The sequence below is a fragment of the Epinephelus moara genome, chromosome 22 (genome assembly GCF_006386435.1).
Source record: "Epinephelus moara isolate mb chromosome 22, YSFRI_EMoa_1.0, whole genome shotgun sequence".
In the NCBI taxonomy this organism is placed as follows: Eukaryota; Metazoa; Chordata; class Actinopteri; order Perciformes; family Serranidae; genus Epinephelus; species Epinephelus moara.
The window spans coordinates 27627869-27729612 of NC_065527.1; the positions used below are offsets into that span (position 1 = coordinate 27627869).

Here is a 101744-nt window from a genome sequence, read left to right on the forward strand (position 1 = left end):
TATGCTCCCCCCCCCCCCCCCCCCCTCCTCTACCTCTTCCCTCACCTCTGGGCCTCCACCGCCCCACTTATTTACACTCTGACTGCTTTCATGTGCCTGAGCGACGCTTGTTTACTCCTCACACTGTTTTACCTCGTGTAAACCGCAACATATGGAGATGTTGCCGCCATATGGACGTGTTTTGCTGCAGAGGCTCTCGTTCTCCTTTTTCTTGGATGACTGGCTGCATGTACGCCGCATCATAACATGACTTACCCAGGGTCACCGCCTGCAGATGTTTTTATATCTTCTTTTTTTGGGAGGGGGTGGACTTTAAGGGGTGCTGGCAAAAATATAAGCATGTGTGTGCGTGTGTAAATGTGTGAATGGGTTCAAGTGATCATCAAGAAGGAGTGTGTGTGTGAAATTGTAGGGGAGCGTGTAAGAACACTACATACATGAGGTGATGTTGCAGCCATATGTTGTCTGAACGTTACTGAGGTCATAAAGCAGTACTCTTGTAGGTGCCGTCCACCTGTATATGGATGTTTTTGAAAACTGATATTTTTTCCCCCAGTTCAAAAGAATGAATATTCCGTCCACACTAGAATGCATAAACGCTCGCTGGGCCAGTGGGTGGCAACATCAACACTACATCAAATACCAGAGATAGAGATCCTGAGCATGTGTAGTAGTTAATTATTTCTTTTTTTATGCATACCTGTTTATTCAGCATCTGTCTGGTACCATCTCCACGGTGCTATGGTGAAACTGAAATGTGACTCGTGTGGACGGACGATGAGATAAGCATGAAGCATGTTTTTATTGTTTGTGGCACATTACACAGAGCAACAATGGACATGTGCAAATTGAGGCAATGACTTCATCGTTTCACAAACACTACATTTTAAATGTCCACATGCATACAAAGTAACAGAGTTTTGAAAAATCGGAGAGGGCGTGTGGACAAGAGGCCATGACATAGAGGAAAACATTGCTTTCAAAAATGTCTGTATACATGTAGACAGAGGCTTACAGCCAAAGTACATGGGACATGGTCACGGTACGACACGTCTGCCAGAGCAGGTCCATTATAATCAACTGAAGCTGCTACACTGACCACGAAAGCCGCACAGGCACTGCACTGCACTGCTCAATGTTATTTTTATGCGGCTGGTCTATTTTTCCTTCTCTATTCGTGGCTCGCCGGCCCTCCAACAGGTAAAACCTACATTACATTGTATAAAAAAAACACAATCTGTTTCAAAACGATACAAAAGATGAAAACCAGATTGTACCAGAGGCAGTGCTAAGCAGCAGAGCAGCTCTGTATGTGTTTTTAGATTATTACATTCATTTACATAGAAATAAAACAAACAAATTCATGCATCTTGTAGTTTAAACAATCCAGTTCATTACTTCAGTACCAGTTAATATAGCCTATGCTTCCAAACCCTGCATAAACAACTGCATTATCACTTGGTAAAACTCAAAATACACACATAGTGAAGCTGGCAGCAATCACATGCTGCAAAGAGTCTGTGGAGCAGGTTATGTGGAAACTACACCAATGCTACAAAGAAGATGTGTTGTATTTTACTGCTCAGAGCATTAATGGCTGGTTCTGTACCAGTACATTCCCGAAAACAACTAAAATATTACATTATCTGACTTGTTATTAGAGGTAATGCAATCTTGGAGCCCACTGGCTATCGGCGTGATGACGACAAGCCTCTGAGAGCAACTGCCAATATTGCAGGAGATCTGGTGTAGCAACCTGATATCCAGGCTAAGACGTCCTCTTCTGTGCGCCAGTAGTTTTGGCTAATCACTATAAACAGATGCAAATGAATGCAGATACTCATTTAAAAAGTTAAACTGTCATCAGATGATAGTGATGGTTTCTGGGAATACATTTTGTCCAATACGTTCCGCCTGTTTTGCTCTCCACACGGACTGATACCTGCCCCCCAAAATGATGGAGCAACCAGAAATGTCCAGTCTGCTCTGACTGGTCAGCGTTTCCTGGTCTTCCGTATTTCAGCATCTCTGTATTGTCATAGCACACGGGGAATGACTGTAATGGAAAATAGCAGTACTTTCTACTGTGAGAAATAACCACTAAAAGCTTTTTCACCGAAATTGTCACAACTAGACATGTTCCAGCAGGAATATGATCCACAACATCGAACATGAACAACATCGGCAACCAAGATCACGTTTCCCTGACGATGGCATGTAGCTACATGTAGCAGTGTAGGCTGTGTAATATACAGTAACACTTGACTAGAGCAGATTACCATATAAAGAAATCTGTCACAACCTGTCATTAGCTTGCCATGAAAGTAAGAAAAGGTTGGAAACAAAGTGTTCAGAGGTTTGTGCTCACAGAAATTATTTTTTACAGACGTTTACCTCTTTATTTGAAATTTTGGCCATATTTAATATGAACATCTGGCATTGTAACATCATCCATCCATCCATCCATCCATCCATCCATTCATCCATCCATCCAACCATCCATCTTCTAACCGCTTCATCCTCTTGAGAGTCGCGAGCAGATTACTGACATTGGGCGAGAGGCGGGGTACACCCTGGACAGGTCACCAGACTATCGCAGGGCTGACACATAGAGACAAACAACTATTCACGCTCACATTCACACCTACGGACAATTTAAAGGCACCAATTAACCTAATCTGCATGTCTTTGGACTGTGGGAGGAAGCCGGGGTACCCGGAGAAAACCCCTGACACGGGGAGAACATGCAAACTCCGCACAGAGGGGCTCCCACATCCGGGATTGAACCAGAAACCCTTTTGCTGTGAGGCGACAGAGTTAACCACCACACCACCGTGCCAGCCATTGTAACATTATAATATAAAAAATTAGGAAAAGCAAAATAGGTGCCCTTGAATGTGCATAGATGGAAAGTTTTTTTTCTTTCTGAGAAGCAACTTGTCTTCACTCAGATTTAAGTTCATTTGCTTCTAATATCATGGATGTCCAAAAAAAAACTGGATATAGCGTTTAGGTCAGGGTCAAGTTGCTCTGTGGTGCATGAAGCCAAAAATTTTGTCTTCCTGGGTATAAATTTATCTAGATTTTTCACATCACTGGGCCCACAGAGCAAGCACACCGCAGACTTTCTCAAGTCCAGCAACTAACTTCAGGTTTAGCGCCCTGTTACCTTGAATGAGGATAAAATGATTCAATCTTGCGGTTCTTGTAGACTTTCGAAATGTTACTGAATGTAAAACATGTCATTTCCCAGTGGCTGTGGCACTCAAAAGAGTTTAACTACTGGTTTACAGACTTCTCTTTAATAATATAAGTCTGTTGGAAAAAGTCTGTTTTGGACCAATGGCATCATGCGACAACACTGGAAATTGTAATTCTGCTGTTCGGCTACTACTTAAAATTGGCTTCAAAGACCAGCGCGCTTCATGAGAGCCTGCTTAAAACCAACACGATGAAGTCTCACGATGCTCCTGCTGAAAACGAAGCAACATTTTGGTTTCATTATGGAGATACGTGGTTTTCACCTTTCATATGTATTGTATTGTGTATATCTGTGTGTGCATGCATCTATGTGCTTGCTCATGTGTATGAGTGACGCACTCTGTGCTGGCCAGAGGACACTTTGACTCATCCCTGTCTGTTGACTGTACTGAGGTCTGGCAGGTCCACCACTGAGCAGGGCTGTGCCGACTGCAGCGTCAAACACCCCCCCACTCCTCCATCCTGCCCCGCAGGAAGTGATGTAAAGGCTGAATATAATGAGAAAGAAAAGGAGAAAACAAGAGGAACAGAAACAAAGACCTCATTTTCCTCCTCCTTCACTTTACGCTTTATAAAACACAAAGCAGAACGTACTGTACTGTGACTGAGAACACTCCTTGTATCAGCACAGGGGAAACAGGTGATCAGTGCTTAAAGGTAATCAGATTTAATGTTGTCTCAAATATAGAAAGCACGTGTCTAAAAATAGCCTCTTAATTTTCAAGAACATTGCTCTCATGCATACCTTACTGCGTGCTAAAGGACGCCATCTTTGCTTTGACCTACATTCTATTGTCTTGACGCTCATCCGTTCATACATGTTACTATAGAGATGAGCGTTGGAGGTAGTGGTGCTGAAGCAGACATTGGAAAATGCCCTGAGAAAGTTTCCCAGCCCCGCGATCACACTCTGAGCTGCCGGAGGCTCTGCACAGCTGCTTACTGTGAAAACCACAGCTCCACAAATCCTCTCAGCAGCCTCTCTGAGTGCGGTTCTAAGCTCTATGAGACGGTGTGTAGACAGAGGGGGATAGAAGAATAGGATCAGGTCGAGATTCAGTCTGCACCTCAGACCGTCGAGGCTCGCACTGTGTTATTCCAGTCTCTGATCGGAGGGTGAAATGAAAACAGCCTGCAGGGGAGACTAAACTATGACTCAATCACAGGACATCACATCAGAGCAGGACGGCAGAGAGAGCAACAAGCTGTCCCATTACCAACAGTCTCCTGACAACCCAGTCGCCAGAAAAAAAAAAATGTTGGCATTGAACATTTCTGCAAACTATGAATATGTTACATTTGTACATTGTTATGTAGCCAATACCTTAAAACGTCCTGTTTCAACAACGCTGTGGTTAAAGTTTGGTTAGGTTTAGGCACAAAAACTACTTGGTTATGGGAGGGAAAACATCACATTTTGGCTTTAAAATACCCCATTTGGGTGGAACAGTCCCTGCTGGAATTGCAGCAATGCCTCAGTTAAAAAAAAACAACCTTTTTGAGCCACTACCACAGCAGGAAAAGCAGTGATGTCACAGCAGGAAAAGGAAAACAACTGTTTTGGGGCCACTATCCTGGCAGGACAAGCAGTGATGTCTGGGCCACTATCCGGGGAAGAAATGCAGTGATGTCATTGTAGGAAAACATCAGTTTTTGGGACCACTTTCCTGGCATGAAAAGCAGCAATCTCTTGGTAAAAACAACCACTTTTTGGGCAACAATCCAGGTAGTAAAATCAGTGATGTCTTGGTAAAAACAACTGCTTTTTGGGCCACTACCCTGGCAGGAAAAGTATTGATGTCACTGTAGGAAAAGGAAAACAACTGTTTTTTGGGCCACCATCCCAGGAGGAAAAGCAGTGGTGTCTCAGTAAAAAACAACCACTTTCTGGGCCACTTTCCCGGCAGGACAAGCAGTGATGTCTGGGCCACTATCCTGGCAGGAAAATCAGTGATGTCTTGGTAAAAACAGCCACTTTTTGGGCCGCAATCAGGGTAGGAAAATCAGTGATGTCTTGGTAAAATACATCCACTTTTCAGGGCCACTATTCCAGGAGGAAAAGCAGCGACATCTCAGTAAAAATCGAACACTTTTGGGGCTACTATCCCCAAGAGAAAAGCAGCGATGTCTCAGTAAAAATCGAACACTTTTGGGGCTACTATCCCCAAGAGAAAAGCAGTGATGTCTCAGTAAAACAAAGACTTTTTGAGCCACTATTCCCAGAGGAAAAGCAGTGAGGTCTCGGATAAAAAACAGACAAGTTTTGGGCCACTATCCCGGGAGAAAAAGCTGCAGTGTCTCGCTAAAAAAGCAGTGATGTCTGCTTTTCTGGACACAATCTGAGTAGGAAAAGCAGTGATGTCTTAGTAAAAACAGTTGTTTTTTGGGGCCACTATTCTGCAAGGAAAAGCAGCGATGTCTCTGGAAAAGCGATGGGTAGACAAAATATCCAAATTTGCTGCCTATGTCAGTTTTCAAACACTTATTAGAATACTCATATTACATACAAATGTAACATAGTTGTGTTGTGTAGAAACGTACAATTCCAGCATTTTCTTCTGCTGTTACTGATGCTTGAATAACACGAGTCATTTATTGCCTTGATTTCTTTCATGACCAAGAGAAACACAAAGGATCTGTGGGATCAAAGACAAGATTTACATCACCATCTAGTACATGTACTACATGTACCGTAATTTGATTACCAAAGAGTTTATATCTTGAAATTTGTCCAACATCTGAGATACACCCAGGTTGTTTGCACCTTGTAAAAACTAATACCTGCTCTGACAACACGGGAACAAAAGAAAAGAACACTGTGGAACATCATGAAATTATGAGTCAATCGAAGACCTTGGCTGACAAAGTTATTATTTTTTTGTTTTCTTTGTGTGAGGTTTTGAAATAATGGTTCAAAATTCATTGTTTTCTGTGCTGGATATATATTTTAGCATTTCTGGTAATAACTCTTGCTTTCCTTTATTAGAAATATGGAATTATTATGTCTTAACTTTTCTTCCCCATTTGTGTTAAATTGTGTTTTACAGCTGCAAGTAATCAGATTGGCTGTGTTTGTCCAGACATCACCAACCTACGTGCATGAATTGCTGTAGTAATGACGTAGACGTCGGTAATTAAGTACTTATGCTGGTGACAGGCTTTCCAGCATGGACGCATGAGAAATGGAGGTTTGTCAATTTTGCCTGCAGCATGATTGTTTGGAGCTGCCTGCAGACCACTCATTCTGTCATCTGTTCACAGACTGTTGTTCTCCATGTTTTTATCTCCACAGCACTGTGATAGTAGCAGCATGGATTCTGCTCAGCACCTCCGTCACTCTGGATTTGACGTCATAGTTGTGTGCTGCATTGCAAGTGATAAAAAATACACTTTGAAATCCAATTTGATCCACATTTCAACCCAGCTCTAAATGTGGTCTGTCCACACTTTTAGAAAAACAATCTGGATACAATCTAGATGTGCCAAAAAATGGATTTGGGCTGGCAGGCTTTACTTCTATCGTGTTTAAAGGTCTGTGAACTTTAAAATCTGGCTGGTATTGTGCCTGGTGGTAACACTGGGGATGTGTTTCCGGTTGCTGTTACCTGAAATGTTGATGGTTAACTAAACCACAGGAGCTTATTCAAACTGAGCTACCTTTAGCATTGTTTTCCCCAGCAACAGAGGCAAACAATTAAAAGCTGTGTGTGGCAAAGCCTCATTTCTAATCATATTCATCTTCTATGGTGTTCTCTTCTCAAGGCGTAACCACCCTACGCATCGCCTGTGTTATTTTTCAGGAAAGCAGCAGTCTTTTCACACTTGTACTGTAACCATTTCTTGGCAATCAACATTTGGCTATGCAACTAGCAAAGATGCTGTATGAAAGAAGCTGTATAAAAGAGTTTTTTTTAATTTTTGAACCTTGGTTAGAGTCAGGCTAGCTGTTTCCCCTTACTCCCAGTCTGTATGCTAAGCTAAGCTAATTACCTCACGGCTCTAGCTTCATGCTAAACATACAGACAAAACAGTGAGTGGGTTTACAGGGACAGTTTAATTCCCTTTTCATTCGGAATGAAAGTTCCTTCCTATTAAAAGTGATCTTGTAAACACCTAATTCGGAATGAAAATGGCCAATGCGATTGAAAATTCAATCCGATATAAGGGGCTGGAATATTCCGTTTCTAATTCCGAATGAAAGAATTTCTCGCACTTGTATACACTCATTCCTTTTTAAGTTCATTCCGGTCTTTCTGCGCATGCTCGTTTTCTTGCCCTTCTGGCGCGATGACGTATATAGCACGCGACTCGTTGCACTAACCGGTTTCCATTCGCCAAAGTACGGTCTTCTATCTCCCCTCTTCGACCTTCTACCTCCCTTCTCCTCCTCAACAGACGAAGCATTAGCAGAACAAGGTTGTTGTCGTACTGCTGCTTCAAGAATATAAGCAAAACAAGCCTGAAAAAGGCACTAAGAACAGCGGCGTCTAGCATCTTGTTATCCCGAACGAGGACTACAGTGTTTTCTTCCGGAAAACGTAAACACGTAACATCCGCCCCGCCCCCTATCCAATCAGAAACCTTCCCTGCCCCAAACCTTGCGCGGACCCGAATAAAGGTGATTAAACTTATCTCCCGTGTAAACCCTCATTCGGAATGAATATTTCCCATGTAGACTACCTGGAAAAACTTTAATTCCGAATGATTCCATGCAGATTTATTTCATTCCAAATGAGAAGCCACGTTTTTCCAATCCATCATTGCATAAAAATCATTACACACAGAAACCTTGCAAATTGAGTCCAATTCATTTTATTGTTTTATTATTTGTGAAAATGTACATGAGATAAAGTGGATTCGTTGAGCAGTGAGGAGCATTTTGTGGTCCCTTCACAGAGAAAATATTGGCTCCATCCAGAGAAGGCGTCTGGAGCCAGGACAGTTTTACCTGCCGATAAAGGGAGTTGCAGAATCATCACAACGTTAGGTCATATTTATTTTGTAATTATTTTGACAAATAATACGGACTTGGTGTGCAAAGGTTATCTCTCTGCATGAATTCAGTAAGCTTATTTCCCATAATGTCGACCTATTTTACCTGGAGTTACAATGTGGCCCTGCCATAAACCTAAATTAGAAACTTGGTAATAAAACACCTTTTATGTCAGATATTTAGTAACAGTCTAATGTAGGCCTCATTTCGTCCAGATTAGGTCCTCGTATCTTTTGCAGACGACGGTGCTCTCTCTCTCCCACACTCACCAACAGCAGCCGTATTGAGAGCAGAAAGCCTCCAGGGAGTTTTACTGATTTCCTGTCCAGAGGAGAGAGTGGGGGAGACAGTGAGGAGGTTGAGACAGGCCAGAGAAAACAAATCAGGTGTCCACTAACGCCGTGTGGTCATCCTCTGCTGACGGGCGGACTGAATCCCCAAGGGGATCATTAAAGGTTCATTTCTTCAAGAAGTACCTCACATCACGCTGCCCCCTCTGAATCATATCTGCTCGGCCATATCTTCCTCCTCCACATGCTCTAATTTTGCTCTTGAAAAAAAAAAAATGCCTCTCTGTTGGGCTTTTTTTCTTTTACAGCTTTCTGTTGTTGAATTTTCATGCACAGAAACATCATTCTCAACCACACTTCTTTACTGTCGATGATCTATAAACTGTTGTTTCATGTTCTATGATATGCTCTGTGACATGCTTAACAGACATCTGTACCTCGCACTTGTAACCATACTCAACGCTGAATAATTTGTTGCTGAATAATAAAAAGCACAGTAATCAAGACAAGACCTGATGCTAATCATGCCACATCATGGAAACGAAACATTACATATTCAGGACCAATGGTATTTCTTACAAGATATTTACATCCAGTTTATAAAACACAAAGGCCACTATCATCTCTACAGGGATTTTTTGGGATGTTTATGGTGATATTTTCCTTTTTTAAGTCATTTTTTAACAAATAAGTTTTATTTAATCAGGTAATTTCAATGAGATCAGAATCTCTTTTGCAAGAGAGATCCGATTAACAAAAGGACAAATACATAAAACACAGACTACAAAAAATGTCACATTTTTTAGACTAACTGTTTCTTGAATATACAGCAATAGAAAACTATAACATATTTTCAATATTCAGTACTTTATTAGTACATGAACTATATGTTTATTTTGAAATAACTGCACTTAACACAACAACCTAAAGGGTAAATGCCTCACATTGTTACCGAAGGGGAAAAATACTTCACATATCCGCCCCTTGATGTGGGTCCACTCAAAAATTTAAGTGGTTTTCTCTTGATCAATGCTACGGCCCTCAACCAAGTTAAACAGACAACAAACCAACAAACAAACCAGGCTGTTGCCAGCACTGTTTGTACATATATTTACAAAATGTAATGCACCAAAATTCGTACATAAGCCACGTAAATCCGGAAGGCTGCAATCAGGAGTCAAGAAGAAAGAAGTATAAACAATCAAAGTCCCTATAACAAGGCAGGTTGTGGTGGTGGATGGGTCAAACAAACACAGGACTTGTTGGTTTCGAACTCTGCTGTCCAGGATCAAAGTCTGGTGTTTGTTGGACACATCCACCCACCCACTTTCATACTCTTCAAACTACAACCGTTGCTCTGAATTTCTAATAATGACACAGATGGGTTTACATTTGGGTTGGTTGAAAGCCCAGGGTGTCTCACACAGGCACTAAATGGTGCCCCTTGTGTCATTTCAGTGACGGTGGGTTCACTGCCCAAGTGGTGTATTTTGATGCTTAGGGAGTGAGACCAGGCTGGCTGGATTATGACAGGATTTGAACTCTCTGTTTCCTGCAGGAAAGTCTACAATAGTCGTGCACTGCAGAATGTGAACAGAACTGTTCGTAAACTGGTATAATGGAAATAAGTTTTGGATGTTTTTGTATTATCTCAGATCTCATATTGTAGCTGTGTGTTATTTAATGTCTACCTTTTTATAAAAAGTCAAATGTTTCCATGACTCAAATGCTGAATTTGTGATTTGTTAACTATCAAAATCTTTTGTTTTCTATATTTGTTTTCTTTATAAATCAATTCTAATAATTAATTTCTCTTCAAAAGCAGTGGTGTTCTATTCCCTCAGGAAGTAGACTCACAATGTTTAGAGATCAGATGGCCTTAAGAGATCTCTGACTGTTTTTAAGTTTAAGGTTTCTGTTCACACTGCGACTTGGTGACAGCTTCGTTTCAATACAACCAACCAATGAACATAGATTCCCTTTAAAGAATGTGACCAGTGAAAGCCTCCTCGTCATTAAACATTCATGAGTACCATACATGATTAACACTGACAACTGAAACCAAATCTGTCCAAATGCTTTTTAAATAATGGTTTGAAATCAGATCTCCTTATGAGCAACTCATGGTGATGTCTGAACACACACACACACACACACACACACACACACACACACACACACACACAGAAACCCCCTGCAAGTGTGCTCCACAGGATTGATCTCCAGCTGTGCATTGATTGCAGTTAAGTGAAGGTATTGATCTATTGATACTTGAAGCTTCTTATGTAAACCCATTGCAGACAAGCTGAAGCTGAATCACGGTGATACTGTTACTGTATAAAACATCTGCAGGGATTTTATTCTACCATGAATCTGTCGTGTGTTGTTGCTGTGAGCTGTTATATGAATATAATGTTACGAGATATATATTAAAGGATTACCAGAGTTATCTTTGGTCAGGGAACAGCTGGCAAACGGTTGGGTAGATGTGTGCCAACTCCTCTGGCTATTTCTGCAGAGACCAACATGTAGCTTCTCCATCTGCGGTTCCTCCGCTGAACTGAGGTCAGCGCCGCTCTCTCCGCTTAAACCTACAGACTTGGAATAAAATATTCATCTGCATGAAAATGGATGATAACTTTTAAAGTTCAGCTTGATGTAAAAACAGCAAACCTGATGAGAACGGCTTGATCTGGTGAACAGTGCAGCAGAGATTCTGTTATATGCGTATCAGGCTGACATGAATCTTTGTACACGCTCACATATTTCAGAAGGTTTGTAGTGTATTATTTTTAAATCTCATAATTGTCGTGCCAAAAGTCACAAGTATTCAGGGTGAAAAGGCTCTAGAACAGAGACCATAGGAAACAAAATGTTCCCACCATGATGACATTGTTTGGGCAGGTGAACAGGCACTCAGGGCACAGCAGCAGCCACTGAGGACACTGAGGACATGTCCTCTGTGTTTTCGGGGGGAGGGGTGGAGGTTTTAGCAACCTGCTGCTGTGTTTAACTGTTAGTGAATGTATGGAAATAGCCTGCTGTTATAATAACTGACCACCTACTGATCTACTTATATTTTTAATAGTATATTATAATACACTTCATCATCAACTGTGTTTAAATGGGTCTATAGCTTTGCATCTCTGCATGGATTTTTGTGACATATACATTAAAAAATGTGACATTTTTAAAGAAATTTGTCTTAAAAAAATATCAAATATGATACCTTAAAGGGACAGTTCACCCCCAAATCAAAAATACATGTACTCTAGAAATCATGACCCTATTACTCGTGATAATCCACACATGTTGTTGTGAGCAGTTTCATTTAAGAACTGTTTTCTTTCTACAGAACTACACCTGCCAACTGTAGCACTGCGCATAAAGAAACATGAGGCTAGCTCATGGACGAGAGGCTTGTGCCAAGCACCCAGGAACAGTGCCACACTTTGAAGCCAATTTTACATAGTGGCCAAAGGTGGAATTACACTGTCTGAGTCGATCACGTGATGCCATGGGGCCCAAAAAGACTTTTTCCTACTTAACTGTGAAAAAGATGTCTGCAAACCAGTGGATACATTTTATGAGCATCACAACCCCCCACAAATCTTGAGACTGATTAAATGATGATTAAATCGTCTTATCCGCATTCAAGATAGTGGAGTGCTAAACCAAAAGTTCGCTCCTTGACTACACTATTTGGTAAATCTTACGACTTCTAACAAGGTCTCGTAGGGCCGTAAGTCTCTGGTGCTCTTGCTCTATGAGCCCCACAGTGAGCTGTAACATTAGCTAGCTCAGTGGTGCTAGGTGAGCTATGGCACTCAGCTTGTGGCACTTTGAGCACCAAGCTGAGTGCCATCTTGTTCCATCATAGACTTAGGAAAAGGCAGACATCTCTACAGCCGACATCTCCAACTATCGGCAGCTCACACCAAAACAATTAAGATTCATAAATAGCACTTAAGGTAAGAGGAAAATATGTATTTATGATCTTGGGGTGAACTGTCCCTTTAAGTCTACAGGTTGATAATGGTAATTGCATGTTCTGTCATACTTATGACCACAGTATTCCTAAATCCTTGCCACATCCCTGGTTCGACTTATTCAACCATAAGATACATTCAGGGACACATTATGCCTTTACATAAAGAATTCATTTGCATAAACATGAATAAATAAAATGCTCAAAGTGAATCCAATTTCACGTTAGCGAGAGAGGAGCCTTTGTCGTATTATAAAGGGACAATATAACAGAGGGTCAATACTGACTGATATATCAGTCACAATGCAATACAAAAGAAGGAAAAATACATGACAAGGCATGTGAAATTCTCATAAAATATAATTAATTTGAATGATACTGGAGGTCATTAGTCACTCAGGAACAGCAAGCATCTGTTCAAATATTAATGGATAAACCTGAGACAATTCTGTCCATTGATTTAATACAAATCAAGACACATAGACCTAATAAAGGATGAGGCTTTGTAAGGGGCATCCCTTTCACTCCCACCAACATGTGGCACTGAAATCACAGTACTGAAGACCCTGACACACGGACAGGCATCAACATGAAACACTCTGCTTTATTAACTGCCTGCTGACCTGTGAGGTCACATGTGATCTCGTATTTTTTTCACTGACATGCCTGTGTGCATATTATAAAAGTGACAGGCATGCTGCTGCTAAAATATGAACACAACGTGTGTATCTCTCATGCTGCAGCTGATTTGCTGCCGTAGCTTTTGCATCAGTACCTATTCATTGCCAAGAAACATAAGCCAGGGCTTGAGGCAGAGCGCCGTAGAGATTTGCATATTATATTTTCTCTCTTGTTGTTGAAGTCAGCAGTGAGTGATGGAGGCCAAAAGGCCTGAGCCACAGAAGCCGGGCCAAGAAACGGGAACAAGCCTCCGCTAATTTCCTGGCATTAAAGGAAAAAAAAAAAAAAAACAAAAAAAAAAAACATAATTAACACGTTAGATGTACAGGCTGTGGTTGTCAAGGTAACTGATGACACCGCATTATCACTTGGCGCTTCTGCATCCTCCACCCTCCCTCTTTCCTCCCATTCATCAAGCGGCCATTGAACAGCTCCGAGCAGGGAGGAGTGGGGGAGGGCAACCCCAACTAATTTCATATTAAACTCCTATTTATTCACAGAAGAGAGTTCACACACCTTTATTAGTCTGGTATTAATCCTGGAAAGCCAATTACCATAACAGATGATTACGCATTACAATGGGGAGTGGTGAGCCTGGGAAATCATGTTATTGCGTAAATCATACTTTACTGGCTGTACATTTTATTCTCTTTAAAGGGTCAGTCACCCAAATCATACATACATACGTACATACATACATATTCTAACACCTGTGCAAGTTACACCAAACTATGGCTATGACAGGATGAACTGACCCTTAATGAGTTTACAAGTTTACGTTGTTGAACTCCTGCAGGTTGCCACTTGGCTTTGGCAGATCGTATAGCAGGCATTGCAGAAGCAGAAGGAAGACAAGATGAAGGAGGTGGTAATGGTGGTGTCTGAATACCTGGAGTCACAGCACTAGCAAAATAAGGACAACCAGAGGGGCCTGGGATCATTTCCACCATCGCTATCGCTACATCCTGACTGACTGTCTCATGGTGGGTGTACGTGTGTGCACTGTACAGGTCTGGACACCTGGCAGACTGTAAGAGGGTTAGTAGTTTAGGATACAGGTGGTTTGGAATTGGATGTTTTATCATAGTCACGCTCTGGTTGACCGCTTTTGAAGCCCTGATGTGGCTACTGCTGCTTTGGTGATCAGTCAGTGCTGATTTCTGCATTGTTGTGCTACTTCGGACAAATCTGTTACTCATGTTAGCTTTTATACAGATGTTGCAAAACATTTTTCTAACTTTCCACCTCAGCCACGTGAACTCTACCCACTGAGCGCTTAAGCTCCTTGCTGCTGCTGTGCTCCGAATCAGCTGTCCCTGGCTCATTATCTTCCTCACTGCCACCTGCTTGTCCTTCATCCTCTGCCGCATCTATCCCTCTTTTTTCACCTTGTGTCACCCATCACAATTATTGGGCTTTTTAAAGAAACTACAGACACTTAGCTACCGTGACATTTTGCAGTGGCTAAAGTCAAATAAAAACTTGAGAACAAAGACAATACTCTAATGTTGTGTTTACACCAAACGCAGTGCAAATTTTGCAAAGTCATGTTACTCGCACCAGTTTGACCGCTAGACTATTTTGTGTTGACTCGCTTCATATGTGCGAATGACGCATGTGAAATCGTTGAATCCATGAGTGAACTTCCGTCAGTACGTCCTTTGCGTCATGTGTTCTTGGAGAATCTCAATGTTGATTAGCTATCGCAGTGCAAATTGGTTGCCGATGTTCGGATTTTTCAACTCTCTAGAATAAGCATCACATGACTAACGTCGACACTACAGCATGGCTGTGAGCTGTGGTCAGCGTCATAGTGTTCCAAAGATTTTATTTCAGACACCTTACCAAGAACCCCTTTAAAAAAACCACTGTCTTAGAGATGAAGGAACCAGCAGTTCAAAAATGCTAACTCATTTTCCGGGTTTTAAGACTCATTCTTGGGGCACTCAATCCACCTTATTCCTAGCCCCCATGATACCTTGCGTGAATTATGGGAGCAACTTCCGGCATTGAACCAAAACTTGCAATTTCCAATCCATTTACAGTTTGTTTACAGTACTCTATTCTTTCCAAGAGCAATCTGGAAATAAAACATGGAACACACCACCTGTTATAGCTCAAACGGGATCATGTGATCATACCTCTGACAGCCATCTCAAAGCATTGTTTTTTTTCCTTTTCAGCCGAGCACCTTAGCAATTAGCTTGCCTTGCTCTGTTAAAATACTAACTTTAACATGGCCAGAGCTAGCTTAAGGTTAACATCTGCTCCTTCTGAAGATGATTTCTGATTTTCGATGACTTATTAAGAGGCACTAACACATTCAGCAAACATTTAACATAATTCATTATTAACTGTAGCTTCATGTAAAGTGAATAAATGTGATGTTTCCCAGCTAACCCTGCGCTCTTCTGCATTAACGACGCAGTTTACATGATTTTAAAGCTTCTGATTTATTAAAAACTGTTCTGAGCAAAACATTCTTCAGCCCAAATGACTAAATACATATTTCAAGGTATGTTGCTAAGTTCATTTTATAACAAGCAATTTTCTACTGTAGGTTGAGAATGAAGTCAGACAGGGAAAGACAGGGATATCATGTACTGACAATGAGTGACGGATCTGTCAGTCTCGGTGTCATTCTCTTCTGCAAATTCTGATTTAATACTTTTTTTGCTATGTCTCGTGAAACTCTTGTGGTTTTTATTTCTCATATCAATGGTGCCTTTGGCAACAGGAACGATCGCTTTTCGTTCTGGTTTCATGTTCAGCACACAGTTGCTGAAGACAAAATTTTAGCTTAGACTGGTTACAGACAGGGACAGTGCAACAGGTACCAGAGCTCAGCAAAGACATTTTAGAAAATCCTACGTTAACATTAGTTAAATATTTATAAATCAATAAATCAGTATTCACTAAACTGAAGGAAAATCACTTTAGAAAAGAACCAGCCACCAAGAGTAGCCACTGGGACTAGCCACAGACCATCCATGGGACTAACTAGCTTACTGCCACTTCCGCTATCTCACTGGAAGTTGCAAACATAAGCATTTCTACAGTAGCGCCCTCAGGAATAAGGTGCATAGGGTTTGATGTTGAGACTAAACGCAAATACATATTCAGTTAAATATTTAAAATGATTCTACTACAATATAACTCTTAGCTAACGAGATGAATAATCATTTCTGGTCAGCGCATTAATATTTAGCTGCTCTAACGGTCGGCGCATTAATATTAACGTGAACTGCCGGCAATCACAGGTGCGCGTGTGTCGGGAATTTAACGACTGTTCCGCACGCGACTCAGCCAATCAGAACCGCCGGTTAGAACTCTCCCGCTCCAGGATTGGCTGATCACTTGCAGCACTTGAAGAATGCAAAACGTGGGCTACTGCCATATTGTCCAATCAATGACTTGGCCACGGAGCACAGCGGACCTGAGTGAGAGCAGTGTGTGTGTTGGAGAGGCAGAGGGAGCAACATCACCGCCGCGCGTGGAGCCTTTGAGCATCACAGACATTCACCGCAACGATAAAACTGAAATAACGCGACAACACTCGAAAGATTTATTTCGTAAACGCGTGCTCTCGCCGGTTTTATACGCTTTCTTTGTGTTCTCTTTTTTCTACTGGAGGGAAACGGCGAGCGAGGCTTCACTGCGGCTAATCAATTTTCCTCTTCCAGACCTGGGAATTACAATGAAAAATGTAGGTGACACATTTCCTCTCACAGACCAGGAGTCACAGTAGCGAGGACGGCGAAGAAGAAAGCAGGTATAAACAACATTTGTGCTTGTTAAAGAGACGTTAGAAAATGTGAATTGGAGTGATATCCTGTTTTAACGGTGCGTAACTTCAAAGATAGTCACATTTGGTAATGAGTCAGTCATATGGGCTTTATTGTTCGGTAATGTGTAACTTAAAGGCGTCAATGGAGCCACATTTTCACTGGCAGGGCGCATGTGTGGCACTGCAATGTTTGCGCTTTATTGTTGAGCCTCCATTGATTTATTGAAAGGGGGGGGGGGGCTGTTGTCTCCACCGCATTTTAGTTCAATTCATACGTTTTCTTCTCGGTTTCTTCAAAGGGGGGAAAATGGTGACGGGTGCCGCATCTATAGGATCAGCATCCTCTGTGGAGTCCCTGCGTAAAAGACAAACAGGTATTTTTTTTGCTGCTTTCATTTTGTCGGTGTTGTGTTGCTGCTGCAGTGTGTTAGACAGGCGAACAGGTTCTTATCATGAGGCTGTTGTCTCATCTGCTGCCATGCATACGTACAATTCAGTAACGCCTCGGCACAATGCAACAAAAAAACCCTCCCATTTTGTGTCTCACTGTGATGCCCTGAATGCAGCACCACACATACATGGAGTCACCTAGCAGCTTAAGACAATGAAGAATTGTGTGTTTTGCATGCATGTGTGTGTGTGTGTGTTGCTGCAATAGAGTCATGGGGAAAAAGACAGAGCACACCATGCACACACACACACACACACACACACACACACACACACACACACACACACACACACACAGTGTGTGCCATGACTGGCTCCAATGTGAGCATAATTGCCTCATGAATGCTAATGCATCATGCTATTGCAGAGAAACACTGCAAACTATCTGCTCCCCTCTGCACTGCTGCCTCATGGGCTCACAGGTGCTCAGGCTAGCCTTACCTAACTTACTGTGTGCGTGTGTGTGTGTGTGTGTGTGTGTTTGGGCATGCATGCCGTGTAGGTGTCTGTGTAGGTGCGTGTTTGTGGATGATATCACCTTGCATATGGTTGCAGGGGCCATGTGTGGTTGAGGATGTGTTTTAACCAGGATTTTTAGAGCTGCACACCTACACCTGCCTCACCGGGTTACTAAAGTGACAGTACATTAGAGAAGTGCTTCCCGTCCTCCATAATTAACACACTTAGAATCGGCCTGTATGGCCACATTAAAAATTCTGTTGTGATACTTCACTTGCAGCAAAGTGACTAATTGAAACTTAAAATCAACCCTAATAAAAAAGAGCCAAAAATGGCTCTCGTAATTTCCTGCAGCCCAGGGTAATGTTTCCAAATAGGTTGTTATGTCTAACTAAGGGACTGTTGGTTATGTATGAGAGGGGAGGGGGTGGTGCAAAAAAGGGGAGGCACGTCAAATATGTTTTAAGCACTGGGGAGAGACTTTAGTTGTTTGTTTTTACTTAGAGGAGCAGCATACAACTTTTACTGTCATTTGTATTTACTTTACCGCTGATTTTTCAAGAAAACATGCCCCCCAAAAATGGTCAAAATTGCACTCATTCATCATGGCCAGAAACTGTAAAAACAAAAATGATGGTTGGATTTTTAAAATTTCTGACAGTCCTGGAACACATTATGTTAGACCAGCTTCAGTCAGAGAAAAAAACATAACCAGATCTAAGCCTAAGATAGTGATATTAAATCTAAACCACTTCTATGTTCCATTTATAATTTGGCCAAAAATACATTTTTTGCATGAACTGACCAGCGTGAAAAAATGAGGCTTCTTTTAACTCCAGGATTTCTTCTTCAGCTTTAAACTTTTAAACATCAAAGGGTACGTTTTTAACATTCAATAACTGATTTATGATGGAAGGAGGGTCATGCAAGTCACTCGGGGAGGCTCAAGGAAAAATATTTATAGCTTCATGGAGGGGCAAAAAAAAAGAAAAAAGGGAACAAAATGAAGTCGTACTCCAGCCACCCCCCTTCCCCTGACAAGTAAAGAACAATCCCTGACATTAAGATAAAACAGAGTAGAGATGCATGTATTGATTATTTTCAGAATTGATTAGTGTAGTAATTATGTTTTTGAGTAATTAATAATCTTGTAGTCCATACAATGTCAGAAAATTTGTCTTTAAACTGCTTATTTTTTCTGTCCAGTAGTCAAAAACCAAACGATTTTAAATTTACAGTGATATAAAGCACAGAAAACCAGCAAATCCTCACATTTGAGAGGCTGAAACTAATTAATACCTTGCACGTTGCCTTGATAAATGACTCAATCTGTCATCAGGATCCATGGGGATTGATTTCCTCTGATTAATCAGATAAATCATCACCTATAAATGTAAGACCTCTACGTCAATTCATCAAAATGAAAAGCTTTTTTGACAGCAGCCCTTTCAGATCCAACACTTAACATGAACACGGGGATAAACATCGTTTACAGAGGAGAATAAGCGAGAGCACTCCGTACACCCACAGCAGCCTCGAAAGATCAGACTGCAGTGCAGCCACAGGACACGTTTGCATTTGAGTGAGGGGCATCGCTGCGATTATGGATACGTATAACCCTGCAGCTGAATGATCACACTTTCAAGCTGTTTGTGTTTCAGTGTACGCCTACCTTTGAGTGAAATCAACAAGTTCACGCCCACTCTCTGGGGGCTGTTGAAAGGCATTCTTGGAAACGCAGGGAATCACTCACTGAAGTGGAAGCGGACGAGAAAGTATACACCAAGTTGATGACAAAAGCATTGCACATCACAGATGGATGATATAACAGTGTCAGAGTATCAGAGTGGGGTTGTTTCTTAAAATCTCGGCGAAGTATTTAACGCTCTGGTGTTTGCTGTGGGTGATGTTTACCTCAGTTTGATTCAGTTTAGCTGGTTATTCGAAGTTACTGTTCCTTTTTGCATGACGGTGACTTTTCTCTTGTGGTTGCCGGACCTGGTGTGCTCATTCCCGATGTGGTGGAGGAGGCGGATCGTCTGCAGCTTCACCATCCATCATGGTTGTTTTATGAGTCAGCGGTGATTAATCTGATAGGTGGTGGTCAGGCTTTCAATGCACCCCAGAGAATGAGCTGGAAATGGGCTACGTACGTAGACAAATGGCCTTGACTGTACCTCCGGATGTTGGGGGATTTTTACCGGCGGCTTGTGGAGAGTCTCAGGTGTTCACGTCATCACCGGGGGACGTGGGTACAAATGGCTGTATTCTCAACACACACAAACAACCTTCAGGAACAAACACAATTGCATTTGTACTGTACTGTGACTCCTCTTCCTGGAACTCCCCCACTGCAGCTTTGATGTGAGAGAGAACTGTGTCTGTTTACAGGTGTGGAAAAAGCCTGATCCAACACCTGTGTGTCTTTTTGACGATGTTCTCTAAACAGTGCAGCAGGCTCATGCCAAAGCCTTTTCACAGCTACTTTAAAAGCTGATATGATGTGATGTGATATGTGCACTGTTCATTAATCTGCAAAAGTAAATGCCTTTTTAGAACGACCCATTTGTAGCAGACGTTGATTAAATAGTTTCAGTTTGAATGGTGACACATGGCTGACCTGGTTGGGCTCAATGCTGGCTGTTCGCATGTCAGCTGGGAATGTAGGTAGTAACACTGGAGCACATTCAGAGCCTGCATGGCTGGACTGGATGCTATTTAGAGTCAATCATATGCCTTATGCAAAGAAAAAGTAGACCATAGGTTTTCACCGCCTGGATTTTAAGTGACTCTCCAGGTTTGTTTGTATTATTGGATGACCTCACTGCTAAATGGCAAACAAGGTCATATATACAAATCTTACAGCTTCAGAATATGTGTAAATGTAGTTTTAATCGAGCACATGGCTCCAGTGCCAGTGGCTCCTGTAATCTCGACGTACAGTCATCTGATCGACTTCACTGTTTATTGGTGAGGACCCAAGGAAGTGTTGAGTGTGAACTCTTGAGAGCTTCGGGACATATTTAGAATTGAGTAATATGTTGGTGTGGGCAATATGAAGAAAATCGAATTTCAGTATTTTTAATCAGTTACTTTTTTTTTTTTTTTTTTTTTGTTAAACCAATATTTTTAGCCTGACCCTGATGTTGCCAGTTGTGTTCACAGGTGTGTTTGTTTACATAAGAATGTCACCAACATTTTAGTCAGTGTGATGCTAGAATAAACAGCAGGGTTTTTCCTGGCCATTATAAGAGCAGTGATTCTCTCCCTTTTTTTCCCTCCGCCCCTCATACGTGAGTCTGAAGAAAAATAAAACAACATGTCAAAGACGACACAGTGTAGCTTACTGGTAGCCTGCAGCTGCACTTTTGGAGTAGAAGAGGCACAGGCAGCGAGCCAAAAAGTCCGTTGTTTGTAGATTTACCCCCCAAAAAACATCATCCTCCACTCCATAAATCCACCATCAAACTGCCCGACTCCGAACCCATCAATCCACGGTTTTGGTAATTTACATCGTCTAACAAAAGTAGTTAACTGTGACAGGCCTATTGAAAAGGGCCCCCGGCATGCTGGGTACAGCACACACTCTCTTGCTACGGTACATTTAAGAACAGATGAAGACAGACGGACCAGAGAGACAGGAGATGTAGCAGACTGAAACATTTCAAGCATCAGGCATGTAACTCTTTCGCTTTCGCTTCCCGGAAGTAGTCTGGTACCAAACAGCAACCTGTTAGCAAATTACGCGTATACTTAACGTTACTTGGGGACACAGCTAAGTCATGGCTAGTGGTCTAATTTAATTTATCCATCTTTTAATTTCTTTTTTTCCCAAAATGAGTCAAGCCCTTCTGCTTGAAAGTCCATGTTTCTGATGTTACTAATCTTCAAACCTACCACTGAACCGAACACCGTCTTTTAGGGTGCTTTCACTCCTGCCCTTTTTGGTTCGGTAAGTTAATTTGCCCCCTAAGTGCACTTCATTTGGGCAGGTGTGAACACAGCAATCGCACTCAGGTGTGCACCAAAACAACCTGACCGAGACCTTCTTAAGAGGTTGTCTTGGTCTGGCACCGAACGAACTCTGGTGTAGTTCGTTTGTAGTGAGAACGTGTTCCGACATCGATCCGAACCAACTGCAGTCACATTACACATTGTTTGGATTAAACAAGCATGAGCATGGTACAGTCCTGGAGGATTATTAATGTGCGCCTCCTCCTGTACTGCCTTAATATCCAATGCATCCAAACCATCAAAAGAATATTTTGTAGTTTGAGCTGCGGCTTGTTTTTAAACTGTGTGGTTTGGCTAAAATGAACAATGCAAGCAATATAGTACACGATGACTAGCGCTAAAATCAACACGTCTAGTTGTCCCTCCATTGTGACATTAGAAAGTGTCTTATTTATCTTGCAAGTGTATTCTTCAGTGTATTCTTGTTTACTTCCTAGATTTTTGATAATAACCACAATCCTACATAAAAAACCTCCCTCTGCCCAGGACCACATGTATACTACTTACCTTTATACTTACCTGCAATGTTTGGATACGAGGCCGATGATTTGTCCAAAAATCTGTCTTAAATTTGATTAAAAATTATCTTGAAAACATCTTAAAAAGCATTAAATTAGCATTAAAAGTGTCTGATACCTGTAGACCGCCTAATAAGGATAAATGAATTGTGTGAGTCTCATATAATTATGATTCAAAATGACTACTACAGCAGCCGATATCATCTAACCACAAATTCAGCCAACAAATTATAATATAACATGGGCCATAAGTCATACTGTAATTAATCAGGACAAACAAATCAGACAAGTAGACAGAAGGGAATTATTTATTAAGTAACACAGTATTGGTGCATATTTTATCAAGGTCATTTACATTTTTTGAGTTTATCTTATTGTAAATTTATCCTCTATGCAAAGTGTTCTATGACATGTACTAAGAATAAGCCTAGACATTGTTTGTTTTTATGACTTTATTCAAACGTCTGTGTTGAACAAATTTAATGGCAACCAAGAGTAAAAAAGTGTGTACTCCCATATTACAAGTACAGTAATCCAAAGAGTTTAAGAGAGCCACACACACCTAACTATATTCATGCAGTGACTTAGAATACATTCTTTTTCTATTACAGTATCTTCCCACAACTTCTTTGTCTCTTCTTTTCCTGGGAAGACACTTGGCAGGAGGGATTGTTGTTACAAAGATTGTTTGTTGACTTGTTTTGTCGATTCTGCTTGCCAGTGTCACTATCTCAGCAAAGCAGAGCGGCCACCAAGTGCCTCCGTTCTAACCGAAAGTATTTACCAAGCCGTTAGTCATCGCTCTCAGGCCTGGAGTTGTGTACCATTGGCGTGATGAGGGCTGAAAATGCTCCTCGCTGGACCGACACCTTCCAGTTGGCTGTGAGGGAAGTGCAGCTCTGTGAGGCCTTTTAATCCCCCCCCAGGGTCATATTAACCACCTTCAACAGATGGGATAACATCCCTCTGCTGTCCATACATGATAGCAAAACGGTATGTTTAATTTACGCCTTCAGAAGCTGTCACTAAGAAAAAATTATACCGCTACTTCCATGGAAAGGGAATAATTATCGCCTGGATCAGATTGACTAATTATACAGTTGATATTCTGTTGAAAGACATATTCAAAGTAGTTTCGCAGATCGACTCACCGCAAAAAAAATCTGTGTGATATCTCACAATTGTCGTCATTCACAGTGGCTGTCACCATGTCCTTCACAGTTATGATGAGAGCATATGGTGCAATAAACTGAGAGTGCATGATAGAATCAATAACAACATTAACATATTGCACATACAGTGACTCACCCCATCAGTATTGATTAAACCTTTGTTGATTGATTAAACTCTTATTCCTAGTAGTAACTTTATAGAGGATGTCGTTTTACGGAACTATCTTTTGCTTTTTAGGCTTTGTCTGATCACTCGTACTCCTGAGTGTCGTTCAGAGTTTTATCTGCTGCTGTTTTTACATTTTGTAACCTCAATATGCCTATGTAACCTAATAAGCGCACGCCACTTATATTGAGCCAAAATTTCCTCCAGTTCTGTCATTTTATTCAGAACAAGCAGTGACATTTAATTAGTGATGCAGTCAGTAACACAATTGGGGCCTACTAAGTTCTCTCTTGTGTCTCTTTTCTAAAAGTTCTCATCCCTTCTTTGAATCAGTTGCTGAATGCTTTGTGTTGGTTGGGTAGGGAAAGAAATAGTCCAACCAGTGCAGCTCAGCATTTACACCTGTTACAATAACATGGTACCACCCATAGGAAATGCAACCACGTTTTAACTTTCCAGAGTATTGCACACTTGGAATAACGAGCCTGTCTACAGTCTTTAGAGTCAGGTGTGGGTTTATTATAGTCAAAACAACAATGAATTGATGGTTGTGTGATGCACAGAGTGGGAATATTTGTGTCGGTGTGGTAGAGTTTGAACGTGACAAAATCATCAACAAATATTCTGTAACACAACCCCTGATGTCATTTTAGAAAGACTTCATTACAAACTTGACATGTACTAGACAGGAAGGATTCAAAAAGGTGATTCTATTGAGTTGCATTATGGGAAATAAATATAGGATCCAGGAACTGAATGTCAGCCTCTGGTGCACTGACTTTGACCATCGTAAAATCTGATTTATAATTGCTAATGATATTTTGGACTCATGTAATGTAAATTTTCATATTTTACATATTTTTGTTATTTTATGTGTTTTTTTTTTTTAATGGTGAAAATAGGCATAAAAAGTTATAAAACAATAAAAACGCGCCCCCCCTGCAGTAACTCTGAGGACCCCCTAGGGGTCACGGACCCCGTGTTGAAGACCCATGCTTTAAAACATAACTGTTGGTACACTCCTGTTGCATGTGTGTATGTGTGCCGTGTGTGTGAGTGTGGCTCAGTAACTGTGTGTGGAGTTGTATCTGTGAGGTGAAGTATGGGATAAAAGCAAATAATTAGTATCAGTTTAGGTTCAATAGTTCAAGTAGTAACTTAGTCGTATCGTTTAATAGTAAACACAGTTATTTCAGTAGAGGTGTGTTTTTTGGGGTGACAGAATAAGACATGAGCTAGTCTCTCAAGACAACTGAAACTGCACCATAGGGTAACATTTTGGATTTGAAGCCAATGTCCTTGCAGAAGAAAATGTGGCATAAAACATTAAACGACGTTTTAGCATACAGGTTTTGAGCTGGCAGGTTGTTGTTACATGCACAACACTAAATCGAAAAGTGGAGATAGGGCTGACTATGCAAGGCTAGTTAAACGTCACGACATGGGTGCTGTAAATGGTAACATGCAGATAGCAGAAGGAGAGGAGAATTCTGACTGAAGCAGGCAGCCAGTGGCCGGCATATATGCACAGTTCACATCCTGTGGGTCAGATAAGACATACATTCACTGTGAACCGACCAAAATGATATAAATTAACCCTTTAGTTACGTGACAAAAAGGGTTTTGTGGTGTGATCAGATCAAAATGCAACAAACATCATTTGCAGGATTATGTGTAGCCCACTTTGTGCTGCTGGGGAAAACATGATCAGTCAGTCTCTTTTTAGTTTTAATCATTTTCTGCACCTCTCACTTCCTTAAATACTGCATATCTCTTGATTTTAGATAATTACTTTTTAGTGGTGTCGGTCTTCAGGAACTGGGGCAGGATGTTATGCAGGGAGAGATTGTGTAGAAGTAGGCCAGTTGGACCCGAGCTCCTGAAAAGCAGTTGTGAACGAACTCCTTACACCAACTGCAGGGCTTGACGCTAACTTTTTTCCCAAGGAGCACATGTGCTCCTAAGTTGAAAAAGTAAAGAGTGCACAAAGAACTTTAGGGGCACAATGTAAATTGATCAAATAATGTGTTTTCCGTAATAAACNCTGCTATTGGACGCGCGGCGCCGAGGTGTCGTCACAGCGCGTTGCGGTGAAATTTAAAAAATTTCAATTCGAGCGCAGGCTGGCGGCGTGCACCGCTCAGCTCGGCGGCAGAGCGGTGCGCACTTGCGCCGTGGTAGCACATACACAATGAATGGGTTCGTCGGCGGAGGTCTGCGCTTTGCGCGCTCTGTGTGAAAAGGGCTTTATTTCCACCCTGCCCAGCAGCGGTACCGTGGCGAACGGTCCCTAAAGGCCTCTACACATGATCAGCTGTAAAACCGCTTTGCGCTGACTGTCCCATTATTTGTCTATGGAGAGGGCACCAATGCCTGACAAAGCGGCACCACTACCCTTGGCGTCGCGCGCGATATTCATTGTGCCGACACTGGCTTGGAAAACCGTCCATAACCGTGTCACATGGGGAAGAGGGAAGGCGGCTGGAGTTCCTCCAACATTTGCGGTTAGATTATCATATTTTTTTACTGACAAAAATATAGGCTGCTTCGGCTGATTTTTTTTTATACGCAAATGTGACCCTAAATATTTTCTACAGTTCGCACACACCTATTTTTAGTCGCAAATGCGAGTGAAACGCTCGCACTGTCGAGCCCTGAACTGTCACTGGAAATGAGACAAAGTAGATCTGACTTGAAGTTCCCACACCTGTTGCAGCTTGCCACATTTGTTTCTGAAGTTAAAATGTTGCAGGTTTTATGATGGGAATTGAAGACTCTTGAGTTGTTATGTGTTATGTATCCTCCACTGTTGCTGAGGGAGTACGGGTCATGAGAGTTTTAGGATACTCGGAGGAATCACAACCCACAACGGCGATGCCTCTGGAATCTGAGTCATAATCATCAGAGCTTCAGGTCGGGTGTTCCCAAACTCAAGGACTCTCCAAATCGATTGTTTTCTGCTTCCAACGCAGCTTTAGAGCGATCGTATATAAATGTAGAGGGGATCACAGCACAGAGGCACAGCTTTTTGCTGTTTTTTTCTTTATGATGCTGAAATTCTATTAATTTTCCGTTCTGTCTTAATGTGAACACGTTGTGTTTTCTAGCATCCATGCATCCTATCTGGGTGATTAATAAACGTAATTGAATGTGTTGTTAATATACTGTAGTCATTAAAAATCTTATTAGATTGTTATTAGATATACACAGAACAACATTAGTGATGCTGTGACAACATTTTTATTAGTTAAATCATTTTGTGTAATTCAACAAACAAAGCCTCGTGTATAGACATTTAGTTTTTGACAACTTTAGCTTCTTTTAATAATTACAAAAAGGGTTTTTAGACTAAACATGGTCAGATTTCTGTATGTAAAGTGCAAAAAAATGAGTATCCAGTGTACAGTATACTGCTGATTTTCATAGAGCTGCAACAATTAGTCAATTGACAGAAAGTTAACCATCATCGATTTACTGTTCAAGAATGTGCTGCCTTCGTTGGTCTGATGTTATAGCAAACTGAAAAGAATTTGGACTGTTGGTATTTCAAAACATTGATAACAAAACTCACCTCGAAGTCATTTATCACCAAAAGACCCTCCATTTTCTCAAATGTGAGGATTTGCTGTTATTGTCGGTTTTCTATTATTTTAAATTGAATATCTTTAAGTTCTGGAGTGTTGAAAACAAGCAATTTGGTCAATTTGGGAGTTTTTGTAATAGCTCATTTTTACTGTACTTGAGAACTTTAACTCACATTGTAACTCAGACAACAGGATAGTGGTCATTTTTGTGCTGTTTCATTGTTCTCGGTTTTATTTGGTGTCAAGTCTGATTCATGGTAGCATTGAGAAACACACATCAAACTCACTAAGTGACTGATTGCTGATTTATAGTTGTATGTATACTCTACGCAAAGCCTACGCCACCATGCACCATTGTGAGCATTTATAATTGTGCAGTGGTGTGTCTGTGTCGCCTTGCAATTGCACCTCCAAATGCCAGTTGATGGTGGGGTGATTATGCCACTGTGTGGAGTTTATGTGAAGTACTGTAAAGTTGATTCAACTTACATTCCTAAGACACAAAAAACATGACTTGATAACTTCAACATTAAATAAAAATACAAAATTCATCTCCATTATAATGCAGGTTTACTGACAAAGCAATTGTCTTTTTTTTTTTAGACTTGTCTGCCTCACATACAACATGCTAACGTTATTAGCACAGGCCTATGACATTTCCCATTGCATAAATTAGCCTAGCAGCTAGTGGACTTTTCCTCTACTCATATGAAGCCAGGATTAATCCCACACAAGACTTCAAATTCTATTGGCTTAATCACCTTCACCAAAGTTATTGTTTATCTATGAAATAAGTGTAAATAAAAGCTTCATTTCCACAGAGGGAAACTGTTTTTAGTTTACAGAAATAAACAGGGGGTCTGTATTGTCACACTGTGTAGTTTCTGGCTAGGTGAACATCAGGCTACAGTGAGGCTTCGGTGCTGATTCTAAGTGTAAACCTGGTTTTAGTGTGACTTGTTTGTGCACGCTTCCTTTTGCACAGTGATACAATTGGTGGGGGTAGTTCGGTAGAAAGAAACACAACAAGGTCTGTGGATTATCTTGATTAACTGGGTCATAATTTCTGGAAAGAGACATTGCTGTTGGGCCAAATATATGTTTTTGGTGTTTTGAGCACCACAATCTGAGTGCCATCTAGTTCCATTATATTGGAGAGAAGGCAGACATCTCTACAGCTGATACCTCCAACACTCTGCAACTCACACCAAAACAGTCCAGACTGATAAATAGCACTGCAGGTAAGAGGAAAAATACATATTTTAAAGATGTAATATGTTTTGCCAAAGCTTGTAATGATCCTTTAGCCCACTACACACCAGATTACTCAACTCCGGCTGAAATAAATCGTTATGACATTATGTAGTGTTGGTCTGATGAGAGTTAATGGAAGCTTGGGCCTTCTGTAATACTCCTCACTCCACACTATCATCTGAAAACTAGGCTGCATTAATGGATTTTTATTTTTAAACCAGTTTTATTCCGCCACCACATGCATCACTGTGTTGGGACCAAGGGCAGTGCATTGACCTTTATGGACAGAGTTCACAGCAGCTTCGCCTCAGTCCATGTTAGGATACAGCGCCATACTGTTGCCGCTGCTGCTACATGCCCTTATGCACTGGCACATTTCCCAGCATGCTTCAGAGAGGGAGGGAGAAGAGTGAACTGAGATGAGAGGAAGGGTTGAAAAGGGGGATAAAGAAGAGAAATGGAGGATGAGTTAGAGAGAAAACGATGGGAGGTGGAGGAGAAAGATAGTGAATGAGGAAGAGGAGATTCATATAAAATCACAGCGCCACTACATGAGGGACGGTGTCGATATGGACACCAGCCAGCAACACTGACTGACTCTCTTTTTGTTATGTTACAGAAAAACACACAGGACACACAAAAAGTAGGAACCACAGGAACAAATATCTTTTATTTTTCTCCCCTTGTGTTTTTTTGTTGCTTTCTCTCTTTTCAATGCTGCAGTGCTATTCTGAGAGAGACGCTTTAGCCCACGCACTGCCAGAGAGGGAGGGAGTGAATGGATGGAGGGATGGAGTGAGGAGGGAGAGTGTGGGAAGAGAAAGTGAGGCAGGCATGTGGCAGTGAGACAGATAAAACGTACACAGTTCACTGTAAGCATGGAGAGCCAAGGTGTAACGGTACACAAAAATCATGGTTTGGTACATGTACCTCAGTTTCGGGGTCAAGGTTCAGTAGATTTTTGGCACAGCAGGGAAAACAAAAATAGACAAACAACATCTTTTTTCGTTTATTTTGAAAAATGTAAACATTCAACGATATGTCATTGATCATAATCCTTACTGTAACAGTTAAGGCACTTAAATACTCACATATTGTCATTGTCAGTCAGGGCTCGACAGTGCGAGCGTTTCACTCGCATTTGCGACTAAAAATAGGTGTGTGCGAACTGTAAAAAATATTTAGGGGCACATGTGCGCATAAAAAAATCAGCCGAAGCAGCCTATATTTTTGTCAAAAAAAAAATATGATAATCTAACCGCAAATGTTGGAGGAACTCCAGCCGCCTTCCCTCTTCCCTCTTCCCTGTGTGGCACGGTTATGGGTGGTTTTCCAAGCCACTGTCGGCACAATGAATATTGTGCGCGACGCCAAGGGTAGCGGTGCCGCTTTGTCAGGCGTTGCTGCCCTCTCCATAGACAAACAATGGGACAGTCAGCGCAAAGCGGTTTTACAGCTGATCATGTGTAGAGGCCTTTAGGGACCGTTCACCTGTGGGAATAAAGCCCTTTTCACACAGAGCGCGCAAAGCGCAGACCTCCGCCGACGAACCCATTCATTGTGTATGTGCTACCGCGGCGCAAGAGCACACCGCTCTGCCGGCGAGCTGAAGTAATTTTACCACTAGGTGTTGCATTTGACTCAGCGGCCGCTCCTGAGGGGTACATAATACTGAGTGCTAAGTCTGCTAACTGGGGATGCATGTGATTAGACGTCTAAACCATTAAACGTTCGTCACCTCGCTAGTCTGCACCAGAAATATTAGTCGTTTAAACCAATTAGTGTTTTATTCACGTACAAGGCCGCTTAACTGTCATGCAGCTGCCCGCCACTAGTGGGTGCTACAGAGCCGTCAGACAGCAGTCCCCCTCCACGCGGTAATGCTCGATTAGACTGGAGTTTTAAAATCGCATGGTGGGAACTTGGAGAGATGTCCTCTCACAAAACCAGCGCAGTTTGGCTGTAGTTTGATCTAGAAAATGAATTCAGCAGCAATTTATCTTTTTTGAGATGTTATATTATTTGTTAACTTAAAGTGAGTTGTTGTCAGATAACATGCAGGGTTTACATTCTTACTGTACTGCACGGTGTAAAACGCCTCTCATTTCAGCTGAAATTTAATTATAGATTAGATGTTGTTTAATTAACTTTAAAGTAAATTGCTGTCATTTCTGTCGGATAATCTGCAAGGTTCAATGTGCCCCACATTTCAGAGACAATTTATTTATTTTAGATATTATTTTAGTGGTTAACTTTTGACTGAATTGCTGTCATGTTCACATTCATACAGCACGGTGCAAAGTGTCTCGTACTTCAGCAGCATTTAAAATCTGACATGGTTGTTGAAGATTGTGATTAAAGGCTTCAAAGGGCTCTTAATGCACACAGTATTTTTGGGACAATGTTTCAAATAATTAACAATAAACTGTGCTAAATTTTGGTAGTGTTTTCGCTTTTTTAGAGGAGCTGACTACTCTTAATTAAAATTTTCGTTTAGTCAACAGGAAAATTAGTCGCCAGGAACATCCCTAGTCCTAACAGCAAGCAAGCGTCGGGCTATCGTGTCGCATCACGTAAAATCACAGCTCTCTGTCCACACTGAATCCATTATATATTCATTTCTGTTACATCATGTGAATAAAACCACATAAATATAAGCTGTGCACTCAAGTTCAAACTGGAGACGTAACCACTTAAAATATATGTGACTCGCCTACTTGCTATCCTCCTGTGATTGTACTTTTTTGACAGAAAACACTCGTTTTACATTTTGACATTTAATGGAAATGACCCAATATAGCCAACAGCAAGTAGCCTAGCTCAGTGCTTCCCAACTGGTCCAGCCATGGGGTCCAGATTTCTACTTCGTCATTAGTTCAAGGTCCACACAGTTTGATATATTCAGCGTCATTCTTTCATTTGGCCATGTCATCGAGCTAGTTTGCTGTCTCTGTCAAGTAGCTTTCACCATCTGACATGTTTGGTCACTTGCGGTCTATTTAGAATGAGTTGACCCACATTGGACCAGGACCCACCAGTTAGGAACCATTAGCCTAGCTTGTTATAAGCAAGGGTCATTTACCAGAAACTCTCAGCCCCAGCCAGCAGCCATCTTACTCTACTTTTGTAGTGAAATGAAGAGGCATTGTGTCAATAATTCCTCATTTTAACTTTATGAATCAGCTGTTCCTTGTCCATTGTTGCTCTTTCAAAGCCAGTCACAGAATTAATTACAGAGTGCACAACAAAATTTCAGCTCAAAACAGCACACCGCATTTCAGTATTGATGCAGTTTGAGTTTTCTTGAGAGATTAACTCTGCCATGCCTCATCTCAACACCCCCAAAAACACATGAACTTTCATGTAACAAATATTGTGTGCCCCTCTGCCCCCTCCCAACTCAACTGCAATTTGATCTCTTTCATGTTGCTGGCCTCGACTCAGCTGTAAATTTTGTAAGGCTTGTCAGAAAATCCGAAAAATCGATCCAATTAACTACAATTTGCCTTGAATTATTTACTTGACAATAACATCTTTGTAAAATGGTAACATGATATAATATTATCAAAATACCATTCCACTTACATATTACAAGAGAAAATGAAACCATATCACTCAGCCTTTGTCATGAAAAGAGATATACAGGCAAAAAATAAAGATTTTAATACTGTAGCTTTATCCTGGATTTGTCCTAGTCTATGAATTAACTCTTTGTTCAAAACTGTATGTGTTTGTTCTCCTACAGAGGGTTTACACGACTTCAGTCTCCCAGTAACCCGAGGTTATCTGCTCCATATGTGCTTCCTGAACTATAGGTCGTCAGGTTCCTTGTAAATGAAGCACAATATGGCAGTTAGTCGACAGACTGGCATCGCGTCTCTGCATGTTTGAATCACTCAGGGAAGCATTACTCATGCATTTAGGTTTTGTAACACACATTGCTTAAAATAACTGCAGATTTTCTTTGGGATTACTGCAGTTTGTGTGATTACTGTAGATCAGAACGGATGTAGAGTGAGTTGTTAATAGACAGTGGTGTCACATAAATCAGTGCACAAAGGAAACAAAGGATTCCCGCTAGGGATGGGCATTTTTAAGTAATTTCCATGTTTGAGTGCTTGCTTGTTTACTATATGACTATTGTACCAGCACTTGAGTACTCATGCCCTTCCCCAGTTTCAACGTCTTGCATTTAATATCTTGCTTAAGTAAAAGAACAAAAATGTTTGCATAAAAATATACTTAAAGTGCACAAAGTAAAAGTACTCATCATGCAGAATGACCTATATCAGAATAATGTATAAAGAATATAATAATGGATGCATGAATATGTGCAGCCCCTCAATGTTGCAGCTGGTAAAGGTGGAGCTAATTTCAATTACTTCATTTGTCGAATACATTTTGGACTATTAGTATGAATCTACAAAGCAGCAAACGCTGTAACTCAGGAACAGAAGGGGAGTTATTGGGTCAGACACTGAATTGGTGACACTTATCTTGGGTGTCCACCTTGAAACTGTGCTAATTGTACAGATCTACCATGCCGCCGTGTTGAAGATGTGTGTGAAGCATCCATGTTTTAGAATTTGTAGCTTCTTTGCAGCAGCATCCATATTAGAAGCACTGTCGACTGTCATGGCTTCAGACTTACATTTAAGTAATGCCGAGATACCAGATGCCAATTCATTCCAATGGAAGGCTCACCTGGTGCATATCCTAAAAAGGTTTCTAGCTTCTGGGTTTACCTCCGCTGTATGTGGCCCACTGAATGTCCCCAGTAGTGTTCCTTCCGCTGGCTCCACCCACAAGTCCCCGCTCGGCTCATTGACTTTACATTGTGATGATGTCACGGTCTTTTAAATCGCTTTTTCAGCTCAAGGAAAGTTTTACAAACATAAAACCACCATGGCTTAAAAATTCAGGATAGAAAGACTCCTAATTTATCTTGTTTGCAGTTCGAGGTGTCCTGTCAACAGTTTTACAGATGTGTTTTTTACAGTGGTGGCCTATAGGCAAGATGCATTTTGGGCCACAGGGGATTTTTTGCTGCAATACTGTGAGTGGCCACCGGGGAAAATTGGCTGCAAGGCTGAACAGTGTTCTCGAGGGCTTCGTTTGGACAGACATGGATGTAAACCGCAACTTGATTGGTTCTCGGAGGCATACAACCATGAGGTGGTGTTCTAGTTTGGATTTCAAGTCCATAGCTAGCCTAGCTAGGCAGACTCAAGACTACTGTCACCACCATTGCTGACGTTGGCAACATTTAAAGGGAAAGGTGCCAGGCTGTAGACGTGTGAGTTGATGCACATTTTAGTTGACACAATGTAAAAAAAATAAAATAAAAATATTTGGTGTATATGCTACACATTTTCACAACTGGAGAATAAAAGAATCACTTTAGGCTTACAGCAGCAATAAATGAAAATTAAAATGTGAAAATTAAAAACATAATTCATTTCCATAAAATTCTTCGTCAAAGCCACAGGGAGCCTCTGGAGAGGGGCTAAAGAGCTGCATGTGGCCCCAGAGCCGCAGGTTGCTCACCCCTGATCCATAGTATACCATCCACTATAGTATTCCATAGTACTCTGGCAGATATTGTTGGCAGGGAGGCAGAGCAGCAGGCATATGGGCAGAAAGACAAATCCATACATGTGTGAAGCACACACAGCAAGACACACGGCCAGGCTCAGCAGGAAGATACAGAGTGAGACCAGAGAGGGCTTCTGTAGACACAGACACACAGGCATGTAAACCTGAGACAAGGCAGACATATGCTCTATTATGGAAAAAATAACAATCACAATTATTTTGGTCAAAATTGAGATCATGATTATTTAAAATTATTTATTTTATTCATTTCTCAGGGAAAGTACATATCAATTAACATTACTGTAAATATACTAGAATTAGCTAGGAGGCGTTTTATCTGCAGTCTCTGGCCAGCCTAAAATCAAGAAACAAACTCATTGACTTTGGAAACATTATCACGTTAAACCTAAAAAAAAAAAAAACCTTTTCTTTTCGACAGTGGATTTTCTTGAACTTTAAACATAATTCATTGAAAAACAGGTAAATTAGGTATGCCACACCTGGGCTGAGAGGTAGTTTGGGCTTATAGGGAGGGGCGAAAGCACACTGCTGTAAAGGAAATGGGGGCGCCTGATTTATTACACAAGACAAAACAAGAGCATCATTGTGAAATGGAATGTGGCACAATAGCTTGTTTGCAGTTTTGACTATTGTGACATGCAAAATTTAGGTGGAGGGCAGGAATTGGAAGTAGAGGAACATAAAAGGGTTGGATGACGCTGAAATCCTGGGTGTAGAGGTTATCTTTTTCCCGGCACTTTAAATATGGATTCCTGTTGTCCGTGGGACAGATGTAATGCTCTGGCAGCCCTGCACTAAAATCATTGGCTTTCCCATATTTAACACTGATATTTACGGAAGAAGGGAAAGATATCTGTCGGCTGTGATTGGTTGTTCCTCATTACAACATGCAGTGCGTGCTGCAGCGTTCTAAAAGTTAAATGGTTTATCTCAGGGCGCAGCTGTTACGCCCTGAAAAATAGGCGCTTGGGAATGGGTGCACGCTGCTCTGGTGTCGCTCTGGCGTTTGAGCGCGCCTGCTAGGGGTCTACATTAAAAGCAATGACTTTGAGGGCATGTGTACGGCCCCTAACACAACGCTATGTTTTCATTGACTGAAGACAAAAGTTTTGATCTGCCACTGTTAATTGTGCTGTACGTCCTTCATCTGCCACTGTTTCTCAGGGTCTTTTTTCTTTTGTAAGTTCTTCCCTTTATGTCCTACAATTTTCTGGACTTAAAGTGGCCTTTTTTCAGCCCAATTTGACTGGTCATTATAACCATAAATAGCCCAAATCATAGATATTTGTGTGGTGTTGGTTGTCTTTGTCTCATGCCAGCCATCTGGACAGCACATTGATGTATGACGTCATATGCAAAGAACCTATCACAATAATCATGTTATCTCAATTATCTTGTTATCAAAATTGTTGGAAGCCAAAATCATGATTCAAAGTAAAACTCCCCCTTAGGATTAATAGAGTGCTCCTTTCGTCCATCTATCAGCTGGCAATATTTTGGAAGTGTATGTAAACTTGCAGGAAATAACCTAAGAAATAAAACCATAGTTTTAATGTAATTTGCTTATGTTGTGTTATAACTGGTTTGACCCACATGCACAAGCAGCAATATCCTCTAATAAATTAAACAAAAATCCCCTTACTTTGACTTCCTGCAGGACCGTATAAAAACAAAAATAAAACCTGCCAATAAAGTGTCACAGTCTCCGCCCCTCACTTCCTGTTTTAATTGGAGAGTTAGAAAGAGAAATGCACTCAAAGTGCAACTTTAAATGTATTCATTTCAGGTTGCATTTTGGTTAACTATTCACTCAGAATTTGAATAAGCTGTGTGCATTTTTATTGGCTGTTCAATTTGTGTTTAACTCGCCAAAGGGTCCTTAATTTGTATTTTCTGAAACAGCCAGCCCAGGTTTAAAAAAATTAATTGACTCAAGTGTTTGTCTATTTGTGTGCACATATATTTGCAGTTGGATTATCTTTATTTATTTTTATAGAATGAATGCACTCATTGCCTCGAAAGCCAGTGGAAGTTTAGCTGTTTGTCAGCGGGGGCTTCTTAATCACAACATCTGAGGAAGCGGGTCGGGAAAAGCCTCGGAGGGTCGAGACATGCTGACGTGAAGCCAGGCTGTCACGGCAGCAGAGAGGACTGGGCTATTTAGGTTACTGTGATTCAGGAAATAAGTTACCGTCAACTCTTCAACCCTGGGATCAGAACATCCTGTTCTCATTTATCTGTGTCCTCCACTTACACTCATCATGGTCCTGTTTTCGGTTATTTACCACTTTATGATTGTTGTCTCCCTTTGTCATGTTTTTCTGATCAGCCTCTGATGTCCTGTTACATGTTTTGTCTTTGATGCTTCTGTCAGGTGCAGTTAGGTCATTGTTAGACCTGTATGTCAGGCTTTCATCATGGAGGCTATTGATGATGTGATCATTATGGAGGGTCTTCCCTGAAAACAAAAGCACTCTTAGAAACCTGAAATTATTATTATTATTATTATTATTATTATTATTATAGTGTTTTGTTTTTTAAAACAATGTTTTAATGGGGTTTTCAATTATAAAATATATTACATATAAATAAAATGGTCAGTTTTTATCAAATGAAAAGGCAAACTAGGAAAAGAAAACAGAAAACTTGAAAACAGAGGTGAGTAAACAATGTTAGAGTGGTGAACAGTGATCTTGAAGTAAACATGGGCTACTACACTTTATAATCATAATTCAGTTGCCCCGCCCCCACTCCAGTCTTTGTTTCAAAAAGTCCATGAAGCTCCCCCAGATATATATAAACGCTGCCAGCTTTCCTTTAGTAATATATGTCGGCTTTTTCATAGCAACATGTTGATAAATCCGTAATATACTGATTCATACTTGTTTTGTTCACATCTTTCCATTTTATAGCTATTACTCTTTTAGCTTGTAAGAGACATAAGTCTATTAGTGCATGGCCACTCTTCTTAGTAATAAAATCTCTTCGGATAAATACCCAAAATGCACAGCTTTTGCTGACAAGGGATTTCTAAATTTGCTATCTGGCTAACCATGCCAGGAACCTCCTTCCAAAAACTTCTGACCACATTACACTCCCACAAGAAGTGAAAGAGTGTTCCTTCAGCATTGTTTCATTTGAAGCATGTGTCTGGCATATTGGAATTAAATTTGTGTAATTTTGATGGTGATAGTGTTCTTACAATCCAATTGTATTGTTGCAAGTCGTGTGTTAATTGTTTGTGTTTAGCCTTCAGGCGTGCCTCAGACCTTTCCTCTCATGAGATTTCCTGAGGACAATGCTAAACTTTATATACAGTACATACAGTACTGTAGACCAGTGGTTCGCAACTGGTGGGTCATGGGTCCATTCTGAGTGGACTGCAGGTGACTCACAAACACATCAATTTTGTAATAAACACACTTGCTGGATTAGTGTGTAACAGACAGGTTCTTGACAGAGATGGCAAACTAGCTCGATGACATGGCCAAACGCTAGTAGGACGGTGAATATTATAAACTGTGTGGACCTAGAACTAGTAACTAAGGACAAATCTGGATCCCTTGGCTGGACCAGTTGGGAACCACTGCTGTAGACCATACTTGCATACATATATGTATTAAATATGAGTAAGAAAAGATACAATTTACACAGAAAATTCTGGTGTTGTGAGAGTTGTGAGAGAGTTCCAAGGACTGACACCTTCTGGTTGGTTGGTCAGTACGCAATATGTCCAACCGAATTATCATTAGTTGGATGCTGGTGTTACCTTACTGGTTCCGGGACCTGGAATTTTGAACCAGTACCCAACAGTACCTTTATTTTGGTACTTTACTTTCCCTGTAATGACAAAAATTTAATTTTTGAACAAGCTATAGGGCGATGTAGTAGACTAAAAGGCAAGACTACTCCCCTGCTCTTCTCTAATTACACACAGAGTTAATCGTCTGGGTCTGTCTGCTTGTGGGTGCTTGTATGTGTGTCTGCTAGTCTAGCAGTGATACTAAGCTGTTGCTAAGATAATTCAGAAAAGAAAATAGTTGTAGTGCAATAGTACTAATAGTAGTACTTGCGTAGCAGATCGGCGTATTGGCTTGCTGGAAAGCTGACGGAGCAGCCACGGAACATGGGGCTTGGGGTGCAGCGTTCACACACAGATGTGCTCTCAGGTACTGAAATTTTGCAGCAGTAGATTTAACATGAATTGGTACTCAGTAGTGCCAGTGTAATTTGGACAGTATCCAACCCTAGTGCTCCCGAGTCCCATTGCAACGCTTGCCTCCGGAAAAAAACGTCGTTTTGGTGGACACACAATGCTACCAGGAAGAGTGCACTGTGGCCGATTCATTTAATCTAGAGATAACGTGCAGATTTTCTCCCCAATCGACCAACCGTTTGGTTTAAGAGAGAGTAGGATTTCCGTCGACCAAGATTTTCTTTTGTTGACTGCAGCCCTAATTTTTTCCTGACAGCAGTGTTATGTTGAACCCCTCCCATCCCTGATGCTGCAGGCCTCATTCTGTAAACAGAGCACGTACACACACACACACACACACACACACACACTCGCGCACACACACANTGTGTGTGTGTGTGTGTGTGTGTGTGTGTGTGTTGTAGGAACAAGTATGTGCTGTACGTCCTTCAGCTAAAGCAGAATTTCAGGTTTAATCAAGCATTAAAGAAGCTGTACTGAAAGCGGCTCAAGGCAACAGTAGTATTACATAAAATTACCCCTGACCTCGCAGCCGAAATCACAGACTTTCTGTACCAGTGTCCTTCATATTAGGTGGTGTGTGTGTGTGAGTGTGTGTGTGTGTGTGTGTGTGTTTGTGTGTTAGTGTGCGTTTACTTCTCAGAAGAGGAAGTGACCCAGCTAAATTTCTTAGCAACATCTAAAGCAACATTAAATTGTTGTCCTCATTCACCTGCTTGGTTTTCTGTGCAGTAAAACATCGCAGAGTTGCTGCAGTATGAATGAGCAGTGTGCAGTTTAATGACATCACATCACAAGAATTCTGGGTATTGGAGTTAGACGTGTCCAAGTAGTTGTCTCTTGCTGCCATTTTGAGGTACAAATGTGTTTAGTTACACAGTGAAGTCAAATATTGTTTGTTACATCAGTAACAAAACTATTAAGTGCTCTGGTAGTTTAGCTCAGGTAATACAACATTTAGTTCAAGTGACATGAAACAAAACATATCCATCTGCTCCCTGAAAATAATTGAACATTTTAGGCAGATATCTGGAAAAGGCCAAAAAAGAAAGAAAAAAAAAAAAAAGAAAAAAAAGTCAGAACTTGCAGCTCTCCCCTCTAAGCCCGTCCCACCAGATGACCACTGGCACATGCCGGTGCTTCATACAGTAACCCTGTGTTTCCCATACATCACTTTGTTTAATCTTATGTCATTGTTGAGTTGCATGCAGTGCATTCAATCAGCCCCTCCTTGACCACTCTCTCTTTCTGTTTATCAGGCCACAAATGAGACAAGACTTAGCTACTATACTAACCCTCCACTTCACTACCCGCCACTGTGAACTGCTTCCCCAGGAGAAGAGCTAGCAGCAGCTCAGGGGATGGATAAAATCAACCTGCAGAATTCCCCTATTGCCAGGTGTCACAGAGGGCTGGTGGCTAGCTGCAGTCCTCGGTCTTACCTGTGTAACAGCAGCAACAGAAAGTTTGCTGATCTGGCGGGGAGTTGAGGCTGTCCGTTCCCCCTGAGCTGGGGTTTCCACTAGCTAGATTTGGGTTGTTGTTGCCACTGACTGGGAGTCTGTCTCTGGAGCTGCTGCCTGCTTTCCTCCCGGCAAGGTGGTCTGTAGTGGCGGGGAGTTTGGCGGAGGACACACTGCGATTCAAGGCTGTAAGTAATGTTAGCTACATAAAGGTGGACTGTTTTGTTTATTTGCTATCAGAATCTCTTTCTTTTTGATGAGTTTGTCTTTCTTTCTAGGTTGAATGACACTGTAGGCAGTTGCTGCCAATGCAGGATTTTCCGCCATTGAATCAGACTTTTACTGGAGGGGCGTGCATGCAACAGCCAATAAGAATGCCCTCTCTCTGAAAGGACCTGTGATTGGCCCAAGTCTTTTGTCACAGGCCAAAATTTCTAAAGCCTGAAAACAGAACCAAGAGCAGATGCAGAAGTCTAGATTTCTCTCAGTCCACTTGAATTACAATATGTTCAAAGATTATTATGGGATTTTTGCCCAATGACGCCACAGTATAACTGCGTACCTCAGGTTTACCATAAATTTATGCACCAACATATTAGACATGAGTTCAGATTGAGTTCAAATGCTATTTTATCAAGAAGTTTTGATATTATCATGTTACAGAAATGAACTCTTGTCTGTTTGAGAAGAGGTGGAAACAAACTAACCTGATAATTTGAATTTAATGGGGTTAAAAGATACCAGGGATTGCAGATTCTTTTTTAACAAACCTTTACATCAACATCTACTCCACTAAATGCATCCTTACAAACATGTTGCGTTCTTCTCTTTCAGTGTGAAAACTGAAGAACAAGTAGATGTGAACCTGTGAGAGAAAGAAACAACTTGAAGAAGAACAGGCAGGAGCCACTTTGGATTGCAACAGGACTGTCCTCCTGCACCACATGGAGGAGGTTTAGGGGCTGCTCAGCTGCTTTCAAAGCCGAGGCTCCTCTCTAACTGTTCCTGCTTCCCTTTCCACTATTTTTACTTTCTTGTTATCGTTTGGATTCAAGGCTACAGACCTTGCCCCTTCTCGTCCACTGTTTGTTCTAAGCAAGACCAAAACCAGGTGCCAAACTGACTGTGTCAAGAGAAGAAGCAAAAAATCTACGAAACTTACCACCATAAGAATTTTAGTAATTCAGCTTTGAAAACCTGATTTAGTAAATAGAGTACAGCTTTATTTCTTTCCCAATCAACAAAAACATTACAACACCCTAGATCCCATTTAAGTCATATTTAATCTCAACAAATTCATCTCAGCACATTTTAACAAACTTGATATCCATTGTCTTCTGTCAGTGTTTGCATAGCTGCTGCTCTTAATGCTGAAACTGAGAGACGATGATCAGTGCATTATTGGTTCAAAGTGCTTTATAAACAGATTCTCTGGCTTGTAGTTGTGTGTTGCAGAAGAAGCGCGTGGTATGCAGTGATAACTCTGCTCTGACGCTGTCTGAACACTTTAAGGCTTTGGCAGGATGGCGTTTGACTGACGGGCAACACAAGCCTCCTCTAACCTGATAAATACAGGCTCCGCCGCTGCCGCCGCTGCTGCTGCTATCTCAAAGGCTCGGAGATATACCGTCATCTCAGTCCGCGCTGTGAAACACTGTTGACACTTTGCCTATCTCCTTCTTCCAGTTGCTTATAAGAGAGAGGCCTCTCGCTCTTTGTCGTTTTCTGTTTCTTCCACACGTGGCGCTCGATTACACTGAACAACCTGAAAGCCCCCCCTTTATCTAATCCCAGTGACCTCTTCAACTTTTTTGCATTCTTCCTTTTATTCTACTAAACAAACATGCAATTTAAAACCTGTCACTGTATTAACATTTATTGGTGAAGTTTGTAAGAACATAACCTAAAGCCATACTGAACACCAGCCATACAAATTGTCATGTACAACACACCTCACAATGTTTAAGATCCCTCCAACAAAGTGATCTTTAAACACATCAGTGCACATTCAGGGAGTCAATGAGGAAACTGTTCTTGAGAAGAATCCTAAAATTTCATATGTTTGGATTAAAGAACAGCTTTGTGAATTTTTTTTTTTTTCTACCCGTGTTTTAGGATTGAACTAAATCTGTGAGCCGGTGGCCTGCGGTGTCAAGCGTGGCAGCGATCGCGAGTTCCCGTCGTCGCCCCCGTGTTCCTCTGCGTTGACGGATGAATCCGGACATTTTCATGTCTGTTCTGTGGGCAGAACCTCGCTGCCCTGCTAGAACCGGGCCCAAGCCCTCCTTCGTTCTCTTCTGTTGGGCCAAGCTAAATTCAGAGCAAAGACACTCACACAAGAGTATCGAACGCACATAGATCCTCTATTTTTTTTTTTTTTTCTCCCCCCCCTCTGTGATTTTCGTCAGCAGTTTCCTACTCTTGAACACTCTGTTGTGAATGCCTTGACATGCTCATTTATTGGACTGTCCACCAGTAGTTGCTGGAAGGACTTTGATGCTGCTTAATGTTGATTTTGCAGCTTTATTAGTCAAACTCACTGTCCGCAACTTCTAAATCCACTGTTCTACTGTACTTTAAACCAAAATCTCAAGCATATTGACCTTTACCAATTCTCTTCCTCTAAATCTTTTGAAGGGAAGAGTTTGTTTATTGGCAAACTGTGAACATGATGTAAAGAAAAACAAAGTTAAGTCACAGCTTGTGCCAAATTCAGACTTCCTCTCAGCTTTGCAACTAAACAAAGCGGAGATCCCTGAAGCTGCCAGCACTGTTGTTTACACACACGAGACACACACTGCTCGGATATTTGATTTGATTTAAAAAAAAAAAAAGAAGCATTTTTCCATGTATGATTTTACATAACGGTTATCCACGCAGGACAACAAGTGCCAAACTCTGAACAAGAAAACACCCAACATCTGTTAAAGCTCAACAAGTGGAAAAAATAAAGTTTACATACAACGCTAAATGTTTACAGACTACATTTTCCATTGCAGTTTCTTATGTGAATCGTAACTTTTGTGCCATAAACAACTCCCAAGAAAACTTGTCAGTAGGAGAAATAAGAGACTCTTTTGTGGATGGGTTATTATAATTAAAGAGTTCACAGTTTTCTCATTTTGTTTACAGAAAATGTAAAAAAATTACTGCCTATTTTAAAGATTTTGGCCAACAGACTGTAAAATTGTCAACTGACAGACCAAAATTAAATATCCGACACCTGCTGCCATAAAACAGACCACATTATGCTATATTTATAATCAGTTAAAGTTTTCATTTAAATCGATTATTTCAGAACTACAGCCATTTCACAGGCAGTTCGTATAGGGCCTAAAAACTCTGAAAGACCTCAATGTTTACAAAAGCTGCTTAACTGAAGGATTTGTACACAGGAAGAAATGTTTACACTAAGCTGAAAGAGTGAAATGCCAAACACATTCATGATACATCGCTTGAACTGAGTGAAACTCCAAGAGAGACCCTTTGCTTCTGTGCAGTGTGTGCAGAACCAAAAAGGATCAGACTTTTCATACAAAAAGGTTTTTATAAGTCAAGAAGCCGCCATCTTTGACGAGGACACTGACAATTCACAGTAAGAGCTGTGTATGTGACTTTTTTTTAACAACGGCTCAAGAACTTTGTGATAAAATGATGAAACGTACAACTTTAGGAGGGATGTTTTGCTTGTCCCTCCTGCTTTTGTCCTGCCTCGCTGTCTCCACGGTAACCATCACCACGGAGCGACGTGCTGTTGACAGCGATGTCAGGATTCTGACTGGCGGCAGTAGCTCCACTGCAGCCGATAAAAGGAGCACCACCTTGTTCCTCCTGACTGGCTACAAGCCACCACTGCCGCCGCTGAAGGCCGGGGCCAAAGTGGCGCCAAAAGCGGCCGAGGTGGAGGATGGAGACGATCCACCAGTTATGGCCGAGCTCCCTCCAAAGCCCCTCCCTCAGACCATGTTGCCAAGGAATGTGACAGCCGACGCCCTGAAGCCTCCGCTCGGTGCGGCCCAGGTGGCTCCACCGCCCAGACAGCTGGTGGATGTGGACGTGTGCAGGTACAGCTACAAAACTACTTCATGTTGTGTTGAGTTGTGTGATATTATGAAGTTATTTTTTCTGGCTATTGATTTAGTTATTTATATATTTTTCAGAAAATCAGTGAGCTTTTTTTTTTGTTTTGTTTTTTTTTTGTTCTTTTTGAGTACTATTAACCTGATTCCCAAAAAGTTGGGATGCTTTGTAAACCTAAATGAAAACAGTGTGCAATTATTTGCACATCTTTTTTGACCTATATTCAATTGAATACAGTACAAAGACAAGATATTTGGTGTTTAAACTGATATAGTTTTTTGGTTTTTGTAAATATGCATTTTTTCTGAATTTGATGCCTGAAATACGTTCCAGAAAAATTGGAACAGGAGCAACAAAAGACTGGGAAAGTTGTGGGACACTCAACAAACATCTGTTTAAAACATTCCACAGATAGACAGGTTCATCGGTAACAAATGAAGATAGACAGGTTCATCGGTAACAAATGAAGATAGACAGGTTAATCTGTAACAAATGATAGTATTATGACTGGGTATGAAAGGGACATCCTTGCAAGGCTCAGTAGTTCACAACCAGGGATGGTCACTTTGCGAAAAACTTTGTGGGCAAATAGTTTGAGAACCTTTGTCAATGCTGAATTGCAAGATATTTCGGGATTTCACAATCTACAATCTATAATATCATCAAATGATTCAGGGAATCCACACTTCAAATTGTTTTTGGAAGTCATGGACGTCATGTCCTCCGGGCTAAAGAGGAAAAGGATCATCCAGATTGTTACCAGCACAAAGTTCAAATGCCAGTATCTGTGATGATATGACGGTGTGCATTCAAGGTGTCTATGAAGACACCTTGAATGCTAAAAGGTACATACAGGTTTTGGAGCAACATATGCTGTCATCCAGAAGACTTCTTTTTCAGGGCCCTGTTTATTCCAGGGAGATTAGTGACGAGGGAGACACATTCTGCACGTGTTATAACAGCGTAGCTTTGCAGTAAAAGAGTGCAGGTACTAGACTGGCCCGCCTGCAGTCCAGACCTGTCTCCCACTGAGCATGTGTGGCACATTATGAAGCACAAAATACGACAACGGAGACCCTCGACTGTTGAGTAACTGAAGTCGTAGATCAAGCAAGAATGGGAAAGAATTTCAGTTTAAAAACTTAAACAGTTAGTGTCCTCAGTTCCCAAACACTTACTGAGTGTTGTTAAAAGGAAAGGTGATGTCACACAGTGGTTAACATGCTCCTGTCCCAACATTTTTGAAACGTGTTGCAGGCATCAAATTCAGAACGAGTGTATATTAACAAAAATATACAGGTTAAATAATATAAAATAAAGGTTAGATAATCGGTTTGACCATTTAATATCTTTGTACTGTATTCAACTGAATTCAGGTCATTCTGTTTTTATTTACGTTTTACACAATGTCCCAACTTTTAGGGAATAAGAAATGTAAAAGGCAGATTAAAATCAATTAAAAATATAGTACTAGACACTTTTGAAATTCAGCATTTAAAAAACACCATTGAAAGCAAGAGTCCTTTTACTTGACCATTTGTTGTTGTTGGCAACAAATTTTAGGTTCAAGGGGTCATAAATTCCAGGTGAAAACTAGTTCAGATCCAGTCTGCTCCCTTGAGAAAAACTGTTTATTTAAAAACCAGACGTGATGGGCCTTAGGTGCGTCATATAAAGTCACCTGTGGTTCCCAGCAGAGGGGCTACGTCTTCTTTATAGCACGCAGTTACTGCCATTTGTGTGATGCGTTGATCACACTGGATGCCATAAAGAACGAGGCGCATCATGATTCTTTTCCTTCTGCAACAGTTTTGATCTTCATCTCACTGGAGCTTTATATTTTTTGCACTGAGAGGCGTCCGGCTGTTGCCAGGCAACATGTAATCAGCTCTACATCAGATGTGTGCTCGCCAGCCACACACACACACACACACACACACACACACACACACACACACACACCCCACAGCTATCAGCAGCTACGTTCAGGCGATCTTAAGCAGCATTAACAGCACAGTAACATTACATAAAGCTCCTCAACTTGATGTTTCTTTAAATGTCATTTCTGTCTGTAAGATGACATCATAGCTCCGGCTGCTCAGTAATTAGAGCTATTAGTCGTTCATGCATTTTTGGTGGCACCCTGCCCTCTTCAAATTGGAGAAACATCCATGGTGATGCAGAGCGTTTATCTACTCAGTCCTCAAACAAGACAAGACTCACTGAGTGACGGAAACGGAGGGCACTGAGGGCCCCATTTAAATGATGTATAGAGCATGGTCTCAAGTGTATTTAGGGCGTGTCCAGTTCCACCATTGCTGGTTAAATGTAACAGGTCAAAGTAAGACACAAGGAGCAAATGGGTTGTATTTAGTCCCTTAATTAGTCATAGGTATGTTGTGGGTGTTACATAAAGTCAACCAACTACAATCTCTAGGCCCATTGCTGTTTATATAGTGGATTTGGCAAATCGGAAAACCGACTGGTTTTCCGATAAGAGTAACCCAGTATGAGCAGTGATGTCATTGCAGCAAATATCAGGGACACTTAAGCAGCAAAACCAAAAACTGTATAGACTTGACAGAGGAAACAGAAATAAACTTTTTACTTGTGAAATAATCAGTGTTGTTATGCTGCAACTCTGCTCTGCTCTCTGCTACGTTCACATTTTACAGAATGTAGTTAAAGGGGAAAACCACACAAATTAAGAAATTCAGTACGTTATTATTTTCATGGCCTGGGAAGGTTCAGTCAATATTTGTGCTACTCTCCATCAAAGCCAGAAACAAGAGAGGTACGTCTGAAACTTATGTGATGTCACAGGGTATAAAATCTGGAGCTGGTCCATGGACAATGAATGGGAGCCTGATTTTGTAGACCCACATTATGTTTTTCTTTTTAATACCCAAATGAGATTTATTTTAACAGAAAATGTAGCCATATACTCAGAACATTCCCCTGAGTGCTCTCAGTGTCATCTATAACATCTTTCACCAGTCATTGTTTATGGAGCAGCTCCAGACTTTATCACTACAACATTTAAGATTTGAGTTTTAGCACTCTAGCTTTTGGATTTGAAAGAGAAATGAAAATGGGTGTATTTCCCCTTCAATATTTCTCTCATTAGTGATATATCACCCATAACAAGCAGAGTGTAAGCGTGTTGTGAACCTGCCTGTGTAGGCACATCTTACTATCTGAATAATGAACCCTTTAAATAGCAGTAAAATACTGTGTCATTCTGACCTTAGACTATGTTTTTGTTTGTCACTGGCACATCCATGGTTGAACAGATGCGCACAAGTACTTACTGTTTAGTTGTTTGAGTTTTTTGTGGGTTCGTGAAAGCAGTGCCAGCAGAACTCTTCATGAGTTCATTGTTTTTCCTGTTTTTTTTGTGTGGAGTTTGAGTCATAGGGTAGATGATTGATGTATCAATCCAATCAAAGCTATCAGATGAGATCGATGGATGAGAGGAGCAGCTGCTGCAGAGGCAAACTTTTAGACCCAGTACAATGAACAGTTAAGTTCCACTTTCAGTGCGCCTGCTGTTCTTATGCTTCGTCTGTTCACAAACTGCGCTCTGCCCCCCCGAGAGTGTAGAGCAATTAATAATCAAATGGTATATATTCCAGCAGTGCTCCTAATGAACAGTCCAGCTCCAGAAATAGAAAATAAAAACATAGCGTCAGATGTTTTCGTCTTAGCAGGCCGCAAGAAAATAAATGAATGTGTGGGGAAACCCTGAATCAGGGTAAAAGTAATGGGCTTGGATCAAAAATGGCCATGAGAAAATGTGCATTACCTCATTGCAAAACCGTCTCTGGTAGACACTGAATCAGTGAGGATTACATTTTTTACTAAAAGAAACTGCTGCTCATGATGGGAGGTGCCAAGTAACCCAGACCAGGTTTCAAGTTCTTAGAAGAATCCTAAATGTGACTAAGACATGAAGTTCTTGTGAACCATATCCACTTTGTTCCACAGGGGTTACTTCGACGTGATGGGGCACTTTGACAGCACGTTCAACTGCTCCAAGGGCAGCTACATCTACTGCTGCGGAACCTGCCACTACCGGTTCTGCTGCGAACACCAGAGGAACCGACTGGACCAGAACTCCTGCCACAACTACAACACCCCCGTCTGGGCTGAGCCGCAGGCCCCCATCACTGTGCCCCCGGGGAACAAGCCTGACCCAGACTTCGAGACGCTCCAGCAGCACAACAGCAGGTCAGAGTCTGAACTCGTTTGTCACTGCTATCAGTAATTAAAGGCCATTTTAAGGAAAAGTACAATATGTGGTCATTATCTTGTAAACAGAAACAAAAAAAAAAGTTGTATAATGTAATTTTTTATCTTTTTATTTGAAAGGAAGGAAAAGATACTTAATTTCCTGTTCTGTATTTTAGCTACCTGCAATCATGTATTTATATTCTTGTGGAAAATACAGACCACAATGCCCCACATTTTAGGATTACCAAAAGTAGAAATATTACGAGTAATACAAGTAGCAATCAGAAAATGCAATAGTAGTATTTGTTGTTGTAAACTGCACTCTTATACATTTTTGATTTCCCAGTTGTACATCAGAAGTTAACAGCATCTTAATACAGTGCCAAATTAGACTTGATTACATGATTCATCCTCCAAAAGTCTTTGTGCTTTTTCTACCACCCACTCTTATTTGCCTCTGCTATATAGTATAAATGCAAAAAATTACAGTATGAAAACCCTCCAGACTGGAAAACGTTGTCATAGAAATAGATGAGAAATGTTACACCATCAAGGCAGAAATAAATGACATGCAAAAAAAAAAGGGATTTAAGGAGATACGATAACAAGCATAAATAACTTCAAAGGTAAAACTTTTAAACGTTTTCCTCCACTGTTGTGCTAAATGAGGTAATGTTGTGTTTTTCTCTGGACACAGTACGGCCTATGTGATCGGAGGTGTGATCTCCTTCACGCTGGTGGTGGCTGTGGGTGTCAGGATCGCCTTCAGCAAGGTGGCGCGTCGACCCCGCAACAGGGACATCAACATGCCCAGGTGAGACCACGGGACAGGCAGGGTGAAGGCTTCACTGACTGTTAGTGATGTTGTAGGCGAAACAGAGAACATCGAGGTGAGACTGGAGAAGAGCCAATATCAGACAGGACGTGAGATAATGTGAGAAGCTTGGTGGACAAACATGGAAACTGTAACATTGCTGGCTTTGTCTGTTTCCTATTAAATGCCTTTCAAACATAGGTCTCTATAACGCAGATGTTCCTTAATATATGGGGACGAGTTTGCCTTTGCTTTTTCTGTAATACACTTAACCTTGTCCTGTCTCAAAATCCAGAGTACATAAAGAATATGAGCATCAGCGATGGGCATTTTAAGTAATTTCCATATTCCAATACTTGCTTACTTGAAAAAAAGTCTTACGCAAGAATAGGAACGTAAACTGGCATACAATGGAAAACTGTTTAAAATTTATAAAACAGCCAGGCTTCAGTTAGCGTCAGGATTCCAAAAATTCAAAGCTAACGTAAGAAAAATCAGCAAACTTTCTGTTGCTGCTGTCACAGAGGTTGGACGCAGGCCCAACCCACTGGGGCTGGGCCAGTCAATAATTTTGGCCTTTTTTTCTTTTTTTCTTTTCTTTTTTCCTAAAAACTGGCAGTTCTAATGTGCAGATGGCAGGGATTTTAAAGGACTGAATCAAAAGGGAAAGAAAAGCTGCAAAACAGCTTGGCTTGCAGTGGTTTCTGCCTCCCCAGCAGTGGAAGAGTTGTGCGTAACAAAGAGCAGTGACCATCACCTGCATGTCGTATTGCCTGATCTAACAGTAACAGTAACCGCAGAAAATTAACATTGACACTCTCTGATAATTGGAGACAGCTACTGATAGCTACAGGGGAAAACAAAAGCGCTATCCTCTTTTTGTTTTGGTTGCACAATGGTTGACGCACTTGCTTTGTGTCCATAAATCGAACCTTTATTTTCTGGGAGATCATAACTGGTGGCAGACAAAATTGCATAGTGACAGCGAGGCTTATAGGGAATCAGCCTTTACGCAGATGTTATTATTCTACAGCCATAATGATTTATTAAACCAAAAAACATTTAAACTCTAAACTAGGCAGAGTCTCAGTAACACAGGTGTGAAGACATGTCCTTGCATGTCTCTGCGGATTTCATGCTGACATCCATTTTTCTATTGAAAGTGCGCATACAGAAGAATAATGTTTCTATTGTGTTGAATAATAGTAGGCAAGAAGGGAATTTCAAGAAATTTGAGATCCAGGAATTAGACAAAAAATAAACTGGCAGCTAACTGGAGTGTTGACGAAAAGGTCAGTTTGACTGATTTGAAGGATTGATGTGAATTTGTGACTTAGAAATTATAAAAAAATAACAACTGTACAAACAGTGAAGTGTGGGTTTTGGAGTTGGCTCAATAAATTGCTTCCTCCGTATTCATATTCTTTTTCTCACCTCTGCCTCTCTGCCTCTCCCTGACCTTTTGTCTTTCCCCTCACCCTCTCTTCTCCTCATCCCTCCATCCGCCCTCTGCTGTGTCAGATCACTGGTGGATATCTTACGTCACCAGTCGAGCCCGGTGCAGCAGGGAGAGAGGAACAACACCACAGTGTTGACGACCACCACCTCAGATGGACGAACATCCAAAACCCTCTACACCCCCATCCTGCAGAGCAAAGACAACCGCAGTAAGTGACTTCATGTTAAAAGACCAAAATTTAAACAAAAGTAAAACATATTAATTACACACATTAGTCATCATGTTCAGATGAAATTAAGTGTCATGTCCCCAATGACATGGATTGTGCTTTTTTATAGTATCAGTGACATAACACTTTAGCTGGAATATGATTGTTGTGATCTCAGTGCGCCTTTGTTTGACAGTAAAGCAACATGAAATAATGCCGTATAATCCTTTTAAATTCATATACTGTGGATTTATCTTCATATATTCTGTCTAGAAGGGAATACTGCTAAATCTAAATTCATACAGCATTGTGCCTACAACAATCTAGTTAGTATATATGTATGAACGTAAACAAATCAGTTCATTTAGTTATTGTGGTGAAATCAATATTAGTTCTGAAAACAAAAATGCTCTCTAACACCTGGCATGACACTGATGACGACAGTGACGAAGTGTTTGATGACCTCAGTGCTCTCTCAGTACTAGACCAGTTCAAAAAACTGTTGTTAGTTAGTTAGTTAGTTAGTTAGTTAGTTAGTTAGTTAGTAATACAAAAACATGGGAGAACAGGGCCCAGGATGAAAAAGCCTGAGTAATCCTGAAACACTTGGCCAGAAAAAAAGTCTCTGTAAGCATTTAAATGCTGAAATGCACTGGAAATTTTTACATTTTCTCACGCGTGGGCTGTTTTTAACAGTTGGCATCAGAGATGAGTGTTTTTCACAGTATTTATTTTACATATTATCCTAGCTACATCTAAAGATGTATGCTTTAAAGGTTTAGCACTTCTTTTTTGTGGTAATCAAGGCTTTGACAGTTTCTGCAAGACAAAGTCAGCAAGTCTTTAATTTTCTCATTCTTATGCACCTCCGGCTGCCCACTCCCGGCAGCTCTGTGTTGTTTCTGACGAGACAGAAATGAGTGTTGGTGAACGTGTTTGTTTTCTTGTACTGTACCAATTCACACAATTACAGTCTAAACACACAAAAATAACACACATTTCTCTCTTTACTGCTCTGTCTCTCTCGCTGCTTCTACTGTCTCTCACCTCTCAGAGAACAAGCTCTGTCCTTCCAGACTCTCCAGGATTGTGCTGAGTTGTTTTGGGATTTTTTTGCAGAACTTAAAGGGTTTCAACAATGAGAAATCACACTCAATGAAAATGTGACTTAAGTACAAAAAAATGCTGGACTCATAGTCAGAGGTTGTGTTAGACTTTCTTGTCGTCTGTTATTTTGATGGATAGCATGGTAAAAATTCCGTCATAATCTTATATTACCTGTCATTTTAAATTTAGGTGCTGTTGGCTGAAAAACACCATCAGCATTACCTGCTTGTCCTTAATCCTCCACTGCATCAATCTCTCTTTTTTCTATTTTTAAGGCTGTGGAACTTCGGTAATGTTCGTAATTAACAGCCGATGTTTGATGTTTCGAATGTTGAGGTGTTGAAAGTGACTTTTATTTAAAAATGGTAAAATCTTATTTTGATTGTAAAGATGTAGAGCATCTTGATTCACTCGGCCTGTCTTTGCCCTGCTCTCACTCTGTTTATCATGAGACTGCTACAGGAGTGTGAGCTTGTGAGAGTCCACTTGCACAAACACGGTGACAGGGCTAAGTGTTAGCAACACAAAGCCACCCTTACCTCACTGTTAATAACTAATATAACAATAGAATCGAACAGTTACGGTGTTGTGACTTTGTTAGGACTGTTAACGACTCAATGTTGCATGTTAGCTGCTGATGCTGTGTTAAATTGTGCAGACATTAAACTGACCAGACCTACTTTTTCACCTCGTTTATCAATGGTGTCACAAATATTGGGCTTTTAAAAGAAACTTCGGACACTCAGCTATCTTGCCATTTTGCAATGGTGTGTAGCAAAATAGCCTATCAATGTGATGGCTAAAGAAAAGAGGTAACCAAGGTAACCTCTTTGGCTAAAGCCAGCTACACAGTGAGATCATGTACGTGAGTCAAAAACAAGACTAGAAAATGGCTAAATAATATGCACACACCACCAACTGGACAGGAGTGTGAATAACTTAAAGTTACGGTCAATCACCCTCACTGTTGTAATCATTAGAAAAACAAAAATCAGTGATGAAAAATATTCAGTCAGTGCGACCTCTGCTCATAGTCCACATTTTATTAAAATGGATTGACTTTAACATCACCCAAAACAAACACATGAAACCTGACTTTTTGCACATAATTCTTGACTTTAAAATTGTAAAGTGAGTTGTTTAAGATATTGTGTTCTTTTCATAGTATTCAAACAACAAACAGATTGAATGAACACTGAATAATTAAAACTTCTAATGGAGGATAAAACATTCTTTAATCTCCTCCTCCTAGATCTCCTGAAGGCATGAAAAGACATGATGTTTATCAGCAGTTTGAGTTTATTGTTGAAATGTGTGTCAGTAAAGTAAAACTATCTAAAGAAAGAAAAGCCAATTCCTGGTGGGACTGTCTGTCTCTACCCTGTCTCTATCTTTCTGTCCCTCTCTGTCCTCTCTCTGTCTCTACTGACACAAATGCTTACTCGACACATGGCTCTGTGTCTCTGGAGTGGTTGTCCATCAGTTTGTCGGCTCTGCTCTCTTTGCAGCTGGGAACTTGCCCCACCATTTTAACCAGCAGGGGTCTGCCTCCAGCCCCAAACACTCTGCTACCATCGGTAAGCCTTGTGGTCAGCAGCACGGTCCAGCACAGGCAGCGAACAAGCCGCCGGCCGGATCCACGGCCTCACTACCACACTGTCTGTCTGTCTTGTTGTTGGTATGACGGCCTGTTGTCCTGCACTCTTACAACAGCTGTGCCGCCTTCAACACTGCTTTGTTTCAAACATTTAAATGTGTATCTGGTTGTGTTGACAGTGACACATCTTTGATAAGAGTGTGAGCTAAACGTTGTCTGGCCTGCCCTCTGCTTAATGCAAGCCTGTCCTCCCCTCCACCACCACCCACTTACTACCACAAGCCTGCTTCCAAATGTGCTTCTTCTTCTTCCTCTTCTCCTTTCTGTGTAGCAATGATGTGCGACTGTGCTTACAGCTGACACTACATATTACAGGAGGTCTGGGCTTAAGCGAGGTCACTGCACTTTACCTGACTCTGTTTTCCCAGGCTTTGCACCAAGAAAACAAGAAAGCAATGCTAGCACAAGTGATACATCTCCCAGCAAATGCTGTTGCAGTTGTTCTCAGGAAATAAATCAAGATGTGATTGTGAAATCATCGCTCATAAAGGCTGATTTGGTGCATCTAACATGGCTGCTACAGAAGACTCAAGGTTGCCGTGGCAAAGGGAACAAGCATGATTTTCACTGAACTTTTTAAGTTGTTTCAGTGCCAATTATTCCAAACCATTACACCCACACGTGTCCCTCAGGGGATGAGTTACACAAGAAGGCAACAGTGAAGAATAAAAGTTACAGTACAAATTAGTTTAGATTGTGATTTTATGTGTGCTTTGAGCAAAGATTGTCAACCAGAAAGTGAAGATGCCTTATATTTAAAAGATTTGTAACTGTTAAACAGTTTAGAAGTCGTGCTTTGATTCTTTCTAAAGTTACAAATAATGTACTTATTTTGTAGTGCTGTTTTTGCTGAAGGGTTCGCTTTTAATACGGGGTGATAGACAGAATTAAATGGCAAGGAGGTTGTTTAAAATGTATTTAAAGTCTTTGACATTTTAAAAGAATACTTGGCCCACAAAATAATATAATAATAATAATAATAATAATAATGATAATAGTAATACATTTTATTTGTATAGCACTTATCTAAACAAGGTTACAAAGTCCTTCACAAAGTGCATGAAAATAAAACAACAACACAATATTCTAAACAAAAATGTTCCGAGCTAAGAAAAATAGTGCGTACAGAGGCAAGAAAAGAACAAAAGGAAATAAAACACAGAAATTACAAATCAGAAAGTACAAATCATGGAAAAGCTTTCCTATAGAAATGGGTAATGTGCTAGCCAGCCTAATCTCCTCAGGAAGAGAATTCCAGAGCCTCAGGGCCTTAATGGCAAAGGCCCGGTCACCTTTAGTTACCAACCTCAAACAAAGGATGACTAGCGGGGGTAGACTTGAGGAACTCAGGTCATGACTTGGAGCATAAGTAGTTAGAAGCTAACTTAGAAGCACTTTTGATGGTATTGAAAATCATAGCGTCAGGATTTCAAAACACCCTGGTTTACTGTAATACCGTGATTCCGCCCAAACCTACTCAGTACTTCATGCATGCATTTTCACTAAAATGTTACAATTTTGAGCATTTCCGCTTACCCATAGCGTGCCCTGAGCATGCGCATATGAGCTCCACTTGAGCCTGGTCGATGCATGAGACTGTTTGTAATGACTTGTTTTAAATTGGAATGTTTTAGTAAAAATGCACGTTTGGGAATTACTGAGCATACGACTGGATAAATGAGGCTTGGATCATACAGCATGAGTTGTGTGACACTTTATAAACTCATGTTTTGATACAGTTTTTCTGTCATTATTTTAATTCATGAAGAATGTTTGCCTTATTGGATTCTCCATTCACTGTGGAGGCATGTGCAAAAAAAAAAAATTCTTCATGAATTTAATGTAACTAGCAGTGAGTAATTGATTAACAAATTACATTTAATTAACAGAAACATTGTCAGTGTTTTCGGTGTATGTGCATAATCAATACCATGAACCTTCACGATTCTATTTCACTTGTTTGCCAATCCCGTCATGAAAGTTTTAGTTATAAAGTTGAGATCAGAAAACTTGAATCTATTATTCGTCCTTCAGTTCCATCCTCACTCTTCCTGTGTTAGGTAATGCCAGTTTCTCCTGGGAGGATACAAGAGCAGAACACTTCAACTCTCTGAGTCAGATACTGTGCAGCACATTGAACAAAGTTCATCTTTCTATGACACCATTATCAAACCTCTCTGTCAGCCATCGTAGGTGTTACAAAAAAATCTATTTCCTTGCACTCTTAGAAATGACTTGGCTGATTCTGTGTCATAGTACACTTCAATATGTGATGCCTATATTTGAGGGTGCTCCGACCAGGATTTTTGGGGCAGATCACCGGAAGCAATATCGGATAAACTAAAAGAGAGGTGCCAGGGATCAACACTGTTGTGGAATTGTCATTTTCCCATTATCAGTGATACAGATCACCACAGCTGATGTCAGGGCAGTGAACAGTTTGCAACCCTGCATTAGTTTGCTCAATTACAAAGTATAATTCATGTATTGCTAACAGCATACGTGGTTTGGATTTTTACAACAGTGGTTCTACTCTGCCATAATGTCTGTACTGAGAATACTGAACTAGTTTCTTCTTAATTGGGCTGTGGAAAACCAAAGGAAATGTTGATTCACTAAAATTCTACCTACTCCTTAACCAGTTGATTGATTGATGGGGGAAAAAATCTGAACATTATCTCTAGACTAACTAAATCAGCTAAAGTGCACTGAGTGCGCTCTACCTGGTGTTGTGCGTCCACCAAAGCTTGAGGCCAGTGTTCCAATGGGACTCTGAAACGCCGGGTATTTACACTATGCTACAAACATCGCCAGTGTGACAAGGAGCTGAGCGGCTGTTCTGCTCTGAGCGCTGCACTTTTGGTGTTTTTTCTGGTAGCAGAGATTTAAAAAATGTTGAACTTTGGGTAAAATGCTACACTGGTCACTGTCACTTTGCTATGGAATCACAGTAGGGTTGGGACACAAAATATACCACAAAGACCAACTGTCTGGTGATCTCCCTCCAGCCAGCTGCCACCTTATGTAGGTTACTGTTGTTAAATGCGGTGGTGTTGTGTACATAACTTCTCACTTCAGCTTCAAAAATCAACTGTTCCTTGTCCATTACAGAGCTCACAAAGTGAGAGGCAGGAATAAATAGAAACAGGGTGCATGACAAAAGCTCAGCTCAAAACGTCAGCACTGCGGCGCTCGCAGCCGGCTAGAACGTCCCAGTAAAAAACAATGCAGTCAATCTTATGCTCTCATTTTGGACACAGTGTTGGAGCAAATAAAACAAAAACAAATAAATAATGATTTTAAGTACTGTCCTTTTAAAGACAGTAACTGTCTTCAGAATACCACCAATTTTAACTGTAACTATACTGGATTACAGTCACTCATATTTTGTACTTTAAATAGCATTAAATGACAGCCAACAAAACTAAAATTAAGTCTGATTCTAAAATGAGTTGTACAGCTCAAAGGTCAGGTCAGAAGCAGGTTCAAGTCTTAGTGCATGCCCATATTAAGATCAAATATTGGCTGATGAATCGGAGCACCCATATTCATTTATTCTACATGTTTAGATCTCACAGCTAGCATTGCTTTTTTCTCCCACTGTGTGTGTGTAACTGGGTGACACTTAACAGAGACATTATTGGCCATTATTGCCCATTACTGTCAATGGTCAATGACCAGTATATGTCCAGCAGTAATCTTAACAAGATCGCAGCTCATAACCATTACCACCCTGAACGCACTCACATCGATTGTGTCTCAAAGACAGGAAACGACAGCAAATGGCCAATTGTCCAGACTTGCCTAATTTTTTATTGCTGCTTCATATTTTCACATTTTGAACACCTGCTGCTGTCACTCAGCAATTAATGAAGTCTCCCCTGTTCTCTCTGTGTAAATCTCCCCAGTGATTGAAGATGATGCAACAGTAGGCAGCATGTGATCTCAGCTGTCCCTTTTAGCTCATTGTCCCTATTTAAATGTGCAGAACCTACACATGTGAGGTCACCGCTGAGTGCTCCTACATGTTGGGTCATTAAGAGTGCCGTCTGTTTGCTATTTGGAAAACATGAATGTACTCATATACTGTATGATGTAACTGATATACGTGTTGCAAAACAGACACCCATGCCCCTCCCCCATACTGCTAATCTTACATAAGGCAGATCATTTTTATGTGTATTGATCAATGTGCTGCTTTTGCACTTTGCATAAATGTGAATGTGTGTGTGTATGTAGAATCCCCTCCTGATGCTATCAGTGTATTTCTATGTATTTACATGTGGCTGATATGTTTGTGTTGGAGCCCCAGATGAACAGTACCGAGTTGTATTTATAGATGGTCGCCATGGAGCTCGGAGGCACTTCCTGTGTTTGCTGATTATTAACCAGCCTGTATCTTCTTCTTCTGCCCGTTTCTTCATTTTTTCCATTTCTGTCTATTTCTTTGAATTTCTCCCTTTCTTATCTCTTTCTCATGTCATCTCTTCTCTTCATCTCCTCTCGCATGCTTCTTCTTGTCGTTTCTTTTTTTTCTATTCTCCCTTGTGCTCTGTTTATTTTCCGCCCTCATCCTTCTCACTTCTCTACCCTCTCCTCCCTCCTTCACCCTCTTTCTTCTGTTCTCTTCGTTATACTCTCCCTCTGTCCAGAGCGCGGACCACGTATGAACAACACCTCCCAGCTCCCCTCTGGACCCACCCTGCTCTCAGGTAGCAGTAAAGGTCCTGGCGGCGGTGGCATCAGTGGCAGCAGCATCATCGGTGGAGGCATGAGACACAACAGCAGCCACCCGTCCTTCTCCCACTCCTTCCACAACCTCGCCCAGCTGCCGCCATCCTATGAGGCAGCCATGAAACCTGAGCTCAACCGCTACAGCTCCCTGAAGAGGCTGGGTAAGCTGGGGGGGAGATGAAGGGATGAAAACAGAGGAGAGGGAATGAGGGGAACTGGAGGAAAGGGGGAGAAAAATGGGACTAATTGATTATTCAGGACCACTGAGAGCTTTCAGGTGATGCAACACACCAGCTAGCAGCCACACTGGAAGTGTCAGTTGTGTTCAGAGCTCTAACTTTGTTCACCACTGAACCAAATTGTCCTGAAATACAATTTAAACTATCCCGAGCTACTGGCTGTCCCAATTATAGAAGGACCATTTGTGATGTGTGGTGTAAATAATCATAAATCATCTCACTTTTTAGAGAACATTTTCACATACAATTTCACTGATTTATTCATATCACATGCAGCAATTTATAAATCAATATTTATTTTATTGTAATATGTTTAAACTTTATGTTTCTACTTTCTTACTTTTGCACAGAAATAGAAATAGCTGCCATGTCAGCACATATGATAATTAGTTAATGACCACATCAAACCTCCACATGGGCATATAGCTTGCATGCCTGTGTCTTTATTAGAGTGACTTAGTGATGATCACCCGCATGCACATGATCCATGATGATGAACATACATATAAATATAAATGCATCACAAAAAAAGCATATTGTCAATAGTTTTCGAGACCCCCAAACTTTGACAAATCATGTTTTCAGGGGAGCTCATGTCTCATTAAGAGGAACCAAGCTCCCCCTGGCTCCCCTGTAGTTCGAGCCCCGCTTGCAGCCTAACAAACATTTTTTTAGCATTCGGGCCAAATTGATCCTGTTAAACAGATATCTGCATGTATGTGCAGAACCTGTAGGCAACAAGACAAGGTTATGGCATCAGAAGCATTTTGGTTTTTGTTTGTAGTGTGAGTAGTATTGAGCAATCACTTTTGAGCGTAAACAGTCTTTGTAGAGAGCAAAAGAGGCAGAATACATCGGCTGAAATGCAATTTCAGAACCCACTGGCTATCATCTGATGACTAGTTAGCTTTTTATTTAGTTGTTTTTCATTTGTCTGCATTAATAATATACAGAAATCTGTTATTAGAGATTGTCCGAAATGACTAGTGCATAGAAGAGGAAGTCACGGCCCAGATATCTGCTTGCTACACTGGATCCGCCCGAAATACTTCCCGCTGTCCCCAGAGGCTTTGTCATCGTCAGACCAAAAGCGAATGGGTTCCGAGATTGGGTCCAAATTAACAAACCACACCGTGCCCAAAAAAGTAAATTTGTCTCTTCTGCTGGAGCTGTGGAAGAATGAGCAGGTGGTGTAAGTCATATATTTAGTTACGTTGAGGGAAAACTCAGAGTGTTTGGAACATACTGAACAGAAAATGTGATTCAACAGCAGAGAGGTTGATTATACTCAAGAAAAAGTTCCTTCTTGTTTGGAAAACCTTTTAATTGTAAGACAGTATTTGATCATTAAAAAGACAGGTGTTCTGTTTGTGTCCGGGTCAGTTAGACCTTCACACAGCTGATTCTCTAGTGAACCTCCATTAGAGCAGCGGGCAGACATGGCCGCCAGGAGATTTATGACTCATCTGCAAAAAAAACACAAATAATCATCTCAGTGTGGTCTGAAAGTGTAAACTGTTTCTGCTAAACAGTCGTAACAGTAAAGTAAACAAAGCGAAGCAGAAAACGGGGACAGTAATGAAGGGAGTGGAGCAAAGAAGGAAAAACAGTGAGATGGATGACGAAGAAGGGAAAGGTTGGAAATGAAGGAAAGAAAGACCAGGAGGGGCAGAATGATGGAGTCAGAGAGGAAGAAGGGAGGGGCAGAGGAAAGGGGGATTGGGGGAAATTGAAAGACGGGGCAAAAAGGCAAAGAGGATGAAAACACTGGAGTACAAATGTAGAGAAAGAGGTTGGTTGACCAGAAGAAAAGGATTATGGAGGCAGTTCAAGAGCTGATTGGCCAGATAAAGATACAACAGGAAGGAAAAAAAGAGATCGGTGAAGAGAGAGATGCAGAGAGGTCGACTGAGCAGAAGGAGAAGAATGAAGGGAGAGGCAACGGAAGAAAGTATCGGAGGGAGATGTGGAGATAGGGGGAGGGGCGTTGGCTGCTGGTCTGCAGGGGCCTGGCTGCCTTCGACAGGGAAGAAAAGACGTTTAAGAGGCAGTGGATGCCAACCTCCCCTCTCCCCCTCTCTCTGTCCTTACCTCTCTCACCCTGATATTGCTGAAGACTGCAGGGGGAGGGGAGTCGCCTCTGCAGGCTGAGTGATGGATGGTTACTTCATTGGGGATCTTATGTTGGCGTGTGTGTGTGTGCGTGTGTGTGTGTGGACAACATGGCACAACGTGGAAGTGGAAGCAATAACATGATGAAAGTTCAGAGGAGTCTCTTTTATTATTTCCATTGAGTCAAAAGGAGAAAACACTTGAACAGACGATCGGAAATGGCTTCTGTTCGTTACACATCAGACCTTCAGAGGTCATCCCACTTCCCCTCATCGTCTTGTTTATGAAGCAGCAGCTCTGTCGCATTATTAGCAGCTGCTTATGGTTCAGATCACTGAAACTGACCATGACATCATGTTTTAGGTTTTGCAGAGGATAGAAACAAATGCTCAGCCCTTCATTCACTTTTCTTTTTCTGCCTTTTTTCATGCACATAATTGCATCTCAGATGATTGAACAAATCACTTTATAGATAGGTACGTTTGTGCACATGTATTGGAATCCAGTGTGGAAGATTTAGGGGGATTTAATGGCACTTTGGAGTGAGGATTGCAGATTTGCAACCAGCTGAAACCTCCTCCATGTGCCATGTGAGCTACAGGTTAGGATTTCTTCAGTGTTCATTGTTAAGAAGGTTTTATTGGGGACCATATTTTCCGCAGGAGTCTCTTCCTCTCCAAAACAAATGGAGCTGGTGATTAAAACCGGTAGTTTCACAGTACAAATCAGTGTTTCTTCAATGCTGTTTGGCATGTCGGAGATGACCCGCTAGCCCAGCCCCTGCTAATGTGTGCTCACCTTTTTTAACTTAAGATCCATTTGTTCAGGAGGTTTTTACTGGGAGCCAAATTATCCTAAAAAAAAAATCAATGTTTCTGTGACGCTGCTTGCCAGGGGGCTGCTAACTATGGTGGCTGACACGAAAGCGCAAATTACCCTCTCTAGAGCCAGTGTTTGGTTTGTCCGTTCTGGGCTACTGTAGAAACATGGCAGTGCAACATAGAGAATTAATAGACGAGGACCTGCTTCATGTGTGGATATAAACAGCTCACTCTAAGGTCACGAAAACATAATGATTCTTATTTTCAGGTGATCATACACTAACGACAAAATACTTGTTATATTATATTTCATTTTTGACAATATATCCCTCTAAATCCTACACACTTAACCTAGAACAAAGTATTTCACTGCTGGAAAGAGGGTTTTTTCATAAAACTGGGCTGTCTGTGCAGTAGAAAGACACAGATACTTTTGAAATTGGTGCTACATGACCAGAGAAAACAGAAAAAGTGCTGTGCCTTTCACTTTTGCTCAAGAGGTACAAAACCTACAACTACCAGAATGTACTGCACCGCTTGGACCAATAAACGCTCCTGCTGGTTGCTGACGTTATGCGAGTTGCCCATCCGAAAACAGCTGTTATCAAACAATCTCATATTACAGTTAAAAACTGCATTAAGATATGTTTCTTAGGACATTTTAGGCGAGAGAGGCAACACAGTAACACGGTTTATATTTGAACAGCGCTGCAGAGTTTTACTATTTGATCTCAGCTTAGAGAGAGAGAAAGAGAGATGGTGATCTCTCTGGATTCGCTTCCATTCTCTGTGTCTGTGGTGGCGGCAGAAGTACAAAAATTAGGAAGTACAACTTGTAGTTTGAGCAAAAGCCAGAGAGCCAGCGAAAACACACTACATCCACAGAATCTGAGCTCGGCCCCGAGGTTACGTGCACACTTTTGTGGTGTTTTAACACTGCACTTCCCAGAGTTAACCTACCATTCAGAAAGTGTTCACTGCATCACCTTTGTGCTCTAGGTTCTCTCAGTTTTCTCTCTCTGCTCCATCATTGTGCCTCAAACTTCTTTCTTGTTGCGTAACAGTAAAGTTCAGCTGCTCGAAGTTCATAAAGTCCACAAGATGCCCCAACTGGCCTTTCTACGGCCTTTCTGCAGACATGCAGAGAGCCTGCGTGGGCTGCAAACTAATAACCAAACAAGTTACAAGACTACTTTGTTAGTATAATGTCAGACTTCTAGTTGGACACTAAGCAGATAAAAACTATACATATATAGACAGAAAAATGCCATTTTCAGTTATGGCAATGACTGAAGTCTTGAAAAAATACTTGGGCAAAAAAAACACTTGTATATCAGATACTCGGTCACATTACCTTGAATTTGTTGAACAACGGCAACCAAATATCAAAACATCTCTTTACAAAACCTCACACAACTCGTGCAGTATAATCCAAGTCTCATTTATCCCGTCATTTGCCCAGTACTTTCCAAACACATATAGACACTTCTGTCTATAAGAAGCATCCCCCAAGTGAACCTGAGCACGTGCATGTGTATGAGCTCCACTTGACCAGAATTCAAACACATGCATGTACTCAGGTACACTACTCAGTCGGGCATGAGACTGTTTGTACTGATGTGTTTTAAATCATAATGTTTTAGCAAAAACTCATGTGTTTAGGAAGTACTGAGCATACAACTGGATAAACAAGACTTTACTATATGTATGGTATAATAAAAGTTTTATTTGGGATGACTAGAGGATTGGGGAAAGATTTGGTGGGTGTAAAGTTCAATTGAATGATTGGGGTCAAGAGGAGGGATGAAGGGGGGGTCATCTGCCAGAGAATGAGCACGTTTACATGGACAGTTTAATTCCCTTTTCATTCGGAATGAAAGTTCATTCCTATTAAAAGTGATCTTGTAAACACCTAATTTGGAATGAAAATGGCCAATGCGATTGAAAATTCATTCCGATGTAAGGGGCTGGAATATTCCGTTTCTAATTCCGAATGAAATAATTTCTCGCACTTGTATGTCTTTCTGCGCATGCTCGTTTCCTTGCCCTTCCTGCGCGATGACGTATATAGCGCGTGCCCGTCAAGATGGCAGCTTCGAAAAACAAGAGATGGTCCCGAGCTGAAACATTATTTTTAATTTCTACGTTCTACCTCCCTTCTCCTCCTTAACAGACGAAGCATTAGCAGAACAAGGTTGTTGTCGTACTGCTGCTTCAAGAATATAAGCAAAACAAGCCCGAAAAAGGCACTAAGAACAGCGGCGTCAAGCATCTTGTTATCCGGAGTGAGGACTACAGTGTTTTCTTCCATTAAATGTAAACATGTAACATCCGCCCGCCCCCTATCCAATCAGAAACCTTCCCTGCCCCAAACCTTGCGCGGACCCGAATAAAGGCGATTTAAAGGCGATTAAACTGATCTCCCGTGTAAACCCTCAGTCGTGATGAATATTTCCCATGTAGACTACCTGGAAAAACTTTAATTCCGAATGATTTAATTCAGATTTATTTCATTCCAAATGAGAAGCCATCATGTAACCGTACCCAGTGATCTGGACCCAAAGGCTGATTGGGTTTGCGTGTGATAAGATGGGAGGGATGCAAAAGGGTCAAGTACATGGGAATGCATGGAGTGGTAGTGAGGCTGGAGGGTTTGTGAACCCTGGGGTTTAGACTCAGGGTGGGGGACAAGTCTCAATGAGTCATCCACCTACAGTAGCGGTTTATACCAAGGACCTTCTTGTTTTGAGACAGCAGCGCTCTTGGCTTAGCCACTGTGCCGCCCTGCTGAGACAGACGAGGAGAGGAACAGGGTAGGGGGAAGTGTCTTGTTCCCGAATCTTAGTCATAATAATTTTATTTGAATTATACTGCACTTTTTTTTTTACTTCACTTTTTACTTAAATGTATTAAGAACCTGTTTTGGGATTCTCAGTAATTGTGGAGGCATGCAAAAAAAAAAGTTTTCTTCACAAATAAAAGGTAACACAGTGTGTAATTGATACACAAACGGCCATTTTGTGGATGAAGTACGCATTGAAGTACTCTTGTATAGCACATCACAACTTGACATGCCGATTAAGATCATAGCGCGTTTGATGTTTGGAGGATGAAAATTCATACTTAAACCTATTTTCTTCTATAGTTGCTCCTTTTTTTCTGTTTATTCCAAACCAGTCAAACACCTGAGGTTACTTCCTGTGAGAGCAGATCTGGCAGGCACTGATCACTTCATCAGAAAACTGTAAACCACATCCAGTCTGAGTCACTGTTGCACTGTTGCATGACACTGAAAGCAAATAAGTATTTTTACACATCTGATTATTAAATGTGCTTTTCAGAAAAGAAAAACATCCTGAATATCAGTTTTGGTGGAACACCTCTTCAAACTAAACTGTTGTCACTGTGACAAAAAGACAGGGACTACAGCCTCTCGCCAGCCATTGTGCGAAACCTGGTCCTTTTGATGTAGTTCCCCACACAGCGCTGCGGAAAGGACACTGATAAAGGCTTCTTTGTCTGCGGTTGGCAGCCAGGGAGAAACCTCGAGATAATTTGGCCTTACAGGAGGGGAATAAACAGAGAGAGGAGGGAGAGGACATGAGACAAACAGCGAGAGAGGAGAACGAAAACCTGGAGAGCAAGAGGAAGAGAGGGGGGAAAAGGGAAGCGACAGAGAGGGAGATGAAAATACAGGAAAGTAAAGAAGAGGTAGAGGCAAAAGAACAAGTAGAAGGAGAGGAGAATGGAGGGGAAGAGATCTGATAGAGGGAGAGAAGACGAGGCGAGAGGGGAGGAAGAGGTAGAGAGGTGGCTGGTTAAAGGTCAGCTTTAAATTGGCTCTTGGGGAGCTGCTTCCATGGAAATGCTTTGAAGATTAGAGTGGTCTGAGGCTATGGAGCAGAAAGCACAGAAACACTGTATTTCACTATTAATGAACCTCACTTACTCTTCCATCCACGTCTCTTTCTTCTGCCTTTACTTTATGTCTCTGTTTCATGTCATTTAAAGTGATCTATCTCGTCACTGTTTTAAACTTCTCACCTATATTACAGTCCGTCTTTTGTCTTTTCTCTTTTCTCTTGAGGGTTTTCTGTTACCTTTGTTCATTTATACCTCATGCAATATACAGTGTATCTTTATGCATCCGCCATTCTTGACATTTCTGTCTTCTCTTCCTGTCCACTTCTTACTCAATCGCTTCCTTTTCACCTTTCGTCCTCTACCTCTTTCACTTCGTCTGTCTTTTGTATTCGTCTCTCTTATCTGTCGGGGTGTTTCACCTCCCTTTTCTACCACACAAGTTTATTTATTTATTTATTATTGCAGTCATTTTATTTGTCTTCCTTGAAATTAACTCATTGTCTTTGGCGTCAACTAATCCTTTTCACCTGTCGTTTAAGCATATGTCTTTTTTCTTTTGTTTCACTTCTTTAGTATTTTTCTTTCTTTTCTGCCATTTTTTTTCCTCTACTTTTATCTTTTGTTTTGAGGTTTAAAATGGACATTTGAGAAAAAGCATCCCAGCTGGCACTGGACGTCAATATGGCATTAAAAAAAGTTTGGACTCTTGCATCTGACAGACGTAAAATTTTGTTTGGAATGCATATTTGATTGACAATATTTTAAATGTCTAACAATGTTAGAGTTTCACGTTGTGTGGAGATTAACATGTTTTACGAATGTTGAGTTTTGGTCTCCATACCTTATGAGTAGACGTCATTATCCTACCAAAGTGACATTGCCATGAGACGTTTGGAAGACGTTGGACTTTGGTTATTTAACAACACAACTTAAAACTAACAAAATACTAACGTCATCTGTCAAATTAACGTTTGCATTAGATACTGTCCTGACATTGAATTTTGGTCACCTGACATCACAACCTAAATTCAACCAAATACGTCTAACAACGTTGGTGGCCGGCTGGGAAGGTCCATTTAGCTCTCTATCATATTGCATGATCTTCACCAATGGAGGGAGTTTACCCAGTCGTCTTTTTCAATAATTTCACCCAAGTGCACAAGAAGTCCTCAGATTACAATGCTATATTTTCTTAATCTTTATTTTATGCAATGAAACGAAAATGAAATGCCAGGAAATTAAAAACAACAACAATTTTATAATCAGATAATTTGAACAAGCACATACGCAAAACATATTGTAGTCCCAGCTTACTCCAATGTTAGGATTTTTTTGTGTGTGTCATTGTAAATTGAATAGATTTGGGTTTTGGACTGTTGGTTGGAAATAAGAACCATCTGGAGACACCAGTATTGATCATAATGGGGGCATTTCACACACAGCCATACTTCCCAACCTACCGGTTTTCCTTGAGCGACTCCCAGTTTCCTCCCATGGTCACAATTCCCCTGAATTTTACTTGATTCATTACAAATTTCCATGCCCTTTTTTTTTTCCCTTTTCAGTATCACAACCTGTCTCTGACACTGTACAACATGTATAAACCCCTCGACTCTCCAGTGAGGCGGCAATTTGGCCATCATGTGTCGGGCACGGCTGCCAGTGGACACCTCAGCTCTGTGTTCACTGCGTTATGCATGCATAGGTCCAACAGGTCGCTCTAGCTGGGGCTTGAGGGGTACCTAGGGGCTTGGGGAATGGACCAGCTTGCCCTCCTCTGCCGTGGCAGGGTACTCAGCTGTCTTCCAGAGACTGTGAGCCTCTGGTTTTACCTTGCTTAGACATCCAGGACCCAGAGGTGTGTGGGCCAGGGTGGACAGCTGGCTGTGGGCCCCTGGTGCTGGCCAAGCCTACAGCCTGGCCTCCCTCCGTCCTACTGGTACTCAACCAAAAACTAAATCAAATTTTATGTATTTGCCATAAAAATACTGATGCAGTGTACTTATTGTACCTATTATTTTGTTATTTTCAGTCTTTAAAAGTCACCAGAATGCAGGAAACAAAGTCTCTGAAACTCTCATTTTTCTGGGAGAGGGCCCTCAGACCTCTCACTGAGGTCTTAAGTATGGACACACCATTTCAGTTGTGAACCTTCGTCAAGCATCAAATGTACAATTTGAAACACATCTTTTACGAAAGCCATATTTACATATTACACATTTCTGTCTCTTTTTGCTGAACCAGAGAAAGAACTTGACGAGTACTCCAGCTACTACAACTCCAAACGTCGCTCCACCAACGCCCCGCCCTCCTTTCACTCCTCGCAACACTACCTGCCCTTTGGAGGCGAGTACACGCTGGGATCCAGGGGCACGCTGCCCCTCCACGGTTCACGGCCCCGCCTCCACATCCCCTCCACCCCGAACCCGTACCCGCTGCCCGCCCAGACGCACTACACCAGCTCCTCCTTCGACAGGCCGCCACGCCGCGTCCGCTCCCAGGACCAGCTGCTCGGGGAGGGTAACACGCTGTCCCGTCTGTCCAAGAACCAGCAACACCAGTACTACAAAGCCATGATGAGCACCAGCAGGGGCTCCAACTCACAGACGCTACGCAGGTAAGATAAGTTATAAGGGAGCAGAGAAAATACTAAAGAGAAGAAAAGATGAAAGACGGGAGGAGATCATAATGATATCAGATGATGAGAGTAAAGAGAATCAAAGAGCGTAATGTTTAATAAATGTCAAGAGTGGAATGCTTTCATTAAGATTTTAAGAGTCTGACAAGGTGAGTACTCTGCAATTTTTAAAACCTTTTACCTTGTATGACTTTTTTCATGAGTCAAATAAGCTGACTGACTGTCACCATGGACAATAAGATTTCACTGCTACTTTGAATATGAATATATTCTGAATTTGATACAGGTCGTGTAAAAAGCATATTTCAAACTAAGACTTTTTCCAAAAGAAGCATTTTTTCATGTGTAAAAACGTGGGATAACCACACATCCTCCTTCCAGTCGCCAACACCTGTTCACCTGTCTGCTCTCAGCGTAACCACTGTGACCCTCTTTGTCGCTTCAGCACACACTTGCTACAGCAAACAATGTAATATGTAAACATGTGGATTGCACTTAGACCCAGCCTTTGCCATTTCACATGGTAGCACTGCGAGCATCACTAATTGTTTTCTACCCTCAACACGCATATGTTACATGAAGTGTAGGGCACCATGTGTGCTCATTAAGCCCACGGAGCCGGTTGTTTCCACACTTGATTTGAAAATTGCATTCTATTACATCACAATGTTGTTTTTTAATAAGAGTATTTTTTCCGTATTGATATATATCATGTTATAAAAACTGTGTGTTACTATTATCTGCCTCCTCTCCAATATAATGGAACTACTCAAGATAATCTACAGACCTTGTTTTGCTACCAAACTACACTCACCAACCGTATCACTATACAAAAGGAAGCATGCATCTACTCATGGATGAGAGGGTTGTGCTCGTGGCAGTGCGAGATTTTAACATTCATGAAGTCCTCCTCGGCTGAGCTGTAACGTTAGATAGCTCAGTGATGCTAGGTGAGCTAGCAGCAGATGCACGCTTCCTTCTGTGCAGGGATACGGTAGGCAGGTTTTGGTCTGTGACTTGAGTCTTGAGTATCATGATTTCTGGAACGAGACTTTGCTGTTGAGTTTTTCAAATGTTTTTTGTTCTCACAGGTCAGAGAGATTAACTGATTCTCTGGTTCCAGGTCCCATGAGAGGCTCCTGGTCTCACCTGACCGTATGGAGGACCGGCTGTTGATGGGCCTGCTAATCGCAGGAGGAGGTGACCGAGGGGGAGGAAGCGGGATGGTGCCCACCATGGGCCGACTCAGCCACCACCAGAAGGCCCAGTCACAGCAGAACATCTGTGCCACGCCATCCATGGACCGCCACCACATGATCAAGATGAACTCCCACCCGACGCCAGGCCATGACCGTGACCACGACCGCGACCGCGACCGCGACCGCAGCTCCGCGGGCATGGGAATGCACGGCGGCTGGGACCTCGGCGGAGGCGGAGGAGGCCACCCCAACGCCCGACGGATGGCTTTCGCCAGCAAGAGGCAGAACACCATCGAACAGCTGCACTTCATCCCCGGAGGAGGAGGAGTGCAGGGACTGCGGACTGGGAGTAAGAACGAGGTGACAGTGTGAGAGGACGAGGGAGGTAAAGAGAGAGGAAGAGCGAGAGTAGAGAGGTGAGGAGGCATTTAGTGGGCAGATGAAGTGGAGAGATGAACAGGAAAAAAAGAAATGAGGAAGAGGTTTGATCTCACCTGGCTGCCTCACAGCCCCCCCTCCCCTTCATAAAACAAAGTGGTGGATGACAACATTAATCTCATAGTGAGAGAAGCCAATTGATTTTCTCCTTGTCACTCTATGTGTTGAATAAAAGAATATTCAGCCATTCTTTGAAAAAGGGAAGACAGAAATGTCCACTCAAAAAGAGCAAAAAATATCATTCGAGTGCAGTTTAAAAGGCTGCTGGGTATTCGCTGTGACTTTTATTAAAGGATACCCGCTGAGTCAAATTTGTTGAATTGTCCTTGAGTTTTATTGCACTGTCCTCTGAGTCCTCGAGAGCTCCGACAGATTCATCTGTCTTTGAATCCACTGTGGATGATGGAGAGCGCCGAGGCAGAGACAGACGGGTTTGCTTGTCTTTGTATTTATGAAAAAGTATGTAAAACCAAACGAGTTGCTTTTGTATGAAATTAACCTGATAATAATAATAATTGTATTGACATTACTGAGCCCTGTAAGACTTTGTGTATACTTGGTTTAAAACATATTTATCCTTTAGCCAGTCGGTTTGTGACTTAAAGGCTGGAAATGTGACCTTCTTTCTCTAGTTGTGATTGGACTATCATCAAAGTTAAACGTTCTCTGCAAAAATAATCCAGCTAAGTGCAGTTAGCTGTCACTTGATTGCCTTTATGGCTTTATTTACTCTAGAAAAAAATAGAATATAAATCATTTGGGGGGGGGGGGGAGACGAGACCTAAAGTATGTCGACACAAGCTGCTGTCATAAAGGCCCAGTCACACCAGACCGGGCCTTAAAGGGACAGTTCACCCCATATATTATTCCTCTTACCTGTAGTGCTGTTTATGAATTTAGATTTTTTTGGTGTGAGTTGCAGAGTGTTTGAGATATCGATTTCTTCTCTCCAATATAATGATAGTAGATGGCACTGGGCTTGTGGTGTTCAAAGTGCCAAAAAAATACATTTGACAGACCTTGTTGTGACCAGTCTCATGTAGGAACTATTTTCTCTCTACCGAACTACACCTGCCAATTGTATCATCGCGCAAAAGGAAGCGTGCATCTACTCATGGACAAGAGGCTCGTGTTCATGACAGCGCGAGATGTTAACATTTATGGTGTCCTCTAGGCTTGGGCAGTATTTATTTCTTACCTTAACACCTTTCAGGAATTTCAGTGGTGTATATGGTGTATGGCAGTATTTGTGTGCAGTGAACCCAACCACAACTGCATTGTAAACTCACTGTTGAACACACTTTAAGAGTCCCTCCAGGATCTTGCGGCAAAAAAAACTTTAATTTGCGGCCAATTGTGTCAAAAATTTTGGTAAAATTTGCGGCATTTTTATGTGATTTTTTGCGGGAAATTGTGGCAAATGACAAAAATGTGGCTAATGACAAAAGGAGAAAAAATATGTGATTTTTTTTTTTTTTTTTTAATTACTACCTCCAAAAAAATAAGTCATGTAATCAATTGCTATAATAATCATACTGAATATTACAAAAATAGCTGCAAATGTTTTTTATAGTTCTCTTCTTTAGTTTTATTTAATCAGTTTCAAAACATGGACTCCAATAATGTTGCAAAATCCTGAGTGAATATTGTAGCTCTCAAACCAGACAATGTGACTGTAAAACAACATGTAAGCTACATCTTCTGTAAACATAACATTTTAATACATTCAACACATATTGTATGCATTTAAACAGTGCAAATTATGTCAATACAGAGCGTTTCTCCATACTGCAATGCCATTAGCGCATTTGATGACGCGTCTGAAGACGTTTCAAATGACGTTGCATGCGTGACAACTTCCGGACCGCCGGAAAATGCGGAAAAACTTTTGAAAAATTGCAAGCCCCCGCAAATATTGCGGACTTTCATTGAATTTACGTTAATTATTGCGATTGCGAGATTGCGGTTTTCTGGAGGAACTGCTTTCTTCAAACTCAACAGACACAAAATAAACTGTCTTGGCTTGTCTCGTTAGTCATTTAGACCGGCTGTTTACAGTTGCTCCTGTAATGTTATCCCCACCATTTGCACCAGACTGACCTCTGGTGGCAGGTGATGTGCACTACATGCCAAGCATCCTCAATAGAAAGATGAGCGTCTGTAATTTTTATGGTATTCAGAATCATACCGTCCGGAATCCGCTGGTATACGGTGATACCATTGATATCGCCTTAGTCTAGCATCTTCCTCAGCTAGGGAGCTAACAGTACTTGAGCACCAGAGGCAGAGTGCCCCTAGTTTTATTATACTAGAGACATCTCTGCGGCTGATATCTCCAACACTCGGCAACTCATGGCAAAACAATCTAGACTGATGAATAAAACAACAGGTCATTTACAGGTATTTCTGAGTTGGGGTGAACTGCCCTTCTAAAAGTAAAATTCACTCTGCAGTATGATTTTAGCTTAACTTTGTACAGTGAAGTCTGGTGGGTGTATATCATCTATGAAACATTGTGCTGTGACCCTTTGCGTAATAATTAGTGAAAAAAGTTATTGAATCCGACGGCTCATGAAGAAAAACTAACCTCATGCAGACTGACCAAACATCCCTCAAACACTGTTTTAAACTTGTCATTGTGAGTTTGTAGAGAGTCAAGGGTTTCTTTGTGCTTCTACGATTTTCCACGTTACCTGCAAGTTGAGCTGCTCACCTCGTATGAAGGGTTGGGGGGCAGGCGGGTTTCCAGGCTCGGGGGACACCGGACACTTCACACCAAGGGCTATACCGAATTATCTTTGTGTGTCTGTGCTCTGTACAGCGTCTGCTTCTCATTTTCACGTCCTCTGCGTGTCAGTGTCGGGAGGCATGCTCGTGCATATGTTTTTTATTTTTGTGTAGGGAGAAAAGATAAACGTGCAAGGAAATTCTGCAAAGAAAAGGAACTTTTGTGCAAAAACACATGACCATGATTACTTTATATGTCGCGGGAGAAAAGATGGCCATGATGATGTCATATTTTGTACTTTTTTTTTTCTGGCTGTGAGATGGACCTTCTAGCCTTTTAGGTTGGATCTCCCCTTTATGGGGTTTAAGGGACTCATGAGGCCTTGTTGGAGGTTTTCAGCTTTCCCCTCGATACAGACAGACATGATTGATTACTGAGCGGCGCTTCCTGCCAGACGTTTTTAGTCTTTTCCTATGGTACATGTGCTCATGTTAATGGTTTATGATCACACGTGTAAAGATTCCCCCTGGATCAGACGACGGACGCTCTTATCATGATTTCTTTTACTTAAACATGTATTTATTTTTTTAATCTCTGTGAATTTTAATGTATAATCCTGGATTTTCAATATTCAAACTTTATAGTGGAGTTGAGAAAAAAGGAAAAAAACATTTGTATTCTCGAACAAAAAGAGCTGATGCAATCAACTAGAAAAGACGAAACCGCATGACGATGTCAGAAGCCAGTGTTGATGACATAGTGCTGACTTATGATGTCACAGCGTGTATGTGTGTAAATGTACATGCGTCTGTTTTAATTTGTGTGCCCGTGTGCGTAACTCTCTCAGTGTCTTCTTCCTTCTCTTCTTCTTCTTAGGAATGCTAAACCTCATTTTTGACCAAACGTTGGGTCATGTCTTCAGCTCACGAAGGCGATTTCAAGACCCGAGTTGAGGTCGTTACGTGTTCATATCAACTTGTGATGAGATTTAAAAAGGCCTGTCGTCATTTAAATTCTTTTGTTTTCAAAAAAAAAAAGGACATTGATCAATCACAGCTTTTCTTGTCGAGCTATGTTCACCAAAGCGAGGACTTTTCAAACATTTGAAAATGTAAATTAACGAAGGCTTATTGTGTCGAGTTTTTTGGTATTTGAATAGAAGCCAAGTGGGTCTGTTTGTGACGTCACAGATCACACAGCTGATGAGATTGTGTCGCTGCTAAATATGTATCTGCAAAAAGCGATTTGTTTTCCATGAACAACCTGCTCATTTGTGCACATCCTGACAGAACTTTACGGGCACAAAAAGGTAAACACAGTATCAGTGGTGTCTGTCAGTGTTTTTTGGCGGCAGCAGTTGTTGCTGAAATGGGTTGTGGTGGAGAATGTACTGTGACTTGCCTTTGGCTGGCAGGACTGGAAAGGCTCTGTGGTTTTTACAATGCAAACATCTCATTAACTTTTAAAAGAGAAAGAGGCAAAAAAAGGGGGGATGTAAATGACACGTGAAGATTCAGTTGTATTTTTAATGTCTCATCTCGAAGGTCTGATACAGATGTTGTAATCCATGTTCAGTTAACTGCTCCCCTGATAAAACTGTGTGTGTGTGTGTGTGTGTGTGTGTGTGTGTGTCTGCATACACACAATTTTGTGAGTGTGTATGAGTGTGTTTACCACTGGGAGGGGAGGCATGGGCATATTTGTATTCTCAAAGCTACTCTGCATACCTCAAATTGTATGATACATTTATTTATAACATCCCCTTCTATGTCTATTTCCAAGAATATCCAAACAAAGGTCTCACAGATGTGCAACCCTTTTGTTATTGGTGATCAATTCTTGCGTTTGTAGAAACCATACTGTTTAATTGATAATAACAATAAAACAAAAAAAAAAAAAATCCCACTCAACATTGTTTGTGTCTTTATGTGATGAAATTGTTCTCCCTCTCTCTCTCTCTGTGTCCTGTTAGTTTAAGAAATAAACGAGTTGATTCATTGTTTTATTTGACTAAAAAATGTGGGGATTTTCTGCTTTTCTGCGGATTATTGTAACTAAATATCTGAGTTTTGGACCACCATCAGATAAAGCAGTATTTTGAAGACTCTTTAACATTTCAGACAAAAAAAATCAATGTTTAATCAAAGAAATAAGAGCTCAATGAACTGGTAATTCATTGAGAATGAACTGGCAGCCCTGTTCAGTGTATCAGCATGGCTTTTTGTTATTTCATAGATTTTTATTTGTCTATAAATTGTCACAAAAGCGAAAACCTGCAATCAAACATTCCAAAGCCCAGCATGATACACTGAATTACCTGTTTTGTCCAACCAACATTTTGACACCCAAAGATTTTTACAAGGATATAAAATCAAGAAAAGTACAAATTCTCACATTGTTAGGAGCCCCAAAAGTCCCGACAGGTAATATTTTTTATTTTGTTAATCGTCTTGTGCACACAAAATAATAACTTGTTCCCTCAAAATAGAAAAAATGACCTGTCTGTACTTTTGTGAAACTGGAACTAGTAAATATTTTTGCTTAAAGGTCCCATATTATGCTCCTATTCAGGTTCATACATGTATTTTGGGGTCTTGAACAGATTTATATGCTTAAATGATTAAAAAAACAACAACATTTCCCTCATATTGTCTGCCTGAATATACCTGTAATCACCCTCCTCCTGAAATGCTTTGTTCTTTTATCTTTATAAACCATTTCACTGGAATTACATTGCAAGGCAACGGCTTAGATCCATGTTTACATCCTGCCAGCTGGTGTCATTCATATACACTACAAATCATTTCAACAAGAAATACAAAAGGACCCACTCTGAATGTTTATGTTACAAACAGAATATATAGTATAGTTGTGACATCATAAATTCACAGAAATCCTGATGGCTTGTTCACTGGCACAGTTTCTGATTACAAACTGTCTGCATTTCTCTGTGGACTGAGCACTTAGCACATAGCACCTATACCTGCTTTATTTTTAAAGAGACATAGAAATCTGACTTTTAATAATATGGGACCTTTAATGAAAGACCTTCACTGAATATCTAAAAGAGTTGCTGACGATTGACTAATTGTTTCGGCACAGCTCTTAGAAACAGCTTAAAAACCACAGTATACTGTATATACGTAGAGCTCAATATCAATATTGTTACTTTAAAAATATATATATATATACACTTATATATTCCCCTTAACATTTTTATTTTGGGAGAGTTTACAATGATCTGTGATTATGAATGGGTGAACATACAAATATAACAGTACACTGAGTATCATCATATCCCCCATCTCTTCGCTCCACCCATATTACCAAGTGTGCAAACAAATGGAAAAAAACAAGACAGAAAGGCAAAATACATAAAGTAAAACAAAGTATACAAAAACAGTGGCAAAGTTTTACCAAATAATATAATAATAATATGTCCTTAATTTATGGTGCACATATATCCACAATAGCTCGTGGTCAGAAATGATCCATTGTTGATCACCTCTTGGAGTTTTCCAAGCAAGGAAATAAAGGAAACCAAAGGGTTTGAAAAATAAAACCGGTCAGGTCTCTCTATAGATAAAAACTGTGATGTTTGGCCCAGGAACAGTTCAAAAGATGAAGGATATTAGTTTTTCCAAAGAAGGTGATGGCATTTCATAGCAAAATGTGTGATAGTAATTAATGCTATTTTTTATTCAACACTCATGTTTATAGGCTACAGAACCAGAGCAGTGGTACTGACACCAAGGTTATTGAGAATATAGACAGATTTTTTCTACAAAACACACATTTAATTGAACAAAGTAGCTAAAGTTTGCGAATGTTAAATGACATTGAGGGCGTAAAAGAACTTTTCCTGAAATTTTATATATTTGCAAACTTTTTCATTCAATTTAGAAGCTATCTAATAAAAGAATAATAAACAAGACAATCTGACAAACTATTTGATGTCGACAAATTTCATTACTCGTCTCAGTCAGTGGGAGGAAAGTAATGAAAGTATACAACAGATCCAGACTGGTTTGAATGGAAGCAAAATAAGCGTGTGTGTGTAAACCCAACTATTGTGTTTCTCACATCAGCCCCGCCTCCAGTGTTTCTCCAACCGAGGGAGCACTTTGAGACTCCACACAGGGGAACACCTCTCCACCCAACCACTGCCCCCAATTTAGCACAAACGATTAAGCTCATTATGCTCGTTAAATTAAGAAAATTAGGAAATTACAAGAGAAAGAACATCATTATCATGGCAGACTCAGATTCACTGCTGTCTGCTTTCCACTTCAATGCCCTTTATACTGGTTTTACATATTACTTTTATTAAACATAGAGCCAAGGACACAACAGACATTTCCAAACTGTGGCAATCACACCCAAAACTCTCAGGATGAACAGATGGTTTTCTGTGTAGTTTGTTGTTGTTTGACCTTTAAATAGTCCTCTTGATTTTTTATTAAGACTTTGTTTATTCAGTGTTTTTATACAGAACATGATCCAGAGTTTAATATTCTCACATGGAATAAAAAAAATGATCCAACAAGTGTTGTGCACATGCAAAATATGTGCATGCAGGAACACACATGCAAAAGTGTTTGTTTGCACTACTTTTGTCTCTAACACACACACACACAAAGTAAACAGCCAGATTGCACACCCCAGCACAGGCAGAAATACTGTACTATGATAACTTTAATTGAATGCAAATTAGGCACTAGGCACACAGCAGCACATGCATCACACACACACACACACACACACACACACACACTTGGTAATGTTATGCGCCGTAACGATATCCTTAATTGACTCATTAACATTTCACACACATAGTGTGAAAACACACACATACAAACACACACTTCACACAGGAGCTTAATGACACAGTGTCAGAATGCACTGTGATATATTTTTAATGGAGTGAAAACATGCATGCAGGCGCGTGCGCACACATGCACGCATACACACGTAGCGTACACACGGTTTATTTATTCATGAGCATCATGCTGGATTTGATCCATATTTTGCAAATGGAGGGGCAGAGGTGGATGTGAGCGGAGCAGCGGTGGTGCGTGGTCGCGGCCGGTCAGACCAACCTGTGCCTGGCTCTACCCGGAACCATTATGCAGACAGGAAACTACCATTTTAACGCTAGCAGCATCGGAGGAGCCGTCGACTACAGAGGGGGACACCTAAATCTGACACGGGGCGGAAAACAGCCAACCGAGGAGAAAAGACGGGAAAACACGACGGAAACAAAACAAAGGCGCCGTCTGTGCGAAGACGAGCAGTGAGCCGGCGGAGCAGCGCGACTGTGGCGGCAGACAATGGACATATCGGGCCAGGCCAGCGGAAATAGTTTTTGTTAGCGAGTGAAAAGCAGCCCTCCCGGGCCGATGGAGAGCCAGGCCTTTCACAGTGTTTTTCCATGGATGAAGAAAAAGGCCCTGCTGACAGGCAGTAGGGACCCCCTCACGGCGCACTCGCCACTCGCTGCTTTTACACTTTTACTCCCGTTGTTGTGAGCATTTTTTTGCACCTAGCCGTCATATGCTACAAGGTAAAAAACAAAAACAAAAGCCTTTTGCAGCAGTGGTATGTTGGCTAATTTGCTAGCTGCCGAGCTAAGCGTCGCTAAGCGCTCAGCTAAGCTGCTAGCAGTACTAGCGTTATACTATGCAGCCGGGATACCACTTTATCTGTCAGTGAAGTGAATATGTATCAGTATTATTGGGTTGTTATACATTTTGTAGCTTAATTCAAAACTCTCCGGATATGTGAGTGTGTAAATAATGCACAAAACATGAGATTTTATGAGCGCTAATGGAGCATTTTGGTAACTGGGTAACGTTAGCTAGCTGAGTGATTGATGGATGCTAGCAGACGCTGGTGGAGTGAGTGATAACAGTAATTTGTATCTGTCTAACCTGCTCGGTCATCGATACATCTCTTTCAGGCTGCCGACCTGAAGTCACCGGTTGCCGGCGGAGAGACCAGACAGTCCCCCCTGCCCCCAAGCAGCTGCGATCCAGCGGGGAGCTCCAGACCTGTGGATCAGCCGGTAAGATGGAAACAACATGCAATCACGCTCCTCCAAATTGTCAAACTGACTGTTAGCCTAATTAGCTTCAGTTTGTCGATTGTGCTTCCCTTCTAAGCTGCTTTATATTGTCTACAGTAAAAGTGTGGGTTTAAAGGAGATCTAGCTCATTTTTAGCTCTGCACATATCTGAAGATTCATTTGCAAACACTGATGCAGAATCAGCAGCTCAGATAATCTGATGACAACACTGACTGTGTGTGTGTGTGTGTGTGTGTGTGTGTGTGTGTGTGGGAAAAGTAATTTCCAAATAAGAGGCACAATTTTTCCTTTAATCTGAAAAAGTTGCTGCTGATGCACACGTGTGAAAAGTATATTTGTCACAAGACCTTTCCAAAACCATTATTCTAACATAAAGAAAAAATATATAGGCCTATAAGTATTGCAATTTAATCAGTTTAAAGTCATACTGCATCTGGCATGACAACTTGACAGCTCTGTAATTGTTTTCATCCTGAGATTTCTGGGACCTAAAAGTGGATTAATAGGTTGAGAGAATCTGCTGTGCGTTAAGCTGTGATTTGACAGTTCGTGTTTTTTTTCACATGTTGGATGAGAATTACAGACACTTTTAATCACAGAGAAAGGTGTTAGATAAACACATGTTTCTGAAACTCAACAGTTGATCTACTGGTGTAGACTGTTAGGAAGCTTCGCTGTTACTTGGTGATGCTGGTGCTACAGATAGTCTTGGTTCAAGGTGGTTTGTCTTCAGAATATTTCTCCATAATGTTCTAAATGCACTCTTCAAAGTTGCAACATCGGCTTTTTTTTAATTCACTTTGAAAGACAATTAATTTCACCTGTCACCAGGTACATAAAACATCCTACAGAGGAGAGACAAATGGAAGCAAAAACCAATTAAAGTTTCCTAGTGAGGTGCTGGGCAACAAAGAGCTGCCACCCACCTAACAAAGACACAGAAGCTCAATTAGTCAGTCAGACTACTATTTTTGGTCTCTTAATTGTATTGATGAGAATCACTCAGCAATTCACTACCTGTCCAGTTGTTAACGTTCCTATTTTTTGTAATGAAACAATCGCCATGAAAGATTAATAAAATGAATTTTTCCTTGTTTTCTGTCATGAAAGTAAATCAAATTTTAAGTTTTAGTTAGAGATAACGTCTCTCACATAAACTCTACTTAATCTCTTCCACTCCCTCTCTCCCAACCACAGATTCATTTTTGTCTTTTAGGGGGAGATAGCAGGTCAACAGTATATGCCGCATAGAAGAGGTGTATGCCGTCTGAAAGCTGTAAACATGAAGATGAATTTAATATGCAGCTCAGCACTGTGTGTCAAAATTTTCCAGTCACAAATCTATAATAAACATTGTGTTTTGATTAGGCGTCTATTTAGACTTTTAAAGTTTAGATTATCGGGGCTTAGAACATTATGATTGAAGTGTGTGGATGCTGTTCTCATGCTCCATTATGTCTCATAAATTGTTGCAGCAATTTTTGGGGTTCATACCATTTTATACACAGATTTGGTGCTAAAATTATGCATTTGTGGCCCCTCCATAGATGATAAGAATAGTCATATCCCTCAGAAATGCCACGTTAAGACACCAAGACCTTGAGAAACACTATAGAAAAATCCATGCTGTGATTTGGTATCAAAAACTTTTGACATTGGAGGCTTGATGGTGAGCACGTCTGTTCTGGAAACAGCTGAAAAACACCTGCTTTAGGTCTTCAGTTTGTGGCTGTAAACTTTCATGAGGCTCTGATTATCCAAGAGGCCACTGTAGGTAATTTTATACAGGGGGTCATGTTTAACAAAATTGGTCTAAATGCCATGAAATAACTACTTAAGGTGCTAGCATCATCACACACAAAGAAAATTAGGCTCACTGAATCCACAAGAGTCTCAACTTCCCAATCATACCCAATTATAATTGTTTAGAGACTGTAGTATGAGGAAATATTCAAATATGATAGGTAAAAATAACACATTTGTTTTCTTGTGCTCAAAACTGCATGGGACTTGCATAAAGTGGGCATGTCTATGTAGGGAAGAGTCATGGGTACACATAGAACCCATTTTTTTTTTACAGACATCTTGAGGTGAGAGGTCAAAGGTCCAGTGCGAAAATGGCAGTTGTTCCCTCGCCAAATTTTAGCTTAACTTTGGTGTTATTTAACCTCCTTCCAGACAAGCCATCATAGCATGGTTAATACCAGTGGATTCCTTAGGTCTAACTCAGCGTGCTTCAGCCTCTGAAAGACAGTAATGTTGGCTGAGGATGCCAGCGTCCCAGCAGAGTGGAAGAGGTTTAACATCAGATCTTTTAATGAACCTCATGATATTTCTACTCACTATCTTGTATTATTTATTTGCTTTGATGTCTTTGTTGAGTCCCCCAAGTAGAAAGTCTTTTTTCCCCTGTCATGTAACAGGACACTTCAGCAGGGAGGATGTTTCTGTTCGGAGGATTTGAGTCCAGGGTCACATTCAGCTCAGCCACACATAATATATACATATATATATAAAATGCATAGTGTGTACACTTAGCGTCCTGGTGCAGATGTTGGTTGTAGGTTCCTGTTGTTCTCGGAGACCATTTGAGACAAATTTTTACATGTGTATAAACACGCAGAAGATCCCGTCCAGTGTGTTGAGTCTGTTCTGACCACTGCTGTGTGAAACACCAACCAACCTGTAGCAGACACACTTAGGCAGTTGCTAAGAATTGCATACCATTTGAAGGAAATGTATCCTTCACCAGCAAAAATGTTTTAGCACTGAACAAATCTGAGGTCAACCTACTGAGGGAAGTTCCCACTGGCTCAGATGTATATATCAGCTGAGTTACTTTCATTCAGCTGTGATGAAGCTCCCTGGTAAAGAGCTTGAATGAAACTCAGCAGTGTTTAAGGCAGGTTTGGTAGCTAGCTGTCTCATGCTGCTCACCAAAAAAGGAGTTGGTGTATCCTAAATGTATAAAAGTGGCATTGTGATCTTCCTGTTGTAGTTTTAGTAGATTGTTGTTATTATGCTTGTATGTTTTACTTCATTCAGATTGCAGTGCCACAACATAGTTGGCTTTCAACAGATCTTAAACTTAGCTGGGTGCCATTTATTTCAGGCCGTTCCAGTTAGACAAACTGGTGTCTGAGCAGAATTTAGATTACAGGTTTTTTTTTTTTTTCAGTTTCTAACATGCGCTAGTCAAAACTCATCACATAGTCAGCAAAAGAGAAGTGTGTGTGGAGTGAACTGTGAATCAGTGTTCAGTGCTTTCATACAATATGCATTCAGTGATCACATTTTCCAAAATCCATAAACTCTTTTCTCATTCATGTGCCTCAACCTGCTTCAAATGTTTCAAATGCTAACACACTGTCTTCAAAACGGTTGAAAACAGAAGAATGATGTAAAATTTCATGCATTTCTGCAGTAACCATATTAAAATATAGAACCGTTCAGTAAGTGTGTATTGCAGTAATGATGCTGCAATGTAAAAGTTATTCTGAAAGTAATCGAGAAATCTATAAGATAACCAAATGAGAGTGTCTGCTTTTAGGATAATCCGGTTACCAAACAATCAAAATACATAATCATGTTTGTGCAGAAATCCTGTTCATGCAGTTATTGCCATAAAGCAGTCCTAATCATTCATTAGCAAAATTATTGTTTACTTTACTGGGATGTCTGAGCTTCATTGTGCAGAAAGATGACGTATGTGCAGAAGGCCGTTTTCATCTGCTGAAGGGGAAAGTTTCTCTGTGTCTACCTTAAATCTCAGTTTATGTGACATGAGGTCATGGAAGCGTGATTTTGTGACATTACAACTAGTCATATGTAACCCTGTGCACATACACTGTGAATGGACAATTATTTGAATATTCACAAAACCCACTCTCATATCATAACTCTAACTGTATTTGTACAATTCCATTTCTAATTCATTCTTATGACAGATATGTTACAGTCTGTTAAGTAAAAAGGTGTTATTCTGGTTCTATAATATGAAATACTGATCTATGTGAAAATCAAAGATTGAAGTTTAACATGCTTCAGTTACTGCTTTGGCAAAAGTTTATGGGGATCTAAATAAATCAAATGCAATGTATTGCTCCCTGTTGTTAGTGTTTTTAGGTCAGTGTGTCAGGAGTGACAGTGTTACTGTCTGAGTGAGCTTATTTTGGGACATGCGTGAAATGGTTTGGTGGTCTGAGTGAGCTTTTAGGGTCCAACATTTTGACGGAGTTTCCTGGTCTGGCAATTGAGTCAAAAACCCACTCGCTCAAAGTAAATTTTTACTTGCTCCTGTACAGACTTGTTTATATATTAGCGGCTAGGGCTGTGTGATATGATGATATATATCATGTGACGAGAGAAAAATGTCTATTGTTTCATATTTTGCTCTATGGTTTATATTGTTGTGACGCAAATTACACTTTTTACGGCAGTATTTTTCGTCATTTTGAGTCTGTCCATCTTTTGCACGGATCACATTGATAAATTACTCTTTTTGGCTTTTTAATTCACAAAGCTTTTACGGCACTTACAGTAACATAACGAGTTTATATAACTCCACCGCTGTCTCCCTCTGCTGCGCTGCACACGCTCAGCCTCAACTTTTTATTCATTGGATTAAAACGTGCGGGATATGTATCGTTATCAGGATATGAAATGAACTGTATCGTGATATGAGATTTTGGTCATATCGCCCAGCCCTTTTAGCGGCTATCAAACAACAACAAAGAAAAAGACAACTGTCGTGTTTTGATGTTTTCCTAAAACTTGACGTATGTTTTTCGGCCTCGCTCTCAGATTTGTGGCAAATATTGCAACACATAGTTGGAGTTTCACCCACATCTCCTAACGCCACCCAACTAAACTCCTATTTCCAGCATAATTGAAATGCTCGCTTGCACCTCAGCTCACAAACTTTGCTTTTACCTTCCCGAATTTTCTCATGAGTGCCAGATCAGTACTGAGCATCTGCAACTCTCCACAGAGATGAGAAGTAAGTGAGAGGGCTCACTCATTAGTTACTTCTGTCACTGTTGAGCTCTGGTTTTGGAGGACAGATTAACAGTTTGGCCAAAATAGGTGTTGGTAATGCAGACTGTGATTCTAATTTGCGTTTGTGCTTATTGGCTTGAGAGCAGCAGAGTCTTGTTTTGTGGTTTGATTTTGTAGAGTGTGACTCTTGTGAAAATTATAGTTGACAAATGTTTGTTTTGTCAATTTCTTAAGTGGACTGCAGCCATGCTGTCTGTACATGGCTGTGTCTGATCGAAATTCTGTCTTTCTTCCTCCAGAATCTGGTTCCTCATGTTATCCCGGGATCAGATTTATTAAGAAACGGCTTCTATGAGAGGATATTTTTATAAAAGTCTGTGTGATGAACAGAAGCATCTTTCTTCTCAGTGTCACTGTTTGTGTGTTTGGCCTTGTGCTTCATCAGCTGTCTTAACAGTTACCTTCCTCATAGCATTCATGCACTCTCTGTAGAACATTTATAAACAGTCAGAGCTTTAAGTAACAGGAGGCTTCAATATTGTTCAAAAAGAAACGGGCATTAACTTATGGCTTTGTGATTTTTTTTTTTTTCATTACTGTTGTATTTTGCAGATTCCTTAGATACAGGATCAGTCTGCGTTATGAATCCCCGTGTTGCTCTGCCAAGCTTCAGACTGTACGCAGATGTGACGGCACACATGAGGATGTTTGGCTTCTCTGGTTTCTGTCCCAGGGGAGAGCTGTTCATGCCGAGCGCTCTGTGCAAAGCCAGAGGAAGGTCACAATTGAGAGCAGAGTTAACCTCAGTCTTAAAAAAAATATATGTCATCCAGGCAAGACAGACACACAAGTAAAATAAAGTCTTAAATTGATTCCGTTCAGGGCCTGCTGTCAGGAAGTATAAGCGGAATGTTGTTACCTACAGCGAACAAAAGAAGCATCATTTTTAATCATAAAGAAGGTGTCATTGTTCAGCTTGGGGCATTATCAGATGCCAGTCTGTCGCTACAGAAAGACTAAGAAGGTGCTGTTGAATCAGATGATTTTATTAAAAAGCTAACTATTGTTAATTACTCAAATTTTAAAACAATGCATTAGTTGTGAAGCACTGCAGTCCTTGATAGGCTAACAGCATAAAGCTGCTACTCCGTGTAGTGATCCACATTTGCATGAATACATTTTGTCTCTTACTGGTTATAAAAACCTTTGAGATTGAGACGCAACACAGGAACGTAATCAGTAAAGTTAATTGAAAATGCCAATCTCTAAATATCAGATTACATTTTTGACTGAAGGGATTTGCTGAGCTGGAATGTTGATTCTCAGCAGTCTGTTTTCCTCTTGCACACACAGACACTGTCCACCAGACCACCTTTTTTTTATCTGGCATTTAGCTTTGTGTGTGTGTGTGTGTGTCTGTGTGTCTGTGTGTCTGTGTGTGCGTTTGTTGGAGGCGACAGGCAGCCATGTTATCCAGCAGGAGCTGGACAGGAGTCGGGTGGCATTTTGAGCCACCGCTCTCATTTCCTTTCCCTCTCTGGGCGCCGTCTGCCTCTCTTGCTGGTGTCTGTACACTTCAACACTTTTTAAAGTAAAGTCATGATTCATTGTTTTGATTATTGCACCTAAATATTAGTTCCATAAATGGAAACCAGTGGATGAAAGTTGCATTTACATATTTTCTTTTTGCTACTAATGGTCATTTTTGTTAACTCTCAGTGCCTGAAATTCTTTTTTTTTTGAAAGGGGGGAGTTCCTCCTTAAATGCTTCACAAAGGAGAGAGTTATACATTTTGGACAGGGGGTGGGGATGGAGGTGGGATGGAGCTTAATCAGACTTCAATTACCTCGTCCTTACCTCAGATTGCATTATGTTGCTCTCCTCAGGATTCTCTAAACTACATACAATGCTGTAATTTGTTGTCTCTTTCTCCTCCACTCCTGTCTAGTCGTCTCTGAGCTGCATCAGTGTCTTTAGTCTTAATTTTGGTGACTCCCCCTTCTCTTGCACAAGATGCTGCAACAGCAGAGGGGGCTTGTAGCTTTTAGAGAGAGGGAGAGAGAGCAACAGGTGTGTTGTTCAAGAGCCGGAGGTCAGCGCTCTGGCCAGTCCTCCTGCATTACACGGCAATGCAAACGTTGGCCTAAATTTATCAGATGTGTGCAGAAATTTTAAGGAGCAAATTATAAGTGCTAAATTTGTGGGAACTGATGAAATTAAGCACAATACCCTCAATCACACTCTGAAATTTAGGCCCTGATTGCTGACTGAAATTACCCTGTACCAAGTAATTTCGAAACATCTCCAGTCAAGCAACACAGGCTTTCAATCCGTCTGATCCTGAACCTCCTCGACTTTTTGCCAGATGAGCAACTTCTATTGCTGCAGTGATTTAAGGAGCTACTCTGCTCCTGGAGGACGGACAGTAGCAGTGACTAACATCCAACACCAAGCCGTTATACAGTCCTAGCAGACTCGCACTGAAACTGCTCGACTCTGTCATTATACATATCTATAGGCCCGTTTCCACCACAGGAACTTCAGGGTAATTTTACGGGGCCGGGGCTGTTGGTGCGTGTATCCACCGCAGGAACCACCCCCGAGGGACAGAGTTCCGGAACTTTTACGGGGGCTAAACAAGTCCCTGCCTCGGGGTAGGTACTCAGAACGGCCCCGAAAGACTCCTGGCTGGGGCTTGGGGATTACTTGGTGCTGATTGGATATACTCAAGGAGGGATGTGACGACAACAGAAAGCAACAAAATAGCCGGTATTTTCAAAACTCAGCAGACGAGGGTTAGCTCGTTCATATAGCTTCCGCCGCCATGTAAACAAACTGGTTAGCTCGTTCATATAGCTTCCGCCGCCATGTAAACAAACTCACTAAATGGCCCGTGAAAAAATTATTCTTTCCAGCGGATATCTTAGTTACAACATGATTGAGCTAGCAAAGCAGTTTTGTGTTGCTATGTGTGGTATTTATTCAGTTTTGGGAAATCACGATGTCTAGAAAGCATCAGCTGACAGGGACAGCTAACAGCAGCAGCAAAGCTAACATCAGGACGTGATCTNTGTGTGTGTGTGTGTGTGTGTGTGTGTGTGTGTGTGTGTGTGTGCGCGCAGAGCTCACACTTGGCGGCAACTGCTACAACCCATACTGTCTGTGGTGTGATGAAGTCGTGTGCCCTTTATTTGACGGAGTTGGCAGTCCAGCAAAACATTCAAAAGTATGGCTACACGCCACTCTGTTGACATCATGGGTATTGAATGAAGTACCCTATTGGTATTGGCATCACTTTAAGGGTACTGGTTTTGTAATTTTTTAAACGATATAGTCTGAACATAAAGTGAACACAACAGGTTGTTGTATCAATGAAATGGTCAGCTCAATATTTGAATTGGTAAACATTAAATGTCAGGTTAAATAAAGAGTACTGAAGCTCAAATTAAAAATTGCAGAAGTATGTTTGCCTTTAGCTAAATTAGTTGCCGGTGTGTTAACTGAGTTGTTTATTCTGTTTCTTTTGAGACATTTAGCATCTGGATTTGGTGGCAAAAAAAGCAACGCAGTGTTGTTGAACTCTGTGTTCCAAAAGTGTTCTGTTTATCTGCTCTGTATCAAGTCACTGAATCACTAACTGATATTATTGTCCTTCTTTCTCTTCCTCAGGCTGTCCGAAGAACTCCATGAGGGGACAGAAGGGCAGTGAAGCAATGGTTCACCCTCCACTGAAATAACGGACACACTCCACTATACGGGACTGCTGACCTGATTTTTAAAAATCAGCATACGGTTATGGAACACTTAAAAGAAACACTACAGACTCTGTTTTTTAGTACGATTTAGTTTATTGCCTATTTATGATCTTTTTTTTTTTATAACATCCTACAGAAGCACTTTTCACTCTTGAATGGAGAGTAAAAGTATTAGTGACACATTGATGTGAGAGAATCAAGCATCGGCTTTTGGTGGATTACAGCTTGTTAGAAGTTTGGGGACTACCTCAAAATCCTGCCTTGTCAGTTTGACAAGGGGTCACTGCTGATTCCAGCAATCACAGGCTTAGTGCACGTGGCAGTTGTGGCTACGTGACACTTTGCCACAGCTGTATTGGGAGATGTTCCAGTTCAGCAAGTACCCCATGGACATTTTAGAAATGCTAAGTGGACACCAGGCCCACCAGTTCAAAGGCCTTGGATTAGAACGCCAACTGAGCCACCAGCAGCAGGTCCAACTGCAGCATCAGCAGCAGCTCCAGCAGCAGCACCAACCCTCCGCTGACAGCTCTGGAAGCCTCCTGTCTGGCCTCGGCCTCGGATCCCTCCAGAGTTCTCGGAGTAATGCCTTCGCTGACTCCTCATCGTTATTCGCCAAAATGAGCGCTGCTCCCCCATCTATCTCCCATCAGAGCCAGTCATCCTCTTCCTCTCACAGCTCCAGGAAGTCCAGTAAAATGAGCAGTAGTAGCAGCAGTGGGAGCTCCACGTCGGGATACCCCCAGTTTTTGCGGCCTTTCCACCCAGCTGAGGCAGCGCTGGCTCAGGAGCAGCTCCACACAGGGATGGGACGTTTTGACTTTGCCGGGAGCAGCAGTGGAGGAAGCGCAGGGGTCATCGGCGGGGTCGTTACACCTGCGCCCCCGCCTCCACCGCTGCATCCCGGTCTCTCTGTCCCCCAGCCCTCCCCTGGTCCCCCCTCTTCCTCGCCCTCTCCCGCCACCTCTTCTGCAGCCTCAAACAACCCCTCCAGCAGCACTGCAGTCCCCTTAGTTGGCCAGTCTGATCCCCGCAGCCTCCACCAGCAGTTCAGTTGCATGCTTGCCGCCAACCAGTACTTCCTGTCCGGTGTCCCCACCAACAGCAGCCTGGAGCAGTTCCTCGTCCAGCAAGGCACTCACAACCACTTGGGCTTGGGTCTGAGCCAAGGGGCTACTGACTCAAACTCGGCCCTGGCCCCTCCCCCCGCCCTCCACCCCTCACATAGCCACAGCCACACAGCTCCACCGCCTCAGCAGCAACAGCAGCAGCTGACCCCTCATGCCTTATCTCATCCACACAGCCACACTCACCACCCACACCCACTCCACCCGGCTCCCCAGCCTGCCCCACTGGGTGGCTTTGATTTCCAAGGCATTCCAGTTCTTTCCTCTAACCAGATAGCATCACTAATGCAGCAAGAAGCTGGCCTTCCCCTCCCCCTACCCCTGCACCTGTCCCTCTCTAAAGACGATGCAAAGACAGGAGACAACTCGTCTTCATCAACTTCAAGTGGAGGAAGCAGGAGAAAGAAAGCAATGGCGGGCTATCTGCCCCAGAGGAAAGCAGACAGTAGTAGCCACAGTCACAGCAGTCACAGCCATAGCAGCAGTAGTAACTGCCACAACAGCAGCTCGAGTGGGCACAGTCAGAGCTCCTCAACAGGCCTCGTGGGAGGAGGATCTGGGGGTGTTGGGATAAGTGGCATCGGAAGCGAGCCACCTCATTCCTCACTCCTCTCATCATCCTCCCAGCAACAGCGCTCATCGTCCACTGTCTCCTCCTCTTCGTCTGCTCCTCCCTCCTCTAACTCCACCTCTGTGCTTGTAGCCAACGGTAACCAACAGTTGTCCAAATCCCAAGACAGCCACAGTAATAGTTCATCTGGCCAGCCCGAACCAGAGCCCCTTTACCACTGTGGTGAATGTGGTAAAACCTTCACCCACCTCTCCAGCCTTCGAAGGCACCTCCGCAGCCACGGCTTGACACCAGAAAGCCAAAGCAGGAAGTCAGACTGTAACTCCCCCAGCCCAGAGAGGATATTCTGCTGTGGCGAGTGTGGGAAGAGATTTAAAAAGAGGGGGCATCTCATCCAACACAGTGTCACCCACTCAGAAAACCGGCCTTTTGTCTGCAATATCTGCCAAAAGTCCTTCAACCGTCGAGAGTCACTTACAAGACATGAGAAGATTCACGACGAGAAGCCTTTCCGTTGTCCGGCTTGTGGGCGTTGTTTCCGTGAAAGCACCTCTCTTCTCAACCATGCTGCCTCAGGTGCTTGTGGTAAACCTCCCCGAAGTTCAAAAAACCGGGCCGGCAGCGGAGGGAGTGCATCATCTAACCCAAGCAGCAGTAAAATGGGGAGCAGTGGAGACAGGGTAGGAATCCCAAACGATGGGGCAGCAATGGCTAATGACAAGTATGCAACAGATTATTCCAGAAATCGCTACCAGAATCAGTCGTCCTACAACAGTGGGGTAGATGACTACAGGAGATCACAATCCTCATCTCTGTACCCCTCTGAGAGCACACTAGCCAGTGAAATGACCAGCCAAACTCTGCGTAAGGCCCCTTTAGCCCCAACTCTTCATCCCCACCCACAGAGCCAGCAACAGCAGCACCACCATCACCAACAGCAGCAGCCACAACAACAGCAGCCACACCTCCCCCTCTCCTCGCTGTTGGATGATTCGGAGGATGAGGTCACCAGCAGTGCGATGTCGGCCATCGCTGCTGCAGCCGCAGCCTCTTGTGAAATAAACACAGAGAGCCGGGAAGGAGAGAGGAGGGATATCATTGGTGGCCTGCTGGGGGGGTTGGGGTTTAACATGGGCGGACCATCGTCCACGCCCAGCCTCAACGGTTCCACCATTCCTTTGACCCACCCCAGCCAGCCCCACACAAAGCCCAGGAGGCCTAGGAAGCCCCGAGAGAAGAGGGACCCAAGCACCATCGTCAGGAGAAGAAGGAGTCCAGCTCCTCCAGGGGACGGCTCAGAGAGGCCGTACAGCTGTCAGATTTGTGGCAAACGCTTCAGAAGGGCGGAGACCCTGCGGCGCCATAACCGCGTCCACACAGGGGAGAAGCCTCACGCCTGTGAAGTATGCGGCAAAATGTTCCGCGAGCCTTTCCACCTCACCAAGCATCTGACCGTGCATTCTGGTCAAAAGAACTACAAATGCAATCTGTGCGGGAAGATGTTCGCCTATGCACAGAGCCTCGTGAGACACGGAAAGTTGCACAGAAAAGGGGAGATCGACAGCCAGGGGAGGAGAATCAAAGGTGCTGCTGCTGCCGCTGCTGCCGCTGCTGCTGCCATCAGTCAAGTCGCCCCATCGGGAAACTCTGACTACTTCTCATCCTGCTCCCAAGGAGAAAAGTCTCCAACATCTGGCACCCCCTCTCAGAGGCTCTATACCTGCACAGTGTGCTGGAAATCATTCCGCCACTATTTCCACCTGACGGCACATCAACAGACTGTCCACGGTGGCGGGGTGGGGCTGGAAAAGTCCTTTCGCTGTGAAGTATGTGGTAAAGCCTTCGCCTACTCCAACAGCTTAGTTCGCCACAAGCTGTCTCAGCATGGCATTGACCGCGCTGGCCAGCGTGTTAACCAGCCCCAACCCTCTGGATACTCGCCACTTTTCTATGATTCCGGATCAGGTTCAAATTACGCCGGGTCGTCTCACATGCAGCAAGGGGCGCCTGGACAGCAGCAACAGCCGCAGCCGCAGCCGCAGCCACAGCCGCAGCCGCAGCCGCAGCAACAACAACAGCTGCAGCACCCTTTTCACTACCGCTCAAAAAACTTCCAAAAGCGGCTTGGACAGACAAAAAAGCAAAGGAAAAAAAAAAGGCGAGTGGTGATCCACAGCATCATGAGGGATGGAAAGCTGGTGGGTGTCCCTCTGAGTAAAGACACCCGCAGGAAGCTGTTGCTTATTAGGAAAAGGAGGGGCAAACTGCAGGCACAGCTCAACAAAAAAAAGCTTCTGGCCCAGCTGAGGATGAGGGGTGGCGTGATGAAAGTGAAGTCGTGGTCCGGAGGTGCTGTCAGAGTCACAGGGCTCACCTCAATGGACGTCCCCATCAAGCGCTTCCCTTGCCCCATATGCCCCAGCGCCACATACGCCAAGCAGGGTTCTTTGCTGCTCCACCACGCCATCAGGCACCCGCCGAGAAACTCAGGCCGCCACGCCCGTCTGCGGTGCCAGGTGTGTGGGAGACGCACCAGCTCGTTACACAAAGCCTTGAAACACAGGGGCCAGCATCTCAAACAAGCCGCATTCCAATGTCGCAAATGCCGGCACCGTTTCTGGAACCCGCGGCTTCTGACCCGCCACAAGTTCTGCTGTCGGGGGGCGAACACCGGCGGGAACTGGGGACTGATGAGGATGAAATCTCCATCGTCAGATAGTGAGCACTCACCAGTCCAGCTAACGGTCCCAGCTCTGATCCAGCCTGAGAGATCAACAGTTCTGACTGAGTACAGTCAGTAAAAAAAACAAAACAGTTTTTTAGACTAGATTGTTTTGATGTTTATTTTTTTTAAATAATCCAAGAAGCAAGCAAGAGCTAGCAAGTTTTTAACAGAACAAGAGGGGAGACCGGGGACGGGTTAGTGTAACTACCTTAATATCCCCACACTGCTCCCGAAAAATCTGCATACAATCCTTACTTACTGCAGCAGAGGTGGCTGATGAATTAGAGTGGACTTCAAAAAGCCCAACATCAGAACCATCCTCGTCATTCTGTCCCCCTTTCCTCTAAGGTAGAGGTACTCTAGACCACGTGACAATTTTAGTAGCACCTGTTTGAATCATGCATTAATCCAGTTTTCCTTTTCCACCATCTTTTATTTTTAATTTTCCCATTAGCAGTGTTTGCGCATAAATACAAATTGGATGCCTATTGTAGAAGTGAGGTACCTTTTAGTACCAGTTTATTTTTTCAAATTGTTTTCACATTATTCACAGTTAAACCGTATAGTCCGTGTCTCTTGCTCTGTATGTGTTTATTTGTTACCCCCAGTGGAGAATCTCCCACGTTTTATACTGAGACAACATCTGCCCTAAATTAAATTAATCTTTTAAGACAAAAGAAGGAAGCTGGTGAAAACAGTCCAATCTGTCACAAAAGGCAGTTGACGTGTTAAAGTGACTGAAAAGGAAAAAAGGAGTTAGGACAAAACAGAAAAGTGTTGGTGACCTTGTTTTTAATGTACACTACTTTTGTCATTTTTTAAAGAGGCGTGCATAGAGAGAAAACACGGCTCAAACTGTTAATGTGTTCAGGATTTGAAAAGGACAGAAATAACCGGAGTGTACTGTACAATTCGTATTATATTTTATTATATATTGATTATTTGCTGTTTTTTACTCCAAGTATCATTTCTTTTATCATCGTTGGTATTGTACGGGTGGGAGGGAACGAGTCGGGGACTATCTTTGTAAAACAGCGGGGCGAGTATATGTATCGATGTGATATTTTTTTTCCCCTCCCTGTACCCCTTTTACCTACTCCCTCATTGCCACAGTTATGCCCAATTTTTGTAACAAAAGCGTGTACACATAGTTCATTACTTAGGTCCTGTCCAGATGTGTTTTTTCTTTTTTTTTTCTGTAAAACTAAAACATGTAATATTATTACTAAATTACTATCCTTTTCTTTGCCTAAAAGTGAGTTGTTGAAAACCCTCAAATAAAAAAAGAAACTGAAATTGTATTGTTGGTTTAAGTTTATATTAAAAGCTGGAGGCATTTGCTCAAGCAGTGAGACAATGGTGATGTTCAAATGCGAATTTAGGTCATGAAAAACACAGTGAGTTTTTATTTGAAAACTCCTTAATTTTCTTGGAATTTTCCCAGAAAGAATTGTAATTTGATGGTAAATATATGAACAATAGGATTTTTCTAAAAGAAAAGTTCAATTTAAAGCTGCCCCAAGTAAAAATTCACCAATATTAACATATTGGAATTGTATGACTTTTCTGTTGATAAATTTAAGCAGATCATTAGCAATTCATCAGTTAAAACTGCCTCGGTTTTCCCCAAGGTTACGCTGGGTGTTTGTAAAATGTCTTTAATTCAGTTTTATGAATATTAGACCTTAAAGGCTTTTAAATAGTCTTACACTTGGATTTGTGAGGTCTTAAAGCTATAGTGCGTAACTTCTGTTGCCTCCCAGCGGATAATGCGTTATTACAACTAATAAGCCGGCGGCACTTCCATGTACACAGAGTAACACTCGCCACACACCGTACACAGAGTAACACTCGCCACACACCGTACACAGAGTAACACTTGCCAGTTGCCACACACCGTACACAGAGTAACACTTGCCAGTCGCCACACACCGTACACAGAGTAACACTTGCTAGTCGCCACACACCGTACACAGAGTAACACTCGCCAGTCGCTACACACCGTACACAGAGTAACACTTGCCTTTGTGGTAGGATCCACTTCTGAACCGTGTCTCAGCAGCTTCTCCGCCATGTTGCTTTCACTTTCTACCTGCGCTCTACCTCTTGCTATGACACTCTCCGCTCTTCCTCCCCTTCCCTTCCTGTTGTGAGGAAGCATTTCCTGTGCGCCAGCACGGGAATGTCGGCGGTCGACACTCATACTAAAAATGATATATATTGAAAAATGCCGCGAGATGTTAGAGGAGCCGATCGGCTTAATCAGCATTGTGTCATCTCTTCTAGTAGTGGCTTGGGTGAAACGGACATTTACGGACCTGTAGAAGTTACGCACTATAGCTTTAATTGCCACTATCATTTTATCTAATTCAATGTATCCATCTTTTCATTTTGTTTTGTCAGAACGAGCTCTTCTGTGTGATGTTTTATTTTTATTTCAACCTTTATTTAACCAAGTCCCATTGAGATTCAAAATCTTTTTCCATGAAGGCCTGGCAAAGACAGCAGCATGAAGAATTTCACATCAGAGAACAGACTAAAAACACAACAGCAAAAAGTTTAAAGTAACAGCATAGAAAATGACACAACAGCAAATTTACAACAAAACTAAATTAGCAGCGTTCAGTTACCAGACGTGCATTCATTGGTCACAAAGATCCTTAATCCTATTCTTAAAATCTCCCATGCTTATGACAGAGTCTAATTTAAGGTGACTCTGTAGCTGACTTCAAGACAATGGAGCAAAAAGCACTTTCACCAGTTCTCTAATACTTTCAAGAACTCTGGAAAGGACGAGTGCATTGTGTATTTATTTGAAAGACTAAATCAGTTTTTCGGGGGTGGTATTCTCATCAAATGATGCTGCTGTTTGCACACTTTGTCTTGCATATCTGTGGACTTTTCCACGGTGTTAGAAATCCTTAAACTTTGCTTTCCTTTTACTTGCACTTATCTGTTGGCAAAATATTGAGTAACCTAACTCATTTAAATAACCATTTTGCTCCATAAAACCTACCTCTGCACGGGACCACATATATATTGCTTACCTCTATACTTATTTACAATGCTCAAATAAGGAAAATATGATTATTTTGCCCAAAAATCAGTCTTAATTTTGGTATGAAATAATCTTGAAAAAGGTCTTATACAGCATTAAATGTAAGTGATACCTGTAGACGCGCTGTTACGATCACATTACAAGGTTCTTCACAAGAAACCTTTTGGATATTGTGAGGAAGGTATTACGAAATTATAGCTCAAGCTCATAGTTCAAGCTGCTTCAGAAGCTGCTTGATCATTTTCCTAGGAAAGTACATGTCTGGATATTTCTGAGGCCTAGTTCACACGTTCTTAGAAAAATTCCCGTCCACACAAGCAGTGATATGACTGTAACCTGAGAGCCACGCAAAGAAAAAGATGTTGGCTTATCAGAAGCCTGGAAAAGCTATTACTGGAGGGCTACCTGGAGCAGTGACCTTTCTAGCCCATTCTGACGCCTGTTCCTCAATATAGTGGAAGAGTAACTGTACATTTACATGTCAACATACAAAATCCTGTTAGCAAGGTTAGAATCAGAGCATCCGCCAGTGTCGTCCGAAGTGTTACATTATTTGTGTCTCCTCACAGTGGAGATAATGTGCACACGTCAATGACAACACTGAAAACTGAGTTTCTGAAAGACAGTTTTACAAAGGATCCTAAAACGCAGTTTGCGTGTAGAAGAAAGTCGTGAAAAATGCAAAGAAAAAGCTACGTTGTCAGATTTCTCTGTGTATGCATTAACAAGGCTTCAGTTTGTTTTGCAGCTGCCAAAAATAGGATCACTGGGGTAGAAGTGGCAGCTTTTTATCTTGAGGCTAACCACAGCAGTGAGTTCAAAAGGGTTGCTGAAACCAAACCACAAAAGAAAAAAAAACCTAGCATAACTCTGGTGGTATCTTTGCATGCAGATAACTGTGGTTTTATTGTTCAGGTTTTGTCATTTCCGCTTCTAAAGTTTCGACCTGCAGCCCAACACGATGATGATGAATGAGATTTTGATTGTTGTGCTTTAAAGCCTGGGTACTCCGGCTTCCTCCCACAGTCCAAAGACATGCAGGTTAATTGGTGACTCTAAATTGTCCGTAGGTGTGAATGTGAGTGTGAATGGTTGTCTGTCTCTTATGTGTCAGCCCTGTGATAGTCTGGCGACCTGTCCAGGGTGTACCCCACCTGTTGCCCAATGTCAGCTGGGATAGGCTCCAGCACCCCTCAACCAATAACAGAATAAGTACCAGTATTTTACATTTGTATGTTTCTTACCTATAATATCCAATTTCTAAAGTGATGTAGTATATGAGCTGAGTTTGTCATCGGGAGGTTGAGAGGATGGTGAATGACATGTCACCTAGGCGTGTCACCAGCTGTTGGTTCACAGAGTTTCCACTGGTGTTTCTGGCACCAAACCTTTATGTTTTTAGCTGCACATTTCTCAGTGGCTTTTCAGTCGGAGAACTTGGGTGTTGTAAGCCAAACATGATGTTTTTCTAACCATAGCCATGTGGTTTTTGTGCCTAAACCTAACCACACCACCACAGCATTGTTGAGGGATGTAGTTACAACATATCTGCTACAATATGTACAAATGTATTGGATCTGGTTTGTAGAAATGCACAATGCTAACATTTTTTTCTGGCATTTGGGTCGAAATGTCAGTTAGAACATTTTACTGTTTTAGTTAACTTTCAACTCCAGTAAGGAAAGATGTTTTCTTCAAAGTTAAAACGTCAGCAATTGATTAACTTCTGAAAGTTTAAATGGAAATCCTCTAAAGCTGTTACTGACAGTGAGGCATTTGTTGGTGTTAATAACTGTTAGATGTTATTTAGAATAAGTGTTATAATGCTTGCAAACTGTAGACAGAGTTTAACATGGAAGTGACATGTAATCAGATAAAGTTAGAAAATGTTAAGATGATGCTCGTTTGGTTCGATGAAGGTCAGTGTATTTCGCTTTGCTGAGCCATGACCCTATGAGGATCCAGCTCCAACACCTCCCACCATAAAACACTGATGTGAACACTAAACTTTGAGAATGACAAAAACAGCAGCTCACCCATAACTTCCATCCCCTGAAAGCTTCTTTCAGATAATTAATCCACTGTGTATATTTTTATCCATCCTTTCCTCCTACAGGGACACTGAAGAGGTTTCTCTCTGTGACACATGTAGCCTGCAGCCCCCACGCACACAGCAGGAGTAGACTTTCACAGAGCTGCAGCTCCAGATACATCAATGATAGGAGGTCAGGTGTTGCGCACCTGGAGCATGCGGCTAGGTGAGCTGTTTATGCCTTTGTGAGTACCCAGCTGCCCCCCCCCAGTTTACACTGGGGGAGATTCACGTGCACTGACACGTGTCTCTCAAAATGTTGTGGAGAGAATGATGTAGCTGTACAGCCCAGTCGCCAGAAGAACATGCTGGCATTGTACTTCTCTGCAGATACGTTACATTTGTACGTTTCATATCTATCATATTGAATTTAAACTGACATAGTTTATGAGCTGACTTTGAACACTGTTCAAGATCAACAAACAACACACTGGTTGTGTTTTTTAGGAAGTCACTGCGGTGTTTCCAGGGGCGGCACGGTGCTGTGGTGGTTAACACTGTCGCCTCACAGCAAGAGGGTTCCTGGTTTGATCCCGGGTGTGGGAGCCCTTCTGTGCGGAGTTTGCATGTTCTCCCCGTGTCAGCGTGGGTTTTCTCCGGGTACTCCGGCTTCCTCCCACAGTCCAAAGACATGCAGATTGGAGACAGGTTAATTGGTGACTCTGAATTGTCCGTAGGTGTGAATGTGAGCGTGAATGGTTGTCTGTCTACATGTCAGCCTCCGATAGTCTGGTGACCTCTCCAGGGTGTACCCTGCCTCTCGCCCAATGTCAGCTGGGATAGGCTCCAGCCCCCCTGCGACGCCCAAGAGGATAAGTGGTTTGAAAATGGATGGATGGATGGATACTGTGTTTCCAGTGGCAACTTAGCCACAAGACATGACCGGGATCAGATGTGCCACGAAAAGTGGTTGTTTTTTACTGACGCATTGCTACTTTACCAGCCAAGATAGTGCCAAGAAAAAAAGCTGTGTTTTTACCGAGATATGACTCTTCTTGCCAGACAGCAATGCATTTCCAGCTGAGATAGTGCCATGGAAAATGTTTAATCCAATAGCCACATTGCTGTGTTTCCAGCTGGGATTTTGCCACCAAAATCATGTATTATAAGCCAAAACATGATCTTTTCCTCTCCATATAAATAATGAGCATCTCCTCCTATGGTGTAACCTTATGGAATGGGCTAGAGGAAGAACTGAAACAGAGCAAAAACATCATTCAATTCAAAAACAGACAAACAATCAATTCTCAACAGGTACAGAGATGAAGCAGAAGGGGAAATGATCTAATTAATTACTTTACCATATCATGTCACACTGCATACACCAAACTGTAGAATTTGATATTGTTATGTATCATATTAAAGCATCTATATAGATGCATTACCGATGTTCTTTGCCATCTAAGCTCAAATCTAAAGTCAGTATGCTGCTTATTTAACTTTAAATATTAACTGGTCAGGGGTATAAACTAGGGGTAGGGCACGACAAGCTTAGTGCTTCTCCCTCTCCCCTTTTTTTCGGACATATGGACTCAAAAATGATTCATAAAAATAAACTAAACTAAAACTAAACATTTATTCTGGTAGCTGTAAAAGCAGCGCAAACAGCAGAGGAGGAAGTATTCAGATCCTTTACTTGAGTACAATTACGATTACCAAACTGCAAAAATACTCCACTACAAATAAAGTCATGCACTCAAAACCTTACTCAAGTAAAATGATGTGAGCAGTATCAAAAAGTAAAAGTACTCTAGCATTTCCTGTCAGTGTTTTACTATTATAGTGGGTATTTTTGGATTAATATTACTGCTGCATTAATGTGTATGATGCATAATCTATAATCTACAGCAATGCATCATATTCTATAAGATCATCATTTGCTTGTAGCATAGCTGTCCTGTGAGAACCACTCAACTTTTCATGGTGTCAGAGAAACAGCTGTTTTTAGCTTTGCGACATTTTCCAGCTGATCCATTTTTAAAAAATGTATTTAGTTTAAGAGGTAGGAGAATTTTCCCAACACATAAAGCAACACTCCATCCTGCAGTTTATCACAAACATTTAACATCAACACATCTGGAGATTCATGATTTTCACTAGAGAGGGGGATGAAAAGCTGCAATCTGAAAAGTAACTAAAGCTCTCAGACAAATCTATTAGAGTAAAAGGTAAAATATTTGTCTCTAAGGTGTAGTGGGCTAAAAGTATAAAGTTGCATTAAATAGAAATTCTCAAATTAAGTGCAAGTACTTCAAATTTGTACTTTAAATGTACTTAATTACATTCCCCCGTCAGTGTACTGTAGCTGCAGACTATAGTGTGACTGTAATCATTTGCTGCACTGCTGACAAATGGCCACTAGATGGCGCCATTTAAACACACTGAATGATGGCTGCCTCCCAGGTCTGGAGGAGATGAGGAAATAATTTGAATTGGAAACAGCTCATGAAAGTCAGATCACACATTAGTGGAGTCAAGCTGTTGTTCCTCACTTTCACTGGTGCATGCCAGCGTACACACACTCCTGTTGCGTATGTGTGTGTGTATGTGTGTGACAGAGATAATTTTGGCCTCTTACTACTAACACATTCCTGTCATGTATATTTGACAGCACGCTGTCACCAGATAGGACTTGCAGGCTTTTCCAGGTCCTTCCAGGAACTGTTGTTCCCACAGTGCAGCTGCTGCATTTGATTCATGAATCAGTCAAATTAGAATCAACAGGAAACACATGATGTGGCATGTTTGTGTGTGGTTTATGCCTTTATTTCCTTTATGGGCTTTTATTATTAGGCTGTTATTGAAGGCACAGATTTGCCAGTTAAGCTTGTGCTTGGATCTGCACAAAAACAAGACACATGACAGGATATGATGTAAAAGATCAAACATGTCTGTTGAGTTCACACATGTGCACATGACAGGAGAACAAAAATGTAACCGTATGAGGAAATTAGCTAACTCTGAAATGTTCCGAAACAAGACTGAATGAAATTAGTTCTTAGAATAGTAGAATTTATTATAAAGTCAAAAACACTTGAAAAAAAGTCACAATAAAAACAAGACTGAAATGACTTTAACATAATCTATTATTATGACAATGATGATGATTATTATTAAATAATTAATTTTTGATTTAGCTTCAATATTTTATTCCTCTTTAATTGATTTTTTTTTTGCATTTATACTGTATTTTTATTTTCTGTTATGTTTTTGAAATCACTTATCTTTTTCATTGTACATTTTGCTATAGTAATAATATTTAGTGTTTTAAATTGTTTATTTTCATTAAGTGTTTTCAAATAATCATAAATGAATAATAAAAATAATATAATATTAAATAATAAAAATAATAATAAAAACTGCTGAAATTACTTAAGCATGTCAAAGAACAACAGACTAAATGTCAACAGACAGGATTATTATCATTATTATTATTATTATCATAAACATTAACATTAAATGAATTAAACATTATTAAATTTGGCTTCTGTATTTCTATTTCACAGATTTTTTTTCAATTTTTGTATTTTTGCATTTATATTGTATTTTTTATTATTAAATATTTTTAATCACACTTTATTACATGTTTTTTTATATTAATCAGATAAATTCAAAAACACTCAATCCACAATTCAAAACACTCAAAACGTCAAATCAGCACAATAAAAACAAGGCTGAAATGACTAACATATCAAAGAATAACATATGTCAACAAACAAGATTATTTATGTATTTATTTATTTCAGATTATTGTTCACTCATTATTATTTTATTTAAAAAAAATAACTAATATTTAATTTTATTTATTTTGTATTTTACTGTTTTTGGGGAATTTTTGTATTTATATTTCGGTTTTATTTTATTTTGTATTTTTATTTATTTATTTTTTCCCTCATCTTTTTCATTGTTCAATTTGCTGTAGTAATTTTATTTTATCTTTTCTATATTATTTAATTTCATGTAGTGATTTTGAATCATCACAAATAAATAAATGTGCTTTTTATTTTTCTACTAATCCACACAACCGGCCCCCTCCCTTTGTGTTCCCTCCTCCCCCCCTCCAGACGGCCCGTCACGCGGCAGTAGCATGGGGAAACCTGTGGGCGGAGTCTGTGACCTATTTTTGGCCAATAGGAGGCCGAGAGAGGCAGCGAGTGACCCAGATTTAGCCAATCGCGACGCGGCAGGGTCGCCGGTAGGCAACAGTCGGCGCGTGCCGAGGCCATGTGCTTCTGTGGTGTGCAGAGCGCGCGAGACAGATCAGGACATTTAACAGGGAGAAACCCAGACACACCGTGGCTCTGTCGACCGTTTCTACGGGATTAAACACAGTTTGACCACTTTAAATGTCATGGTTTGAAAACTTCACGGTGTGCAGCTGCTGTATGAGTCAAAACACGACTATTTATATTGTAAAAAGCATTTATAAAAATATCGTTTTTTAGCGTTTGCTCCTGTAGAATCACACTATGGAGGCTCTGTCTCTGTTAACATGGCAGCTTTAAGTGTTATATGTGATATAGAATGTTAGAGATGGTGTGACTATTCATCCGCCCACATGTGAACACCTGATGCGCGTGTTTTCTTTGTTTGAGCTGCTTATTCTGACTCTTTACAGCCTGTCACGTTGTGGGTAATAATAATAATCACACACCCCCCCCCCCACCGTCTCAGATATGACAAACAAGGGTAAACAACATTTAGTAAGCAAACATCCTGAGGTCTCTGGACCGTACTGCTCTACTCAATTTGACTCTCAGTTGGTGGTCAGCGCTGTTGTTTTGGCCTCCCTGTTTATAAATGACAGCGTGAGAGAAGAGGAGAGGGGCGGGGTGCGTTCATGGTCCATCCAGGAAGGAGCTCAGCTGAGGTGGGCGTGATTAAGTGCGCAACAGTCTCAGCTGCTGCCCGTCATTGGCTGACATTTGTGGGAGGTGTTGTGCTTTATGCAAATTTAAGTTGCATTCACGTGCTGTCGGAGGGGGAATAAAAAAACATGGATTATGGGCCCATCAATGGTAAAGGCAAGCATCCAGAACATTTGGGGTTTGTTTTCCTACGTTAATTAAAGCTACTTAATCAGTTTTTG

At 41.4% G+C, this 101744-nt stretch overlaps 2 protein-coding genes across 4 annotated transcripts; both read left to right on the plus strand.

The window, feature by feature from the left end:
* Positions 1-16641: 16641 nt before the first annotated feature.
* LOC126384167 (protein shisa-7-like) lies at positions 16642-74136 on the plus strand. Of its 3 annotated transcripts, XM_050035115.1 has the most exons (10): positions 16642-16985; positions 17300-17374; positions 39709-40100; positions 40747-43976; positions 47980-48222; positions 48923-49039; positions 50561-50706; positions 58123-58365; positions 67485-67857; positions 69002-74136. In XM_050035115.1, exons 4-10 carry the CDS (start codon positions 43564-43566, stop codon positions 69447-69449), a joined length of 1983 nt encoding a protein of 660 aa, XP_049891072.1. In that variant the 5' UTR covers positions 16642-16985; positions 17300-17374; positions 39709-40100; positions 40747-43563; the 3' UTR covers positions 69450-74136. The 3 variants fall into 3 exon arrangements, with proteins under 3 accessions (XP_049891072.1, XP_049891071.1, XP_049891073.1); XM_050035114.1 differs by lacking the exon at positions 39709-40100; XM_050035116.1 differs by lacking the exons at positions 17300-17374; positions 39709-40100.
* Positions 74137-77264: 3128 nt separating this feature from the next.
* znf865 (zinc finger protein 865) lies at positions 77265-92804 on the plus strand. The gene is made up of 3 exons (XM_050035106.1): positions 77265-77806; positions 78203-78307; positions 86997-92804. The coding sequence occupies exon 3, from the start codon at positions 87445-87447 to the stop codon at positions 91579-91581; it is 4137 nt and encodes a 1378-aa protein (XP_049891063.1). The 5' UTR covers positions 77265-77806; positions 78203-78307; positions 86997-87444; the 3' UTR covers positions 91582-92804.
* Positions 92805-101744: the final 8940 nt, after the last annotated feature.

What these genes read in the sequence shown, in the direction of transcription:
- LOC126384167 (XM_050035115.1), top strand. Translation starts at nt 43,564, where the DNA reads ATGATGAAACGTACAACTTTAGGAGGGATGTTTTGCTTGTCCCTCCTG. An exon ending in GTGGATGTGGACGTGTGCAG is followed by an intron (nt 43,977 to 47,979) that starts GTACAGCTACAA and finishes TTTGTTCCACAG; the next exon opens with GGGTTACTTCGACGTGATGG. An exon ending in CAGCTCCCTGAAGAGGCTGG is followed by an intron (nt 58,366 to 67,484) that starts GTAAGCTGGGGG and finishes TTGCTGAACCAG; the next exon opens with AGAAAGAACTTGACGAGTAC.
- znf865 (XM_050035106.1), top strand. Translation starts at nt 87,445, where the DNA reads ATGTTCCAGTTCAGCAAGTACCCCATGGACATTTTAGAAATGCTAAGT.